General features: G+C 41.5%; 1 protein-coding gene across 1 annotated transcript; it reads right to left on the reverse strand.

Annotated features, from left to right (window-relative positions):
• Positions 1–1,301: 1,301 nt before the first annotated feature.
• Positions 1,302–120,650, reverse strand: LOC142993131 (phospholipid-transporting ATPase ABCA1). The gene is made up of 50 exons (XM_076143788.1): positions 120,359–120,650; positions 112,756–112,885; positions 109,133–109,226; positions 108,788–108,929; positions 108,522–108,649; positions 105,842–105,960; positions 105,099–105,296; positions 101,394–101,471; positions 101,089–101,284; positions 94,828–94,967; positions 94,066–94,182; positions 91,339–91,536; positions 89,715–89,920; positions 88,885–89,061; positions 81,699–81,921; positions 78,451–78,672; positions 75,614–75,818; positions 75,208–75,318; positions 74,363–74,534; positions 73,471–73,602; positions 72,785–72,924; positions 71,960–72,097; positions 67,722–67,936; positions 65,741–65,819; positions 62,785–62,987; positions 61,811–61,859; positions 60,877–60,984; positions 60,730–60,762; positions 60,011–60,153; positions 56,491–56,618; positions 53,304–53,402; positions 52,267–52,456; positions 45,056–45,150; positions 44,743–44,848; positions 41,240–41,314; positions 39,496–39,665; positions 34,366–34,543; positions 33,203–33,318; positions 31,900–32,044; positions 26,305–26,428; positions 23,910–24,039; positions 23,027–23,147; positions 19,027–19,089; positions 17,906–18,012; positions 16,616–16,757; positions 15,608–15,742; positions 14,687–14,790; positions 13,456–13,548; positions 5,880–6,123; positions 1,302–2,362 (listed from the first exon to the last, which is right to left on the reverse strand). The coding sequence occupies exons 2-50, from the start codon at positions 112,819–112,821 to the stop codon at positions 2,234–2,236; spliced, it is 6,726 nt and encodes a 2,241-aa protein (XP_075999903.1). The 5' UTR covers positions 112,822–112,885; positions 120,359–120,650; the 3' UTR covers positions 1,302–2,233.
• Between the last annotated feature and the right edge of the window lie 23,529 nt (positions 120,651–144,179).

Consider the following 144,179-nt stretch of genomic DNA (forward strand, 5'->3'; position numbering starts at 1 on the left):
ATGTAATTTTAAGAGTAATTTATTATACTACCTATATTAACACGTAATGAACTCACTGCGCACACATCTCTACTCTTAACTCTTAAAAGGTAAGAAAGCTTGTCATGTTCTACCATTATTCCCCATTACGTTTCTTACCTTGAGACGAGAATCACCTCTGAAGTCCCCACCAAACTGTAAAGCCACACTCTGGGGCACACTGCCAGAGGCGCTTTAATTTAAAGAGCAAAGAATAAGCGAGGAAAAAGAAGGCCAACAAAGCTTGAGTATGATCCTGAGTCACTCCAAGTTCAGAGCCAGTCTCTTAGAAATTGAAATTTCTCATATGGGAGGGATTTGAATGATCCGGAAAAAGGAAAGTGAGGAAAGTTTCAGAGCACGATTAGCAGCATTGAAAGTCAAATAAGGGTCATTACGTCTAATGCTGTTACACATATTACATATACCTGTGATGGTGTTAACTCACTAGACACAACCTAAATGAGTACTGGTGCTCACTAAACTTAACTAAGTACTAATCTTGGTTACGTCTTGGTGACACACGCTGCCTGTACATCCACACTAGAGGACTTTGCTGAGTAAAAGAAAGACAAGAAGAAGAGAACGAGGAGAACAAAGGCTCAAAATTGCCACACTGTGACAAAGAAGTGAACAGATTTCACATTTGCAGATGACTCATGACTTTTTTTTCTTTTGAATCCGTACACATTCAATTACCGACAGTTTATGCTGCAAATTACGACACTGAAATGAATCTGGCATGGTTGCATTATGTACTGTTGAGGGAAATGCAGCAAGAATGATATTGTAAAGGTTATGGAGGATTTCAAATGGAGGTCTGCTCCAAAACAAAACAGTGGTAGATATTGCGTCAGTCTGTAATGGGATTGAGAAAACTGCTTTAACCTCGGGTCAACCATATTTGATTCTTGTACAATAAATGAAAGGACGTTCAAAGAAAGAACTCAGCGTAAAAGTGGCTGAATGATAGCTTGACAAGGAAATGAATTCATCGTTAGGCATCCGGCAGAGAAAATGTCCCTCCATTGAAAAAGAGCCACTCAACTAAATATGAAATTGAGTGCGATGCTGACTGTGGGTATAATTTGTATTATGGCCTGCCTTGGTTTCGGTTAAAGGGACGAAGGCACGAGAAGTCGAACCAATGTGAGACTGCAGAAAGTACAGAATGATAAGAATAAGAATTCCATAAAGTTGAACTCATCACTCAAAGAGACAGAACACATCATATACAAACATTTCATTCACACTCATTACAATTTGCTGAAATGTTTAATCATGTATCTTGGCATTAAGCAATATTCAGTACACATGGGATTTGTTGTTCTTCCGCAAAAAGGTAAGATCGTGAAGTGAGCACTTTGAAACCCGGGATGGATGAATTGAAGCATTATTTATTATGAAAGCTACAGTATGTCACAAAAGAGCTTCAGCATGAGGACACTTATCTCTCAAAGCAGTTGTTACACATATCACAAAGTGCACACACATATTTCTGATTGCATCATTTTCCTAAAATCAATAAAAAACTATAATGCTCTAATAAATAATCCATTGGTTGAAACAAGTTATTGCACATTAAGGTACAGTCATACTCTTTACCTGAAGGCATCACCAATGTCTCTATGACTTAAACATCTGAAAAGAGGTTTGGATTTGTTGATATGAAAGAATTTGACTAATTCTTTTACAGATTTGCATAAATTGGGTTCAATAATGATTCACAGAGGGGGAGCCTAAGTGCCACAACCAGCACGACCAATGTTAAGACTAAAAATAAAACAGATAATCACATAAATTCTTCTGGTTCCCAGCCAGAGTGCGAATATGTTTGACTTTATTTTTGCTTGGTGAAAGTTAGGAAAGAGTATAAATGCATCGTGACAATAATTCATTCATAGTTAAGTAGTTAAGTGCAGGGAAATGGTTCGTAAACATCCATCCACTGTAAACATCGATATTTGATGGCAGTTGTGCACCACAGCATCACTAAGACCAACATCAAATAGTACAATCTTTGATCTTGCTGAAGAGTAACCCTGAGATATCCTATGTGTGGTACACTTGTTATACTCACTGTTGTTATACCCACTGAATCTCTAGATGTGTTGTGTCATCTTGTAGGTTGGAAGAAACGAACATTTCTCAGATAACAGTTTAAAAGAAGCTATTTAAAAGGGTAGAGGTGAGAGAGATGCTTTTGCTATGGACCTTAGACCTCTGTCTCTGCAGCGAGGGTCTTCAGACTCTCCACCGGCAGCTCGTCCGAGGTGTCCACCTGGTTATCATAAGCTTGAGGGTCCTCCTCGCAAAGCTGATGTTTGGCAAAGTTCACAAACACCTGGAATATCAACGGGGAGACATTAATATTTGTAAAAGAAGCATATTCTGAAGGGGGTTGTAGATATTTCTCCAGCATCTTGATTCGACTCTCTCTTCTCTAAAACAAACAGAGATAGCTGTTGGAACACTGGGGCGCATGTGAATGAGTTTTTCCAGACGAGGGCCATGAGGCATCAAGTAAGCGTGTAGGCTCACACAGTGAAAGTCAGTTTGACATCTTTGACCAGCTGAGAGGGAGAATAAAACAATCATTCTTCTCGCCGTGATGTCCCATTTGCCGTCAGAAGAAATCAATCCTATGGCGTTCGTAAACAAGCTGTTGTGTGCTTTCATTGTAGGCAAGACGTTTTTTTATCTTCTGTCTGATGTGCTAAAGCGGCAAAGAAATTATTTTATATTCCTCTGCGACAACAATAAATACAATGATATAAAACGATAAGAGGATTGATTTTCATTAAAAGGTTTTCAGTGCCTGTGTATAAAATAGACCATAGGAATTATTTGATTATATATTGGGTCTTAATGGAAAAATAAAAACAAAATGCCCGGACCAATTCTGTGAGAAACGACTCAAACTTCGATATAATTTGGAAAGAAAACATTTAAGTGCAGTTTTATCCATTACACAGTCCCATGAATGAAAGGCTTCCACATGCTTACAAAGCAAACAATCAATTAAATGGGAGGGAATGTAAAGTGAAACAGGCAACAGGATATTTCACTGAGACGCATTGAGCTTGGATAATGGACGGGGTAATACAAATCTTGAGGTTTTTAATTAGGCAGTGGAATTAAATCTGCGGCCTTATAATGCAGCAGTAAAGAAGAAGCAAAAAAAAAAAAAAAAGGAAGTTATTAGGATTACGAAATTACAGTTTTTAAACAAAGCCAATTTGCCAGACTTCCACTTTTCATTTGTGTTGTCGTTACTCTCTAATTTGAAAGAGTAGACCACATTCAATGATAATTATGTTATTATACCTTTATCTGAAAGAACTTTTCGATATTCCACCTGTATATCAAAACAAAAGACTTGCCGTCGCTTCCTTCAAAAATCACACATATTGCTATTTTACTTTACATTTTAACTTATTAAGTAGTGTATATTTTGTATGTGCAGCATATACAGCAGAAGGGCGTGAGCATGCTGGTGGGAGAGCGTGAAATTGTTATGAAGTCTGTGGCCTGGTGAGGAAAATAAGCAGAATGGTCGACTGCTTAATAACTCTCGAGCAAGAACGCCCCAGGCCCAAAGTCGGCTTGGGTTTGTGTGCTCCAAATGTAAATAAATGTAAATAAGATAGCATATTCTCACTCATCCCATGTTTAAAACAAGATTTCCCTCATACATGTACACTTTCTGTACTTGGCCAAGCGCTCATTCATGACCTGTGCTTCAGTGCTTCAGTGCTTCTGAGTGGCATTTCCTTAATAACAGATGGATACAGACATTAATTACATTACACAGGGTGCATTTGGGTGTTTATTTGATGCCCATTGAGGCAGAACCGAGGGGGGAAGGACACAGAATCAACCAATTAACCTCTCCTGTGTATGAAAGGAGTCCTTGCAGAATGCAAAATAGCTGTTTTTAAATACACAACGCCCACATGTTGATGCTCATTGTGCTGCGCTGTCTTTGAAATGTTCTTCAGAAGTGGAATGCAGTGTCTTAATAGAATAGAGCTGTTATGGTCGCACAAATGCAAACCAAACACTTCCTGCCCCTGCTTCACCTTAAAAGCCTACAGCAAAGAATTAGCAAGCTTTTTGCTTGCTAATTTTTTTTTTTTGATTGTGAAGCAGCTGCAAGAAGAGATAATTTAGACGCTGATCTGAATGTGCGTATGTGAGAATCATTTATGGTTGTGAGAAAGTAAACACAGGCATCTAACTAAAAACCGTTGTGGTGCATTAGTAGAGAAGCAACTACAGTCCTCACTCAACGTGGCAAATGCTTTACATTCTTACGACAAAATCGGTCACATCTTCCTTTAAAGTGCTCCATCTCGCAGTGCGTCGGCTATCAGCGTTAGCGTCCCAGCTCCAGGCCGCGCCGATCAATATTAATTGTAAGTGCAAGTCGAGCCCTACACTATAGGTCAATGCTGGTCTCTATAAATCACCTGCTGAAAGGTGACTGTCTGGGTCTCCACAGAAACTCCACAGGTCCTCCAGCCCTCACCTCTGTGTTTTAATGCTGTGACCTCCCCTGGTCCAAGTATGATTTATTTACTACCTCTGATCTGGTAAATACTGACCAGCCCAGTGTGTGGGACAAGTTGTACTGTGAATTGAGGATTAAAATGGAAATTACACAGCACTATGACACGACTGCACAAGTAAAGAGACAAACAGATCAAAATACAACTTGTATCTTTTTTGTCTTTTTTGTAGACCAATTGTCACTTAAAGGTCATGATGTACTTGAAAATGCTGCAAAGGGTGTTGGCTGTTTCTGTTGTGTTACTAACAATGCATCATTTTGAATCTATATAAGCCAAAGAAACCTGTAGCAGTGAAGTTAGTTGTGCAGCTTTACTCTTTTTTCTTTCAATGAATGCTCAGTCACTCAGCTGGTTTCCTTCTATATTCATCAGAAAAATAAGAAGTGGATTTTTGCCCTCGCCGTCGCTCCTTTTTCCCTATGGAAGAGTGGACAAACGACCTTTCAGGACCCTTTAGAAATTGTCCTCACTTCCAACCGGGTCATATGCTGCTGAGCTAATGGCACACTTGTGGGACCTGATACATTGGCACTTGCCTCTGAGGGCCTGATTGCATCAGGTCCCTGGGGATATTGGGAATACACAAAGTGATGTGGGTGCATAACACGGAGGGTTCAGTTTATCTCACCAGCCAGGAGCCCCAGCCGGTGCTCTTAGACTGGAATTTTTAAAAAAGCACCGGAAAAGGAAGAAAACTTGCACACACTGGATTCTGGATCAGTACAGCAGCCGGGTGGCTGAACACAAACTTTGTGCAGTCCTCATTGGTCAGTCGGACTGCAATTTCAATGAGAGAAGGCGCTGTGCAGGCAATGATAATTCCTTAAATCCTATCCTGACTGTGCAGACTGAAGATAATTGAAAACACAGAAAATCCTGAATACATTGATTGATGACCTAATGACGCGTTAGACATCGAGTCAGAGGACAATCTGCTCTCCAAAGACTAATGACCATGAAACATGTGCGGGTTAGGGTCTCCCTAAAAGAAGCATGTGTCAGAAGACACATTTCGAGTTAAATGCTGGTTTTCCTCTAAGTAGAGGATGCTGAACTTAAAATTAAAAGCACTTCTTGGTTCTGTCATACAAATTCTTCAACTTCTCGCACAAGGGATGAGTTTTAAAAAAGCACAAATGAGTGAATGCTTTCTGGCTTACCAGCCAAATTGCTGAACTGAATCTATGAAATGAAATGAGACATAATGCGGTTAAGAAAGTGAGGAGGGCTCAGTAGATTCAAGGGAAAAAGCAAAATCCTGAACTAATCCTATTTTGCAGGCCTTACCTGATCCAGAGTGGTCTGGGACACCGAGTAGTCCTCCACACACAGCCTCTGCTGATGGCAGGTAAACTGGCTGAAGATGCTGGCCAAAGCCCCCTCTGTGTGTGGCAGCTGATACTGCAGGGTGTTATGATGCTTCTCCTTTAGGATGCTGCCTGGGAAGGACTGCTGGACAAAATCCTCGACTGGCTGCAGGGCCGGAGGGGATCCCCCAACCTTCACAATTACTGTGTAGCCATCACCAAATCTGCAACAAACACCCACGGATAAGCAGTTAAGTGGATGAAAGACTAACGCTAACCTGCTCCCTGCTGACAGCTTAGGGAATATACTTCTGTTTTCTCCGGCGGTCATGGAATAAAGTGATGGTATATGAAGTGTATTGGAATTTAATACATATTCCACCTTCACTTGTCTTTCATCCTTCATTTCCATTGGCTAATCATCTGGTAAATCCTGTATGTGTGATGCAGACATGTTCATGATCTGGCCCACAAGTAGTCGGCATGCTGCGTGTTTACTACTACAACAATGCGGCATCACATATAATAATCAGCACTAGTAGAATAATCTCCTGGCATAATGACGTGCCTTTATGTGAGCATGGAGTTATATTTGTTTTTAATAATGTGAACATAACCACAATGTCTCAAGAATCTGACAAAATCAGCCAATTAATTAACGGCGTGATATGCTTAGTGCAGTGTGTGAATGCACGGTGCAGCAATGAGCTCCACCAGTATAACTTCACACCATATCTTGGACATAAAATACTATTGTCATAGCGAAAATGGGCCGTGGCTAAGCTCTCAAGCTAATTAGCATTCTGCATCTTCCCAGTTGTATGCCACGTCTGCTGAGCAGCAAATAAGACTCTGCGACTTGTTATTTTGTCGTTAGCACTCTGATGACCCGTTGTTTTCTGCCTAATTAATTCCCTAATGTTAGATTTACTCATGGAAATGTCCATTGTGGGCCGGTACAAAGCGACGTGCAACGAGAGTCAGAGGCTCCCTTAGTGACAATTAGAGATATGGTGAATAAACTGCAGGCCCACACTGTCCCATAGGGAGTGAGGGAGGAAGTGAAACTGTGTGGCTGCCGAGAGCACAATGAGTCGACCCCACGGGCAGCAGAGTCCCTTTATTTAAAACACGACTGCACTTAAGACTTAAACAGCCACAGTGGCACAATACAGCAACTCTGCTTAAATTGTGTGTGTGGGCTTTGCTGCAGAGCCCAGGCCCTAGTTTAACATTTTCATCTATTTACAAGGACTTATGTGACTTTCGACGCAGATGTGTTTTGGGCCGTAGCAGAGAAAAGTTAAAGGTCACATGGGAATCACGTCAAAACCTCCAGTCACCAACCCAAAACGGTGGAGCGTGGACAGAAGACGCAGCCTCCTTTGTGAAATTTCACAAAGGAGGCTGCTGAGGTTCAAACATTGTATGAATCATAAAATGAGAGGGCGAGGGAGAGAGGGAGAAACCCATCTCGCAAGCAATAATCTTAAAAGTTTGTTTTCGCAAAGTCTGCAGGAGCCTGAAGGTTCATTTAGGTGAAGTTTCCCGGCACTGTATGATTTGCATCAGTCGGCTGATGCCTCATTAAAACCACGCTTCACTGTTTCCTCGCTAATACCTGCCTAAAAATCCCCAAATGCAAAGTCCAGCTCAGTCCTGCTTGGTATTTGAAAGCATATAGAGAAATACACTTCTGTGCAGTGAACACATGCTGAAGCCGGCTGCCATAGACAAATAAAGCATCTCAAAAAGTAGACGATGCAGTAATGGCCAGACTATTTTCCAGCGTTATGACGCAACACCCTGGGTACCATCCGACCCAACCGCAACCACCTCTGGCTCAAACGCCTCTCCGAGGATCTGAGGACTTCTGCCTGCACTGTGATCTCTTAGGGGGGTTTCGCTGCCTGCACTCCATGGGTGATCAAAAGCATCCACATGAAACTCTACACATAACATGTAGTACGCATGGGGGCCCTGAAAGTATCATCGCTTCATTAAGCAACTCCCCATCAGTCAGCCCTCCAGCCATCAAAAAGTTGTATTCCACGCTGACCTGATCCCAACTCGACCGTACAGAATGCCTTTCTCTTGATATGTCTATGTCCATGGCACAGCCGTCTCACACCTGACTCTTACATGTCAGCGAAACACAAGCAAATAGTGTTTATTAGTCGGGAGTGTGTACCCAGTTAGACTCAAATCGGTCTTAGACAAGCGAAAAGCGTCTACGTATTGCGCGTGCGTTGTCAGATCAGACCCGACCCATCTTGCCAATCAGATTAAACTGTAAGAAGATTTTTACCCAGTGTGCACAGGGGTGCTGTAGCAAGACCGTGTTGAAATTGTTTTGCACATTAAAGCGTTGCAGGTTTCAACACATGAAATGACAAATGAAATGGAAAATATGTATAACAGCTTTGAAGTCTAAATTGCATCTAAATTGCAAGGAGGAAATCTGGCACTATGTAGTCAAAAACATTTATCTGATAATTGCAGTGCTTTTATATTCTTGACTTTGCAATGTTTTAAACAAATGTGAACGCCTACATCAGCAACTGTGTATACCAGAATAACAACGAAACAATGCACAGCTTCGCCCACATTATCTTTCCATTATCTCCAGTCACATAGGTGTTGTTTTCAGTACACACACTACGCCAAGTCCTGCAAGAAAAGATGGGTTTACACTATATTTGAAGACGTTAATATGATCTAACAGGGCACACACACAGGCTGTAATCAAACAGCGCCACCAAGGCATCATAGCCGTCCACACACGTTGAGCCTCACTCTTCATCCTATCAAGACTATGACGATAATCCTCTTTGTGTTCGTCATAGCTGCAGGCTGAGGAAATGTGCGTGATCCAACGCCTGCCAAGCTCAGCCAGGATGCATTAAAAAAAAGCATGTTAAAATAAATCCAATAAGGCCAGGAAGCATTGCTGCACAAGGGTCTGGTGAAAGAGTTTTGGGGCGTCGGTGGGAAATGAAATGCTTCCTGTCACAGTAGCAGTAGTCAATGAGTTTTGTCTTATTGTCTCTCCTTGCCTACCTTCCCCTTTTCTTCCTTTCTGTAGCGATACAATGGCTTCAGGCAGCACTTTCGAAAGAATATCTTTTTTTGATAGTCATCGTTTTTACTTTCGCCCTGCATTCATGGGAAAAAACAAGCTCTTTCATCTTTCATGCGGCGTCTGTGTTGGGACACCTCACATAAACTCTGGCTGTGAAAGGTGGGAGATGGCTGGATATCTTGTCGGAACACAATATATTGCACAATCCTAACAATAGCGCTGCATACTCAAACCAATGCATTGGCTCTGTCGACAGGTGACGATGGTGACGAAAAAGCAAAAATTCAGACTGGTTAAGTTATGATCAACAAATCATATCACAACATTGGAGGTATGATACAACAATTCGGCACCGTGTTGCCAATCATGCACGTCCTCCAGGAACCATCGTCTCCTCTGCAGTTCTCCCAGCTTCATTTTCATTATTCTGCCTCAATCCTCACCTCCACTCTTGTCTGCTGGAGTCGTTCTTCCATGTAATTTTAAACAAACAGCCAGACACAGATAAGGGCAGCACAGGCAGAAATAATTCTGCTACCTTCCTTCATCTGAGGCAGCATAGAAAGGTCACATTCTCCGCTGCCAAACCTTGTATTTGTACCTAGAGGGGGTGGGGAGCCGCAGGGCATGAGGTCACGCAGCGGCTTGGGCAGTCCAATACTTTGATCAGGCAGGAAGTCATCCAAAATACTGCCTAGGTTCCTGGAGAGAGAGCCAACAGGGCTGCAGACTGACACAGCAGGTAGTTTGAGGACAGGAGGGATGGACGGATGGTGTGTGTTCAATCGGAAATAGGATCTAACAAGGTCTTTTTTTCCAAGATTTTTTTCCACGGCCAGCCCGGATATCAAAACACGTATAAGATTTGGTTTTGAGTCGAGTGAAAATTCAAGGCACAAGCCTCAAACTTTGAGGTTTGCCACCTGAAAAAGTCACAACAGACTCAATGCTCAATGTCACGGCAAAAGGAGGAGTTTTAACAGGTAACAAAACCCTAATACAATTGGTGACATCATCACATCAATTTCTGCTAATAAATACCAATTTGGTAACAGCATTGCTAAATGCAGTCTGTCAGTAAAGTAGGTTCGACAACAGTTGAAGGTTTTAGAGTCGAACGAAAAGTCAAAGGTCAGTAGTCAAAGTCTTGGCATTCGTCTTTAAAGCTTTGTTGCAGATGCACTGTAAACTGGAAGGAGCATTATTTCATCCATTTCCTTCAATGACACGCACTTAAAAACCATAAACCACTGCTTTAATGCCGCACCTGCAGACCTCAGGCCTTTATTGGACTTGTCGACGTCAACTTCAAAGGATCCATCCAAAACTTTTAGACGCCACTCTTGTAAAAATATATATAAAACAAACTCATCCCCCTGCAACCGCATTACCTTAATGCATTTAAGGCACTTTAACACCACACTTTTATACCTCCACATACATTCACCGAGGAGAAAATAAGGCTGGAGGCTGCAGTGTGCTGTGTGTACTTACCGGAGCTCTTCTGAGGAGCAGAAATATGAATGATATCAATCAGTGAAAATCCTACATTGGCTAGTGGGTGTCCTTGCTAACTGACAAGATTATAGGACAGCTTTGAAGCCGCTTTTATTGGGTCCTCCACTTCATTTGGCTTTACTTAGCACCTGGGAGCTTTCTCGCCAGCTGCTATACTAAAGCACTATTTACAGCCTATCGCTCATTTCTACTTGTTTATTCTTCCACTCTCCTGCCAGGCAGTTTACAAATTTCAAGAAGACCCGATTGATTTGCGCGACTCAATGTCAAGACAGGCGCGGAAGATGTTTTTAACAGCCAAAACAGAGAGATAATGAAGGAGCCACCCTGGTGTTCTGCCTCCAGCACCCAGAAGCAAACCTCATGCTGACTATCTCCCTGTGTGGTTTATGTGGGCTATTTTGGCTCATTTGGGGCTTGACTGATACACAGAATTGAGGTTGTTGAGGCAGCAGAAGGGCATTTCAGTGATAAAAACAGGGTCACTGCTGAACTAAAGGGGGCAGCACTAACAAGCACATGGATGGCTGAGTGGGAAACCTGAGAGTAGCAGGGGGAGAAATGGAAAGAAAAAGAGTAATATGGTGAGAGGAGTGTGGAGGTGATGGGTAGGGGGTGCTGGATGTGAACGTGGGGAGTGTGAGCATGTATTACATATGAGCAATGGGGGGTCAAAATGTGAGAACTGCACCCCGTGGTGAGATTCTGCAACGCTTTCAGGGGCCGCTGATGAAAAAGAGATGGAGACATCGGGGGGCGAGGGGGGGGGAGCCGCTCCCCTTGGCTTTGCAGGTCAGCCGTTCGTGCCGTGTGACAATGCCGTCCACCACCTGCCTCTATTGCCATCCCCTCCCCTCCCCTACCACACCCCCCCGCTGCCTGATGGAACTCTTCCCCCGTCTGCAAATTGGAAACAGCTTGCACGGACTGCGCCGGCACCCACCGTTCACATTACGGACTCGGATGTGGAGACAAATGTAAAACAGCGGACGTTCGGCGTTGCAAACTACAATCGCCGGACTGATGAGACTTTGATGATGACACTGGATCACACGCAGAGCTGTAGGCATAGATGGGAGGGAAGAGGCGGGGGGAGAGCAAACGCAGCAGCACAAACATGCGGCGGTATAGAGACGAGAAAGCAGAACAGGAAAGACAGTCCTTAATTGCCATTTTTAGTCATTAACAGGGTCCCACACCTCATGAAACCTTAATTACACCGCGCTCTGCAGAGATAGGGACGCTTAATTAGAAATTATTCACTTAAATTGTCCAACACGAGATCTGAAATAATCTGTGTAGACGTCTCGCTTATCGGGCTTCCTCTCACTCTCCGTCTTGTGAAGTGCAATTCCCGTTTTTACCTGATAGCGTTCGGCGTGAAGTGGGACACATGTTAACCCTCTGTTCTCCCTTATTTGTTCCCTCCGCTCCTCCCCCGCTCCCAGGGCTCTTACCTATGCCATACCTCCTGTGCGGTTCATATATTATTTACACCAGCCTGCTCTTCTCCCTACAGACGGGATGGAATTGACACAGAGGATCTGTCTGTTGCCCTAACATCTGGGAGGTGCTGATTGGTTCATCACTCTCCCCACTTTAGCCCCTCGCCTCTCTTTACTCCGGTCCCTAACTACCATCTTCTTCTCTCTCTCTCTCTCTGCACATCTAAAAGCCTGGCCAATGATATGACATTAACACTCTTGATGGGGAATACCCTTGACACCGTTGCCCCCTCCTTGGCGTCCCAGACACCCCCACTCCCATCCCCCTGAACAACTTGAAAAATGTCCTGCTCCACCCCTCATCCCAGGTGTATTGATCTAACTCTCCACCCAACGATTGCCACCTCATATTACTGCCGCGCGTGTGTGTGTAGCTCTTTGTGTGTATGTGTGGAACGTCCTTCCACTTACAAGATCACACGATAGAGTGGTAATAATGTCGCCAGACTGTACCTAGGGTAATGGATCAGCCTCACTGTTTCACGCAGGGCTTTGGGCATAACTGTTGGCCTTGGGAAATGTCAGATGAAAATCGGAAGGCATTCCCGAGTGCAAAGAGTTAAGGTCAGGGAATATCTACGACAGGGACTAAACAAAACAAATTAAGATGGTGCAGAGCCTGTTAAGGGTGCACATTAGGACATGCTGGGGAGGCTGTAGGAACAGAATGTATAGGAATAGCTGGATTTTGAAACGATAACAAAGCTTTATTGGCTAACAAACATGAATGCACTGCTATTTTCTTTTCCATTATCTCTAAAAAGGCCCCCTACCTGATAATCGGCTATCGCTATACTTGTAATTCATCGTTGTGTATAGACAGTTATATTGGCTTGTAAATTAACATGTGTTAAGAGCTGACATTAACATGTTATGGAAATAAAGGACACATCAAGAATGCCTTCAGGGTAGATTGGGAATGGTGGGTTTGCTTCCTGGATGCATTGCAACCTGAATGATGTTCACTATATTATAAAATGAATAAGGAATGCTGGATAATACTGGATACGATTGTAACCAGTAAGCAAATATGAGCTCTTTTTGCTGTGGAGGCCCTTTTTTTTTCAAAGTGTAAAGTAACATTTGCTTTTATTAAATAGCCTTTGAACAATTCAAAGCTTATAAGAATGCAGGCACATTTTTAAAAATCAAAAAGATATCAGATTCCACGAGGAATGTAGTAGAAAACATTCACTCATGAAGTTAAAAACCTTACTTATTATGCGTTTAAAAAATGAAAATACTTTAGGGTTGTTATGACAGATTTTTGCATCCTTTTCTTGTTTGAATAATTTAAATGATGTTTTGATCAGTAAACATGGTCATAGGTTTTTATAAAAGGAGTGTAAATAACAAAGCATCTCAGTGGGAGGTTTGATTTTAAGCCAAGAGTTTTTGAGTTCTATATTCTTTTGGTCTCACCCACTTTAAGGGAAAATGAGCACCCTTACCTGCTCTTCAGATGCTGGATGCTCCCGAGGCACTTGAAGTGGCCATTTACCATGATGGCCATGCGCGTGCACAACGCTTCACACTCCTCCATACTGGTGTATAAAGTTGTAGAGACAGAGAGAGAGCGAAAGAGAGAGAGAGTGTGAGAGAGAGAGGGGAAACAACACATAATGTAGCAATAACAACAGATGCTTGAAAAAAAGGATAAATGGCTTTCATACTGGGTAGATCTCAATCTGATGCCGTTACTTTGTAAAATCAAAATCATGAGTCCCCTACAGGTAGATGCAGGAGTCATATTTCCACATGCACAGTTAAAGTTTGAATTAGAGAGCATTTTTACATGTCCACTTTGACACCTTAAATGGTCGACAAATTTGGTAATTAGAGGTAGAGGATGGGACCATCTGTACTTCTTATTATCTCATTTTTCTGGGTTGGAGTGGAGTCATTTGTAGTTTGGGCAAAGCCCGTGAAGCTTTTCTGAGGGATGGGGCAATTAGGATTATGACTTTGTAAAACCTGGTAAATCTGCCACTTGACAAAACACAACCACCTGGCCGTGCCATGGACGATTGGACGCACCTCAACCACGTCGCCTAAGACAACAACAAACGCCTTTTATTCCTCCATGAAGGTAAATTTGGAACAAGGATGATATCTCTGACACAGATTATCCCCAGCAATTTGGAATACGCAAAACGAATGCGCATGCGACTTCTGAAATGTGGCACATCGACTTTGGCCATCGAGTTTAAATCTCTGGAAAGAAAGGATAAACAAGGCCTTGCGTTTTTTCTTGACATAGCCACGTCCAAAACTGGTCAAACATTAAATTCCAAAAAGTTGGGGAAAAGCTCACTTTGCTCCGGGAAATCCTGCATAATGAAAAGGCTCCTGCAACGATATTGACAATGTCTGTTTTCATGGGGAAACAACAACTTCAGTCAATATGCCCTCATGCATCATGAAAGCTTTATAGCAGCCGGTGTGTTTCTGGCAGCCAATATTAACGGCCGCGCAGGAAACAAACCTCTCGACTAAAGCGGAGCTCAATCAATTATAATTACTGTATTTATTGTTCCCATGCTCTCCAAGCATAATGCGGGTACGCATCTTTCACAAGTCAAAGCTTCTTAGCCTCATCCCAGTGGATGACACAAGTGGATGAGGGGTAATTCTACCGACAGAAATCACCAATAAGTACAGAGAGACAAATCACAGTGATACCTGTGTGATGTGAGAATGACTGAGCGGCCTTCTTTGATGACACTCAGGATGCAGTCCCACAGGAACCGCCGCGCCTTGGGGTCCATCCCAGTCGTCGGCTCATCCTACAATAAGAAAAACTGTCAAGATTCTACTTATATAATCACGTTTTTATATCATTATTATATTATACTACAGTATATTATATTGTATCTACTTTTAATATACGAGATATATGTGTAATGTTTTCATGTATAATAAAATATACATACCAATAGGATAAAACATTTCAATTTCACAAGCCTTTACAAATTTACCAGAACTCTCAAGCATAACCAAACCAAATCTCCTCACATAAAGCAGACACGCGCGCGCACACACACACACAGTGGCTGCTTCTTTCTCCTCAGGGCTTGTCTGTCTATACACGATTAGAGAGCGACAGTTCTCAGTCCATCGCCTGGTTTCAATCCAGGCCTGCTTCTCTCTCTCCGGCAGAACACCATCACAAATCCCACGGGCCATTTCCGTCACTGTTCCCAAACGTGTCCCAGTGCAAACCCTTACGTGGCACCGACTTGACGTCGCCGAGGCGCCATGTGTTCGCACACAATAAGGAGAGTGACACGGACACTGGCAGCACATTATCCCTGTGCCTCTAAAGGCGAGCCTGACACAGCCAGCTAAATCTTTTTTGGATGCATACCGTTCCATATCCTCAGCACCGAGACAGAAAACAAAATGGCTTGGAAAGATTAGTCACTAAATGAAAGTCATTGTAGATTAGGTTTTTAATTATTATTAGCAACATAATGTGGTAACACTATCCACTGGAGCTCAATACTGCCATCCAAACATCTGCAGAGCATAAATACATCCTACATCAGATTATTATACTCTTAATATATGAACGTTCAACATCTCAACAAAGCTGTATCTCACCAAGAAGATCACTGGAGGACAACCAATCAGGGCCATTGCTGTGGAAAGTTTCCTCTTGTTTCCGCCACTGTAAGTACCTGCCGACTTGCTGGAATACTTGACTAGTCCCAACTTCTGGATCCCCCACTCAGCCACCTTTTGAAGGGAACACAAAAAAAAAAGTTAGGGTGTCTAGAACAGCCATGATTGGTGATACTTTGGCTCTGATCTCCACTGTGTGAGCTTCAAAGATGAGGCTTGGCGGCTTGCTTTGCTGTAAGACCTTTATCAAAGGCTACAGGGGTTCCTTCAGGTCTCCCTACTGTTTCTACAACCTCTCATCAAACAAGGAATAACAGCATCAAGATCAACTAAAGCCATGTTCAGGTGTGTGCAAAAAACACAGCCAATAAACACACATTTCTGTGATATACTGTTTTTGCAAATTTGCCTATACAGTATATCCGCTATGTAGATGGACAATTGATGCCAAAAAAAACCCACAATAGGCCTCAATAAAATTCAAAGTCATTCCAGCAGCTCAAACTGAGGTCCCTTTGCACTGCAGCGGCTAAGACATCAAAGCCTTGGCGCCTGGTCTAAGGGCCTGTGGCCGCCGCCAGCCTCTTCCCTCTTTTGATCTCGCTGCTGCAGAGCAGGGCACTGGGAGAGGAGCGCAGGGGAGACCGCACTGGGTCGGCCCCACCACCATGCATGGTGAATAATGTAGAGCCGTATAACCCAGAGCTGCTGCTTCTCTACCGCCGGCCACTATTCATTATATACACGGTACCTTCTCTCAATGAGGTGTTCTCTAACTTAGACATGCACCTCAGCCTCTACTGCATGCATTCTGATTGTATTCTAATAGATACAACGTCTATTTTTGGATAAATATCTTGTCAGCTACGTATGCTCCAAATAGGAGTTCTTGAAAGCTTAAATGCAATCCACATTTTATGTTTGTGAGCCATCATTGTGATTGTTTTATGTAAAAGGGAGAGAAGTTGGTCACATGGGGTTAGTTACCATGACGACCTCAGTTTCTGGTACTCCTCGAAGCCTTGCGTAAAACTCCAGATGCTCTTGACCAGTCAGCAGTTCATCAATAGCATCAAATTGGGGGCAGTAGCCCATGTTCTGGTGCACGTCGCTCATTTCTGTTCGTATGCTGGGAGAGACAAAGTCGCACATTCAGAGATTACATTTAATCATTAGGAAACAAAGAAAGTTTATATTTACATTGCCTGTTTGATTTCAAAGAGATTCACTCGTGGAATCTCCTCAATTAATGTGATTTTGATGTGATTAATGTGAATCCCCCTCCTTAATGTTAATCCGTCAGGAAAATGCTGGATATTAACAAGGCTGAAAAATACTGACCCAAAATACTGTTTGGTCTGGAAAAGTTTTAGTCAGGAGATTCTATGGCTTCCGTTTTAACATTTGCATGAGAACCGTCAACAGCGCCCATAATATTAGAAAATAGCAACGGATACTGAATGCAGGCGTGAAGAGCAAATTAGTGAATGTGATGTTTGTCTCATTCAATGCGATCGGTCCTCTTGCCAATGCACAGGAATGAGCCCAAAACAGAAGCGTGGGCGTGTTTGCATCCGTTTTCCCTCTTTTTCTACCCTAAAGGTCTCTGGGATTCTTGTTTGATCTCCTTTAGCCACATTAATCAACATTCGCACCACCGTGTTAGGCCTTGCTCTATTCAGCTCTGCCTCTTTGTTCAACACAAAGTCAATTACCAGATGCATAAAAGAACGACTATAGCAACCACTGTGTGACGCCACACACACACCAACCTCAGCACGCACTCTCAGTCACTCTCAGATGTGGCGCCTTGGAGACGCACACCGATGCAAAGGAACAGTCGTTTGTTCCTAAAAATAATGATGAGCAGGCCTCCTGTCGTGCGAATGTTCAAATCTCATATTGCCACATCTAGGCATTTTCTTTTGGTATGTGTGCCGATTTCGAGTGAGTGATTGTGCAAGACAGACGAAAAAGAAAGGGGGGGGGTGGGGGGATAAAAGATGTGCAGGAGGCAAAGAGACGGAGGAAACAAAGACTTTCTGCGAATATAGCAGCGGGCAGACGTGACAGAGCCAAAACTGAAAAAGTAGGGAAGGTAGAACACACAAACAAGGAACCAGCTGAAAGCAGCGCAACACAGTACAAGCTGAGAAAAGGGGGTGAGCCAAAAAAGAAAAAAGGGGGCGGCTGAGCTCAATCCCCATCTGAGCAGCCATCTTGGGTGGCTAATTATGATGAGTGGCTCGGCGGTGCTGGTGGGAGTTGGTGCCTCACCTGTATCCATTAAGGAAGGCCTCTCCACCGGAGACTGGGATGTCTCCTGTCAGCATCTTGAAGGTGGTGGTTTTCCCTGCGCCGTTGATTCCCAGTAAACCGAAACACTGGTGACACACAGTGACAATCCATTAAACTGTTAAGTGCAACTAATGCACAGACTGTTTCAATATTTGTATCTGGTGAAAACTGAAACGTCTCTCCGTTTGTACCTGCATGACTAGCATGGATTTTGTGAGACCTCACTCAATATTTTGCAAAATAACGTATTGATAGAGGTTTCTGTAAACAAACAATCTACACAAACCAAATCAACAAGATTGATGGTGCCGATTTCTCCACTTCCCTCAGAAGAGCACCCAGCAGGATGTCGTCTCTGTGGAGCGCTGCGGTCAGGTGACCCTGTCTTCCCGACTCAGGCTTTAGCATAAATATTTGATTTCTGTCATTTATCGATCCGTGCTTGTTTGTGACCCCGGCATGTGAAAGCACAGAAGAAGGCTAAGCTTGGACTAAATAATGCATGGAGATGTGCACGTTGATCAACCAAGCCCCCTGAATCACAATATTCCGCTGGCATTTACTTTGGGATTAGAGTAAACAGTGGCAGGGTGGAGGATACCAGCGGAAAGCTCAGCAAGCACGGATCCCTGTCAGAATTTGGGATTACATTTGAATCGAGCTCCCTGCAGTGCAGTGAGCCCTTCAGAACGACAACATAATGCACACTACAGCAAAGCATCTATTCTTAACAAATGCTGCATGGAATAATATAAAGGAATCACCTCTCATTGATCACTGATTTCAGAGTGAATCGGCTAAGGAGGTTGTGTTTTTATTTCTTCATTTGATTTCCTCTTAAGAGTTCACCAATTAAGTGGAAATCACAAGTTACAGAGAACTCAACATCGCCTCAACATCATGTTTTAGTTTCATAAACCTTCATTTACCATCAAAACCTTAATTTACCATCAACTGTGAACAACAGTGATCGCAACACCCCCGATACTTCGTGATGAAATGTATATATGAGAGCTGTCTGATATGGACCAAAAACAAAAAAGGACAATCACTTTGAAAAAGCCTTGAGTGTCAGTGTGATTCAGCAGCATTTGGCTCACCTCTGCGGCAGGTACGCCCACACATAGCCTGTCCACAGCAGGGGCGCTCTTTCGTGAGTATACCTGCAGGGAGCAGACAATAAAATGAATCAACCAGCCAAGCACAGGGAGAGGGGGAGAGGGAGAGGGGGAGAGAGAGAGAGATGGCAGGGAGGATAGCAAGGAGGGCTGGAGGGATAGGTGGGGAACAGACAGTGAGAAAGATAGCACAGAGGATGGCATGAGAAAATATGCAGCGACAGACCAGAACAGCAGGGTTGAGGTGAGATGGAAAGAGCAGGTGGAGCGAGAGGGGAGGGAGTGACAGATAGGGAAGGTGAGGGAAACAAATTTTAGCAGGGAGGGGTAATTAGGAAAAATTAAAGAGGGGCAGATGGGAAAACATCAAGAGATGCATTCACAGGAGGAATAAAGTGGGAATTATCTCCACGGATTTCCTCAGTGAGAAGATCTACGACGAAACTTTGAATATTCTGCTGCAAAAGCATCAATGTCATGGCGGAAAAATACTCAACAAGTTCTGAATACTAATTTTGTACTTTAGCTACTGTGCAGGTATCGGATTAAAACATAATCAAGTACCAGCGGTGAAAGTAGGCGGCATGGAAGAGAAGAGATTTGGTTTTCAGGGCGGGCGAAAGAGGAAAGGTAAGGGGGAAGGAAGAAAGAATGGAAAATAAGGAATCAAATTATTTTTATTTACATTGATATTATAATTTCATGACCAACCCTGAGCATGGCTGAACTTGACATGACAAATCTGGGGAGGTCAGTACTCAGGGGCCCTACCTAAAGTCCATTACAGTAGTACAAGTAAAAGTGAAAACCAGAACCACGAGTGTAGAATCTCAGCTCTGAGGAGACGCGAGCGAATCATCTCACATTCTGATTGGGATTTAGTCCCCCGCTAAGGCCATGTAGCAACCCTGGAAATGAAAACCTCTCCTCTCATTTGAAAACTTTCCACATTGCAGCCGTCGTCCTCCCATGCTGACCGGCTTCGGGCCCTGCGCATTTACATTCCGGTCTACGGTGTCTGAATGAGTCAGCAGAGAAACCGTCACTTCAATATGAAAGGAGAGAACGCCCGACATAACGTGGTATTTAGTGCATGAAGACGTTTCCCCATTTCCAGTTTCCAGTTTGTAAGGCTTTGATATGATTTTACAGTGGCTAGAAAACAACGTTGATTTCTTCCTTTTGCGTGGAAAGCAGGAGACAAAGCCTTTGTTATTGTTGCTAAGTGTGACAGTTAAGACATTTCACATTCAAAGGCAAGGACAGCACCGGAACGCTTTGGGTTGTGATCTACTGTCAGTTGTTTTAAGGAATTTTAAAAGCTGTAAACTTGCTTCTCTTGCTTCTGACGTGTGCCTGCCTCTGTGTATGTGTTTGTGTCAGAGTGAGCTGTCGTTACAGCAGGAATCTCCTTCTGATGTTGCTGCAGCACTCGTGAATGTATTTATATGTAAGTTTATTTCTACGGCCCATTTCTGCATCCAACATCTCAAGGGCTTTACAGGCCCGACAAAGGCTCCTGGCCGGACCCAAGCTCTCAGAGAAGATAGGAAAAGGGAAGATATGGCAAAACCTCATGATAGGCAGTTAAAAGAGAGATCACCTCCACTCAAACAGCCAGGTGTGACATGTGCCACATGCAAACTGTGCAACCTTTTACACTTCACAGCACGTTGCGTTGTGTGAGATGGGGATCTGTGTCCGACTGCATTATACCAAGTAAGATGCATGTGAAATTGCACAATGGCGAGCAGGAAAAACAACGACGCAAGAGGGAGAAATGCAGAATCAGTTTGTCATCGAGAGAAGGAACCTGATACATATAGATATATGTTATATAATCAAAGGTATTACACAAAAGCGTCATCATAATCCGGACTAAAATAGCAAAGCAAGGTGGAATTGTGTCGTCATGAATGAACCATGAACCCTTCCAGGCACAATACAAAATTAGCACTGCCACTTGAAACCCAACAAACAATGAGATGACATTCATTACAGAGTTGGCACAGCGAAAGTGTTTGATAACATCAGGAATAGATCCGCCGTTCCTCCGGCTCCATCTGGCACCTGCGTTTCACAGCGTTTACCGACCTGGATTATGCGAAGTGCCTTTTTAGTGGGAGTTTGCAATGCTAATGCTACATCAAAGACTCAGATACGCAAAGAGGGAAGGGAGGCGATTAAAAGGAGAGCTCTCCTCCGACTGGAGCGCGGCGACAGATGTCACGATAAGCGAGGTGACGGTTAATCAGATGGGGGAAATTGCGGAAATGAGACGGCGGCAGTTGTGCAGTTAAAGTAATGAGTTAAGTTGGAAGAATTGGAAGCGGTTTTTAAAATTGAAGCTTTGCAAGTCAAACACAAGATTAACACTCGAGGGCTCATCCTGCCAGAAGGAAGGAAGGAAGACAGAAAGAAAGAAAGAAAAGGAGGGCGAGACAGGAAAAAGAAGAAACAGAGACAGGAAAAACAGGAAGCAGATAAAAAAGTAAACTTCATCGATATATCGTTTCTTTTATATTTTTCCCCATTTTTCAAATCCTTTCGCATTTATTGATCGCTTGTTCTTGGTTGAACTCATCTCACATATGACTGTTGTAGCTTTGTGGTTCATTTATATTTTCTATATTTGAGAATCTGTGAATTATGATTTAATTGATCCATCATACTACAATTTTCAAGCGAGTTTCATCCGAGTCAAATATGAAACCTGGAGACAGATCATGGAATAGTACAACCATATTTCCAGCATGTAGCATTACAATCTGCCACTAATCACTCGTTTGACTGCAAAAATCAAACAGCTGTTCCAAGCGTCAACCCTTCTCCGTCAACTTAGCAAACACTGACAGGTTAAACTGACAGCAGTGGGCATGGGAAACACAGACGGGCGCACTTCCATTATGGTCTCTACTGATTACGGCTTGGGCGCTAAAGCGGAAGCTAAGTGCAGGCTAGGCAGGTGGGTGCACGGCGAGGCGTGTATGAGGAGGAAGGGGAGGGGCGGGGCGGGGCTTGGAGCTGACATATGACTGATGGGCTGTCAGTCGCTTCAGAGGTGCGCGCATATTTATGACGGGGCCCGGCCTGCGGTGCACAGCCATTGATCAATTTGCTATCTGCGTCCCAAATGGATGGGGCACAGCTGTGGTGGGAGTCGATGGGGGGAAGTGTTGCAGTGTTTTTGTGAGGTGATGGGCCTCTGTGTCATCACTGGGAAACACTGTGTACTCAAGAGCAACGGCTGAGCTGCTTGCTGTATGTGCAGTGTTCGACAATATAAGCCTGGAGAGAGAAATACTACTTTTAGTAAACAGCTGCATTTTTGTTTCGATTTTGTGGTCTTTCTCTTTCCATGACACCCCAAAAATAACAAATTGGACTTGGCAAAATGACGCAAAATGTCTTAAAACTAACATTCCAGCATCTTTTCATCTTGCAAGATGTTTGCGATGCAGCATCCTCACAACTGTTTGTACTCAGCACTTGCCTCGGTAATTACCCCAGTCAGTGTGGCACACATCTGTATCCGCGAGCAATCCGTGAAAAGATCAAGTGTGGCGGCAATGAGAAGACGGCAGCGTGAAAGGGAGGAACAATACGACGCAAAAGGTTGTAAGATGGCCCAGCTGTCTGCAATGTGGCTGCGGGGGTGACACTTCCTGCTGTTGAGCCCAGATCCCCCCCTCCCCCACGCCCCCCCTCCCGTGGGGTTGGGAACATCTGCCGACAGATGAAGCGTTAATCTCTGAGGTGATGAGGCATGCGCCGTCGCGGCATGCTCCACTTCACCTACCCAAGAGGAGGGGGCGCACCAGAGCTGTAGCAGGAGTGCAGACCTTTAAACCCCGAAACACAATCTATTCTGATTCCACCCTGGACACTGGTGAAATTCGACAGCAGAGCGTAAATGAGTACTATTACATGCAGCCAAGGCAACAACTTGTGGCCCCTAGCTTAAAAATGTACCGTGCAATACCTTAGTCAGGTCACAGATCCTCAGAAGGTCGTTCTCCGCTCCGCCTCCACACACACGCTCACGTTCCTGAGCCACATCGATATCCTCTTCCTCTGCAGATAACGACTTCCTCGAAATTGGCCTGGCAAAGACAGTGGACCGCGGTTGGTGTGACACCCTTTATTAAAGTTAACATGATAAATCATCCCAGTCATAGTTGGAGCCCAGTGAAACAATCTCTGCAATTTTCTGAAATTGTAGAAGCTGCGGATTTCAGTTTCCATGACAACCTCGCTTTTCTGAGCGAGTACACACTGAGGCAAAAAGCTAATTGTGTTGTATTTGCCTAACAGTTATGGTGCAACAGATGTTTTATATCAAATGAATATTCATAACTGGTTTAATGGGGTATAATGGGCGATCCTGCTGAAAGGACAGAAATAAGGGAAATTGACTACAGGTGTAATTTCATCGGAGAGGAGGAGGAGACACGAGGAAGAGGCGTAAGATCAACATGCGTATTGAATGTAAAGTATTAGTATTGAATCAGGTTGTTGGGGTAATGCATGGAGGGATGGATGTTTGTGTAGAGACAGAGACATTCACTACATACATTTTATTCCAGGCACTGCTTTGAGTCACTGAGTCACAAGAAAACATGGTGAGATCTTTTGAAATACTTGTTTGGAATTGGGTGACTCATTGCCTCTTCTGCATGAATAGAATGATTTGTGCCTCTTTGTCAATTCATTTTCATGCAGTTTTCCCGACTGGTTCAAAACAAAGTAAAAAGTATTTGAAAAACTGTCTGTGGCGGAAATTTAAGCGTGACCGTTTGGCGATCTCTGGTCTCGTGAGCGCCACCTGGCAGTCGCTCAACCATCTGAGTTTATCTAGAACCTACCTCGGGTTGCAGAAGAAGTTGTACTGGATGAGGACTGTGATGATAAACATGACGACTCCTTGGATGGACATGGCGAAAAGGTTTTTCCCCACCATGTCCCAGCTGAGTGGGTCTTCAAAGCGGTCTTCACCTGAGAGCGAATAACAAACACACAACAAGAGGACACCTTTGTCTCAAAGGTTCATCGACAGGAGACGGTAAACCATGAAATGCCTTGTGAGAGTGCTAGTTCAACCTTATTTAGTGCCCAGCAGTGTATCACTGTGAACCAAATCACATTACTTTATCTCTTACTTTCTTCATTAAATCAAGATTAATGATTAACATTATCATGAAAAACACCACATCATATCAACCTGTGGATTTCTTTTATGGGTTTTTAAGGGATGATCCATACAAGCACTGGTGATTAAAGTATTTTTTATGACCTTTGCACATCATTTTCACAGTTATTAATGGGTTATTAATGTAAAAAGAGCCAGTACGTTTTCCCAAATTCCCTTAAATGACCCATGACTGATTGCCTTATATTGTTCTCACTTTGACAAACAAAAGGTACTGAATTTCTTTTTGTAAGGTAAATGAAATTAATCAAATTTAGAATATTGACTTAGTTTGCACCAAGTACTGCATTAGATTAAGTAAACGTATTATTCCGCAAAAATCTTAATAAAGCCTTAAAATGGGAGATAACAGGTTTGGAGATGAATGTTACTTTTACGCAAAGTTCCTGACTGTGTGATTTTGTTTTAATATCATAGAAAGAAATTAAGGATGTGAAAGATTACATTACATGAAGGACTCTTGAAATCAGTGAATCAAATGAATTAAGGATTAAAATATTGTATTCAAACCTCATTTGGCATAAAGGAGGATTTGGAATAAAAAAAATCAATAAACACGATTTGGCCGATGCATTGTATTTGTTCGGGGACGCCTATGAGATAGATAGATAACCATATCTGTCAAAGGTTAGAGAGAGATACAGAATGTTTGGAGGAGTGGGCTCGGAAGTCAGACTCCTGAGTCAGAGTGCGCCGATGAAATCGCCACTTAGTCTCGAGACAAATCCGTCACCTATGTTATTTGACAAAATCTGTGAGTGACATCCTGTACTTTTCATGTTGAAGCCTCTTTTAGTTTAATGAACACATCAGTAACCCCATGATGCCCCCCCCAACCAACCAACCCACTCCAATCACTTTCAATTCTGCTCTCTCTCTCTCCGCCCCTCTTTCCTCCCTCTCTCAGACCCTTGAGCCTGAGGGTGGGAGCATCGGGAGACAAGAAAAGCGAAAGCGGTTTGGCTCTCATTCTCTGGTAAATAGCCCCTCTTACGCACTTGCCCCTTTTTTACGCCGTGATTGCCTTTCTCCTCCTGCACTCCGCCACCGCCGCCAATGACTCCTCCATCCATTTCCTGCTCCATCTCTCCTTAAATAAGACTCGTCTTCCTCTTTCACGCGCCACTCCAGCCCGTGCTCCACCCATCCGACCCTGTTCACCTCTCTCTAAATTTAACACCGACTGTTAGAGCTCTAGAAGAGGTTGGAGGGTTGTGTTACTGATCAAATACTTCTCTACCCGCTGGAATGAAGGGCTGGTATATTTATAATGACATAGCATACAGTCAATTCAAGGGATATGGATGCTCTTAAAGTGTTATTTAAGGCTACAATCCAAGCAGGACTTCAATTTATGATACTAGAAGAAGCACCTGTGCATGCAGAGGAGTGGAAAAAAGTTTACTCCTGCACTACAAAGTCATCTTATGAAGTCTGCCATTACTTCAAAATGTGGTTCAAAGCATGTTAGCTGCTGTAATGTAGATTTGTTTCTATAGCTAAACGCTATATTTTTCAGTGGCATACAAAATCAAAACCTTTGCCAATAGAAGGCATTTTCAGTTTAAGCCCTCATTTCAGCTCAAGCTTTTCTTTTTACGGCTGCTTTGCAGTACAAATACGCAAATGTTTCCCTTACAAAATCTGCAATAAGCAGACTGTTCGCCACCTGTGGAGCGCCCGTGGACAGACACAGTTAATGACGAGCTGCTGAGGAAAGCGGAGCATCCGCCACGACAGAAAGATGAAAACCAGACTTTTCAACCGGGAGTTGGCAGAAATCTTAACAGAACTAAAAAATATTGGCATCTGAACCAAGACAGATTGTTCAATGCATTATTTGTGAGTGTTACTTGTTCCTTAATTAATAAATAAATGAATAAATTCTCCATTTAGGGATTTATACATGCACTTAGCAGGATTAGATACGCCTATTGCGGATGTTTTCCGTTATTAAATGGTGATCAATAGGAAAAGACCCGATTTGGATTGCGTGGAGTAAATCATTATTATAATTATGAAGTTGTTCTGTGATGGCGGTGGACTTTTACCGAAGCTGCTGAACAGGGTTGCCATTGCCTGGTTCTTCGCCATGTCGATGAGGCCTCGGCCCAGGCAGAAATGTGGGAATATCAGCAGCGTCTGTTTCACTATCTCATTGATCCGGGAGATACTCTGCGGAGGAAAACACACACACACACACACAAACACAATGAAATATACTGTATTTACAAACACCCTGCTGCACCCGGTTGTGCAGCATTTTGACGTAGGATTCTCTCAAAATCGAGAGGGCACGCTGTGATCCGCGAGGTGGCACGCAATAACATGTAAACAAAAGTTGATGAGGTGTTACTCAGGTGAACAGATGCAGACGCTCGCAATGACAGCAAAGAGTACGAGAACACCGGGGGAATACAGAGAGAGGGAGCAAAAATGTGGAAACACCTACAGGCAAACTCTGTGCGTGGCTGCATCTTCTGTTCTTCATTCTTATAAAGCAGGAGCACACAGATAGGCAGAGACAAACCCAAACACACACACACACCGTACTGCCGCAGCAATTCACTAGGCACACATATCAAGCGCCTCCAAACTTGCTCAGGCATTTCCTCATTACATCTGGACTTTACTCCACCTAAAATTTTCGCCACTTCTCTCTCTCTCTCCCCCTCTGCTCTCTCCTCCCCGAGGCTACACTTCAATGGCGCGCGGGCCGCAATAATTAATCAAATGAACGCACAGTGGAAGAGACCGCAACTGGCCGACTCAGTGAGGATGGAAATTATGAGGCGAGACGAGGAGGAGGAGGGGGGAGAACGTGTTGAGCTAGGAACAGACGGAGAGAGAAATAAGACACAATTTGCCGAAGCGCTCAAGAGCGAGATCGTCCATAATGCATTCTGCTTCATTGCAGTATAGTGTTCAAATCTCTTTACATACATAGGAAAAGACTTCGAACTTGTCAATTACGTTTTTAGAGAGCCCAGCCAAAGCGAAGGCTCGGGGAGAATGTGTATTAGATTTGCAGATGCTCTTATACTACTCTGTGCATGTGTGTGTGTGTGTGCTTGATTATGTTTTTTGTGCAATTGCCCTTAAGCTTTCAACTGGTAGAAACAGGTGTAACTGTGTGTCTGTGTGTGTAACTGCTAACGCGCTAGTACTAGCAGCGCCCCCTGGTGGTACATTGCACGACTGAAAATCTCTGCAGGGAATCCAAACAATCGAAATAAAGGGAGATTATGCAGCAAGTTCTTCATTTAACATTAAGTGGGTTTTGTTCAAAGAGGAGTTTAAATATTATCCTCCTTTAATTTCCTTTTTTGTTGTTGACCAATTCATACAATGTGCACACAATGTACTGCGTGCTATGCGGGATCAAATTATGAAGAGATAAAGATTAAATTTATTGTCACATAGGGATGGATTTTACTGCAAATTTAAGATGAACAATTATGTAAATATGTAACATGTCAGGCTCAACTGCATTTGAATAATTGAACATTAAAATTATAATGAAAACCATTTACACGTTGTGCCTTTTAACACAGACGCAGTATATTTAAACCGATCCAGGACAAAGCGAGCAGAGGAAATTAAAGTTAATGTGTTCTTTTTGAAGCAGAGCATAAAGTTAAAGATCAAATGTGAGCATATGCACATGTGAGATGACGTTTCTCTGCGAGTAGGTGGACGACCTGGTTTCCCTCAGGCAGATATGAGAGGATGATGAAAGGGTATCATTGATCATGATGTCAAAGGAAACCTTCAGATGTCCAGCAATGTGTTCACCAATTATTCATTGTTGCTTTTATTTGCATTTACATATTTGCTTGAAGGCTTGAGGGCAAAAGGAGACATAATGTGATGTAATCAACACCTTTATACAGTTAAATACTGCAATAAACAACTCAATTACTTTTCCTCTGGCAAATACTTCCTTATAAATTGAAGACTTGACACTACATGCCAAAAATAAAACAAATACTTTCACATACTACCAGCAATTTGAGATCTTGCAAGAATAAAGCTGAAATGCTTTGAGGTTGAAGACAAAAGTACTTCCAATACTTAAGCAGTTATACTTCCAAAAATATTTTTTGTCTCTGAATTTTACTTTTATCAACTCATTCTTAACGAGACATCTGTACTTTTACTCAAGTATGGCATCGTGGTACTTAATCAATCAGCGCCTTTGCATATTTATTGTTTAATTTCTTATTATCATGTCAAGTGAAGAAGTGTTAGAAATATTGCTTGTCCTTTAGTATTTGGAATCCATCAATCACAGTACAATTATCTGTGTGTCTTTAACCATTTTTAAATGAAAGGTTTAACAATATTCAGCTGATATCATTCATTGTATCTTGTGACAGCGGGATAGTTAGATTTTTATATAAATATAGAGTGGGGGATTATTTTTGAAGGCGCAAATTGAGACCAGGAACAAATCAATTCTCACATATGATCAGAAACATAAACACAGCTTTCACAAACGCTCGCCAAAAATGTTCCTCAATCTGTTCCGAGGGCGACTGTGTTCTTTAAATTCAGTTTATACGCACTGAAACAAATAAACAACAGCTATGACCTTGTCTGAATGAGGCCCATCTGTCTGTGAGAGCAATGTGAACAAACACAGACCTAATTTGAGATCAATACATGAAATAAAACATCTTCTCCTGACTGGGTGTTCATCAAGGAGATCTAAGAGGCTCTTAGCCGGGATGATGAAACGCTGGACAATTTTCCCCCCTTACGTTTGTGCTATAGGAACATAAATCATTTTCAAATGGTTTTGAAGGGGGTAGAGTCTGCACCGCTCTTATCTGACCCATATCGCCACTTTGTTCTTATTCCCAAACCACGGCTTCATTCATAATACCGAGAATCACGAGGAGAAAAGACAGACGTAAAATATGAGCCAAACATTCCATGTGACATAGTTGCTATAAATATTCAGAAAGTGCAGATGATATCAATGTGTTAGAGGTGAACTCCTGTGGTGGAAAAGCCATCAGTCGGGTCATTTTAGCTTTAACCAATGTTTCTACACCGGAAAAAGTCAACTGAAATTGAGCTTTTACAACAACATGGACATATTTGTTTGTTATTATCAATGTATGTCATCAATACTCCAAGCTTATTGCCTTAGATTGACTTAAACTGCCTGTTCACGAAAGGAAGAGTTTAGACGAGGCAAGACGCAATGAAATGGTCAGAGCCTGTGAATGGAGTGATTTCCCCCCCAAAACCTTGAACGCACTCTGGAATCCACGATCGATAACACTCAGAAGCACACGCAACTGCCTATTTGTGACCCAAACATCCTGATTCAGCCATTGGCAACATAACCTGCCTGTGGAATTTGTGTATGCTACCCATGTCTATGTGGATTTCCATCCACCGTCCAAAGCCATGCAGGTGAGATAATAAAACCTATCGATAACAGCTACAATTCAGCAAACTGATGTAGACAGCATGTGGCAGATAGCACCCACGCTGTGCTGTATGTATGGATCTATAGGTGGCTATGTTGTCCCTGAGTGGCATGTGGTGGAGCTTCCAGCATGCGAGGAGGCAGGCTGGGACTGATGCAATCCGCAGGGAGCTGGACAGTCCTGAGGGGAAGGAAAATCTCCCATTGGTCTCCAGACAAAACTGGGCCACTGAGTCTTTATACACTGCAGCTCTGCCCCCCCTCACTCACTTTTACTTTTTCCATTTCCTCCCTTGGAATAAAAAAAAACGGTGCTATGCCCAAAAGGGATCTGGAGTCACCCGGCGCTTCCAAACACCGAGCAGATTGAAGCCTGTAGCTTTACTTTTTTGAGTGACAGTGTTTAACTAACGCTGCCGCTCAGGAGGATAGAGATGATGAAACGTGGGTGTGAAAGAGGAGAAGTCACGAACGGAGACAAGTGGATTGAGCTGTCATGTGTAGGATGTAGTCTTTCTGCATAACTAGGGCATGGTGGGGTGCTGTCGCGTCTATATTAGTAATGTCTTCGTGAACAATGTGTTCCTTTGAGATATCACATGAAACACCAGACTCAGGGAACTTTGAGCGTTCCAACACTGAATCTATAGTTCTGCTTGATTTCTGACCGAGCAGGTGCTTTAATCAGCAGAGAGATCAAGGACTCAGATCTGGAGGACTATCACTAATCTTTGTTCAGAGGATATTTCCCCTGATGTGCTCGTACTTAACATGAGTACTTATAGTTTGCCCTACTTTCGACTACTACTTCACTACATTTTAGTCAGATAGATAAATATTCAACAAAGTGTAAAAAAACCGATATTTTTTAAATATTTCTTGCTCCGAGATCACTGTTGCCGAGCAGAAAGCTTGCATCTCACAAAGCATCATAGATATGAGCTCAATGACTTAAGAAAGGAGAAAATTTAGTTTCATCTTGTTCGGGGGACTTTTATCATTTCATTCCAGAAATTCCCTCATATCATCACCAAAGTGTTGAAACTGAAACTGACAGCAACAAAAACCTCAGATTTGTATCTTCAATGTTGGGGCTTTTGATGAAAAGATATTAAAATTATTTATCAGAAATGTTTTGACATAGAAAGAGTCTTATATAACTTAATTACTTTTCCTAAATCAAACCTAGAATTCTAAATATTCTAAAGACAATTTTCTAGACAACACAATGCAAAATATCACGATGGCTGATAAAATATAAACGAATGATGGCAATAAAAAAAAATGCAATGCAAACTAAGGCGACTCATTAGGAGACAGGAAACATCGCCTAGCTGTGCCAGAGGAAACATCAAGTCAGGCGCGGACGCGTTTCACGGGACGGAGCGCGTGGCGTCTTTGAGACAGCATTACACTCCGTCTGATGTGTGGGATCAGAGCCGTGGGAGACGGCTCTGATGAGGAATCAGATGAATAAGCTGCTCGTCAAGAGAACCGAAATGCTGCTGCGTGTGTTGATAACGGGTGACGGATCAGCGCGAGTCTAAAAATATGAAGCGAAAAACCCAAACGTGCGAGATGGATGCAAATCACACAACTACAAATTAACTCTACAAATGAAGTCAGACACATTTTGTTAAGGCAATAAATTAGTAGCCTGCAAAGTAATGAGGACCTCTTTCATTTTGTTGGACAAAATAGGATGTAGATAATCAAGATGGTGACAATATGACTGACAGTAATATCTTTCCCTCCCTCTCTCTCGCTCGCTCGCCTCTTCCTCTTTAAACTCAACTTTCAGACTCTTATTTAACTCTTTTCGGCGTCTTTGTCTACCGATTCCTCAGAGACCGAGGCAGCGGCGCAGCAGTCGAAATGAACACTTGCTGAAAGATGGATGAAGACAGTTCTCTGAGGATCCAATTCTTGGCAAACAATTAAAGATTAAAGTGAACAGGGAAAATAACACCTTTGAAAAAGCCTTGAGAGGATAAAGGAGATATATTAAAAGTTATACCAGGTGGGTTTGCTCTTCTCCCACACACGTTTGGAAGACTTTCCCTGGGAAAAACAGAACATTTATCTAGGCTTCAAGTCAATTAACCATCTACTGCTGTGCTTTCCAAATAGAATTCTTATGCTTGGCTGCAACTGTGTTATTGCTGGTTGCCCCAAATAACCCAAAATCGTCTCTGTCACTCACATCGTCATCAAAAAGCTCCATGACAAAGGTGGCCACGCTGCCGTTGATGCCGATGAAGAGGTTGATGCAGGTCAGCACCACGTAAGCTGTGCTGGGAACGCTGAAGAAGAAGGAAGCCGGGTACATCATGGGGGTGATGGCCCACCTGGAGAAAGACAGCAATTGTATGACCGAAACTGTCTGTCTGTACTAAAACCGCTTTTGCCCTCATTTCCCTGTCAAAGAGATCGACATCGGTTTAATGCCATGTGATAAGTGTGATTTTGACCTTGGAAAACAAACAAGTGCAGACAAAGTCATGGATTCCCAAGGTTGTTGGCTATCCAAAGGTGTGTAACCCTTGCATATTGGCCTTGTATGTAGTTGTGTAGTTTTTCATTTGTTTAGCGTGCTATTTTCAGCGAGGATACAAGAAAACAGCCTGAGGGCTCTGGGGGTTAAAACAAATACGAAAACAGCTAAACAGCTGAGACACAGGAATACAGGAGGCATGAGAAAACTGCAACAGACTACACAATACGTCTCTAAATAACTGACTTGTCTGCTCTTTGTTAGATTCATTCATCAGGATTGAATTTATGATTTAATCACAGTTGGTGCTAAATATGCAACGGACAATTACGATATTAATCTTCATTGTTTTCACCTGGGACACAGAAAACAATTAACAAAATTACAATGTGGTTCTGCCGCTCCATTCCCCACCACGGTGCGGCGGCTTTACATGAATCAGCTTAAATGATGGGGAACTTAGCCGGGGACAGCGCAGTTAGAGATGAGTTTTATGAATATGAGCCAGCATCTCTGAAATATATGTGCTATACTGCAAGGGGTTGAAAGATGCACTGCCTATCCATATTATCCAAATGTAATGAGGTCAAATACTAACAACCGTAAAATGTTGAGGCATTAGAGAAACTAACTCTTAACAAGCACAATCAGCCTCTAACTTGTCATTTTAAAATACATTGCAGGAATCTGAGTTTCTTCCAACCTATGCAGCTTTTTGCAGATCCACCATCATATACTCAAGTCAGGTGTTTACCTCATCGCAGAATTGTTTAGTCTAGTCAAGGTCCCACAAATCCAAAATTTACCGGGCTGAATCGCAGATGAACGCATATAGAATGATACATATCTAGTATTTTGCATTTGATCTATTGGTGCTGTCATAAAAAGGCATATTGGGTTTGAATATTTCACACACCGTGTCACACACTGCAGACTCTATCAAGGGAATATATATGTGATGTTGTTGAACTTTAAGGGGGGGTATTGGGGCTTGTGTAATTCATTTACTTACCCGTACAATACGAGCAGCAGAATCAGAGCGGGCAGGTTGGCAGGCGACACATAGGCTTGTTGTTGGAAGCAGAGGAAGATCACAACCACGATCAAGCATGAGATGATGTAGTTACACTGTCAAAATAAAGAAACATGGAATAATCACATGTCCTCATCAGATGCAAACAGAGGCCAGGGTGTGATTAACAAATCGCTGCGTCTACATCAAAAGATGGTTCGCTCTTGACATGCTTTCTTCATTTTTCAAACAAATTGAGAGGATGTGTAATTATCAAATGTGTGGATGACTTTTTAATTAGCACTCATATATACCCCCTTGTAATTTTCTAATTAATTCTGTGAATAACAGTCATCCGATTCTCGTCTCTTTGGAAGAACTGGTCTCTCGGTGACACATTGAACCGAGCGAGTGCACAATGGTTTCATCATTTTGAAAAGGACAGACTAATATTTATGTTGTATTTGTTTAGAACCATAGGGTTTTATTCTATTCAAGGGAAAGAAATCACTAATAACTGATTTGCAAAACATGAGGAAGCATTGAGCTTTAATAATACAACGCAAAGTTTACAGGGACAAAAACAAAGTTACCATAGAAATATTAAACAGCTTTCAACCTGGATTCCCCCGTTATATCCCCATTGTTGATAGAGGATGTATGCTCACGCAGAACGCTCGAGGCTAGAATCATTAGGCCGACTCTTTCGGAACATTTCTCTTCTGCTCAGACAGCGTTTATCCTCCATAATGATGAGCCGCCTGATGCCATTTCTTTTCCATAGGTGCCTGATAAAATGTTTACTTCCATTAAGACTCGGAAAAAAACTGCCTGTGTGCTACCACTTCCCAGTTTGTTACAGGAGAAGCCTGTTGAGCATAATGAGCAGGTTTGCAGGTGTCGATAATTCCTTATCAGCCAATAACAGTCACTTGGCGGGGGCAGTTTTCTAGAAGCCGGCGGTGTCAACGGCACACTATAAATTAAAGGCGGATTTTTTTTTAAATATAGCCCTGGGTGGAAATAAATTGTCTGCATAGTAAAAAATGTTGATGTAAAAAGATTGTGTGGATGGAGCACAGATGATTTGCGTGAGGATACACAATCATCCGCTTGCACAAAGATGTCAGAATAATTAGTGGGCTGATGATGCTCGTGCTTACCACGTCCCAGGCAAAATTGGCCACCCAGTAGACAGTCGGGTCCACACCGCTGACAAATTGCAGGTGCTTGGCTTTGCTCACCCTCTCCTGGATGAGGAACAGGACAAAGCTGGCAGGGATGAAGGACATGGCAAAGATGACGCAGATGGACACCACAACATCGGTGGAGGTTGTGGCCCTGGGATGAAAAAGAACACAAAAAGGGTGTGAATGGGTTGTTGGGGTGTTTACAGGAAACAGAACCATGAAAACACAAGTGGAGGAGAAAGGTTTGAAAACTCTTTTAAGTTATTTAGTTTGCCTTTTAAAATACTGGTTTTGTGTTTTGGAAAATTGCTGAAATAAACTTTGTTCAATTACTACAGACAAGAAACTCTAATTTGATTTAAAAATTGCAAAAAATCTCATTAAGCTGGTCAAAGTCAGAGCAAAATGCTTCAGCTGTGTTTGGAGGAAATGTGGCCTTCATTGGCCTGGGTTTTGTGTCTCTACTAACATAATTAGTGGAAAAGAGAAGCCGAGTCGTGGCCATGGCAGCCTGGAAGGAAGAGGGCACTGAGTGCAAAAAGAGACTCTCTCTCTGCATAAATAAAAACATTTTGGTTTAAATGTAATAATACCGTCAATCTGTGAAGCAGTGAAATACAATATCCACTAGAGGGAGACAATCACAATAATAATGTGCAGTTACATAATATGGCCACTAGAGGCTGACAATTTAAGGAGGAAAGTTGCCAGAATATGATGAAAATGTAAAAATATGCTGTATATAGAAGTTGGCAGTCAAACACAACTACCACTAGATGGAGGCAACATAGGCTTTTCGTGAGCAGTTTTTATGTACCCTTAATAAACAACATGTCAGATTTAGTTTGGGAGCTTTTTGTAAAAGTTGTGTGGTTGATTTATTCTCTAGCCTTCTTGAGGTTTCTCTCCACCGCACTCAGATTGCCTCACATTCCCGCAACCCATTCTGACTCCTGCTGTGCGAGACAGAGAGCCGTGGGAACAGGGCAAAATTATTTCAGCTCAAATTAATGTAACACTGTCCAAAGCACAGAATAGAATCTTAGCTCATCTAGTAAATGTATTTCTAAAGGGACCTAGGCTCACTCGATTTTTAATTTCAGCAGACACTTTGCCCATCACCAAGAAGTCAAACTCCAAAATATGACTTTAAATCCCCCTGGGCATTGCTTTCATTTAGAGGCTCGATAATATTTTAGATTGTCCATAACATTGCCAGGCAATGACGGGATGCTTGCATTTATTACATTGCAGCATTTGGATCACTTAAAATAAATTGTCTTACATCTGCTAGATTAAATTATAATCATGAATACCTGATGTGTGCAGCATGTGTGGTAGTAATGATGACCTAATTAGACAAAATCTCTCACAGCCATTATAACACACCGTTTATGGAAGGAACTGACAATTCTGTTTGTACGTGATTAAGAAGCTTTTAAAAAGATCATTAACTCTCTAAAATCATGATGGGTCATTATTGTAGGTTCGCCCTCCTTTGTTCCTAAGCTCCCGTTGGTCTTTTGATAAATCACCCAGTTTGTTTCTGCTCTCCGGTGTCTTACCTTGCAGTGTATGGGGGATGGAAGTGGATGAAGATGATAAAAATCGGGCCGTGAAAAAGAGCATCTGAAGGGCCAATGGTAGATTGATAAGATCACAATCAAGTATTTTTGCTACGAATGGTACTGAGTCCTGATGCTCAGACACCTTGTTTTAAAGAATAGGTTTTATACATCAACAGTGAAAATATAAAGTGTCCCTTTCCCCTCCAAGAAGCTGACCTTAATTTCACTGTCATGCATCTTCGGTTATGCCAGCTGAGCTTTGAAATTGTCCTCCGTTGTGTTTGCTCAATTAGCGACGAATAACACTGTGGTGTCTTCTTTTAACCCCCGCTATCATCCTCACCCTCAGCCTGCAGTAATCTCTCACAAGACTTCATGCTGCGTAATTAGCATATTTAATAAGTTCCTCTGTGTGGCTACATGGATGTATTTATCATCGCCAACCAGACGCAATTAGAACACGTAAATGTGAAATAATTTACAGCGGTGGGTGCCAACCTATATTTCAACAGGTTTCAAGGGCTGAGTGCTCAAGCTGGGCAGGGAGATAATGTAGGGGACAAAGTTGTGAATGATCTAACCCTCTGTGCTTGAAGCTGGCTAATTGCTGTGAGGAAGAGGACAAGCAATCTGTTAATGAACTAATTATAGAACATCAGCAGGAGTAAAGCTTTATGTACCCCTTTCCTTGAGGGTTTAATGATAAGGCACAGCTTTGAAACGCAGGGGCCTGGAGTCGCATCAGATCATCAACTTTGCCATTTGCATTATGCAGCATTAACATGACTGGTCAAGCATTTACTTCACTTCACTTTTATGGAATATTGTAAAGGTCTGTGAGTGATTTGAGGGTCATTACAAAAAAATGAAATATTGAATCGGGGGTTTGTAATAACAGGAATCTGTCACTCAGCAGCACCGTCGGTTGCCAAATTGTGATGAATCTGTGCCAGGATCTGATGCAAGTCAACGTCTGCGGTCAACATCGACTCAGTCAGAAAGCAAAATCTGTCGTAACCTTCAGCAATGTCAGGTATCAGGCAAACAGGTTGTGGTAAGACAATTTTTGCTCAAAAGTTTACCCCATAGAGTCTAATTAAGTCAGTAATTTGGCTTTTATTGACCTCATGTTGTGCTGTAAATAATCCTTTGCTAGATAAAAACCTTTGGCTTTTGGATGTCTTAAGAAAACATGCCAAAATGTCTTCTGTCTGGTAAAGGATTTATAAAGCTTCAAACGATACCCCTGAATGCTAAGACGAAGCTAGAAAATAAAGAATCCATCATCGTAGGTTTGTGTAAAAACTGAAGACATGGCAGACCAGGATTTAAGTAAAACTAGACACATTATGGTAATGATTACTTTCCTTATCTCTCCTTAGCTAATCCCATCTGAATAAAGCTTTTGTTTCACTATCGGTGTAACAGCTCGAGAAACTGTCTCTCCATTACATTAAGGAGTGTCAAGGAGTAATATGAAATCCATTTTAGAGCTGACGTTCCATTAAATTTTTCAGACGTTGTTTTTACAGCCGGGTGATGCAGTGGCTTTGGGCCGCTCTTGGTGTCTCCCTTAGCCCGGCCTGTTCATATATATATGGCCACATATATTAAAGATTTCCATTCCATCTTTCATAAAGAGCTGTCAACAGGTGAGCTCCATTTCACACCCAGACAGCTACCTAAAGACAGGGGAAGAATGTGGGCATTTCACCTTAAATGACATCAACCATCATGCACCATTCTACTTTTAACAAGTAAATGGCAGCGGTGCGGCTATTAGCTGATTCTAGCCTGTGATTTCAAGTGTTCCAAATGTAAAAAATGTTAATTGTCGACACCTTCTCAGAAGACGATAATGACCTTTTAGGGCAGACTTTCTGCCCATGTTCACTATTTATATCACTACTCATCTGCTGGAGTCGTCTCTGCACGTCCCCCACCCCCATTCCCATTCCCGCCTCAATCCTTCAGACTTATTCAACGATGAAGCAGTGTCCAGGCTAATCCGGAAATCACAGTCAATAAATCGCAGGCGTCACATTCTGCACACAGTGGCTTGTCCGGAATCTATGGTAGACTGCAGCAGGGTTAGGAGATAATTACGACGGCCTGCCTCACTCTCTAACTCAGGGGCTGTCGCCAGCGCCGGATCACTACATAAATACCAGAGCGAGGGTTCCAAAGGTACGGCGGGGAACACAGAATAAAACTGCTACTGCGGCGTGATTGGTAGCAACCGCTGAATTGCCTGTATAATGCCGCAAGTAAGTGTGGGTGCTGTGTGTGTGTGTGTGCTGCTGTATGGTAATACATTGTGTTGGTAAGTGTTCCGGACTCATTATCGTTGATGTCTAGGCAAAATGCAAAATATCACCTTATTAGATGAATTCAAGGAATCTTCCCAGTCACAATCATACTGACAGGGCGCACTGAGAGGAGCTGGATTCATACGCTGTGAGACAGTATATAGTATGTTGTGATCCGGCACATCATTAATCTCTGGCTCTCATGGGGAGCTGCTCTCCTTGCTCCCCGTATGATAAGATATAGGGAAACAGTGGTGTACCGTCACATGGGGCTGCCGAAGGCTTCCACATCTGTGCATACTCATATATATCCCTCATTTATCCATCTATCCTCTGCTTCCTATTGTTACGTCTCTTACTCGTCTGTCCTCCCTTTATTCATGTCGTCTCCTGCTCCATTGTTCTGTCCCTGGCCCGCTGCTGCTCATCACGCACGTCATACAGTTCAACCACCAGTGGATCGAAAGACCTTTAGGGGTTTATAAATGGCTCAAAACCATTCCAATAATTGACAATGGACTGGTCATTGAATGCAGGGATTAATGAACAAAACACTTTACACATTAATCCCTCCATAAATAGGTCGAAATGGATTAATACTTAATGACATTAAACAAGTAATAAATTGCCTAATTAAAACAGATTAATTATAATGTAATGTGCAAATTTTTATACAGCGAATGTGAATTTCATTACCTGTTTGGGTTGTAAATTTAATTATTTATTTCCTTTTTTGATTCGATATATTGACTTCTTTTTGACTGCTTTTTGTTTTTTTAGAAATATTTTCATTGGTTTAATTTAATCTATTCAATTGTAAAGTCCTTTATTAACCCCTCTTTCTACTCTCCAATTAAATGTTGTATCCCTTGATGAATTTAGATTTAATTTTGATATTTGTCAACAAATTAATTAAAAAGTCTTTTATGACTATAAAGTCCTATATTGCCCAGTTGGATACCAATTAACAATAGTGGGTTCCACACATTTGCAAGACCCCAAAGATCCTCCGTGGTGTTTTGCAGATCTACCGTCTCACAATGGTAACAACTCGACACGAATGAGCAATGTTTTGAGGCTAACAATGTAAAAATAATAATACTAATGCATAGTTCTACCCTGCTTCTCTCCACCCTTTCTGTCTGTTGACATCTCCTCCATTCTGTTCCAACCCCACCTGCCCTCTGCCCCTCCCAGCAGCAGTTCTGGCACCACAGCTGACTCACATTGCCACGTAGGAAAGCTGCGCCTTGGTGAGGTTGAGTGGATGATTCGCGATGGAGATGCCATACTGGCGAGGATCCTGACCTGCTGATAGGTTCGCCCTCAGGATGGCATTGTTGGCCACACTGAGGAAGGACACCATGCCGTGCCATGCCTGGTTGTAGAACCACACCTAGAATAGGAACAGGAGACAACAACTTGTAGTATGAAGTGAGAACAATAGACAAATAAATGATGTCTTAGCACACAGAAGCGCGTGATGAATCATGAATCCAGCAGTGTGGAAAACTTTCACACTATTTTTATGTAAATGGATCTCCGTGTTAGTGGCTTCTGGGGTGGGGAAGAAAAAGAATGGTTGAAAGAGAGTGGGAGTGAGAGAGGACCCCCTGCTGATGGTTCAGTGTTAATTAAGAGTGGATGTGTTTGACTGTCAGCCTGACATAACACTGCATCACATGAATGGATATGAAGAAACTCAACACACACAAAAACTCTCACGTTTCCTGCTGTATGACTTTTTGACTGTCACTCTCTTTCGCTCTTTTGCAAACTCCTGTTACGACGTGGGTTTCTGTTGCCAGAAAAAGATGACTTAAGTCAAATGTGAATTGGTATTTGGCGTTTCCATTACCTGACCTTGTTTATACGAATATGGTTTGCAGCTTTTGCCACACTGCAAACTCCTTTACAGTAGATGACGCCATTCAATAGCTTGCCTCATCTTAATTGCTTGCTGTCTCCTCTAATGATAATTTCAACAATTTCAGCTATATTCTAGATTTCTAGGAATCAATAATCATTATGTCATGAAATCTCTCTGTGCTTCTTGCGAAATGGAGGCGACGATAGCCGAGCACCAACAGTCTGTGTTTGGGGACAATTGTGCGACAGGGAAATACAATACAAGAAAACAACTTGTGATAGATTCAAGATGGCAGAATCGGCAGAAAGTTGTCTGGTACATGAAACACATGAAGTAGTCCGTGTAGATGCAATAAAAAAAGTCTCGTTAACATTCTTGCCCTCCTAATGTGTGAGTTCAGAGCTTCTACTGGAGAAGCAAAACTCTAGACTCAGCAGAAGATATGGATTTAAATGCATATCCATTCAACTTAAAAGCAATGCCGACTTTGAAACAGAATTTAAATTAATTTACTTATAAATAAGTAGCTGGATACAAACACATCCTTAGGGCGATTCATGTCGTTCGTTTGATTTCAGAATGAGGGAAAGAAGTTATAATGTTGCATTTACCAACGTCTGGAGGAAGGAGTGAAAAATTGAAAGGAAGATGTTAACTATGCCAAGAAAGCTAAATAACATGGAACAACAACTAAATTGGCACATGTTCCTGATAGAAGCTTTCGGCTACACACCAACCAAAACCGGGCCAGCAGAATGCCGAATTTTGGTTTCCAAATCCTGAGTTGGAGCCTCATAATCTTGACGTATGTACTCCAAACCCTCATATTGCATTTTAAAGCAGCTTCTTGATAACCGGAAGTATCCATACATAATTTCTTTGTTAAGTTTGTAAAAATGGGGGGGCAAACTGGTTCCAGGTGGGTTCATCTTCCGGTGCATCTCTGCGTGCCCCTGTGTATACTCCGTTCCTCTTAATAACAACTCCCACACAAAAAGTTAAATTACAAAAGCTTAATTTCCCCACTGAGATCATTAAACTTTCATTTCATCCAACCGTGGGAGCAAAGGGGCTGGGCTGACATGACATGAATGTAATACCTTTACATTGTCTTTAGTTCCCAGCTTCTTCAGCAGCGTCTCGGCGTTCTGGAGGATCTGATCGGTCACGTTATCCTAATGAAGACGAGGAAAACAAGAAGAAGGGAGACTGTGAGACTTAATTGGATGCACTTGATAAACCATTGCTTCTTTTGAAATGCAAAACATCCGACGGGGAGAGGCAAGAATTAAAACTTCAGGAGAGCAGTTTGGTTCCCTGCACCGCTGATTTCCCACAGGCTGGAGAAAAACGTCTTCGCCATTTTTGGCTATACGTAATATCATTATTTATTTAACATGAAATAGTTGAAATAATGAATTTAGTGTAAAATAATTACACTTGTGACAGAGGGGAGAAAATGTAGGAGCCCACATAAATTGCGTAATGTACCAAACAGTGAAAAAGGATTGTGGGTTTTGGAGTTTGTTATATTAATATTCTTGTACAAAATCACTTTTGAAGAATTGGCGTGTGTTTGCTTTGTGAAGAAAATACTATTTGCCAATTTTGAATATGCTTGCCAATATGTGGTATTTTGTAGAATAAAATGCAAAACTGCAGTTTTCCTGGAAGGTTATCTTGCATTGATGAATTTTATTTCCCATTGACACGTTTGACACAAAGTCAGTTTGTTTTGTGTACGTGAAGGCATTATACAATCAATTGAGAGGAAAGACAGTGTTACCCCATTGTTTTGTAATTACAAACAAGAATGAGAGCAAACAGATTCGAGAAAGAATGGAAGTAAAACTGGTAAAGATGCTGATCTGGACTAGTTGGATTAAAAATAACCTCTTCTCTTTTCATGTTTCACGTGAAATGAGCCTCAAGACGATGGCATCAAGTGACAAACGTGCGATTTCGAAAATGTCATGTCAATGCCACGCTGTTCAAACTCCATGAACGCGGCAGTAACATCGCACGTGTGATATAAATGCAAATGTCTGTCTTACGTCAGCTCCTGCCCTCATCTGGAGGCTCCGAGGGGGGGAATAGAGGGGGGAGGGATGTAATATCACCAAGACGAGGGGGTGGTGCACGATCCAGAGACACAAAAGGTATCTCCTGCCCTGAAGACAGCCACTGAAAACATCATTTTTGTGTCTCTTCTCACTTTCCCTATCCCACAATCCTCCACTCAGCCAGTCCCACACACTCACACAGCGTCCTGCGCCAAAACTGAGACATTTGGAAACATTTCAGAAACATGTTCTAACTATTTTTTGCTGTGCAGTTGATTCAATCTGTTCCTTTGCCGTAACCAAAATGTTTACACATCATTTCAGCGACGCAGCATGAACTCCTCCTCGGGTTTCCGTATCACGCTGTGAGGGGCGGACGCTGACAGGAGTATTTGTGTTAAATAACACCCCCCCTGTTCCAAGCCATTAACAATTCATAGACAGGGCAGCGAACAAGACTCCCACTCTTGTCTATAATGTTTCCCCCTGCAAAAACAGGAAATCTTAAACACATCGTCCTTTCCACTGTGCCAGAAACGTCGGTGCTGCCCGATGTTTCAGGCAGCTTTCCTGAGGATTATTGGGGACTGAAACACGACGAGGAGTGGGCCAGCAGCTGCCGGGGTCTAATCCTGGACAAAACCCGTCCCTGCTCAAGGACAATGACAATGCTGGCTCGGTGGGCAGACCTGCCAGTGCTGCAACTAATGACAGCCAAGCAAGTGGGAGGCAACTTTTTTGGCTAGTGTTCTGAATTGGCATATACAGTTCAGCGGATGTCACAAGCCCCAGATGACATTTTTGTTCGTGTCTTAAAAATATCCAATTAATAAATAGTGATTTTAACTGCAATAATTAAGCTGTAGTTGAAGGGAAGCTTTAAAAACAATTCAGTGAATAGCTGCGACAATGTGCCACTGAGCCAGAGATACATTTCTTGCCTTAATTATACATTTGCCAGCACATGAACTTCCATGTTCTCATTGTTCCACTATCTCTCGCGACAAAGAACCTTCTATTTCTACCTGGGGAGTGCAATTACACAGAAATTCCAAATCACACTTCCTATTCTGTGCAGGCAGCTTAGAGTGCAAAAACACCTTTACTGTCTGGCGTCACTATTCCTGAAGAGCAGGAGAAAGCCAGACACGCAGGATCCCAAGGACAGTGAAGCACTTAAACAAGAAGCAAAGCAGAGCTGGGATAGCTAATGCAGGGCCATTAGGGTTACATCATCCCTGCTGCACGAATTAAAGTCACATTAACTTCGAGATCCAACAGACAAAGAGAAGAGATTGGCCAGAGATGAGGCCAGAGAGGCCTGGGGGGAAAAGCAATGTGCTGATCTTGAAGTAATTTAAAAGTCCAAATTTTTTAATTAGTGTGTGTGCAACTAAGAGAATAAAAGAGAGAGACAGAAAGAGGGACAAGAAAGTTGAAGTAAAATTCAAGAGAAGACAGGGAGTTTGATGGATGAACGAGTGAAATGCTTTGATGAATATAATTGTGTGCCCATGTGGAGTGAACACATCGACTCGTGGATTTATTCAGAGCAATGCACAGACAAACCGCCGTGTGTTACCATGGACACAAATGAAAGGATCTGCAAGATTGAAGGACGTGACAACTCGAGAATGGTTTGAAAGAGTTCAACAGCAAACGTATCTAAAGTACACTACACTTGGTTCCTGTGATGGTCCTCAGTCATCCAAGTCACTAGAAATGCAGTAGTAGTATATAAAGGCCTTCAGTCAGTTCAGTGAGTCCATTTGTCTTGAACAACTACTGCTAGATAGTACAGTTTGTGGGTTTTGAGACACTTCATCAGTAGCAAAGCAAGTCTGAACACTTGGCACACACTTAGCCATAACAAAACTGATGTGTTGAGTGTCTTAACCTTAATTTTGAACAATGGTTGGAACTTTCCAGGTCATGTTAAAAAGAGCCCTGCATTGAGTCTGAAGTCAAACAGTGGTAGAAATAAGTAGAAAGAAGTTTGCCAAGGTTTGTTTGAAGTTCCAGAAAGAGCCAAGGGTGCTGACCTGCGTGGCTTTCCAACACATCTCCACACTCCTGAATATCTTTGGAAACTTATCAAAAGGCCAATGGCAAAATGTACTGAAACTTTATAGGATGACAGAAGGGTTGTTCTAAGAGTTTGGGAAGAATGTTGTTTCCCAAATTCGCCAAATATGTCCCGTTTTCTTTGTATGACTTCCCTTTCACTAAACTGTTGATCAGTTATAAATAAGCAATGAAAACTCAATAGAAAAAGAAATATAGGTGAGGAGAAGGAAATTGGTTTTGTACTGTATTGTTTAAGAAATTTCAAGAACCCCCTGGAAGCCATTTTACAGGATACATAGTTCATGTTCAAGATTTGCTCCACTCAACAATAGACAAAATCTTGGATATTTTCCAACCATACAACCTTTGACTTTGTGCTTATAATTTACACCTCTTTCACTTTAGAATTAAATTGAGCGAATCTTGCTGGATCAGCAGGTCTCATTTTATGGATGTCAATACTTACTACACACCTGAAATGAGCTGAATAAGACCTTTAATTCCCTGAGAGCAGCCTCGATTTGGGCCCCGCTCAAGCGAACTTGGGAGTTGACCTCTCCGACAGAGATTCCTCCTAACCTGGAGAGGCAAAAGAAGCAGAAAGTGAAGGAGGAGCGAGTTAGGAACACGAGCAATGTCAGTGATACACCACACCTACATATTTGCAGTCTCAACACACAGTATCTACAGAAGCAGATTGAAATTTTCCCCTGCTTAATGCAGCGACAGGTAGGAAAATTCTAGTAAACAGTGGTCGCTGCAGACAGTGACCTTTACATTGCATACCTCGTTTTACCCGAGTCCTCGTATGTTTTCACCAAGAAGTCTGTCACGTTCCGTCCTGTTAAATTCAGCAGTGTGTCCGTTGTGTTCTGGATCCTCTGGAAAAATAAAGAAAATAAGTTAAGAAGTGGGGAAACACACCACTTTGCCTTTTTTAAACTTCTGATTTTTCGCACAAAAGCAGCAGTTCTTTTGTATTTCACATTTGGAAGAATATCAAAACCTAATTCTGCTTTTGTGTGTTGCATCAAGAGCAGAAGGGCTGACCACAGGCGGACCGACCGAGAACCAAATCTCTGCCGCCATTAAAACCCTTCAGCCGGTCTATGAAAAACCAACAAAAAATCAAGAGAAGGAACGTTTCATAGGTGGTACTAGTGGAGTGGAAAACATTCTCTCAACCCTTGTCATAATAGTCAATTAAGCTCAGCTATGGGAAGCATCGCTGAAATCTAGACCCCCACAAGAGCTGCGGAAGCTGTGGCTAATGTCAAAGGACCCTAATTAGATGCCCTTCTGTGGATAAATGGGTACACTCAAACATCCAATTAGGAGAGGGTGCGACACACCACCATGAATACGCTCCGCTATGTAAACTGATGATCACAAGTAGACGTTCACCAAGCCACTTTAGCCCCCGCTTATTCAGAGAGGTAACAGTATGCTAATTAGCTGTGTGAGCCTTGGTAATTTGAAATGGAGAACACCCAACTGCAATGCAATTTTCTAACATACTGTATTCCCGAGTTACAATGGTCATCCACTATTATGTACAAATAGCTTGATGTGCTGTCCTTGAGTAGATGTGATATGCCTTTTGGTTTATTACCTCTGTGGGTCAAAATACCTTTGTGCGAATATCTGTTGTATGCCGACGTGTATAAAAAAGTGGTATCAAAAGGGTTTAGTGAGTCCAAAGATGAAAAAGAAAATGTTGCTGCATTCATTCTACTTCAGTTGAAAGTGAAGGGCACTTCCCTATCACGTTGTATCTAAACGAGGGGTGGGCATAGAAATCACAGCAAAATAAAGGAGGAAGAGAACAAAGAGAAACTAGGAAGCGATAATTAAAAGGAGCATGTGTAGGAGTAGATCCAGGAAGAGTAACGGAGAGCAAAGGGAAAAATAGAAGAAGAGGTTGCAAGTGAGAACCACAAAACAAAGAGCAAGCAGAAGGCGAAAACAGAGGAGGGAGAGGACCCATCTGGCTTATGAATCAGAGATAAGGAGGATGGACGACGCGGCAACCTTGGATTATTTCTGAGAAACCTACTTTGGTAAAGCCAAGGCAACTCTGAAACAAACAAACCAGAACTCTGCTCTGTTGTGTGTACAGTGAGCTTAAACCAGAGCTCGCAGTCAGTGTGAGTCTAATTACTTTTGGCCTAGCTCAATATCTCCATCAAAAAGTCTGAAATGGGAACATTAGTTCATTGTGCAGTACCTGTACTTCTCCTCCCTGTTCTTGTTCATTACCTAACAGCTGTGGCAGTGTGTTTGGCATTCCGTACGTGACTTCAGCTCTACACCACACAGTAGCAGCTTGATAGCTGAAGCGGCAAACAGGGGTGAGGGGATATGTAAACTAAGGAGTAATCAAATCTGTTGAATGAGCCGGCGTACTCGAGCACTGCAGAGATGATAAGAGACTGTGCTGTGTTCATACTAATCTCGGCGCCGTTTGTGCCAAGCTGCACCTCTGAGGTAAAACTTCAACTTTATCTTGTGTGCACAAATAATTGGCAATCTTGGGAATACACAAACATCATATAATTAAACATGTTGTTTTGCCCATATGATCACTTGTCCTCCAACTTAGTTTTGCAAAGGACAAGCATGTCTATTGTGTTTGAGTAAAATAGTTGTTCATACATGTGTAAAGTTCCTTAGATATGCTAAGTACAATGTTATGTGTAATTGACAAGCGATCTCTGATGTCATCACAGCAGCCATTTGAAAGCTGAAACAATGAACTGGATCATATCATTGGATTATGTCCGTGGTAGTTTCGAACGCGGTGCACACCGTAACGACCCGCAGGAAAAAGATACTCCTGCTATTCAGCCCACAGTCATGAGTCTGTACACGTACACAGCAGATGTGAAGCTCTCTTGCAAACGCCTACTGTTGTGTTCTGCGACAAAACAAGAAATCACCACCTCATCCACCATCTGCCTCAATTCACAAGCCAGCGCTCTTTCTGCTTTTGTTCTTGAACATCTCTTGCGTTCCGTTGGGAGTGAGGATCTGGACAGGTCATTTTACACTGAAATGAATCTGCGGGAGTCAAAGTGACAAATCAACAGGGCCTAGCGGGGAAAAGATGTGTGAGCCTGTTGTGTTTGCCAGCTTGTGTATAGACTGGCAGGGTTTAGAGCTGAACAGCAGTTAGCTGGATTTGTTCTTTGCCAACAGCTCTGTCCTCAAAGAGAAACTGCCCCAAGATTTAAGGTTTAAAGATTCATCATCCTTTTGTTGTTTTGTGTGTGTGTGTGTGTGTGAGGGGGGGGGGGGGGGGGGGGGGCTACACCAATCCTGTTGAATTTATGTTACAGTTCATATGCTTTAGATGTATTGTGTTAAGTTGTGCCATTTTCTTGCCTTGAGAAGACAAGTGCAGATAGAGAAAGATATCAGTTGCAGCGTTCAGACAGTTTTTCCAACAAATGCAGATAGTTGCATTCCCGATGCATGACTCTTTTGTCCAAATAAATGGTACAATGAAAAGCCAATACCAACTTCAATAGCCTGATAGATGAGGCAAAGGAGAGTAATTTGCAAGCAAGCTGTAGTTAGGCCAGTCTCCAAATGATAAAGACATCAATCGTAATACCGTGAACGCGACGGCTTTATCAATTCCTTCGCACGCATGGCGGCCTATTCATCTACGAAGGTTAAATATCACTGCTGAACAAGAGTCAATACCTGAGAATTGATAATGGGCTTACTGTTGCATGCCATTTCCATGGAAACAATGATTTCATTTCACCTCCCGTGGTGCAGTGTCCGTGTTTTTCTTTCACTCGTCTTTTCTGTAGCTTCTCAAGGGCATATTCGGTGGATCAGCAGGATAAAAGATAAAAAAGAAACGAGACTGAAGCCAGTACTCCTTGTCATGATTTATTCAGCAAGGAAAGGCTTCAGGTCAAAGGGAATATATCCTCACAATGCTCAGCTGCTATGGGTGGTCTCTGACTCGTCATTCCTTTTGGACATCTGTATTCGACCACACTCTGTTGATGAGCACCGCAAAGATGCCAACTATGATAAACGACCTTGGTGATGGACTCGCGCTTGCCGGTGAGCGTGTTTTTATCGGTTATACCTATTTTGTATTTGTAACAACAACCTACATTTCTTCTCTTAAGGATCATTTTACAAACACGCTCTTTATTCAGACTCCACAATTTGTGTTATAACCGACCGGTGTTTGAGGAGATGACAGGAGTGCAGAGGGGGTGAACGAGAGTGTGGGCTGTTGTACTGAATACAGCAGCATACTGTTTTTTAAAGGGGACATCTTGTTTTGTTCTGCAGTAACCTCTGAACCGGCACCGACACCCTGACTCCGCAGATGCCCGTGCTGTCAACAGATAACATGAATGAAAGTCCGTGAGCATCAGAGTTCGCAAAGCTCGTCTGGCAGAACGTTAGACTTTTGATTTAAATTGCAGTTCATACATAATTCGACTGCTCAAAATCAAAAACATTATTTAATCTTCTGTGGTACATCAATACTAGCTTGACTTGCCTGCCAAATTTGATGGGGTGGGGACATGAAAGATGGACGTTCTCGGCGTTAGTTGATGTTTGTGGTTCGGATTTGGATTATAATTATTTCACATATACTCAACCTTACCGGAGGGAAATCTGATCGTAGCCACATTTTCATATTGTGTGTCGTATAATAGAGAGTATGTGTTAAACGCTGTCAGTGTTTCAGAACTTGAGGTACCAGCTTATAGAAACTCACCCAGCATGCCAAACCCATAGTTGAGGTTTTGTTTTTGATTAATCTTTCTGTAACACATTGAATTTACTCCCCTACATAACTAATTAGACACAATCACAAAAGACAAGGCTAGTAAATGAGTGTTTGGCCAGCTTCCATGTTTCACAGTCCATGACTGTGGTCTGTTCAAGCCTAACAAGGCTGGCAAATCAGAACAGAGTAGACAAGGGATACCACCCAAAATGCCCTGTTTTTTAGCGCATTAGAGCACTGCGAAGCTTTCAAAACAGCTATTTAAATCCAATTAAAAACAGAGAAATCTGAATATGTTCACTTTTAATTCAACTGCAAGATGAATAGAAAGTCTAGAAAAGAATGTACAAAAAAGGTTACCAAATGTAAAAAGGAGACTATAACAAAAGCCCAAAAATCATGTGGCATATTTCAACTTTTGCCGCACTTCCGAATAAACTAACACAAAAGTATTTCACTTGACTGAGCAATGTTACAGGTAATAAAACATGGGTGAACTAACGTGACTGCAGAGCTCACTGTGTTACGATGCTGTGAAATCTGACCCCTGTCGAGTAAATAAATGCATAATGCAAAAAATGCAGATTAGAGAAATGTGATTGATTGTTAACAGCCTGTTTATTGCACATAAACACTCTCCTCCGCTCGTTTGTCTTCAACTTTAATCTTCTTAGCTTCTTAGACTACGTTTAAAATTCCTTCAGCGACAGTGGGAATCATAAGCAATAATCTTGACGCATAATATCGCAATGTCCTCAAGGCTGTTTCTGTTCAAAAATGAGAGTCCATTTAATATGCTTTTACAGGACCTGGATTGAAACAATATAACATACTGTAAATAAAGAAGAAATGATGCAACTAAATGTAACTTTGTGAGGGAAGGATCGTTTTTTGTGCGTTTTTTTATTAACTCTAAGTGCACTAAAATTACACTCACTCACAGCATCAAACCTTAACATAGAAACGCGGCAAAGCAGCAACAATTCAGCCGATAACAGTCAGTCGTCATAAGGGAAAGAAGAAGATAGAAAAGAAGGTCAGAAAGAAAGACCTTGATGGCTTAACAGGCGGCAGACAAAGACCTGAGACATACAAAGACACAAGCTTTGCCTCGACAAATGGGGGACTCTTTGACAGTGCTGTCAAACGCTGCGACCAAGCGTCAGGCAAAGGAAAAGGTCACAGAAAGGGCGCTTCTCTCGTTTGACTGTCTCAACAATCATCCCATAACACACTACCTGGAGAATTCTTCTTTTAAAATGGCCCTAGATGGTGTTGTTGCAGGACGGAGCATGCAGCCAGACTCGCACCAGTTCACCGGGCCATTACAGATCCTCAGAGAATGTGGGCATGGCACATTACTGCATATAGCGTGTTGTACAAGGGAAATATAAGGGATTGCTTTTAATGGGGGAGGGGGAAATAAAGTAAAGCAGCGGCAGATGAACCCAGCAGGTTCAAGCTGTGTCATTTCACAAATCAGCGGGAGCCCGACTTGTTAGAAGTCATCAACTTTAGACAGGCTCCTTTTCTCAGTGATGTCTCATTTTGCCTTCTAAGATGGTATGCGACACATGTTGAAAGGGGAAATGCAGTGGCAATTATGGGAGATGAAATCTTTCCAACACGTCAGCGTCTGATCTACGGCTGTATAACACTTACGTTGGTGTAGAATTCAACATTTCCGTGTCAAATCTTCATTTCCTATCAGTCTGAAATGTGACGAGTGAGAGACCAACAGCTTTGGGTAACTTCTAGATAACTTTTTGTCCCTATGGACTAATCCAATGCTCCTCCATCTATCCTTTAAGTGTGTTCCAAGTACTCATAATTAACAATATAATACTTCCATGCAATGCAAACATCCATATCAAAGAACTAAAGCGCTGTGGCTGTGAATGAACTAATCTAAACAGGCGGGATAAGGTTTGAAATGAATACACACACAGAATGAAAATTATTTTTACTAATATTTGGTGAATATGGGTGACTTACTCATGTAGTCTGCTAAAAACCTGATATAAAATGCGCTTTCTGAATTGAGAACCTGCCAAGAAGGTTAAACGTCTTCAAAATGAAAACAAACCGTGTGCGCTCAGTAGAGCATTGGACAGCCCCTGCCACTGGAAGGAGACTTCACACACATATCCGAGCAGATTTGTGAACTAATGAACGAATAAAACTCTACCAATAAGCATAACATGGCAGAAGAAGGGGAATGGTGGAGACAGTCACAGTCAAAGCTTGTTTTTTTGTCTTACAAATTCAAAATGAGAGCACACGCTACAAACTCTGAGTAAACAGATGAAGCCATCTCCAATTAAGTGATGCTGGAGTGGAGGTGGCTGTCTTTCTCAATTTTCTCTCAAGCTCAGACAATACAGCCTATTTAACTCCAAATGAGGCTGTGCAATGACTGGTTCAATCAGCAGGAGGTGGCTCGTATGAGGGGATGGGGGTTTCTAAGTTGCTCATCAATCCCAGACTGAATCAAATCTCTTCAGCTCAGATATTCCAGGCATCTCCCCGACTGCATATAACCATGTATTTCTTAAAGCAATTGGTACTCCTAGGGGATGAGATACCAAACCCTCCCGGGATCAGGAGTGATGTGGGCAGAAAAGCAGAGAGATCCTGTCACTGCAAGCAATGCAACGGCCATAAGGAATTTACAAGTTGAAAGGTCAGTTCATACCTGAAGGAAAATGACTTTCAGCTGAATTTCTCAAACGCTAAATCGTTGGAAATGTCAATTTCAGTGTAATTCGTGGGGAATCAATTTAGGCCATACTTTCACGCACGCAAGCTCGTTCACAAAAGAGGCGACAGCACAAAAAGCTGATTTACATTTTGCGATGCAACGCAAATTCCTTGTTTGTAAGAACCTTTACATTTCCAAATCAAAATGATGCTGACTGTGACTTTCGGCGTGCGAGCCACAAGCTCCCATGATAAATAGGTTTATTTTACTGTTGTGTCACTGCCTTTAGAAGTCACTGACTAATGATTTTTTGGTACATTTAGACCATTTCACTCCTTTTTCAGTGTATGCCTCTCTGACACACAGACATACACACACACACACACACACACAGCCAGAAGCAATGTCTGTGGTACAGAAGGGGGTCAGTAACTCGCTCAAGGGACTCCTGAGTCACATCATGGCTGTTCCTACGACTACACTTTCCTCCCAACGCTGTGCAAAAACTGAACGACGGACGAGACTAACCTGAGGCGGCGGGAGTCCACCGGCACCAAGCGGACAGTCGGGTAACATGATAGTCCGTTTAGGGGTGCTGCACTGACACGAGGGGGAGGGGTTCGACATGCTCCAATTCCCATTGAGGAAGATGTCACTGACTGACTGGTCCACGGACGGAGTGAGCCAATCAGATGCCTCGGAGGAACATGGAAGCTCCCTAAGGGGAAGAAATAAAGGGGGTATGAGTTTTTAATTAGTAACAGTCATGGTACCTACCTTAACACATACATACAAGCAAGATACAGTCTCTTATCTTAGCTAGTAACCGTCAGAGGAGCATGTAAGTGAGCTGCTGATAAGACACAGAAGGAGGAAAGTTGATAAGGTGTGATGAGGTAGTGGCCAGGAGGTAAGGAGAATTAGAATTTAAGGACACTGAAAAGGAGATATCGCTTGACAGGTTGCTAGGTAAAACTGTCATCATTTAAATATAAATTCACATACAAGCTCACAATATAATGCTGCATTCCAGTGTTCATCAGAAGTGTGGTAAAATTGGTATATCCCAGCTTCAAATGTCATATATCTATATACACTTATGGAATACTCATTGATGGCCCACCTAAAATTGATCAATGAACATTGAATAGTGGCCATAGAAGACTAATATAAGAGGATTGATTAGGGATTGATAAGGATGAGCAGCTGAAGGTTATTGTCAGCCGCTTTTGTAATCTGACATGTAAAGCAATCAATTTTGGAGGGATGTTTGCTATTACACCTAATATAGCATGTGTTTGTCTTGCCAGTATGTCGATGCCTTCTGTAATCCATCTCGATCGAATTGGTGAAATCTTGCACAGCACTCTTTCCCATGACGTTGGTGCATATCTAGTAGGCTTAATGCAGATACGTACGTGCAAAAACCCACAGGATGCATCGCTTACTGCTTCGCCAAATCCATTTGGCATGAACTAACAGGCACACACTGGGGTACTTATGTTAGGATTACTTGCATATTGTGCTTTCGTCTACTTGTGTAATCCGTTACAGTCAGTACTCACGGTATTGGGTTTCCAATCATGCAGCGAGTACCAAAGCCAGGGTTGTTCACCAAGGACTCCACCACTTGGGACGCCAATACGTTATCTGGACCATCATTGCTGTAAATATCAGGAATATAATTAATTCAAACATTTCAGTCTCAATTAAAGTTTCCAATCTAATCGCTGACAGTACTTTAACCCCCAAGGAGCATAAATATGAAATATGTAAGCCTTACATATATTGCCAACCAAAACTTTTAAAACATGATTTGGCATAACATGCGTTAAGGTTTCACAAGTCTAATCAGCCTCATATTATATTAGCAAACCACAGCAGACTTAATTATCGTCACCCTCAATTTAAGACAAGTAAGATAGGGGATGGGAAGTTGTGCATTTCAAGTAAACATTGCCGTGCCACCGGGGTTATCCTCATCAAGAGTAAGAGGAAAATCATCATCAATCATTAGGTTTACCAACCATTTCCTTTGGCTAAGGAGTCCAAACATGAATTCCCAACACACTATTGACTATACACAGATGTGCTCTGTCCCTTGAGTTCACCTCCTCAGTGTGTGTTTTATGCAAGCCTTTGCAGAAGTGTGCCTGTTTAAGATTCTAAGTACAGTACGCACTCTTCACAGCCTTTCATCATTATCTGAGTGTCTTGTACACATCTAAGCCCCGTGTCTCCCTTAAACAATCTTCCCATTCCAATTTCATTCCCATTACTAACCACACACACTCTGCCCTTTATCTTAAGGGTACTGTGGGAATTAAAGCAGTGTTTTATAAAGACCATCATGATGGCTTTCTGCCAGCAGTAGCCACAGCCCAGCCGACCATTTTGGATTAATACAGTGTTCATTGTCTCATTTAGAGGCATCTCCATGAAGGTCACACGGTCCTCTCCTCGGCCACAAGTGAGAGCAATTCAAGTGGTCCGATTGTAAAAATGGATTATGTGCAGCCATCTGTTTTGCTATTAACAATGGCTCGGTTACCACATTATTCAGGATAATAAAACTACTGGACAGTTTAAAAATGAAGACTTGTGCATATACACAGAAACAGTGGAACTAATGAGGAGTTCATCCAGCCAAAATTTAAGATCCTGGCAGTAAGATTTCATGACTATACCATGAGATTGTATCAGAAGAAAGACGAAGGATGACTATATAATAATATAATCATGACCACTTTTGGAGAATATAATAGAAATGCACGTTGGTTTATGTAACCTACTGAAATCATAATCAATTGTGCAGAACTTGTTGACAGTTTACTTAAGAATATTCAGAAAGTATAGAATATTCAGGCATTTAATTTGAATATCTAGAAATATGACTGAAATATTGTCAGAAATACAGGAAAGCTATGAACTGCGTCATTCTTAATTTTACTGCCAAAGAGCAGTCAAAGCCTCCTAAAACTCCACATCTATGTCAATAATTTTCTTTAATCACCCTCAGCTTAAATGGATCATTGACATTTATTAGGTAGGCAATACACCAATGCTCAACTGAGTGAACTTGCATGATGAAAAGACACACTGCTGTTAGTCACACAGTCATCATAAAGCAGGGGATGCTTTAAAGCCACTCAAGGGATAAGACAATGTTCGGTAATTGACCAGAGGGAATGTCAAAGAAATTAAGAACACTGCCTGCTCAAGACGTAACACAAGAGCAGCTCCTGAGAAATGTCAAGACAACTGACAATGCAGTTCCACACTATCTGGCATGATGTATTGGGTCCACGTAATGGAGAGAATGGAAATTTAAAAGAGCGGACTGGCCGGTTAGCTTTTAAGACGAAGTAAGTCAGATGATAGAATCATTTATATTGGGAAAGCCTTATTTTTGTTGGGCAGAGAGCTTTTTTGTGTTTGCTAAAATAAGCTTTGCAATTTTCAAAATCAGGGTATATATGAGACGCCAGGGTTGGGAAGATAGCGAGAACAAGAAAACAATAGGGGAAGATGATAACATGCTGGAAAAGCTGAGGGCTGAGGAGGTTCAAGTGGTGGGGCGTGGTGGTGGATAAAGATGGCAATATGAAGAGAGTGAAAATGAGAGAAGCTGAAGATGGAAAAGGGAACTGAAAGGGCAGCCATATAGAACGCAATAATGAAGCAAGAGAAGCTGAGGGTTTGGGCAGAAGGCTATGCAGGGATAGGCTGGAAAGGCTGGTGGTAAATCAAGATCTCTTATTAGGGGTCTCTGAGCTGTTATCAGGGGTCCCAGGTTGCCCCAGACCCGCAGTTTGAACAGCGCTGCAGTTGGATTCATAATAAGCATAATAACACATTAGAGTCAAAACAGTAGGACTTTTTCCTAGCAAGTTAAAAAGGTTGTCTCCCCCTGCTGCAGTTGCTTGATACTGCGTGACAACACCTGCTTGAAAAATTTAACAAGTGCCTCTCATAAACCAGAAAAGAGCGCAAAAGCATCAACAGCTTTCACTCAATCCAAATATTGAGATGTTATCTTCAATAAGCCGCTCTCACACAAGGCTACAATTAATTGTGTCTTGACATCTTCAAAGTGAATGTCTACAAAGTGCTGCCAGGGGAAATGGGAAAAAAACCTGCAGAATGGATAAGTGAGTTTAATGTCAGAAGGAAAGGAAATGAATACGGTGTCATGATTACCTCGATGGTTCAGAGAGATACTGTGCGCAATGATACATATTTTAAAAGGACTTGTGTTATCAAAGAGAAGGTTACACTATGTTGCAGAATAGGGAAAGATTTCTCCTCAATAACCAATTTCTCAGTAAAGAGCAATTCCACATAAAAACACACATGTTGATACGCTTTATTCGATAAATGACCATCCCCTGAGGGGTCCTGTCGGGGGTGGGGGGGGGGGCAGGAGTTCATGTCTAACTGGAGTGAGAGCTGTGTGAACACCCTCAGCGGGAAGTCAATTAATTCTCAATTAGCGTCGGAGTGCGCAGAGGCTGTGACTTTCATGGACAGAATCACAGGCTGCAGTCGTGAAGGGGAGGCCGATCTGTCAGTACCCAATACTATGAAGTAGACAGAATGTTAATATCATTTCCCGTAAGTATCAACCTAAGCTATGCCACCTCATCAAGAACTTGGTGATCAGCATTGCCAGACTTCACGAGACAAACGATCGACCAGGTCAAGCGCTCCAAAAAAAGAAACTACTGTACAACCGAAACCTCTGTTGGTTACCTGTAAAACGTGGTTTGAGGAAGTCCGTACATCCAGGGTTGCAGCTCCAAACGTGGATATTCAGCGAATGGAGGGACAATGAGTGAGAAGATGAGAGACAGGCACACGAAAACAGTCGGCAAGATCACCTAGAAAAAGACAAAACACGCTGCATTACCAACTTGTCCCTGTTCTACTCTGCTGAATACATTTGGTTATTATCATTACTATTATTATTAGTCTCAGGAGTTATGTGAGGTAATAAAACTGTACAAAAACAAATGGAAGTCAATAAAATTGGGGTTGGAATTGTTTGTAGGGGAACATAACTGTCAAAAGAATGGATTCTTTGCATACGTGTATATATATATCACACCAGATAACACAACGTAGGCAAAACAGAACCAGAGATTAAAATCTGACAGTAATTTAAGGATGCCATATACTGTAAATACGATTCCATGGGGTGGGAGCAGGGTTAACAACAACACAAACAAATGACACTGTATATAATATTATTACGTCTAATACCAATAGTACTTTGGAAAACATTTCTATGAGAAGAAAGCCTGTGGTGTCAAAAATCCAAAAAGGTTCACCCTCTTGGGAGCATGAATGTTCTGATGTAATTCCTTGGGCAAAACACCGATTGAATTGAGAATTAACACAGGTTGCCAAAATGGAAAGAATTCATCTACTGGGGGGCAACATTTTGATATTTTTAACATAAAAGAAGAAAATCTAAGCTAATGGTGTCTCAAGGCAAAGGTCATGTGGTCACCAAAATGAGGAAGGATTCTCTCAGGGTAAATTTCATTGCAATGTGACCACTTGTTAGTCTTTCTCCCCTACTGACTGAATAAGTGACATTTTCACAAGTGGAGGAAAAAAAAGTGGAAAACCTTGAGAGCGGCTTAAAAAGAAATGTGAACATTTTCCACCGCTGTCAATGGAAGCAAGGTGAACTGATGTGCTCCATTCCTTCACAAGGATAGAACTATAGAAACGTTCATGTTACCACCATGTGAATTCTGCACAGCTGACACCGATGTATGTACATACATGACAACACAAGCTTCAATGCGAGATCAATGTCATCATTCGTCTCCCCAGGTCTCCAAACTGTCATTCCACGTGACAAAGTGACTGATGCAATCAACAACAACACAGGACCACCACCAAGCTGACGTGGGCAGACATTAATATGCTCCCCACTAACTTGTTTTGACTGTTCTGCATGCTTTATGAGTTTGATTAAAGACTTCCGAAGCTGCCACCATCATCGGGCCACTCAGATATAATTAGTTTTCTCGCTATTCTCTTGTCTTTTGTATTTTTGTCTTGAAGCAAGACACCATCACAACAATTCTCCTTTATCCGTCATGTACTTCTCTTTTCGTTTCATTGTTAGAGCTGACAAAAAGGTCAGTGTAAAAATGGAAGATATCTTTGATGTTTAATCACTTGTGGGTTGTGGTGCTGCTTGGTGACGGCATGATGGGGGGGGGAGGTTTGCGTATATTTGATTAATTGCAGGGTTTGCAATTTACCAGGCCCCAATTCAAGACGCTACAATTGAAAATTCTAAAATTACTGCATGGCGCTGCGCCTATGGAAATGTGCTTGGAGGAAAGATAAAGAGCAGCAATGAGACTGAAAAGCTTAGTAGCAGACTGCAAAGGACAGGCCTATTCTTTTCTCACACACACACACACACACACACACACGCACACACGCACACACACACACACACACCCTCTAGACAGTAATTGCAGGTGACAGCTGGTACTTCTTCCATTGTGAGAGATCTGCAAAAAGGGGGAGAAGTCATTATGCTCACAAAGCCAAAGTGCTCCCATGAACAATGCATGAGTTTATCACATTTTCAAGTTTACTGGGGATTTAAAGAAGAAAGGATTATAGGCAAAAAGGGTATAAACACCAAAACACAAGTGAGATATGCTTTATTGGCTGCAAAGTCACATGAGCCTCTGTTAGTTTTCCTAACAATCACATATTTCAAGTGCACTTCATTTGTGAATAACACCAATAAATTGCACCTTGGCTTTAACTGAAGAGTAAAAGTATTCATGCAGCATAACCTCATATCTTTTAGGAAATTTTACGCAGCACATGTTTCTTATCTCACAGGGCCAAATTATATCCATGACAGATTGTCAGACAAAAATAATAAGGTTGCCGGCGCCTGAATGGGACGCTGTAGTCACTGTAAGGACTGCATAGTGAGCGTTCCAAGCGCCGCATCCACCACACCACAGCCAATAACTGCTTTTCCCTGCTTCTCCCTCATACCAGCGTTGCCAAGTCACGTCCTTTCCCAACCTTCATCCCAATAAATCACTCCTTTTGTGTTTCATGTCATAATCTCTTTTATATTCCCCCCTAACCACTTGTATTGGAAGAGATTACCTCACCATACAATCATATCTGCTGACAATGGGAAGCTGTTGACATGATGGGGGGGGGGGGGGGCATTTGCCAAATGAGCGGGAGGGAGAGGTTGGAGGTACGCTGACGGAAAAATGTGCAGCCTTGTCCACACACACGCGCTTATCCGTCTATCCTGCCCTGTGTCCTCACTAAAGAGGGACGTCCACGATTGACAGTGACTAATGGGGATTGGTATTGCAGCAAATTACAAGAACCCATACACCTTTGCAGAGGTGAAACACTGCTCTCTCCCCTTCCCTCACAAACACACGTACACACCACACTGTGCATTTTCAGTTACAATTGTTTCCATGTCATGGCAGCTGTCGCACACGATGATGTCAGGTGATATTTATATACAGGATATGAAGCTCAGTTGTCTTGTTTGTGTAAACAACAACGCTACACCGACAAAGTCACAACATACTTTTCACAACTATAGGAAATTGGTTATGACTTGTTCAAATTATGTCGGTTTATTGCTTTTGACTTTTGAGATCATGTTTATGAGGAACAAAATAATACAGACATACACTTAATAGACTAATAACAGTCTGTCATCTCGCTAATTGTTATGGGATCACATTTAATACCTGGCTGATGAAAGCACATGATTAGCACACACTTAAATGAAGGAAAACAAAATCATGGGCGTCACTTTGACTTTTTAATGATCAAGTGAAACTGACAGTGAAGCAACAAAACATTTTTGATGGTCATGTGCCTCACACACATACCTCACACATCCACATATTTTGCCATATAAATGTTTGATATCAGTTATGAGGACGTTTCTGCTCAAAGAAGTAGATTATTCAGAAAGCTGATTGAAAAGTGATTTATTTTGTTATGATTGTGTTTAGTTTGGGACGTACAATTGTTTTAATTGAAACCTTAATTGAATGGGATCTTCTCTGGCCCATCATAATCAGTAAATAAAGTTCTAAATTAGCTTTCCACCATCAGGTCTGCCTTGAACTGATGCGCTCCAAACCCAACATGTATTTTATACAATACTACCTTGATCCTCCTGTGCGACCCACCCAGCAGAACCCTTCAATTCATCAACATGACACACTGAGGCCATTACCTGTGCAACGAGTCCCTTGCGGCTCCTCCGGGCGTGGTGGAAGCGCTTGATAAAGAGCGCCAGGAACTGCCTCCTGATCAGCTCCCATCCAACGATGACCGAGGAGCCCCTCCCACTCACACTCACACTGGTGCGCTTTGAATCTAGAGTGGACATTAACCTGCCATGTTATTTATTATCTGTGCATATGTATGAGATGGGCTACTCTTCTCAGCTAATGGGCTGATCAAATATGCCAGCTGCACAAGTTCATCCCTCAGTGTCCCAAATTCTTTCCGGTAAATGTAACATAATTGTAAAGAATCAGAAATGAGAGGGAATCTTTGTCCATCCAATATTAGAACGATACTATACCAAAAAAGTACTATATCTCCAGAGTACTCAACGATATTTAAAGCAGAATTCTGTTTAAAGACCATTTTTGTGCTTTCATACAATGTGTGAAAGTGATTTTCCTTCAAAGGGGCTTTGCAGTAAAGCAAAATTGAAAAGGTAAAAAGACAATTTAGATTATGTTCTATGGATTGAAAGGAAATTGAGTTGGAAAATGACTTATTCAGAAGAGGGAGCTCTTATTTATTTCTTCTTTTCAAAATGGCCACTGGGGCGAAACATTCAGAATTAAGCTCAAACTAAATTTAGTTAATTATTAGGGAATAAAAGGCTTGAGAAAATTCAGTTTGGAAAAGATGTTTGTGATTAATTGATAATGTACTTACCGTCTACTTTACTGGTGAACCTTTCCTTTAATGCTGTATGACAAAAAGGAAACAGCAATTAAAGGAGACAGTAGATAGGGCATCAGTAAATATAATTAATCCGTCTCAGAATTAATTCTATACAAGTATTTAATATTGAAGTCTTGCCACGTATTCCGAACACGTGTTCTGCTTTAGTCTGGATGTTGGAGATGCTGTTGCGCTTGGATTCACGGGAGGCTCTTCTGCAGTCTCCCACCAACAGCTCCTTTGTTGCTATGGGAATACAAATAAGATATGTTGTTTTGGCCTGACCCAATTTAGGGTTATAAATAACAATAAGAATAGCTACCTGGCCTGCAAGACGCCATATTACACTCTGTAAAAGCACAATGCCAGGTGCTTTAGAATATGTGGAGGAAAATTTTGAGATTAAGTGAAAAGTAGAACTATTTGGCAAAGGATGCAAAGAGTGGAAGATTCATCCACCGAGGTCATTGAATGAGGAATAAGGAGTGGTTGCAAAACTGACTTTAACGTGGGGATATAGTCGAATACGGTGTGCATGTGAAGGGGGCAGACAAAACACAAACGCAAAAGGGACTTTATCACTACAAAACAAAACTGCCACTGTGGATTAAACGTCATCATGAGACCCCCTGTTCTTCATTTTTCAATGGAATATTGTTCTGACAACGTTAAGCTGCTCATTTCCGCTAGCCTAAGTTGGTAGTATGATTGTAAAATCTGTTCTGGCGCAGTTAGCAGGATCAAAATTGCTCTATCATGATGATCCCGAGACCTTAGGAGGTGACTGTTTGCTTTGTGAGTCTCGGGCTGTCACGCTCAGCTGCACTGCTCCACTCTGATTCCATCCTGAGGCTGAAATCTGTGTTCTCGCACTCCAAACAGCAAACAAGATGGGGTTTGGGGGGGGACTCACCCAAAGGCTTTAAAACCTCTGCACATGTGATGTTACAAAGACTCTGTTTTTCTACAGTGTACGGATATGAGCCAGGAGTGTAAATACTCCAACAGGTGTTTACATTGTAATATTTATCCCATTTACACATGAAGGCATGCACTCACACTGTTGCCTTACCTGTGTTTGGTTCATCCACTCCAGTATCTTCTGCTACCTTTAGAAATATCTGGAATAAACCAAACAACTATCAGCCCTCATTCCAACTTACAAATAAAAATCACAAAGATCATTGCATCAACATCACCGATGCTATCCTGGACTCTGCCTCCACACTACTGTGCCATGTTCTCACAACCCCCGGCAGCCGTGGCTTCCTGCTGTTTCTACTTGTACCCCATATTGCCTATTTTACCCCGGGGTCCTCGAAAAAAGTAAAACAACAACAATAAAAATAATAATAATGCATCATTCTTTCCTTCTCTCTATCTCTCTCTCCTTTTCCCCCTCTTTCTGTGTAAAAAAAAACAATTCTGCATATCAGAAACTGTAGCTCAGCGTGAGTCAAAGAAGAAAGAAACCTATAGAATCAGTCAACCACCGCGTGTTTGTAAAGCTATAACACTGTAACTGCTATTACAACCCAGACATATATGCCACAAATTCTCACAGATTTGACCACCAGTGAATTTATCAGGCAATATTTAGAAGCGGGCCAGTGATTGAGTCATCGGGCGCCGCAACCATTATTTGAACACCTGCCAATTTCTCCAAGACCACTGCCCTGTATGACATTATATAATCATTACACAGGCTGTTTGTCTGAATATAATGAATCTCTGTAGGTCTGAAAGAATTCTGAGCATTAACCCCTTCCAGTATTCTGCTAACTCTGCACTCCTAGGAGAGGCAATCCACTTCCTTTTCATTTAAAAGGTTGTGAACCATATTTTATTATTGCATACAAAAGCACACAAAAGTACATTAAATGTTATTCTATACATGCAAACCAAGGGGGTTAAACCAAGTAAGTACTTACATGTAATCTAAGTGGATCATAGACCATTTGATCCACTAAGACACAACTTTGCAAGAAACTTGTGCCATTCATTGAAACCAATTATGTGCAAACCACAATCCTATGCCAACTGTACCTCCTCCAGAGTGGTGTCAGAGATGCCGTAGCTGCTGAGGCCGAGGTCCTCCATTGACAGGTCGAGTTCTTTAAAGAGCACAGCGAAGGTCCCATTTGCGGCTCCTCCATAGGGCAAAATGTAGGTGATCTCCTGGCCAATGCTCTCCAAGAAGACAGCCTCGGGAACATGGCGCTGCAAAAGTTCACCCACTGCATCCAATTCTGTTGGAAGAAATCCTCACAAAGTTACACATAGACAGCTGAAAGTCTAATGAAAAACAAACATCACACTGTTTGTGTACAATACTGGTCTATCCATCATTTAATGTTTCTTTCATTCTTAATGGTGAAGCTGTTGGTGAAAGAGTGATGTAACATTGAGAAATATTTATTTTCTCTCAAGATTTATTGAAAAGCTTCTCTGCCTGAAAAGATCAAGCAGCATCACCCTTTTTCAAAGGTTTCATTGGTATTTATTATAAATACGTATATATATATATATATATATATATATATATATATAAAACTATTTGGTTAATTATATTTTGAATAAAAGAATATTATTGCTGCAACAAGCATTTAAAAAATATACAGATTGAACCGTGTTATTATTTCATACACCATCATTTGCTGCAAATACATTAGGTTACGTTACATAATGTTACATTACATTACGTAACCTAAATTCTTAAAGGAATATGAAGATATTTTGAAAACTATAATAAACTCTGTTGATGAGATAAACATTCTGTCGATTTAATGTTCTACGGATGCTTGGTTGCCTACGGCTTCAGCTGCCAGCAACTTTCTGCATTCAGTGGGTGCGGAGGTGGGGAAGTCTTTTCCATTTTTTCTTTCCATCAGTTTGCCGCACTCACAGTATAACCCTGCATTAAAATACTTCACAGAGGAAGTCGAAGGAAGTGGAAGTTTGCACCACTATATCCATTTATATACTATATTCATCAAATAGGAGCTTACAAAAACACAGAGGAGACAGAAATCTTGAAGACTCTCTCCAAAGGCAAGCCACCAAGTTTTTCCAAAAATATATTGTTATTACATATGGAAAATGCTGGGGGAAAAATATCGATATCTATCGCTGGTGTATGTTTTGGAATCAGACACCTGATGATGTGACCTTTGCACACACTGAAACAGATCAGGGGACATAATTCTCCTGCCACATCCATTCTGTCGCAGAGTCTGTGCGAGAATCAATCAGGGACGGCGTTGCAGCATGCGCCACATTCATTATTGATTCAGAACCTCTCGTACATAATCACTGCAGCGTTACAACAAACGGCTTTAGCGCTTTATGAAGAAGTAAATGGATCTGTTTTATGCTTCAGACTAAATTATTTGTGCGAACGCGTGTGTCTGTGGCTCCCATGTGTGCTGGCATATGGTAATGAAGAGGAATGCGCTGTCGCTCGTTCATTTATGATTACTTTTATGGCAATTTCTTTGTCAAATTCGCATTGTGTGTGTAATCATTCTGACACAATAAGCAGGTTTGATTCAAGAGATATAATTTTCACGCATAATAAATTTGAGCCTACCTGAGATTTTGCTGCTAATGACATCTTCCCAGTACCTCTGCTTACATGATCCTAACTAACAATGATAACATCAAAAAGGTTTTAGGTGGTAAATTCCGGTTATGTTGATGGTAAATTCCGGTTTCGTCGATAATTTGGAATGCGAATTTCGTACATGTACGTTTGTCACTTGTTTTACCAACAACAAAAACAAATGTGACGCTGATCAGTTGCTCTGGTTCAGAGCGAGCACATCCTGCATTATTTACCCTGCGTTATTACCATGAAGGCCCTCTCAACACGACAACCATCTGTAACATTACCTGCTTTCCAGAAAATGACTCCAAATTCAGAGTTGGATTTGAAGGAGCAAGGCTGCTGTTATTTATTAAAGGAGTGAAACCCCTGTGCATGCAGCTGCTAGTCAACACCACCAATCTCTGGAAAAGTGGACTACTTGAGACCGAACCTCTCACGTCAGGCCTCACATCGGCTGCTGACAATCAGATGTGCTACAGTCTTGCTCAACTAACAAGACAACATGATGCACTAGGTTCAGTCACAAAATTGGTTTAGAGCATTCAAAGAAGGTCTGTGTACAAAGGTTGTCACGGTCAAAACATAGTTATCGACCCAAACCAGTATTCAGTATTACCAGGATTGTCCAGTATTACCTCAACCTTCAGCTGCGGTTGTTGGTTGCTGCCTTTGTGGATTATCACATGCTAAAGTTTAATAGTTGTAAATAAAATTAATGTGGTGTAACAAGGGTTTACAGTATATGTGGTTTCCATACTTTAATACATTTATTTAGTTATTATTTTCCATAAACTAAACTCTGTACTTCTATGGTATTGGTTCCCATAAAAGCAACAACTGGTGGGCATTATTAAAAAAGTGCATTTTGGCACAACAAAAAACTGGTACAGCCCTTTGATCCCAGTGCAAATTGAGACCTTGGTGTCATTTGACAACATGTGTTTAATATGCCAAAAGCCAGGCGACCTAAAATGTGGTCAAATATTAGCCTGTAAGGGAGCAAACATTTGGTGTGCTAACCCCACTCTAAACTATGACACCTTAAAGTGCCTGTATTTACCACATTACTAAGACATCAAAGCATTTTACACTTTATTTCTAGAGGAAATGAAGACATAAAGGAGCATTCTAGGAAACAGACAGTTCAACAGTCTGTATTCAAAGCACTTCGATTATGTTAATTCAAGTGGGTTTATAGACATTGTTTGCACTTGTTGGAACTCTTCCCAGACTCTCATGTGATTTCAGGGACGCTGTGTGATGGTTAAATTCAAACCTAAAAGGTGCTTTGACTGACATCCCGGGGAGAAGATAATGATTTATCTACTAATACATATTTGAAAGCAGAATTTGGTGTATAAGAGATTCATTTATACTGTTATGTATTGGTTCTACCTGTGGGATCAGAGTTGCTCCAGCTTTGGCTGCCAATGCCGTCATCTGGGCTGGCGTCCCTGGAAGGACAGTCCCTCTCCTGTTAATCAGAATTGGATTAGAAAGGCTTTATCATACTACTTAGTATGATGAACAGTGCATCCTTGACAACTCCTGTCTCACATTAATCGCATAATAGATGCCACCCATAAGCTTCTACTTAACTGCACTGCGAATAAAACCATGCGCATAAACCAACACATGACGCAGCCCTTTTTTTTTTTAATGCGGCTGAGCAAAGACTCATGAAGGAGTTTGCAAGCATACTGAAAATCTGATTTATATTCTCAGTTTATACAGGATTAAATCTGGGATAGTCAAACTTTATCCAACTCGGTTTCATTGTTAAATTGGTTAATTAACTGCAAAACCATACATTTTGTGATCAGAATGAGGAATTAGGTCCAACTTTTCAACCTTAAGTCTCTCCACTGTATTCGCCAACTCAATTCCCAATTAAGTCGTGATTCGGTAAAGGAGGGAGTATCTACACTCAACAGAAAGGTGTTTGCCTGTTTATTTATTTATTTCAAACAAATGACTCCGTTCGCCACAAAGAGCCTGCAGACTAATAGTAATTGCTCGAGCCCTGCTGGCTTCAGTGCATCTTGTTCATTTGCTCCTATTGATTAAAACCCGTGTGTATGCAGCACCGTTGGCGAGCGAGCGCGGGAATCACCCCTCTCCCCAGTGGCAATTAGTATCATCCAGCACGTAGGCGTTTGCCAATTCTCATGCTGGGCGAGACTAAACACAGATCATTATGGGGGGGATGCCAGCAAGAAAGAAAGAGAAAGAAAAAGAAAAAGAAAGACAGAGAGTGCTGTGTTCAATAATAGACTTGAGAGAGGTTGGTGTTGTGTCAGAGGAGGGAAGCTGCTGTTTTTTTGTCCATTGTAAAGTTAAATTAATGATCCTGATGATTTTCCTTCCTTTACAATGGGATCATACTGTATAAAGCTCTTATGACGAAAAGAAAAACAGGTCATTTCAGTGCCATGCATGGCTGGAAATGATCAAATTTTCGTTTCATCTGGAGGTAATGGGATAATGACCCGTTACAAGATTTGTTATTCTCACACTCGTGCTGATGCAAGGCTCTGTGGACTGAATAGGAATCACTGTCATAGCTGGCCAGGTGTACATGAAAGTTGAATATGTCACCCTGTCTTGTCTTCTCACTTGCTCTTGTCAATAAAGTTGTTTTGAATCAGGGATTGTAGTTGGCTATAATTTTGAGGGCTGCACCTGGAACTTAACAACAGCCAACACTTAGAACGTTATTAGTTTGCCTGTAGCAAATAAGGAATCACTGGCTTCAAAGTGTTGGGTGGTTTTCGGGGAATATGACATCAAATTTGCCAACCCACCAGCTGAGACTCACAATGCAGGCCGAGTCCAGATAACAAGATGTAAATGCAAGTCCATCACATCAGATGTCATTATCCAGATAATGCATCCTGATACAGAGGTGACATATTAATGTGCAGCGTATATGGGGCCGTAGTATCTGCTAAGTGTGTAAATTGCCTGAATAAAACTGCATGACAGCTGGGGGGTGTGTGTGTTTGTGTGTGTGTGTGTGGGGGGTTCTGTTTATATTAGATCCAAAGAGTGGTGTTGAATCTTATTTGAAATATAAACACCAAAACTATTTTTTGTTTTAACGCTCAAAATGTGGAATCAAAGTACCAATGATCGGTTGTAATTAAGATCGAGGCAGTCAAGTAGATGATTACACAATAATGACAATAACATGTAGGCACAATCATGAGCTTATGTAGAGGGGATAAACTGCTGTGCAGATTGGAGCTTTAATCAACATGGATGCATGGCCAGAAAGCAGCTACAGAAAACATATAACACTCACGCATGCTTGACTAAAGATTTATATAATAAATGTTTAGGAGCCAACATATCTGAAAAAGCTATGAGCTCATACCTGTGGGTCCTGCTTGTGGATGATACCACTGCGTTGCTTTGTCACCATTTGAGTCCCTTTTCGGACCAGCGTGAGGTAGTAGCCGCTGCCGAAACATTTCTTCAGGAAAAGAGACGAGCCACAGCAACGCATCTTGCCCTGGGAGATGATGGCAATGCGGTCCCCCAAGATGTCTGCCTCGTCCATGTGGTGCGTGGACAAGATGATGGTGCGACCTGAAGAGAGACTCAAACATGAGCTGGATCGATGTCACCTTAAATGAATTCAATAACGCTGGTATATGGAACTTGTGTCTCAGTGTGACTGCAATTACAAATAAAGGTGGGACACAAATAACAACAAAGGATTTTTCCATTCCGATGTTTGTTTTGGGCGAGACGGCCAGAGAAGAAAAGATGTCACAAATCAAAACTGCTCCAAATCGAGCCAATATCACAATCTGTCTTTGCATGGTCGTCACTTATCTCCTCATTGCCAATTTCACTGTGGTTTTCTACTCACGCTTGTCCACATGGCAACAAAGCCAGCTCCACAGGAGTGCGTGGGTGTGAAACTGTGGCACAAATAAAATTAAAAGGCCACCTAAGCCAATTTTTCCGTTCATCTCTGTATTTCATTTCTCCCTTTTGTCTTCAGAGCCATTTGATTTCAGAGCCATCAAACTCAACACAACCGCAACGACAATTACCGCATGCATTATGAGGTTATTCACAGGTGGTCTAATCTTTTCATATCATGCTGCATCAGATAACAAACACTAATTATCACATACCCCAGAAAGCCGAAAAAGCACTAGATCTGTAATGAAATCCCAGCGTGTGCACAGAGCGATTTTAGCCCGGTCCCAAAGCAGAAAACACTTAGAGCGATGCATTTATTATCAAGTGACAAAAAGTAACCTGTTGAGATGTGAGTAACACCGCAAAAACAGTGGCGGTTAAATCAGGATCAAACCACATTCCACGCTGACACATTAAGAGTCGACTTCAGATGGATTTGTAGGATTTATTTGAAGATGTTAACGCCAGCTATCGGATCACAGCACACAGCGAGCATGTTAATCTCCAAACCTGGCAAGGGGATCAGGTGAGTGGGCGGTGGGTGGAGTTTTCACCCTTTTCTCGCCGAATTTGTGGGTGTTGATTGCAAAAGGTCATACGGCCTACTGAGCTCAGCGGGGCGTTTTTTGGCACCGAGCTAGTTAAACTTCTATCCTCGGAGACAAGGACACATTCAGAGGTCATTAATGTAGAATAGAGCCATTTCCGTTTCCCCCTACTCTTCCATCTCCCAACACCTGCTGAGCTGCAAAATCCATCCGTGGCTGCCATATGCCGTGCCAAGGAATTGTGGATTCTTTTGCAAAACTGACACGCAAACTTCCAACAAAATGCCCAACTTGAAGGAACGCCTGCCACCGTCAGTCGCTGACCATTTCGATCTCAAACTCGTGCAGATGATTTTTTGGGGTGGATTTGTTGTTGTGGTTTTACAAGGCAAACATAATAAAAACTCACTGCATCATCTATGAGTTTGGAGCAAAATAAATGTGTTTAGACTGCAGATGGCCCACAAAGGTATTCTGATTTATATTGTGTTGTGGTGCATTACAGCCCTAAGTGATATATCAAATGGAGTTGGGTGCGTTAGGGTAAATTGGTAGAACTCTTGCCACATACAGGAAAGTGAGGACGGAAATCTGTTTTCTGTTATGCAGTTTCCTTCCTTGTAAATCAAGCTGATGCAGATGGATTCCACAGCGGTCGACTAAGCTGTGGTGCGTATTATGTAGAACAGCAGGAAGATGAATTGTGGGATGGAACTGTATCGGTTAAAAGCGCAATCAATTATAATTGATAATAAATGCATTCTATAGGAACCCATCCCAACTTACAATAAGCTTTCAATTTAAGTTTGAGAATCTACTATTGGAAGGGTTTCTCTAAGAAGTTTGTTATGTAGCATTCATTCAACTCTCAATACATTTTTTAACTCATGCAGTTTCTTGGCAACACATGTCACACTCAAGGTCACTTTTTGCCTAACAGTCAGAAAATCTGTTGGGCAAATATATGTTTATATATGCTGCCACCCTAACCCTGAATATGTTTATCAGATGCTGCTGCTCAGTGCTATGCTACATTATTCATGTGCTTTTTTTTGTTGTTTTGTTATTCGTGTTGTAGAGCAAAATCCACAGACTAACTACAAACAAAAACATCCTCAATATTGGAACCTAAAGGGTAATACAAGGGCTGCTACAAAGTCTAAATCATCAAATGAGTAGTTGATTAGTGTACGTGCATTGTCCATTTGAACAAATATTACATGTTTGTGTATTGGAAGAAACATGTTTTGATGTATATAGAAGAGGTCCTAGGTTGCAGTGAATCTGATGAAATGTTGATTTGTCGTAACCATTTGATCATAACAAGTTTAGGGGGGTGATTAAATAGTAATGGATTTGCAAATTTTGTTATAATTTTACGTAATCTCTACATTTCATGGTTATCCTCTAATGGCACATGAGAGAGGAAACTTTGATTTCAGGATCAAAGGAATAAATGCCTGCAAACCATTACAAAATCAAAATATTATATAGATATATTATTGATTTTGAGAAACATCCCCCTTTGGTCTAAACATACTATATGTGTGCAGTTTCATTTAACCTCTCAGAGCATGTCCTGCACATCCATGTTCTACAACCTGTATGGTGGAAAATACAGCATTATATAATCAATTCAGGTCTGTGCTGATCTGCACATAGTCTTGTAGCTAAAAATACTACAGGCCAATTCCACTGAGCCAAAAATGTACACAGCAGGACTTTTACGGTAGGGAAATTGCTACTGTTGCTATGGTGCTTATTGTCAAAATACTTAGTTCTAGTTCATTGCACTAAACTTACCATAATAGGACCACTGCCAGAGAGAAGGAAAGATGTTCCACAGTTCCACACACAACACATATACACAACACGTACATATTAAACTCTGTGAATCTGGGAATAAAGTTGATAACCTCTTTGTGTCTGGGAATAAAGTTGATAACCTCTCAACTCTGCCTATAATAGTTATCGTGAAAACTTCAGGAAGACAAACAATGATTTAAGTGCAGCTGCAAGCAGGGTTGGAAAAGAGCCGCAGTACTGAGCTCACTGACCGGCGAACAGACTGATGGGTTCGTCTCCACATGCAGACGTGGCCACAACAACAGGTAAGTGAAATTGGTTTATATCTATGATTACTGTAGTATTCTGTGTGGGGCAGGCTGCCTAGAGGTTTGTCGCTCGGTTGGTAAGTTCAGAATAACTAAAATCTCACCAAAATGATAAGAATCTGTCATCAGAGCATTCTTATGGCAGAAAATTTGTCACGGGAATATTACAATTTCAGAGTCTGAGCTGCCAGCAAAATAAGCCCCAAATGAATTTAATGAAAACAACACCTACTAGGGCAATCTGGTAAAATGGTCTATGGGAAAACCGGCACACCTAATTAACTGTGAAGTAACTCACATTAAGCCCAATTTCAGCCTTCAGCTCTTTCATACAAACAGACTGCCTGCAGCACTGTGTGCAAATACGACCAGAGAGGCACAAAACATGACTCATTCGAGCAGGCAGAATGTGGGTGTTCTCATTATAACAGAGTTATCTCCGGCTCCCAATTGGAGTGAAAGGACTTGATTAGAGGGAGAGAAGCTAATGACACAGCGAGGGTGGAATGTCACTCAATGCACATTAAGCATTTAGACATCTGCGCAGAGAACGTGTTACTATAATGTCTGTGTCCTGCTCACAGCCAGTGGCACCTGCAAAGTATATGGGGCCAGGGAGTGACAAGCTGACTTGCGTAGCAGACAGTTAAAGACTCTGTTAAATAGCAATGTCAATTAAAGTTTCTTGGATTCACTTGTCTTGACTTCTATCTGCTCCAGTACAAATGATATCAATTTCTCTCCACCCACAATTGAGTGTCACAAACAGCCAGGCTTTTAGAAAAAAAAAACCTTCCCAGGGCGTCTCGAGGCAGTTCATTACCTTTAAAGGAGCTTGTATTCGATAAGTTTGAGCCTTGTCAGCTCAAAGTTTAACTTGTTCAGTTTGGAAGAAACTTTCCCGGCATGAAACAGATCAAACATGAACTCTGTGTAATACATTCCGGACAATTCTACAAACATAGGAGACTTCAAAGCCTTCAGCTGCACCAGGGGTCTCGGTAGCGATCTCATACCTTGTTTGTACTTCAGCAGCAGGTCCCAGATACCCCTGCGGGCGTAAGGGTCCACTCCGGCTGTAGGCTCATCTAAAATCACGATTTTCGAACTGCCGACAAATGCTATGGCCACTGATAGCTTCCTCTGCATCCCACCTAAAAGACAGAGAAAATATTTAACAAATGATGACAGGGAAAACTGTCCTTTGCCGCTTATCACATCTATCAACCACAGGTTTTTGGTGCTTATCAGGGATATATTGGCAAATAGTTGTCTAAGAAATGTGTCACAATGAGCCTCTTAATGTTTCTTTGCATGCAGGTAAGTGATTGACTGCAGGGAAGTGGATACACCTTACTCGGGTTATTCTCAGTGAGCTCTTCAAAATGCATCCAATGTAGTGCTAATGTACTGGAAATGTCAGCATAGATCAACCTTGAAAGTCATATTTCAGTGATTTTCCTCATAAGCAAAGCCGTGACTGGGGGCAATTTATCAAGCAAGACTCGCTCATGCGCCTCAACCCCAGACAGTGAATTACAACCTGTGACAAACAGGTACGGCGCATGTGTGCGTCTAGACAGCCACACGCCATAGCGGAGGAACGATTTAACAGCTCTGCCTCGTATTGGATGAAAGATAATCTACAGATGATATTCCTTCTCCAGGGAAATGTACCAACAGATGCACGCTCAGGCACGTGCATGCAAGCGCGCGCACACATATATACACACACCCACTTGCATGTTTATCTATTAAATTAAGATCCGCGCATAATTTCAGTCACTCGCAGACAGACATGCTCCTAAAATGTCAGGACACGTATGCATACACACACATACCTGACAGGTTCTTAGCGAGATCCTTCCGCTTGTGTGGTAAACCAACATCCTTAATCATCTGGTCCATCTCAATTTTCACATCATCGCTGCTGCAGCCTTTCAGCCTGCCGTAAAAGTAGATGTGTTCCTCCACCGTCAGCCTGTTGAGATGAAAACAATATTGCAATCCCGGCGGCGAACATGATGATGGCATGTCACAAGACAGGAATAACCGCAATCACATTAATGTGTCATGTTAGACAGCTTTGCACAATTCAGGAAAAATAGATTAGGAAAACATCATACCTTGTAATGTCTGCCGGTATGTTTGCAGGAATATTTTAACACTGTTTTATACACATGGCGGTGTGGTAAGAATATTAATGAACGTAGGTGCAGGTGCTCAGCCATAATTATGATGTAGGACTTGTGTCGAGTCGCAGCTAATCAGAGAGAAATAGAGGAGACTCCAAAGGTGAAATAAAACTTGAATAACGCTTAGCAGTGATGTTAGTGGGAGAATTTCTGAACTCAGTGAGTGCATAAAGATGATTTAATTCCTACAAGAGATGAGACGGAGATTATGATATATTGATCTGAAACATAAGAGACACACTGAGCAACTTGGTATGCATGGAGTTGTGTATTTGGTGTTTTTACAGGAAAATAGCTAATTGCAAATATGGATGGAAGGCTGATGCACTCACTCATTGAATAAGACATTGTGCTGCGGGCACATTCCCAAGTACTTGCGAATGCTGTCCATGTCGGTGCGGATGTCGTGTCCGTTGATGAGCGCAGTTCCTGACGTGGGCGGGAAAAGTCCTGTCAGAATTGACCTTCACAGGAAAAAACAAACGAAACAAAGCAAACACAGATTTCAAAAACATGAAAATCACAATCTACCTTGGCTTCTGACTCGTACCTCATGGTGGAAAATATAACACTGCCAAGATGCAAAATGGAATTCTTGGAACTTAGTAGCAGCTGGTTGGACATAATGATCAATTAGTTTTATTCCCCGTTCCACTTAAACGTGTCTCTTAATAGACATGATGTCCTACTTCATCAACATGTTCTAATTTGATTTTCATAAAGTGGAGATTTTGCCATTAAAAAACACCGGAGAACCGGCACTGCACAACTGTAACACACTTGACCATCCCTGTATCATCTCCATTCACTCCAAGTACTTGTCTGATTTGATATATTATGTGATGCGTGTGATTATTGGGGGTTCACACATGCAGCCAAGACTGAGATCCCCTTCAGGTGACAGGACTCCTTCCTCTGCCCTCAGTCTTTATATTCTTCTCCGTTTCAGTCCCCCCCCCCCCCAATTCTTGTTGGACCCGTGGCTTTCATTTATTTCATGTCATCCTCAACCCTTCCAACATCACCAGTATATTTAAACAATAATTAGATATCTCGGGGTATCAAGGCAACAGCTGACTCCCGTGTGATAAATGTCCCTCAGTGAGAGCGGTGACCACTGACTTAATGCAGCTGGCGATGTAGACAAGTTAGATTAGTTGCACCCTGGGAAATTACATTAACATAGAGCCTAGTGGCCGAGTCGAGACTGATAGCACATCTTACATTGTGGTGGTTTTTCCAGCTCCATTGTGGCCAAGAAAAGATGTGATCTGATTCTCATAGAAGTCCACACTCAGTCCGTCCACAGCCAGCTTCTTTCCGGTCTTGTAGATTTTCACGAGATTGCGGATGGAGACGCCTGCCTTCATATTGGGTGGTGGTTTCTCCAGATAGCCTTCATAAATACATATAAAGACACGAAACATGGAAAAAATACTTCAAATCCTTTGCTGTAGCCTGGATAAAGTAGGTCTGATCTAAAAAGCACCCCCCTTATTTTAGTATAGTTGAACATTTTTGATAATAAAGCATCTTTAAATCTTACAGGTTCAGAACTGCCCTGAAAGCTTAATTATTTTATTTATTTCCATACACCAAATCAAAATATAAGATGTGGGGTTAAGCACCGCCCACACAGCACAAGACAGACTATATTTTGAGAAGTTCCAAGAAAATTCCTACAATAACCCAACACTATTGCAGGGAATATACTTTGTTTATTTACACGGTGAAACATACTGATTGAGGCTTAAAAGATGACAAAGAAAACAACACTGCTGAACATTAAAAGGCAACAATAGCCAACCCCTCACCTCACTACTCTGAGAGTTAATTGGATCTTGTTGATTTTTTTCCCTTTAACAAGTTCTTGACTCAAAGCGCAGCTCTATTATCCCCCCATATGACAACTAAGGTGCTAATACTTGTTTTACAACCCATCTCAATTAACGAACACCTTATTAGAATTGTGTCCTCTCTATTACACGGGTGAGCTTCTGAGAATCTCTCATAAACACATAATAACCAGCACGCAAGAGGTGAGAATTGAAAATTAGACGCCATTTTACCATTAGGTATGTTGGAGTCCAGAGGCAAATCAACGCCACTCTTTGATGGTCTCCCACACCAACGAGATGCAGTGAAAGGACAGTACCACGGCCTAGGGATTCCATATTGGCCTGTGATCAAGCGTGGAGAGCATTATTCACATTTTAATAGCAGCTTGGCTTGGGGGAATATGGTACTTTACAGTGTATGTTTCCTCAAGACAGCACGACATAAATTCTGTCTTTTTTTAATTAGAGTGGATGAAAAAAGTAAGACAAGCCTGTTAGGAGAGAAGCCTTAGGGCCGCCACATAAGAAGCAAAATGGCACGTCATCAATTCTAAAATCTTTCCATCTTTATAGTTATGGCATCACCACTTTTCTCTCAAATAAATATCTTCTGACAAAACAAACAAAGTCGCAATACCTGGAAAGACTCTCTCAATGTACAAGGTGAGCAGGAGGTATATAAAGGAATCCAGAAGCATCATTCTGATGGAGACCATGAAGGTGTAGCGTTCTCCTTCTTCTGGGCTCTGGTTGATGTTGGACCACTGAATGCCGATACCTTGCTCCTCATACTTGGAGAAGTTCTCACAGCCGTAGCCGAAGGCCACGCACGACAGTAAACTCTGGAATTAAGAGTTTGATTAGTTGGCTGGAAGTAACAGAGAACATATTGATTTAGCTAAACCCATTACGGCTCATTCCATCAAATTGTTGTGAAAGGAAGAACTGTTGCTTTAATTGTTGGGTAGCCACTGTGGAAACTTACAAACGACATTTCAATTACAATCCTTAACCTGAAAACACAAACAGAAACTATGTGTGCTTGAAAGCTGAGATCAGTTGGCCTCTTCATACAGTAGGAAATTGCAAATGACGCTTTTGCCCATGAGACATCATCTGCCATGGCCTATCACTCAACGTTGCCATGTTGCCTGCCAGCTGTTTTATCACGCCTCATTTGCTCGCAGCATTTTAACTCGGGCAGATGCCACAGGCACTTACTGACGCTTTGGAGGCAAGCCGCCTTGGATACTCTTTCAACTCCACTACACTAAACCGCCCAAACTCTACTCTGGTCATTAATACAAGAAGCAACTTCTTAATGTTGTCCTCCGGTGCCCATCTCCTGCCAAACAATCAGCAGTCAGTCAGGGGAAGCGGGGTGACAGCATGGCTGGTGGGCACCCATCCTTGACCCTGTCTGAAAGGCTGACAAAACGACAGGAGCCACTTCTTTTGGCTTTGAGAAAAGGGCACAAAGTCAGGAGGCACACAAAACAACCGTGTCCATTGAAAACATGTCAACGCCGCAAATTCAGCTACCCTTCAGTCGGCCGCAGACAATGAGTGCCGAGAGAAGGAGAGTGCTTAGGGTTGCAGCTCGGTCTTCAGCAGCGCGAAACTGGTCAGATAGAGAAGAATCACAAGAGAGACAAACAGCCTGAGGTCTTCTATTGTGCTCGAGTATTTCCATTTTGGGAGACTTTGTGCTCCACTATATTTCACGATTAAATGCGTTTTTTAGAGGTGGGACCAGGTTTTGCACATCCCAATTCAAGTTCAGACAGGTAAATCATGAGCCCAACTCAGAATTTGCTTCAATCTTCGATAATTAGTGTACCTTACAAAATTTGTGGATGCTTTTTGAATAAAATGAATGAATAAATAATGTTATTAAATACACACATTTCAATTATCAATATATGGTTTGGGGAAGAGTTTGTCCAAAGTCAAAAGCAAAGTGTGTGATATCAATGTCAAAAGTACATCATTTTAAGTCGGGTTTCAAGTCGGCAAATTTGGAACTCGAGTCCAATACCCTGTGATAATTTCAGTAGGTTGTCAGCTCATGAGTGTGTTTGGTCATTTGGTTGTCTAGAATCCTGTCTGCGGCCTTCTTTTGGCACGCACCTGCCATCAAAAACTTTTCAGGTGATCTTTTGAAAGTCTACTGGGATTAAAGACTTCATTATCAGGGACAACGCAGGAGGGAATTTGTATGCCTTGGCACGATGTAGTTTCATCTAAGCTCAGAAAAGGTGAAAACTCTACACATACGCACATCTCGGATAAAGTGCAGGGATGAACTGGATAGTGCTTTGGTCAGAGGAACATTGCTTATGCTAATTAGAGACCTAGAGGGCTATCTGTCTAAAGTTGGGAGCAGGGGAGAAAAATCCTACTGCTGAGGAGACACCCCATGGTACTTTCTGTGGGAAATATACATAGATTATTAGTATTCAGATGCCATTATTCTACACAGAAAAATTTAATGATTGTAAGTTTTTAACTGCAAGTCTCAACGACTTTCTCCAACTGAATTGAGCTAGTAGGTTGGCGACACTTGGCGGCAACAAAGCAAGGTGTGCTACAGTATCTGAACATGATACATGAAAAAAGAAGTGAGCAATGTCAGATCCCAATGGAATTTATTATTGACTGCCACTACCCATTTCTATTTGATAAACAAGAAAACATGACCCGCTCCAAACTCGTGGGGGCAAGACGCACTCACATGCATGGCAATGAAGATTAAAGATACTGTGTGTCTTTGTCTGCAGAAAGGACAGCACGAGGACAAATGATAGCAGCGGCACCGTAAAGGTCATGCAGAAAGGCTACACTGAAAGTTGAGCAATGGTGTACTATTTATCTCTTTCCCTGTAGAGGGTACAATAACATCCCTAACTTCCTCAGTGTGTCTGTCTACTCTCACATTCTATGTAAATGTGTCAGTAGTTCTGCTTCTGTCGATTGACATTGTTTGGCTCTAAATGTTGCAATGTTGTCGAAGGTAAACACAGTCAAAACAAATGTAAAAAATAGATAAGAAACCACTGCATATCAACTGTATGTACTACTAACCCGACGGTAAGATATGCTGCCCTATTGGAATTTTAATATCAGTGGGCACTTCACACCTCATTATCAAGAGAGTTGTGGAGGTACAATAACGGCAAGGCTGTCGTTGATCTTATTTAGAGTGGGACTGGATTTACTTCCTTTCATAATAACCAGTGACCATGAAATCACACGTAGATTCATTTAAAAAGAACAGGAAATGGGTAATGCAAAACTGACAAAGGAGATTAGTGCCCTTGATTCACACAAAGTAGAATGTGAAATCTGGAAAGGAAATACAAATGCCACCGTATAGACAGTACCTGAGACACAATTGGCCCTAGTGTATGACAGCAATCAAACAGATAACTAGGGGAGATATAAAAACCATGTCAGAGCTAAAGACGGACTTACCACGGCAACCTTGGCCCCGTAACCCATGACGTCCCTCCAGGCATAGCAAAGGACATGCGGCAGGTAGAGGACAAAGTAGATGAGGCCGCCACATGCGGATGCTAGGTTTGCCTTAGAAAAGAAGACGCTTATGAAGAAGCACTGCGTGATGGTGGCCATGCAGAACACCAGCAGGAAGACGAAGACGACGGATGGATCGCTGTACTGCAGCACCTTTCCATACTGTCGCAGAAATGAAAGACGTGAGACACAGAAATGTGAAGTCATGACATCTGGGCTGTAGACAGCCTGGTGCAGAATTAAAAGTAAATTCTAAACAGATTAAGAAGAAGAATTTGATGATTATAACCTTATATGATCATAACCCATCCCATTTTCTAATTTTAATTTGAAAATTGGATGGATGGGCAGAGAAAATTTTGTTCTAAAGGGTTAAAAATGCCTGCTATATAAAAATTATCATACACCATCAAACACAAGGTTAATCATTTGATTTATGTTCATTTACTCTTGTACTTTGTAGGAGGACCCTTCTCTTATTTGAAGGGTTTGGAATAAATACAACTTCCACATTACAACTTAATGTTGGCGTCTATTGCAAAGAGGCACTCAATGTACCAGAATAATGGTGAAATTTAATGCAATGTCCAACTTGCCACATTAATTCCTAATACTTGAATGCCCAAACTCTACAAAACAAGCGCAGGGTCCTCCCTAAATCACTGTTGAATCATGGTGAAATCACCTTTAGCATTAGGGTAAGGAACACAGCGCTGAGGGCTAGAGGCAGCACGCTGGACACCGCCCAGCTTAGCCAGTAGATCGCAGTTCTCAAGCCCATGATCTTCACCGTCTCTTTGAGCCTCGCCTCTTTTTCATGGACAATGCCCTTAATGATCATGGCCACAGAGTAGATCCAGGCTAAAGTCATGTATAAGGGGAGCGAACGCGCCAATGAGCGGAGGAACCTAAAGGGAGAAGGAGCCAAACCAGGAGGATATAGCAGGAAACCATGAATGCTGATGATGTAAAAGAAAAGAAGCTAGGAGAGGAGAAAAAGAGCTCTCAATAGACAAACTCCCTACAGTGGAGCTACATTCAATGTTCCAGATTTTTGTGTTTTTAAGCAATTGATGAGAAGCCAGATTTGCATTCTTTTTTTGGCTGTCAGTGCTGTGCTCATGAAAATCAATAGAACACCACGGAAAAGAACAAGGAAGTTGGCTTCACTGTCAAAACAAGGGCGTGCTGTTCGCGAGGGCACCAGCATATTGATCATCACTGATCGGTGCTCCTTTCCATAAAGACAAATCCTATCACAGTGATATCTTGATTCAGTTGTTGAGGGAAAAGTGTGGGATCACAGCTAATACCCACCGATGCATCACTGCGGATGCCAAATAATAAATGCATTACCTCCGTCGTAATGGAAGGGAATACAAGTGTAAAATGACAGAGGACTCAGGTGCGGGTGACAAAACCGCTTGTTGTCACACCTAATCCAGAAACAGCCTTATGATAATTACCATTTGATTTGCTATTATTATTAATGTGTTGAAAATGGCTATGAAATTATCATTTAGAATGGGCCTGTGATCTGAATACACATCATGCATGCAGTCCTCCAAGGCACTCAACTAACTCAATTTATTGTTATTAATGTTTACAAATTGTGGATGGCTCACAAACACATTAGGCTGATGGGAAATTACACTTCACCCAGCTGTTCAAATATCACTTTTTATTTACCGCAAGCATTTTCCAATTAAACAGGAAAAACTGATTAGGGCGATCTAAAATACCCATCCTTTCTTTATTCCATTAACAACACACACAAAACAAGGAGTCATCAAATACTAACCCGCACGTCGTACATCACCGTAGGCGCAAACTGTCTTTGTGACAGCTGCACGACACCTTTCAGCATCTTTCCTAATCGACATCTAAGCTGGGGATCGACCGCTCAGGCAGATTAAAAAACGACCAGAATGTCCCACCAACGCAGTGCCACATCAGAGCATTCAATAGGTATATAGGTAATAGGTACTACCAGTTTCTAACTATTGCAGCTGAAGATAATTAATTTCCACTTTAATCACGGAGCTAAACAGTAAAAAACACTTATTTCTGTGATTGCAACTAGCGCCGTCTTGATGTATAACGCACAGGAGAGGAGCTGAAGCAGTTACAGGAAATATAGGGCAAATATAGCAGTGACTTTAATTTGATACAATTCTTTTTTTTGTTGCATGCTCAATTAATTAGCCCAAGACGACTGATCCAACGAATCAAGAGTAATGATTTCATTCTGTGCTGCATAATTGGCTGTGATTAAAATAAGAGCAAGGTGACCAAAACAAAAAGCACATACTTTTCCCTGATCTGTGTCCCCTGTAAGAACATCAGATAATTTGGTCGAATGCCTTTTGCTTTATTTTATCAGCAACAAACCATGACTTGTAGAGAATTAAGACAAAGCCACATCTTCATTGATATGTATGGAAATAAAGAATATGGGATAAAAATCTGCAATGCAATGGCAAGAGAAAGTCTGAGAGCCTTTGGGATTTCTCTATAATTTCTGCATTAATCATCAAATGTCATCTGATCGTCATCGAAGCCACTCCAGAACAAAAATCGATCTGTTTTTAAAACCCATGCTGTTGATTTTGGTCTTTCTGTTGTAGCATCATCTTACTTGTCCTACATTTAGTGTGCATTCTAGAATATTGATTGTAAGCTCTCCAGGCCCTGTGGCAGCAAGGCATCGTCCCCAAATATTACTCCAGTGCTAAATACCCTCCACAACTGGAATGGAAAGCACACAGATCTTTAGAGATGCTTTCGTAGTGTTTTCTAGCTTCCAGTGCTTCCTCCCACACAATTCTTCTTCCTTAGAAATGTATATTCATTAGGTTGTGTGAAGAGACAAGAGCAGAGTCTGTCAGTAACCAGACTTTGTGTGCTGAAGAATGGGTTGTAGCAGTGCTCACAGCTCTAGACTTCACTTCACTGATTGGGTAATTGAGCAGAATAAGTTATATTTCTTTTTATCATTACTTTACTTTAGAAAGCATGTATGTGTCTATTTTTATGACTGTGGTAAATATCAGGGCTTATTTGATGAGTAATTTATGCAGATTTGCAAGTAATTCCAAAAAGTTCACAACAGTTCACTCTTGTCGCTGTATATGCATGTTATGTGCTTTGCGTTTTGATACTTTGCAAAAAAAGTCTCTTATACTGACCTTAATCAAGACAGTTACGAGCGCACATGGAACAGTCATCAGAACAATGCTTTCTGTAAAACTTGCGGACCAAAGGACACCGTTCTGAACGCCAACAGAACGCAGAACTTCCTTTAGCCGGAGTTCCTTCTCCAGCACCAGATTTTTGATGGTCATGCACACTGAGTACATGAAGGCCAGCACCAGGAACATGGGCAGCATGCCTCCAATACTCTTGACAAAGCTGGTTGTGGAAGAAAACAATCAGAAAAGTCAGGATGGAACACAGTCGAAAGGATTATAGATTGATCTGAGAAGTGGTCTGTTTTAATCAATACAAGTACTCAGTATAGCCTATATTGTGTTTCTCTTTTCCTATGCAGTAATAAACTACAGAGAAAAAGTGGAACTTTGTCAAAGTTACAAAACTTGGGGTTCACATATACGGATTGATTTTCATTCGTCTTTTATTTCCACAACAGACTGGCTCGATATAAGATGAGCTAACAGTGGGCTTTTTGTGGGCCTCAAAGATCATCTTGAATGGCATGCTTTCACTCAGTGTGCACTCCAGGGCAACAACAAGGCAAAGTTAAACTGGATTCATGTGTATTTTGCACATAAACATCGCAACGTCTTAAATATAGACCTTAAATAAAAATCTGGTTAATATGCCACATTCAAAACCCAAATTGCAAAAGCAGAAATACATTGGGTTTCTAGAAATTGTTCAACTGAACCTGACAATCATTTTAACCAATGTTTACAGTTAACCTTTCTACTTTTATGCTGTGCCCGCTTTTGCATGATAAAAGGATTCAGTAACGAGTTTGGTTGATGCTGTAAATGTTATTAGCACGGGTTAATCCAGTGCGAGACAACATCTTATGAATTTCAATCAGGGGCATTCATAGACTCGACGCCATGGAGGTGGTTTTATTTTTACATTCAGCTAACCTTCATAAACTTGGTGCATCAGCTCAAGCCATTGAGTGCCACAGCTCACGCCAGACATGATGCATGATTTGATGTTGTTACAACACAATAAGGGGATATTAAACTGGCTTCATAATGCCACCAAAATGCCATGTCAATATCTCCTCCTCTGCCGATAGAACAAAGAGCTTACTCCACTTTATAAGGCAGTGGAGGGGACATGTCTATAAGTGTAGATGTCACAGGTCACTTTTGTGATTGTTGCATACATAATAAGGTCAGAATAATAAGCAGGTGGCAGGTGTGCCAACAAAACACACATATAGCATCTTATATCCCATTATTCTTAATAATAATACATTCTTCCAAGAGCTTACCGAATCCATGTCCAATCAGAAATAAAATATCTACAGGTAGTTTTCTTGATAACAAATTAGTCCTGGATGTTTGCCAGAAGGTGATTTTTATCAGGTATTTATCTTATTTCTGTATTTATTTAATTTTTCACCGTTTACTGATAATACAGAAAACTCAATAAAAGATTCTCTCCAATCAGCTTTGAAGGGGACTTATAAATAAAGTTTTTCATGTCTTCATCTAGAGGTCTAATTTGAAACAAAATGTAATGGTCATCTATTCTCCCGGCGCGAGTGAAAACAGACATTTTTAGGTAATGTCTCCTTAATCCTCAAATGCAGATTTCATGGGAGTTCAGTCATCTATGGGTGTTGCATACACTCACAATTTAACAATATAAAAATGAGGGACCATGACAAAAAGTATATATCCTATTTAATTAATTCAACATAAAAGTTGTAAAGATAAACCTAACTTGCACCGTACTTTTCTTTGCCTGCAACAGCTTTCAATTTAGGTCAGACAGAGCGGCTAGCAGGATGGATCTACGGGGTATTTAATTATATCAATTAATTATATCATAAAGGTTTTCCGATAAAAGAAAATGGTGATTAAAGGGTTGAACGTTCTCACAAACACAACAAAGATATCAGTTTAGCCCCACTGAGACTAAGAGGAAGTTCAGTTATGTGAGAAGTTGAAGGAGAGCGTACAGCTTCTTTCGGAGGACACTCTCTCCCCTCCCGACCCCCCACTGCCCTCGCGGGACGGCTCACTTTCAAAGGAAGCCTCGCGGGCCACAAGACTGGGATAAGTTAGTGCAGACTTTTGAAAAAAGTTCCACCCTGGAGCAATCAACACCAAAACTCCTCACAAGATCACATGAAATAGCCGCTTCTTTGACCGTGAAAATCCCAACCATCAAACTTAAGGGATTCAATCCGTGACCCGTGATTAACTGACACGATTGACAAGATGAATCCTGTAAAGCTTGAGAATTAATGACTCCATCCTCACATAGCAATCGCGCAGGACTGAATACTAATTCTGCCATCGCCCGCTCCCGATTTCTTTTCAACGCCTGACAGCTTGTGTGTGTTAACTCCTTCTGCGACTGCTCACACCTGGGGGGTGGGAAGGTTGGGATCAGCCATGCTTGCGGTGTCTGACTCCGACAACCTTGCCACCAGATGCTCTTGAATTATACATTCGCTGATCGATCACAGGTGCTTAAATAATACAACTCCAAGCGTCTCTATGTTTCAGGGCTCCAGTTACATTGGCAGGCTGACCTAAATTTAGGGAGGCAGGAAGACTGATTCCTTCGTAAATCAAGAGATAGTAGAGCACGGTCTTCCCCAGAGGTTGGCGTACTATGCAAAAAAAAGTACCTTGTCTTATTTCAAGCAAATATAGCATCAAGTTACAGGCTGGTACTGGGAAAATTCACAATGCAAAAAGAGATCTGCATGTGGTGCCGCACATTAAAAAATACCCCAGAAGTGAGATGTCCTTCGGTTTCTCACTTTCATTTTCACTCGCGGAGCGGCAAGAGAACTTCCAAATGAGCATTTCTACATCATTGATTATATTTACCAAAGAGACACAGAAAAAAGTGGGCCAGAGATCATATGGTTCATCTTCATAGACCCTTTATACTTTGGCGAGGTCTGTTTGCAGAGCTTGTTCGGGATCGAGACCTGCAGGTTAGAGGTGGAGGAGGGTCTTGCTTTGCGGTTTATTTTCGTGCCATAAAGCAATGCCCTTTTGCATGCATTCCGAGTGGTTTTAAACATTAATGCCGCCCACATAAATCACCATCAGATCCTCTGTAGATATCGCATATATCTCGGAAAAAATCTCCATGAGCCGAATGCGACTCGAATGCCTTTGTCCTGCACAGAGAGGAGCGATGGTGTGTCCTGATGTTACAGTCCATTTTCACGGCACATCAGCACTTTACGTGCACAGGCATTATGCATAATGCAGCATCTAATGAGCCTCTGAGCCTACATCTGTACCATGATGTTTGTCCGAGCACTCAGCGACTCACTATGGCTTTGCAATATACAAATACAAGTATGCAAGCTTACACCCTCACTGTTCACTGGAATGCCAGTAGAATAAATCAGTACACCGCAAAAATGTGCAGGAATGTGCGATAATCATGTTTAAAGCCTTTTTTGAAGGAGGTGGTTGGGCACCGTTATGTCATATGAGAGGAGTCCAAAGTATCTGATCTATGAATCACAGCATGGGACTTTAGATCACAAGCACTAAAAGATGAAACAACACAAAGATGAAACTAACCAGCTTGTATTTACATCTGTTTTCAACGTAAAAGGTGTTGCTCGATCAACAGTGAATCAACAGATTAATGACAATCTGACACTGTATTCTTCTCCCATCCTTGTGTTGCCTATTCCTCACTGCAGGCCTGTGTTAAGTATTGTTGAAAGCAGCCTTGAATCGGGCATCAGCCCTGTGTGAATGTGAAAGACCTATTGATGGGGAACAAAGCCTGGAGAGCCAAACAAGACATCCCTGCGATTCCTGAGTGTGAGATGGCGTGGAGGCCACCAAAAAAGTAACGGTTTGGGTGCTATCAGGCCCCGGAGGGGTCGAGCTTTATCCCACACCGTCATCTCTGGGTTGTGCACAATGTGAATATGAAGACAGTGGGAGCTAATGCAGTTTGCTTATCTCAAGTTCAATATGCCAGCAGGGTCAGCGGCGGTTGAAGTGGCCCAATTTGGTGGCAGTTTACTCGGTGTGTCATAGCCAAAGGCTGTGCGGAGGATGAAGACAAAAGTACTATTCAGCTCAACTAAATCAGATGGAGAAAAAAAATCTAATAAGGACAATAACTTGTGGTGCAGGACCAGAATCAGCATCAGAATATATAGAATTAGAACAATTTTAAATCAAAACAAACACTTTTTCAGGGCTGGAATGCCAGAGTGTTAACCCTGAACACAAACAAAGTGTGGTTCCTTACAAGGATGCACTACATCAGACAAGGATGCAGCACTTCGTCAAGCAACAACAAAACACAAGCAAGTGATTTGACTAAATGTCATGATTCTCAGGTTAATTTCCTACAGCGAAGGTGAAAAGGAAATACTGTATTTGTGTTATTCAGCAGAGTCATAGAGGGATAATAAGCTCCGACCTACCAATCAATATAGCCAATCTATAATGAATTTCACTTTTCATATTCTTCTGTACTTGTACCCCCGTCTGAATAGAGCTTTTTTTCCCTCTCTACAAGGAATAATTCATCCTTTGATCCTCCTCACTAAATTCACTTCATATTTCCCTGAAGAGGAAATGTTTTTTTCCTCAATTCTTACTAGTACGTCTGAAAGTGTCCAAATCCATAGTGTGTGTGTTTCTAATGACATTTTCAAGTCAGATTCAACCTTTAGCTGAACTAAGAACAAACATGTTCCTCTGAATGCACAATGTTCTTTCTTCGCTTTTGCCTGGCGACGCGACACGTTCCAGGATGAAAGTAATTACCGCACAGATCCTTTCCCCATCATGCCTCTGTATGTTTTTGTGCATCTTCCTTTGTGCAATTTCACTCTCAATTATTTATGAATGAAAGAGGAGTTTTCATGTGTTAATAATTAACACCAACGCCCAAATGGCAAGGCAGGCGAAAGAGTAAATGGTGGAGGGACTGAGGGTATTGCAGTGCTTTATAGCTCCCATTTATCTTCTGTAATTATTCATATTTTGTGTTAGGAAGAGCAAACTGAAGTGACGGAGTCGACATTAGCAAATAAGATGCACCGTCTCGTCTAATTTCAGATCGAAACATCATTGCAAGTACGAGGTGAAACTTAGTGCTTTTTAGTTGAAAATGTACACAGAGCCTGTATGACTTCTTCTTGAGGAAGCACAATAAAGCTGATGGTGTGAATTCTTCTATTATATAGGGGGAAATTATTTTACTGTTCCCAAAGGTGTCATCTGATGGTTCTGGTCCGGATCAAATGAGCTGTTTTTGTGCATTTGGTTTGGTTTCATAACGCCAAAGGAACAAAAAAATCGAGTAACCTACAAGTAATTTCAGAACAATCATTTCCTAGTTTGGCCAGAAATGTCTGCAGGATGAGAAACCTTTACAGTTTTTGCTATCAGGATGCATCCTCTTGGTAGTTAATCTGTGTTAAACCAGACCCACTAAGGTACCAAAAACACCTTTTTCAAAAATCTATAAAAATAATACGAGTATAAATCCAGGTCCTAACACCATTGATGATGTGTGAATACCATTTGATGTCTTCTTGTTGCATTGTTTCCAAGACAACCCCAAGGCACATCGTATTACTAATGAAATGTCATGTACGTCAACCGTACCACACCAAACGGAAATATAAGATTATCATGCTTCTTTGTTTGTCTGTAGGTTATTTTCTGGTGAATTCTGTGCCATCAAAGTACTGGATTAGAAAAAATTGTGAGATTTGACGCAGTTACCGAGGCAGTATTGTGTTGTTGCACTTAAATCTCCACGGTAATTATCTTTCCTCTTGACAGCATCACTAGGCTTCTTCTTTATTAATGAAGATCATAATGCTGGCGTGGATGGAAGCAATTTACCAGACTCTGAGGAAATGTTGGATCAGGACTCCTCCACGGTGACTACATCGCATCCGTCCCTATAGGTAAATGATCTAACACGATGCGAGCAAGCGAGACACACACGATGTAGATCCTATCAATCTTTGATCGTGATGGACCCATGTGAGGACTGGGGCACAGGACGCTCACTGGAATAGAATGCCTTTGCAACATGAGGAAGGAAGTGACTTAGTGTGGTTTACTAAATAATTCAGCGTTTATCAGCTATTCAGGTATTTCCTGTGGTTAGGCTAAAATCAATAGTTTCTCTCTCTCTCTCTCTCTCTCCCTGTCAAAGCTGGCTGACCCTGGCGTTCTGAAATCAGGATTACATTAAATCTCAAGGATGTGATGAGTTTATGACCCACTTTTAACACTGACAGCCTATTTCTCTCATCTGTGATCAGGGGTAAAAGACATTTGAACACACAGTGGCGGTTTTGGTTCTCTCGGCGCTCCAGGCGAGAGCGCTCGCGGCGCCCCGAGCCTTCCTGCCACCACTGCATCAACCTCGACCACCCAGCCCTTGGCTTTTACTTTGGAGATGTATCAGAAATGTAGAGGGAGCTCAATTATGTAATAAATAAATAAATAGAGAAGACGTAATTTTATGTCAAACATGCCTCTGCACATTTGGAACATGGGTTTAAATAATCCAATAGATGTCCCAATTCCAATTTTACATTTTTATCAAAACTGCACAGTGGCTCCACTTTCAGGCTCGTTCGACATTTTTTATTGATTAAATCCTATAAAAAACAAAGTACTAATGATCAAAATGCTTTTCTAATATAAGACATTTCTACTTTGGAAACCACAATATACGTTCAGCATTTATTTTTCCATCCAATACATGCGCTGTTGACGACATAGCACAGAACCTGGGTGAGCGAGGCCAAACATCACAAAAGCAACCCCACCTGTGACCTAGTTCGGACATAATTTCCCTGAAAAATATTGGTGAATCACTTTTAAATTCCATGACTTTAGTTTTGAAAAGGGGATCAGCTAAAGCTCTTTCTGTAAATTCAAAGATGCCTGGCAGAACCACTGGGGAGAGGCATACACAGATGTGTAGAAAAGGCAGTGTTAGGAGAGAGGGAGGGGGCATCGCAAAGTTTCTACAGGGAAATGTGAAGGGTCTAAGTGACTTATAAGGCCATAACTCAACTATGCTGGTAGTGAGCGACAATTCCCTGGAGCGAGCAGAGGTTTATTGCTGTAATACCTCCTGCCTCTTCCTCTGATCACAAGGTTGGCAGATGGAAGTGTATGTACTCACACGTCATCCACGTAGCACGGGTAAGGCATTTGCTGGACAAAAACGCCAAGGGGTTGACTCTCTGGCGTGTGTACTTGTGTAATGCCTTGGTCCATCATGTCCTGCAGGTAGGCGAATCCTCCCTGAATATAGCGCAGGTCGTTAAAGGCGTTGTCTCGGGCCCCAGGAGACCACGACCTTATTAAAAGCACACACACCATGATCTGTCTTAGGAAAGGGCAAACACACCTGAACCAGGAGGGTCGAAAATATTTGATTCCCCCCCCGCCTCTGCTTTCAGCTGTCATTGTAGCCAGTGCTATTTTTGGTGCTTATATTTTCACAAAGTTAACTTTAAATGACAAAAATGATTCGCCCAATCTCTGGGCAAACACAGAGGGCTGTGTCTCCTTGATGCATTACTGTACACTTTTGTACCGTTTCAATGTCGGTTCTAGTTTAGTGTTAGTGTTTGTTAAGCTTTCTAAAGCCATTAAATATTTACTCCACTTCACATAAAGCATGAAAAATCTTTGTGACTTGAGATTTCATTAAATTCTTCTTTCCAATTTTGTGTGCTTCCTAAATTTCATTTGTTGATTGCAGAAATAAGTCAAATTGGAGCGGTCCGGATTTTCAAAACTGTTGCATAAATTAGTTCCAGGTCCTATTTAGGGGATTTCAGAATGTCACACCCGTTCCCCACAATAATTAATATAGTAGTGGTACAGTTAACCGCTACTCATTATGATATAGTATATGAGCTCAAATTCAGGATTTTACCCGATACAGCACCAATTGTAATTTTCCAGCACTAGGTAACCAGAGAGACACTGATCTGTGCCACTTACCTCTCTTTCACCTTATTGGTGCGTTCTACCTGGTCGATATCCATGCGGATTTTGTACTTGACATAAGGTGGGGGGTGGCTGGAGTTGGGCTGGAGGTTTTCAAAGACAATGCCGGCCCAGTACGTGCCGTTCTCCAGAAGCTCCAAAGCTTTGCTCACCAGATGGCCTTCAGTGGGCGCAGCCTCAAACTTATTCAGCTCCAGACACTGCAGAAATAGCAAGAAAGTAAACAAAGGACATGAAAGGCAAAATGAAAATGGTATATTAGAAAAGAATTCCTCTGAGGAAATGGATCCAATTTCTCTTCTTAAAGTAAATGATTTCATTTTTTCTATATATCAGACGTGAACTGGCTGGCAGAAGGGAAGATGTATTTACTGCCTTTTTTTCTGCAGAAAGTACCATGCAGCTATTGACAAACCATGCAGAGTTCAGTTCCAAATTATGTGGAGCTGCCAGGGGGTGGGAAATGTTTTGGGCTTCAGCGGAGACAAGCAAATGAGATCCAGCCTCACTAGCAACTCCCAGCTCTATAGCCTTGTCCCCCCGTTTCATGAGACGATAATGAGCAAGGCATCCTGGGAGGCAGTCGCACCTGACAGCTGTCCACACGTCGCAGTGCTGCAATAGTTTTATCATTTCTTCCCCCAGGATTTTATAGTCTGGTGTTCGAAATCAAGCGATAGAGGAAAACAAACTACCACAGAAGCACGAATTTGTTCACTACAGATTCAATATCACAGGACTGGAACAGCTACTGGAGCACAAACCAGTGGCGATTCAAATTATTAAAGCAAATTCAGTCAAATCCACACTATTTAGAGGGATGAAGATGTTCTGTTCCTTGTATTTTTTGTCTATTAAGATGACATGACTGACATGCAAAGCAAGTGGTTCACAAAATGTGGGTCGTTTGCCACAAGTGGTACATTAAAACACTGCAATGTCAGACCAGTTTCATAATTACGGCAAGGATCTGCTGTGCTGTCAAAACCACATTTTGCAGCTATAAGCTATGAGGTATTCGATATCTTATAGAGTAATTGGACATACAGCATGGGAAGCCCGGCTGTCCATTTACTTATGTCCATTTTGAGACAGACAGGAAATAGATTTGTTATGTTGGAATTTCTCTGTCCATATATTAGCTTGGGGCTACCTGCCATTTTACCTGCCTGTCTGTGGTTGGTACATGTGTTTGATCACAAACTGCAAGAAGGCAAGAGATTTTTCTGCGAACTGGGCCACAGATCAATAAATCAATGTCAGCTACCAACAGACAGCGCTGTGCATTTTATACCCGTACAGATTCACTAGATTCAGCCACATAAGGACTATTTTATGATCATCTTGGAAGCCACATAATGACAGATCCTCCTGCGTGTTTGACAGCTAGTCAAGTCAAAGTCGTTTCACTTTCAATGAATCAAAGACCACCGCCTTTTCTCTCTTGCTTGTCTCCATAAAGCATGAAGGCCAATAGAGTGAGGATGATAAGAGAAGGCTCTCTGATCTGGTCCCTCTTAAAACAAATATATTAACCACTTTCTAATAAACTCACTATAATCTCTTTTGCTATAAAGTATGTCATCATAATGTTGAACAAACAAAAAGCATGACAAACCCCAAGGAGTTTGGAGAGAAGCTGCAGGATTTGTGTAACGGTGCGGTACATGTCCCGCCAGTCATAGGGCGGCATGCCGGCTGGACGATCCTCTGGTGGTCCATTGTACAAGAAGTTGGCGAGCAGCTCGGCCGTCCATCCTGTGCCGTTGAGACGCTGGTTCAGGGCACCGGCGAACACTTGATTTGCCAGCAACACCTAATTTCAAATTAAATGTGGTAACAGTGTGGTCCTGCAGAATAAATCAGCATGCTATATGAAAAATCGTGCTGGGTAGACTGAAAAGCAACCGACACAACCTTACATGATAACAAATACACACATATGGATGCCTCTTCCTGTCAGTTCATGTCACAGTCACAGGATTGATCAAAGAAACTACTGATCTCTGGGAAAATATATCCTGTGCACAAACACCATACACAATATACATCCAATAAAGTAAATAAGTGCACGGGGGGAAAGAAACAATATGTCTGCATAATAAGCTCATTTTACTCCCACCTGTTAGTTTAAACGTATTGCCCTCTATTTAGTTGCCACAGCCCTCCTCCTTACTCCCACACGGTATTTGCATATTTTCCTAGTGCTCTGAAATTAGCACCCAAGTAATAATACGGTAATGACAGTGTTACTCCATAAACTAAAATTAACCATAATGGTGATCATTTACCCATCATGCACACAGTTAAATCCTGAATAAGGACTTTATATCCCACCAAGAGATAATAAGATATGGAATTAAACCACCAATTCCGGGATAACAGCATGTTGTACAGCACCCTTTCCAGCCCGATTGTTGTTATTTGCACCGCAGGAATCTTTATGGGAAACTCGTATACACTCCTTCATTCGAGTGCACCTCGACCTGCATTCCGACACCGAAAGCTTGTACTTCTTTCTTGGTCTTGAATGAATAGCTGTGCACTTGCAAGGTCAAGCTATAAAAACACCCCCAACTAAAACCCTTACCTTCAAAACATACAAACTGTTTGGGAATGCAGGTCGGAAATGCCTCCCTTCACTTGGCACCAAGGAACCAAGATGCATTTTGATCTGAACTCTGACTCCTGAAAGGTAGTTGCTTATTTAGTTCCAGAGTTGATGTATAAAAGTGGTCATAGTCTAGATTGCAGTGCATGAATTGAAAGGATGGATTGAAATTTCAACTTGTACCTTTTGGGTGGAAGAAATTAGTCATGCAGCCCTAAAGTAGACATTTGTTGTTGTGATTCAGATGTATGTCTTGTTTAGAGGCATTTCAGTGTCAACACCTCTGAAGACAGCCCGTCTTATTTTAGGTGAAAAATGTTGCAATAAAGTATCTCTACAGTAGTACTTCAATCTTTTCCAGAACACGACTTATCAAAAACATCGAAATCATTTTGAAATGGTAGTGGGAGTCGTGCCCGCAAATGACCAGTGTACACATGGCCTTCAGTAAAATTGCTATTACTACATGTGGCTCAAAGTGCTGCCTGCTGCTTAATGGTCAGTGGTATTTGGCACAAAAATAGATTTTTAAATATCCTGCATAACCTTGCTGGTCGTACTTAATAAACAGGTGTAAATTGTTCAAGTCTCCAATGGCAAAGAGGCAGCAAGAACTCACTCAAATCCATTTCCTCACATACAGTAGGTGACACTTCACCTGATGGCTCATCGGGCTTGACATTTGCTCAGGGGTCTAATAGAAAATTGTATTCTCCAAAGAGAATGGATGTTGTTATGTCCTATATTATGTTCTATGTTATTTCACTCATTTTTATAGTATAATATATAATACAAATATTATAGACATTACAAAGATGCTTACAGGAATGCATCCAGGTCTTAAAGTGTTCTTTGGAGGGGACCTTGTGAAAACTGCTGGTTTTCAATCGGTATGCATAGTGGCGTTGCAATAAGGGAGAAGGACACGTGAAAGCATTGTAAATGTTTGTAATGTAAATACACAGAGTAAGGCAAAGAATGTTGCCATTTTTCTTCCTCGGGCCCATATTATTGTGTGCCCTTCAAGTCATGTCTAAACACCAAATCCTATACCTCACTTCTTGTTGTTGTGGTGATGGTAATTGGTCCACTCATGTAAAAATGCGTGCGGGACCTTGAGAAACCTCTGAAGATGACAAAGCTTCGAAATCACCAGATTCATGCCAACAGGTGGCGACAGAGAGATGGGGGGGGAGAGAGAGAGAGAGAGAGCAAGGCTGAGAGAAAATGAAGACAAAGGAGGATTGCCGGCCCATTTGTGTAAAGGTTAGGGCTAGGGTAATGAATACCCTGGCTATATGGAGCTCCCAATGTCTGCTCCCCTCCAGCTGCCTATAAGCTCATTTGGAGTGACACTGGAGTAATGTCAGTGTCAAGGAAATGCAGCGAGAGGGAAAGCGAGAGAGAGGAGAGAGAGAGAGCGATAGAGAGAGAGAAGTGGTGGGGAAGTGTCCGTGTCCTCTGCTTTCACATAATCCTTTCTGCCAGGATGAAAATTATCCTGCACTTATCCAGAATTACTTTCCCTTCTCACTTTCAATATCTAACAGGAAGTGGAACAAATTAATATACATGACGTGTAATCACACCTGCGGCTAAAAACAGGACTGTGTAAAGGCAGCTTTGCTAAAGTGGGAGACATGTAAAATTACAGTCATTTTTGTGTACATTTCCAAAAGTCAGTGTGGGAGATGCAGTGATTTGGGTCACAGTGATCCAGAATCAAAATCTTACCCGTAGTGCATTGACTTGGGGGCTGCTTTGAAAGAAATCCCACACGCGCGGCCCGAGTTCATCCCACGAGTCGGCAAGCTTCTTTAACGTCGCCAAGGCGTTGAATGTCCCGTTCGCCTGAATCAAAAAGAAAAACAATGATAAGAGACCCCATCATCTTGCCATCCACTGACTGAAAGCATTCCCACCAAGCCTGCAGCGAGTCAATTCAGACATGAAAGTACACTACATCTACACATTTCACATAATCCCTGGAGAAAAACCATCACACTGTTACACTCCACCCCCCCACAGGGATAAATGTAAATGGGGTTATTTACCCCTGAACATCAACTCGTAAACAGTTCAACGTCTTGTGCGAGGAGTTCCTCCTGCGCCAAACGCCAAGCTGCTTGCTGTGAGGTCGGTAGATCTTGCCCGCACGCATTATTCCCCTGCTCAGTATTCTTTTTGCAAAATCCTCCGTTGCCTGTTGTTTGTTTTGCTTGTGCAGTTGGCAGAATGATCTAAATGCTCATTGAGAAATGCCATGAAAATGCATTAGATTCACTTTCGTTGCAAGGACAGGCCTTCTGAGAAACTGCTGAACTGAAAGTTCTTTCAGAGCCGGGCTCTCTCCATATGGAAATCAACTGTTCTCTACAGACTGATGAACTGACTGCATACGGACCGTTGATCCACACATTATTGAGAAACAGTTCTTAAGATAAGCGTGTGAATGATTTATATAGACACATTTCTACTTTCTTGTACGGCTCTCACCTCTTGCACTATGAGTCGAGAGGCAGGTGTATCGGGTGCGTAGAGGATTTTCCCTTGCACTAGCGGCTTGAAGGTGCTCCAGAAGAAATGCAAGGCAGGTGTGTTCTCCATGGTGTCGATGAGGGTCTGACAAAAGTCATCTAGAGGAGAGGAGACAAGGTAAGGCAAAACAGGACAAAGAAGACACCTTTCATTCCCAAATGTTCTGTGCACATCTTTCCTTGAGAGAAGAGGCATGGACATGATTTCATGATCACTTTGGACATTTGAAACTGGACAAAAACTACAGCACTGAACTACAATGACCCCGGTGGTGCTACTAATAAATTCAAACAGCAGCTCAAAACTAATATAGTGTATTAAGTTTAAACATGACAGCTACTTAGTGTACGATTCTTATTACATTAGAAGTGTTTCAGTTTGCTTGAATAAACTTACTAACTAAACACATCTACTGCCGACCCTGTGCACTTTGTCGTCATCTAGTATTCTTGTACTTGCCAAACTTTAATCATCAGTATTCTATCTAAGGTTCTATCTGGCATTTAGGTCGAAAATGAGTAGAGCGCACAACCTTGTGTGCAGGATACTTTATGTTCTTGTGGGTCAAATTTTATATGTGTCATATCTTAAAAAGTCAAAAGTTGTAAGAGGTCAGCTACACCAAATGGCAAAAATTTGCCAAAGTCCCCATCATATTGCAAATGTATGGTCATTAAATACAACTGACCACTTCAACACAAAGCCACAATGGGTGAGCACCTGCAATTGTGAGCAACTCATATAACTGTCCGACCCGTTTCTGTGCTTGTTGTCTTGCACGCATTAAGAAAAAGTTGCAGATTGTTGTGTAATTTACAAAAACAGAGGGAGAACACAAGCCAGGGGCTCACGCTTGGGTAAATAAGGGTGAAGCAGAGAGATAAAAATAAGTAAATATAGTCAGCAGCTGTAGAATCATTACTTATTTAACTCATCTGCCAACGTGAATGTTGCCAGGTTGGCAGTGAGCTGAATAGGTTACACGAGGACCTGCACTGGAGGAGGAGAGAGCCGTGCTGTTTGTTCAGATTTTGCATAGATTTTTCTAAATGATAACATGTTGAGCGAAATGTGGCAGCTCATTAGACGGTTGATCAAACAGTAAGGAGTAAGCTGACAGTCAATATCCTGCCATTTTGGTCTCTTCCCAACTCCCCCCTCTTGATCTTACACCTGTCTTTACATCTCCCACTGTCGAGACCTCAGCAAATCCTCCATCTTACACTCCTCGTCACCTCACAGGAGGCGTCTACTTCTCCCACTAGAAAGATTTTACCTGCACAATTAAATGTTAGCCTTGCTGCCCGCCGGACAGCTTTCCCGGGCGCTCCTGGGAGATCTGTGTGCAATGAGCTAATGGTCACCTTTTAGTCTGGAGTCTGGACAGCTGTTCCCTCCATACACTGCACAGATGTTACTTCCTGACATCATAACACTTGAAGACGAAAAATGTGTGCGGCAGTTCAGGTGCTCTCTGCAGACTCATTAATGAAAGAACTCCCAGCCCTTTTTAAATATTCTACATGTTCTATTCCTGCTTTTACCAGCTTCTTTCGTACGGATGATGATGAAGACTCGATTCAACTCACAACAACCTCTGTGCTGTCTGTGCATAACTAATACAGCGTCAGACCTCTTCACCCTGTGTCCTGAAATAACATCCAGGAAGATCAACCAGTCTAATGAATGTAAGACGACTTCTGCCACAGACTGAACTGCAGAGAAGCTGTATTCAGTATTTTTAGTGTATCTCTCTTTATCAATTATCAGCTGGTGATGATGTAAGGCGGCTCCTATGGACAAAATGCATTTAAACATAAGGTTATTCATGGTAAGTACAGAAATGCTTGTAATCTTGATTTTACAGGCCCTACAGTTTTAGTTGTTCTGCGAATGTTACAAATGAACAATTGTCTGATCATCTCATACACAAGTATAATCCTGGGCCGCATAGAGCAATTACAAAGTCAGCATGCTCAGACCACAGGGACAACAAGAGACGAAGAAGAAACACAACATTTAAGGTGAGACTCTGCCACAACAGAGTGAATAATGACTCGTGCAAACATTAGATTAACTGCACTTGATGGGCGTAAAACTGTTTTTTGAAGCATGGCTACAACATCATCAACATCATAAAGGCTACACATTCCCCAGAGCTGTGAGCTTGGGAGGTCTATCTTTGACAACAGGTCCTGCTTTTATTGCAAAACGGCCGTCACAAAGAACAGGAGAATCTGGTCTAGCCACCGTCAAATAATTGCTTGGAGCCCCAAGTCGGCCCCTCAACTTACCTGGCAAATTTAATCAATTTGAGTCGCACCCGGGAGACTCGCTCGATTCTACGCTACAGGGAGACGCCGCCTGTCTCTCACACATGCACGGCCGCACAGAAAACGAACACAGTGCACACACACACATCATGCAGAAGGACTCAGATATTACATCGCACCCATATACAGCAATTCCATAAACTGGGCTGAATTGAAGTACTACATGCGTCTGTGAAAGCAGCACTTATTTCTTGGAAGCACATCAAATGAAGCGCCGTCCGTCAAATAGAAACTCAAATAAACATGAAAAAAATGTCAATAAAGTCGCTCTCACTGGAGATGGAGACGGGCTTCGTTGACATTTAGCAGGGTGAGATAAGCCGCTTACTCTCAAATACTTGCATCAAAGACCTGCTGTATACTTTCATAGGCTCAGTATATTACAAACCTGTGCCTATAGCCACAAATACACAACCGATTAGTAATTATTCTTAGGACGAAACCCAGGCAGAGAGTCGATAGCTAGATGTTTGGCTGACATCAGGTAATTAGGAAATGTCATGAGCATTGTCACTGAAATCAGGCAGAGAGAGTATATTATGAAATGGAACAGGAAAGGTTAATTTGAATGGTTTGTAAGAAATGCTGACATTTTAATCATTAATAAGAATTAAAGTTGGTAAGAAAAGACCTTCTTTGATAGAAAAAATTATGCTTTAGCTGTCATAAGAAACGGTTTTATCCAAGGCAAGTGCACCTATTGATACAGAGTCCATAATGGGATTCATGTGTCTGTTTTTTTGGAAAAGGTGGGATTAGTGTTTCACTTTTGAAGAAAATCCCCATCTCCTATCATTGAGAAATTCGGGAATCCATTCTTGGGAAAGGATCTGAAGTGCTGTCGAAAAATGGCAAAATTAATTTAGATTTTCAAAAATAGACGTGTACTTGTACAACATGTCTTTTGCAAATGCTCTATTTTCTAATTTACCCTATTAGCTTTGTGCCATGTAAACGCACCTGTTCAAACTTGAATAATTGCCAAATTTTGAAATAGTAACGACGTAAAATTACTGTTTACCGTCGTGGAAGATCAGTTAGAAGCGACATATTCTGAATAATGACACTATTTGAAGTTTTTCATTGCTGTCAGAAGATTAATTGTGAAGAGAACAGCACTGAGCCCTTGACAAAACCTCTGCATAGGCCTACATAATTGCTATTTTACTAGTCCTTTGAGTGCACTTTTACACATACAAAGAAGATATAATGGACAATTATGCATCCGCGCTGCATATTACACATACATTTAATTGTACACAGATCTGCACAATGAAACAGCCATGCAAATCTTACAAAGACCACGAGCATGCTAACTGAGATGTGAGTGCGTATTTTGCATGGATGATGCAGTGTTTCTATTAATTTGTGCTCGCACTGGCGTACAGTTCCGCTTTAATGTGAAACTTTATTCCCATGGAAAAGAGAGGCATCTTATTAGTTTTCTCCAAAGAGCAGCCATTTAATGAAACAGGAATGTTCAGCCTCTAATGAGCCTGTGTGGAGTTTAGCTGAAGGTCTAATTCTCAGAGATGTTGCGGAGGCGAAAATATTCAGTGATTTTCAAAACAGCAGAAGGTTGTTTTTTTCATTCACAATGATAAGAGTGTGTGTTCTGTCAAATTGAGTCTTAGTTCAGTAATTTTGTGATGACCGCTTGGGTCAGGGTTAGTTGCTCTCCAAAGTATGAAAAAAAAAGGATTTGTTGTAATTCAATCAACCAATATAATGGATTGGGCAGTATAAAGGCTACGCAATATACATTTGTGCAATTATTTCTGCACTCATAATCATAAACTATCATATACACACACGCTAAACAAAATGATCTACAGTCACTTTATTTAGTACATTTGATAATGGCCCAAACAAATACGATTTTCAAATGCCCAATACCACTTCTTTGTGACGCATTCTTCAGGTTTGGACTCATTTAGCATGCAGTAAAAAATAAATACTTAAACAAATAAATAATCCTGTGGTCCCCATTTAAAAAAAATGACTGCATAAGGCTACATTTATCATCTGATCTTAAGATAAAAAAAAGACACAGGTGTACTTAAACAGGTGCACAATCATTAAAAGGTCATTATTCTTAAACAGTAAACTCATAAATCAAAATCAGTGACACAGTTTCTTATTAACCTTACAGGTGCGTGATACTATGTTACGTTTTTCTTCACGGGCTCTCTTCGAGGCCTGTTCGACACCATTTGACATCAATGTCCAGGAAATAAAGTACAAATTGAGGAACGGTATAGGCGGATGCAACTGTATGTAGAAGATGGCGGGCTATGAAATTACCGAAGTACAAGTGCAGCACGGTCACAAACTACGCAAAGATAAGGCGATATGTGGTTCCATGGCAATAAATATAAAGCCACAAGCATTTTCCCACTTCTCCGACTAATCAAAAATCCATTAATCTCTTGTAGAGCTGAGTTACCAGGGAAACGTGGCCATTGTATAGATTGTCAACAGGCTTATTAGCTGACGAAACCTGGAAACAGCACACACAAAGCTTCCCATGTTGCTACAGAACCACAATGTCAACATTGTGTAGACACATTTGACACATTCTGACATACATAGAAAAGACAAACGAAGCCTTTACACACACACACACACACACACACACACTAAAGGCATAAACCACCATAATCTTGTCATACACTGGAAACACACAAATGCTCGTTGGCTTCTTTCTTTTTACCTGAACTTCAAGTCTGGGGAACTTTGACATTCAATACACAGCGCCTACTGTACTATACCAAAATGAGGAAAAAGAGGAACAAAAAATGATATATCCTCTATCAAACACTAACAAGCAGCAATTCTCCTATTTCATAATTCGGCAGGTTGCCATGAACTGAAAATCGATAAAATCACACAAACCTCTTTTGCTTCTGTAATGTTTTACTGCTTGATATCACGTCTTCCACCACACAACGACCAACAAATATAAGTGTTTATATGACCAATCTGAAATTGCGTTTGTCAGCATCTGTCATTCATAAGTGCTTGTTGCAAGTATAAGGCCATTCCTCTCTGGCTAATTACATCCTTGCAGCCATCAGAAGCTCCAGGACCAGAATGTCCACCCACCCACAACCTCTAATTTCAGATGTGTGGTGCACATTTTCAAAGCACTGTCCAATTACGAAGACTTTGTAAATGTGGCTACCTTGAATAAATCTTGAACCACAGTATAACAGAACACTTTTGCTGGATGGCAGAGAAGCTGTTGTTTTAGGTTTTGTGGGTGCTGGCAATGCTTTGCAAAGGCAAATATGACAAGTAGAAACTTTTTAAAACAATCTAATAAAAGAAACCACAGTCAACCAAGAACACTCATTAATGAGAATACATCTTGGTGTTCGTCGAATTGTGTATTTGGTGAACTTAACTCAACTTCTGTACGTTTGAAAAGCAAAATGTCCAAAGATCTATGGCCACATTGAAATCTTAAATGACTGACTCAATGTTTGACAAACTATGGCTAAACACATTGTTTCTGTCTCAGTTCTCATGCACAACCCTGACCCCGCTTCCCGTTTTGCCATTGGTCAAAGCTAGTGACTTCCTGTTTCACAAACACCCGACCAACAGATGAGCTGGATCCAGATGCTCAAACAAACGCACCGATGGTACCTTCAATCGTAAGTTGGAAGTCAGTTGTTATAAATTGCAAGTTCCCAACTCTGTTTAATGTGTTCCATGGTCTCTGATTGGAAAAGCATGGGACACTGCTCCATCCAATGTTATGACTGAGAGTCTTTCCCAATACACAGATCTTTATCCGACTTCCCATGACTGCAAAAGTTAAAGGTAAACTCTAGGGGCTGGTGTGGAGCTTTGGGTTCAGCGTGCTATTAGCGATTCTTACCTGAACTGTTGTTGCTGATCGGGACTGACGAGTTACGAGCCACCTGACTAATGGAGGGTAAAGCAAAGGTCGCGTTGGTAGAATTGAAGTCAGACTGCATTCCACACAGTAGCTTATTGATGCTGCCAATCATGTCGCGTTGGAAATCCAACAAGCTGGAAGCCTTGAAGAGCATCGAGTTATGCAACCGAATCGCCTGGACCCAAGAGAGTGCAGGTGAGGAATTGGGCAAACAAAGTCAATTAAAGGAGCAATATCATCATGTAGTCAGTATAGATTCAGCTGTGCATGAAACCCTCACTAACCTCATCAATCACTGGCGATGCATCTGCAGTGGTTTTCGCCATCAGTTGAGCTGTATCTACAGCCGAACCAGCAGGCAGCTGAAGGGAGGACAAACACCTGATCAATGGCTTCGACTGGTGCCGTTAAATGATAAAGGCCTGCGTCTGGGGGGCTTTGTGATAGTGCTCACACCTCCGGAACAGCCAAATTGAGCAAACTATGACAATAAACTGAATTTGAATACATTTGTGAATCACACAACTCCGGTTGGTCTCTTATTATAACACTTATCTTGACATGGTTTTCAGGCCATACAGTCAGCTGCACTGAAATGAGGAGTGTAACTGCCTGCAAGAGCGGCGTTCTGACGGGACACAGCGCAAGTCCAATTAGGAGAACTAAATGGCGTGCCCTGCAACTGCTGTCATTTTCATGCATCAAGCGTCGACTGGAAAGCACACAAAGAGCCAACGCATTGTCTCCAAGCCTGAGAAACAACACAGCTTCGGAATTTACACCAGACAAAGAAAAAAGAAAATGAGAAAGGTAAAGCGGAGTAACAAGGTGCTTTGTTTTGCAAAGGAAACTGTATTCAAAACGGATGGAGTCTCAACTTCACTCATTTATGCAGAGGGTGCACAGAACAGACATCAGGAAGAGTGGGGAAAAACAGGAATCTCTCTGTGACAAGTCTGAGCCAAGCGCTTTAGAATCACCCATGAGAGTGTGTGACCAAAGCGGTGTGCGTTCCTAAAATCATATTAGAAGGACGATAAAGGGAGATGAATATGCAGTAGGCCTAAAACATTAAAAGGGAGGGTTAACTTTGCACACACTTTGACATTTATGACACAAAGTTGTAGAGCAGGGGTCTAAATCACCCTTGCGCCACTCACTGCTACCTCGGTGACAAACTTTTTCCCCCCTTCTCCTTTTCTTTATGTTGCTGTTGTTGCTATCTCCATCATTCAGTCTGTGCCAGGCTTTAAGTGTGAGAGCTTGATGTTCTTTCCCAGCCACATGCTCGAGGCGCTGAAGAGCTTTTTCCCCCCACTGTATCTTGTCTGGACTTTCTTTTCTGCGCCAGAAAACGCCTGTGGACTTAAATTGTCCAAATGCTCTCTCTCTCCCTCTCTCTCTCTGCTACAACTTCCTGCCTTATCACTTATTTATTGGAATTGCTGTCCCATATATTTCCTTTCAAAGATAAACTCAAAGGAGAGTGCAGGCTTTTATCATTCCGGAAGAGAACTCAGAGATTTAGAGGAATCCAGGAAAATAAATAATTTCTGCCTGGTTGCACTTGTATGTAGGAGATGAATTAAAACAAATAAATAAATGAGTGACACTTTCCTGCTATCAAGCCATATGTGTGAAGCAGACATGCAACATACATTATTAAGATAATAGTGTGATAAACTTGTCAAGATGTTGTTTTTAAGAATGCTGCTGTACCCTGTAGTCCCAGGTCATTTTTATAGTTTTATATTAGATTAACTGGAAGCATAACCCTTTAAAAATTGTATATCCCTGTAATGGGGGAATGGGATACAGCAACTAAATTGAATCCTTAAAAGACCAAACCCTTTAATGTTTGTTATGCTCCTCAGTCAGTATTGATTAAAGGTTTGAAGTCATATTTAAAAAGGCCTGTCCAGCAATCGTGCAAATTAAAGGATATCTAAAGCATGAAACTAACAGATTTTCAAATGATGAGTGCATATTTTTGTATAGATGTGTGTGTTTGTATGCATTATTGGGCATTTAAGGAAATGTAACCTTTTTAAATGATGTTTTCCCCAAGAAATTGTATTTGGCTTTTGTTTACCACCTAAAATAACATTGTTATGCATGGTGTTTTTTTACAGCTGTAATTCTGTTTTATCTTTTTTATTTAAGGCTCTGCAGCCATGCCTGCGCAGAGAGCTGGCAGCCTGCCTTTCCGGAAGATTTGCTCTTTTTATTTTTGCCAAAATAAGGAAATCAATTGCGAAAGTGTGGATTTCTTTTAGTTTAGTTTTTACACTTAATTGATCCCTGTGGGAAATCAGTCCTCTGAATTTAACCCATCCTTATGACTAGGAGCAGTGGGCAGCCACAATGCGACAGCCCTAGGGACCAGCTCCTGGTCTACAGCCTAGTGCCTTGGTCAAGGGCAATGGCACGACCCTTAACCTAACACATATGCCTCTGATGGTAGGGGAAAACACAGAGGAAACCCATATCAGCATGGGAGACCATGGAAAATCAACATAGAAAGAACTAGGGAATTGAACCCACGACCCATTCAACCATGCAGCCTTTTCGCGTGTGACACCAGATAATAGTAAATAATTTTATATCAACCAGATGTCATTTTGTTTTGTCCATTTCCTGTCCTGTTTTGTTTGGAAGTGCAAATCAAAAGTCCCATGCTGAAAAGGCTCAGCAGGAAACTTTGGTATATAAACACCATCTACACTTCCTACTCTGACATTTCATTTGTACTCAGGCATACACCCGCGTACATCACACCCAATAATGTTTGTCCTCTGCACCAATCTCACCAACAATAGATGGAGCGGAGAGCCGCCCCTTTTGGCTCGAAATGGTCCACTCAGCAGTTCTAAACCGCATTGTACCAACAATCCTAGACTAATGGGGATGCTGAATTGGCCCGCTCAGTAGTTTTGAAACCAAAATACGTCAGCAAACACTAACAATGTAAAATGAGACCAAGTAGGAGAACAATGTGGACTAACGAGCAAATGCTGCCGCGAGAGCTACACCATCATATGATACATAAACGCTTCTCTGGTGAGATTCACGTCTCACGAGTCATGAAATTCATGAGCTGCAGCTTGCATTCTTTGTTCCCGCTGATTTTTAGAAGCTGATTCAGCCACAAATGAGAGAGGACATATTAGGATGGAAAACAGCTTATATGACTTTAAGATCACCATCAGTCAGTTTATTATGATAAAGTACGTGTAGGTGGACATGAATGACCTTGCAGAGGTGGAACATGGGCCATTTTATTGATACACATTTTGACCTGTACAATTAGTGATTTTTAACCTTTAACTTCAAATGCACTAAGAGGAGATGCTACACCCGCGCTACAAGTTTTGTGAGTTTATTGTGGTAGCTATAATAAATAAATGTTCCTGCTTGAGTGCAGTAGCACCCCCCACCCACCCACACAAAAAACACTCATACTGAAACCACACACACGCACACATCCATCCACAAATGTCCATGGACAAACAGCTCGATGACGTAGTAGATACACACATGCAACCAGTAAACAACCCCTGCTCTCTACCCACCAGACAATTTGTCTATTCTAAAAAGAGAGTGAAAATGCCCGTACAAACTTAGTTGTAACAGACGTGTGATAATACAGTATTTGTTGACACTTAAGTAACAAATTGCGGTTAAAAAGGTAAGAAATACCGAAAAAAACAAAGAAACAATTTTTATCCAGATCAGCCCAGAAGTTCTACATGCGGTAATATTTTTCAGTTGAGCTGAAATTGTTGGAGAGCACTGTTTTTTGGAAAAATTCTTCATGCCGTAAATTGTAGTTGGTGTTAGAAAGATGGACGGCGGGACAGACAGACGACTTTGATCAAACTGGTGGAGTGGTCAGCTGACCGTTTGGCTAAAAAACGGATTGAACACAGATCATATCAATCATGACATATTGTATGTCAGCAGTATTGGCGTCAACAATAACAGCTCACCTGGGAGAGCACTTTCCTCGGGTCAACGTTTCGAAGGAAGGCTCGCTGGGCGTCTCTCAGCTGCTGTGGACTCATGGAACAACTGACATTTTGAAAATCCTCCTTCTCGGCTTGGCTGCCAAATTGGACAATCTTGTCCAGATTGGAACCTTCACACAGGACGCTCCTCAGTGTGTCTGGCGTTGGGATGGTCATCATCTGAAGGACAGATACAAACGTTGGTAGACGCCAAAGCAAACAAGGCTGAAACTACAGCTTTCATTTTATTGAGGCTTGTTTTTATGTTGTATGTGACATAAAAATAGTGACATCCATACATGTCGGGAGACAACAACACACTTGATGATGTCCCTGCTGTATAAGACAGAAAGGGTTTGAATGGGAAACAACTGAGATACAAGACATTCATCACTCAAGTTCTTATTTTTGTCAAGCTGGGGTGCTAGAGATTCCCTTGATTAAACCTGAAAAGACACTGTACCCTGGGCCAGAACACTGCATTTTTAAAATGTTCAATCCTGGCTTTGGCAGGCATCATCTTTGGAACATCTTACCCTCCATTATTTACAGATGAAGCTAGAAAAATGTTGCTTTCAAAGCAGTTCAAAAGTGTTTCTTAGTAGCCCGTTGACTTCTCTGTCAACATGAAGAGAATTGTTTCAATCAGGGCTCATTGGGACTGGAGATGCATGAGGTTTCTGTAGCTTTTGCAACACAAGCACGGCTGTCAAATCAAAACTTACAGGATCGATGTGGATCTTTGCAGACATCAGGCTCTGGGTGACTGCTGGTGGCACCGATAAGTTGTCTCTCAAATGTGCAGAGAAAGTTTCATTGTCTCTCAGAATGCTCCTCAGAGTCACTGGTTGGTTTTTATTCATGCAGAATGTGAATAAGAGGAACAAGAGACAGTTGATTACTTTGACAGAATTAGGACTGAGTACCAAAAACTGTTATTTTCATAGTTTTGGCCATCATTCCTGCACTGCATAGATTTTTCAGCCAGCTCTGCTTTCATGTTTTCAATCTTTGTCTGCTTTTTCCAGAGAAAGCGGTTGGCAACGGCCCAATGTGAACTCAACGTGAAGGTGTGTGTCAATGAAGGTGAACAACGATATAGCAGGGGGCCAGGTTATGAGGGTCTTTGTCTGTGAAGGGGAGAAGAAGAAGCCACGTTGACGGGTTGGAGTGATGTTATGATGGTGTGAGAGCTGAGGGAGATGAGCAGCAGTTTTGGATGAGGAGAAGGCGAGCTCTTGCTGAAAAGAACGCAGCAAGCACACTGAAGAATTCATACTGAATAGACAAGTGTGTACACAGTGAAACCAAAGCTTTATTGTGTAGCTGAAGGACACAGTTAAATCTTCAGTATCTGTCTCCAATGCACAGCAGTATCCTAGCAAAATAGAGGAATGAAGGCGCAAGAATGAAAATAACATCCAAGTTGATGAAACATTCCCTGCAGCTTTTCACTTTTGGATTGTATTTAAATGTGAAGTCATCAATGGAGATTTCACGTGTTAAAACCGAGACCATTCGGTTTTGTCATACGCATTACTTTGATTGGCACAACGTCATTAGGCTTTGATGAAAATTGGGCTTTCTGAATGACTGCTGCAATTAAAACTTCATTGGCGCGAGTAAGACTTGCACACTCGAGCTGCGCGAGTGAGCAAGAGGAGTCAATTTGTGTCTTAACACCAACCAGATTGTTAATCAACCATTTTCTCCTGATTAGCTGCCGACAAACAGCCGGGGTTTAAAGAAGCCAATTGACTGTTCAGTGCCACCGACGGAAAGAATAAAAATAACTTAAATCCTTCAAAGGAGGTACGATCGCAGCAGAACAGAAGAATGTCCCCAGGATGTCCCCTAAAAGTCCTCTAACGTCATTTTTTTAGAGCTTCTTTTATGTTACTGGGGACAACACCCGAGCCAAACAAGCAACCCGTTGCAAACGTCTGTACCGTCGTAATAACTTCACACACAGATTATTATGATGGAGGACCGGAACGACTTTGAGGGACACTTAGGGGACATCCTGTGGCCGTCCTTCTGTTTGCTGGGATATTACAAATACAAGACTTCCAAGTTTACTCAGTTTACTTCACGCATGAACATGTCAATATCTTCAACTGCAGGAGTGATAGGTTGAAGCATGAGGTTTTTTCAAAGCTGATTGTCTGGGGTCAATGGATCATTAAGGCGAAGCGGGGCCTTTACTTTAGAATTACAGAACATTTGAGCAATTACTCGGAAATATACATTACTGAAGGCAACTACTGCGGAAAAGAGTTAGTACCTCTTAACTCAGCACAGTACTTGACTGAATAAATATACTAAGTGTTATTATCTTACAGTTCAGATACACAACAACCGCACAGCCACGCATTTATCTGTTTAACTTGTGTTTTTCTAGCGCTCTGGGACTCCAACGTGAGTAGCACAGATGAAGAGGTCATGATTTAATTAGATGAGCTCATTTGCTCGTGTGATACATCCAAACTGGTCAATTATTGCAATGGCAAGAGGGACGTGAATTATTCAATTGGGTCATTCATGGTTTAAACCAACAATCCTACAATATTTTCTGAATTTAAATATATTGTTTGTCTTGACATGCACGACTCCCGTGAACGCTGACTTAAATGCACAATATGGCTCTGCCCTTCATCGCTCCATCAACAGGGAAGGGCAGGGTTAAGCAAAGGAGTGGGGGCTGGAACATGCTCCAGGTTCTTCCAAAACACCACTTCCTCTCTGATTGAAGTGACCACCTGAGTCTTTTAATCAACCCTTGGTATAAACAAAAAAAAGGACAACAGGATCACCTTTACCACCCCAGTCTTTTGATAGTACTCCATTCCCCATTCTCGTTAATGACCTTTTGTGCTCGCGCCTCAGACAGCGAATCCCATTAATTATGCCCAGGCTTAGATCTTTGATGGATTTAATCTTGTATATTACAACCTAGCGACCCCAAAATGCAAATGGCCCTGCAAGCCGCTTATTGAACGGCAGGCCCCCCCTTTGCCTTTTTGCAAATGAGATGCTGTATGAAAATCTGAATATCATCAAGCTAAATGAGCCTAATGCAAAGCAGCAACTTATCAAGACAAACGATCTGTCAGTCTGCGCGGCAAATTGCATCATAAATAATCACGCGCCATTGTTTTTGAGGGATAAAGTAGAATAACAAATCCTCCAACTTGTCACCCACATGAAGGGGATACTTTCCTTGATGGAGAGTACTTCACAAAGACATTGCAGAGTGATTGTTGCTGAGGCAAAGTATTTACCAAATCCATTTCTCTTTTGGACAATTACTCATCGGAAGTTTTTGAAACAAGAAATTACAATTTGGGCTTTGACCCGGTTTTTCTTCACCAAGTGACTGTCCGCGTTTGTTCCCACCGCTCTTACCGTTTGCTGGGTCGGACTGTGATAGAATTGAACCCCATTGGTCAACGTCGTCTGCCAACGACTGAATCTTGCGGAGAATTGATCTGTTCACCAGAAGGTCTTGGAGCTCATTCAAGACCTCAGCAATTCTGATTTTTTTGTAAAACACACACACACAGACACACACAGACACACACAACACACACACAAACAAGGTGGTCTATAAAATGTAAGATCCAAGACATTACTAAATCACTGACTTTCATTCTAAAAACTCAACTTCTTACACAGAGTTGTTGAAGTTGTTGACTTGACCCGGCGCCTCTCCTGGTGTCGGTGAGTCCAAACAGGCGTTGTCCATGGTACACATCATACCCTGGAGCCATGGCAGCACGCCAGCCGACGGCATGGCTTTATTTGGGTAATGACCTTGAGGGAGAGAGGAGTATATTCGGTGTATTTGTGAGAAAATGCGGAGGTCATAATGGCTGCAGTATTATTCAGGTTCTAACAAAACAATCAATTGCCTTGACATTTTGAAATCACAAAGTTGCTGTTGGAATGCGAACTTGAAAATTTTGCAGAGCTCTCCTGAACAAAGAATTTGACATTCTCACCGCTCTTCTACTCACATTGGCCCTTGTGGATCGGCTTATTGGTGGACCGCACCCCCACCAGTATGAAGAAGAGAAACAGAGGCCACAGCACTTCAACTACCAACCGCACCTGTGTGGAGAAAGCAGTGGCGTTATTTACGTGATCATTTCTTTGTGATATTGATTTCCAGAATACGGCTGCCATATTTCGAGTTGTTTTCCGTAACCGTGCCGAAAAGTCAAGCTGTTCTCGTTGATGTCAGACAGTCCATTACGCTGAAGGTCATTTCCCGTCAGGCTCAAGAGAAGTGTCAGACCTTTCATATTAGGGATTGACAGGCAAATGATAATGCTTTGCTTTACGTTAAATGTCAAGGACAACTGCAAAGCACAGACACTTGGTGATATTTTAGTTTTTACTGCCATTTAATTTTGATGAATGAAATCTCAGGTATGGGGGTTTTGCAAATGACGTAAATGCGTAGTTGAACATTCCATCGCCCATGTCTGTTTTGCCGCATCTCTGTATTTGTGTGAAATAGTTAAAACCTCCGCAAACGCATGCTGTACTTTTAATCTTCTATTCTTCACTCTCCGTCTCTTTATGGATTGAGGCCACTCATCATTTTCTCACCATTAACCTGCTGGCTAGTTCTGTCCCCGCCGACGTGTCAAGCTTTTATTCCAACCCCTGGGAATGGCTGAAGAGAAGAACCACAAAATGATGACTTGGTCCAGCGGGTTATTTCTCTTACCCCCCGCCCAGGTTTTCAAGTCACTTAGCCCTTAAGGGAAATTCCTTAGACAAACTACCACCGATGTATGAGTATGGAGGCTGCGCTATAACGTCAAGCCTCCAACACTCATCGAAAACAACCTCCATGCTTATGTTTGATCACGGCTGTCAATGTCGCAACGCCAAAGCACTGTACTTTTACACGTGTGTGAAGCCGCCATGCACATATGAAAACTGAAGGCTGCCAACATTTGTACATAATAACCTTTCACTTCATGGAGGGTAATTCATCCCGGCTGTGAAGTGTTTTCAGCAGGAAGTAATATCCACAGGCGCACAAAAGTGGATAGCTTCCCAGGAGATATTACAATCGTCGCAGCTCATTCCGCCGCGACTCTTCGCCCTGAACCCTCTGTCATCTAGGCTTTTACGCGTCCCTTCGCACACCATCACTCAGCAACCCCCCAAACCTCCCGTCCACCTCCACCCCCGTATGCATCATGTCCCTGCCCCTCACCTCAGCCGACCCGGTGTACCTACACACTCATCCGTCCAACCGACACCTGTTTGAAAGGAATTGAATGTAATGCACTAGCCATCAGATTCCAAACTCCTGATATGGTGACATGTTCAGACTCACTCTCCGATGATGCACTTTTCGCACAAATAACAAGAGGGGACATCTGTAATTAAGTGCCGTGTCTGACAGAGGTGAGGCGAGTACTGTTCAGTAAAGCATTGGTTGTTATGTTCTAGCAACTGGCAACCTCACATTCATTCTTGAAGTGGTGTCGAGGTGTCTGTATAAATAGGGATGAGGTATGATGGTTGGGAACAGTGTATTAAGTCCAGTTTGCAGAAGGTTCAATCTCTTTGAATTTTGTCAATGAATTACACATGAGAAAATTGCACTGCATACATTTCAAAGGAATCCAATAAAATTTCAAATGTAGTCCTCTAATTCCCTCCAGTCGATGTGTCAGAGAGGATACAGTTCTGCTGAGAGGGTGAATTATCATAATATATTCCAAAGAAAAGGCCTGGAGAGGGAACGCTGGGATCATGGGGACTTTCTCAATGTCTAGCTCGGGAGGCGTGTACCATCGGACACCGGCCTTTTTTTTGTGAATAGATAATCTCCTCCTATGAAATTATGTGAAATACTGGACCATAAAATCAGTTTCATGCCTGTTATAAAACCTTAAAATGCTTGGTGAGGCATTCGTATAATTGGTCATTAACCTCCACAAGCCCTCCAGAAGCACCATTGTCCTTGCTAAACTCCCACCGGTTTTGTCTAATAACAATATTTCATGTTGACATTGCCCAAATATCCTACATTTCACACACAATATCGGCATTGTCCTCGTATACAGTCCAGAACAAAAGGTAGCCTGTAATACTGTAATACTCAGTGATCCAAACAGTAGCTCCCTGTTTCTAGTTGTGAGCAAAATTAACAAGAGGACTGTCTCCTGGCACAAAGTTGCTGAATTACACATGTCTTTGCCTCGAGTTGTTCCCGGAAAATAAGAAATCCGATGAAAGCTGATTTTTTGTGAAGATCTCTTTTGTTCTTCTCCTCTAACAGGCACACTGCTGTGGTTGATCCCCCAACAAAGCAAGTGGGTGGCTGTTACTGTGTCATTACAGCATGGGTATAAATCAAAGAACACACTGCAGCTCTGTGAAAAAGCTATATCTGCCTCAAAAAATGGCTCCTTGGCCTGATATTCCATGACAACTTACAGTGATCTTATCATCCTGCGACTTGTGACCTCTTTGCCGGTCAGGGTGACATCACAGACAATAATATCCACCATATATCATCAGCTGATCCTGAGTAGGCTTGTTACTTTGACAAGAGTGAGGGAGTAATGACTGCGGTTAAGGGACTTACATGTGCAATAATTGATTTTTGGCCACTAGGAGTCACAAAGTCCTGACATTTATCACTGTGTAATGGCATTACAAGCAAACAGTATGTACAGTAGGCTTATCATAACCTTTCTGTAAAGGAAACCTTCTACTGCTGGAAATGGTTGATGACAATTCACGTAAGGCGTCATACTTAAGCAATGCAAAGGTTTATGTAGGAAAACTTTTTGCTTGCCCTCTGCTGGCTGTACCTTTGATGACCTCATCACAGGTTCTGCAGCTATGGCAAGGCATCATTTACTCTTTGATCTGTAAAATCTCAGTAGTTCCATCTATCAATCTCAGATTGATAGGTATAGAAATCAATTAGGTTAATTATTACTAGTAACATAATCATTTGTTGTTTGTCATTTTTTCATTCGCTAAAATCTTCTATCTTAATCTAAGATATACATTTCAGTGTTATTGCACATTTTAGTATCTGTCTTTCATATCTGAAGATGTAAACATTTGAATTTTCTGATACAAAATAGGGAGAAATTTGACACGACTGTAAATATCCTTTCACTGCCTGGTAACTGAAAACATGATGACAATATTGTTTGGGTTACATTGCTGACAGTACAGTGAAGTTCTGAGGAAAAGCCAGAAAGAATGTGTCCTTCAAACAAAACATTTAACATTCCTCACTCACTATCTCCTTTCCCATTAGACCAAAGAGTGGCTTTGTTAGGACTAACATACAGGCAATGTGACATAACGTGCACAAGAGATAGATCTGCCAAAATTGAAGGTGACACTTTGAATTGGTTGGCATTAAAGTAAGATTGTTCTCGCTCTCTAGTGAGGGAGTTAAAGGCGGCTTACATGTATAGGAGACTATTTTTGTGGCAAATCCTACCTATTACCTTCCCTTCCCATGAATAACTTAGCCGCCCTAACACAACTCTGGGACCGTATCATCATTTTCCCTCCATTGCTGACCAATTTTAGCAGATATACGCTGATTTGCAAAGGGGGGGGGAGGTGGCGAGCACAAGTGTACCTTTTGTCTCTTCCGGAGAGTGAAGTTCTTCCACAGGAGCAGAGTGAACTGCGTCAGGAGACCCATTACACCTTATCCTGGTAATATCCTGCCAAAGCGTCGCTATGGCAACTGGCCCACTTAATAAACCCTGGAGGGAATAAAAGGCAGAGTTTGGTTTTAATACAGATGAGCAATGCATCATGGGGGAGTGCCACTAATCATTCACTTCTCTAGGCCTTGGGGCTTATTGTGCAGCACCTGTTCTATGAATTATTATCACCCAGACTAAGCGAAACTCAAGACTGGGCTATGTCTCGGCATGTGGCAGATTACCCGGCGCAAGTTCACGATAAAGGTATCTTTATTGAAGACATGTAGTTAGTTGGTTTAATACAGTGCATATAAAGTTAATAATTTAAGAGCAGAATATAACCCTTTTATACAAATAAAAGAGCCCGGCTCAGTCGCTGTACCATTGGTGGCCAGTGCACAATAAATGACAGGAAATACATGCGCTTCGGTGTGGACCAAAGATTGTTATAAAACATTTATTGGAGGTTTAACTCACCGCTGAATACTGATTATACAGATAATAAACAAATAGTACTGCTGTGGCATTTTTACACTCGTACATTAAGTTCGACCTTTATAAAGAAAAGTAGTATTTCCACCACTGACAGTTTGTTCTTGGCCTCCCCTCAATTCCCACTGCGGTCTTCTGATGGTAGCATATTGGAAAATAAAGTTGGAAAATCTCAGGAAACTTATGTTTGCTTTATCCTTGTGGTTGAATTCATGTGGAATTTCTTATATTTAAAAAAAGCATGGCTGTCACGAGGGTAAACTGAAGGGTCCGATTACATTTTGAACGCATCAATATTTTACTTGCTATGGAAATTATTCATGTTTTCACTCTTAAACTGAAAAACCTAACACAACTATTCCAAGAAATCCATATTATTCGTGAAAAAAATACATGAACGAACCGCAGCAAATATGGAATGAAATTCATAATATGTGGAATGTAGCGTTGATATACTGAAAATGGAAAGGAAGCTCCTAAACAAAATGTAATACCACCAACACTAGAACAGCACCAAGGCACAAGAGACTAAACTGCCTAATAAAATACTAATTACTCAAAAGACCTGTTATACAGGCTAAGAAAAGAAAACTTCACAAACAAACAAAAAAAAGGTACCCCTGAGGTTGGTGACTAAGTCTGGCAGGATTCATTCACAGAGACTAAATTGTTCTTTGTAAACAAATAGATAAATTCAGACAATTGAGGATGCTACTTGGGCTCTACTTTAACATTTACAAAAAGCTTTTGAGACAGAAAAGCTACAATTCACAGGCAGTTTCAGTTCTGCAGGCAGCATGTTTTATGTCTCTGCTGTTCCTGGGTAACATGCTGTTAATAAAATAAGAGTCAGAGGATGTGGACTTGGTGGAAAAAGTGGGGAAAAGGATGGTCTTTTTAGCCTGAGGGTAATTGTGACAAATGTGGCACCTTTAATGCTCCATTTCCTCTTTGTGTACAGGTCCCATCTCCCCTCTGTGAGTTTACATTATTTAATGCTACTTCACGGATGTTTTATTTACTGTCATAGGAATGCTGAGGCACCTCCGCACCCAAATGGCCAAATAAGCACTTTAATGGGCTCAAGAACTAGATGGCCTAAGGCTACTGAACAATCCGGGCTATTACAGCACCTCAGCAAAACGTTAAGAGACGAAGAAAAGCCTGTTCAAAACCAAACATTGTGTTACACAGAACTGTGGTGCGATTTCATTTAATCAAACAATTACTGCTGCCGCCAAGCTTATGAAACCATTCATAAGATAAGATAAGATGAGATAAGATAAGATATAACTTTATTTATCTCGAGGGAAACAGTACAGCAGTACAAGTAGAAGATTGAGAGATTAATAGGAGATCGAGAGATTGTAATTCATTACAAAAAAAGAGTACCCAGAACGGCAGCAAGATGAATGTACAACAATCATGTCCCTCCAGCATGGGGTCATGTTTGACTGAGCGCATGACTGATATGCAGGGATATTCTGTCCCAGCTATATCCCACCTCAAGACCAAGGAACAATCCTGGGATAATGCTGACATGGGTCGAATAAAGGAACAGTGCTGGGATGGTCGTGTAAAGGGTGCTGAAAAAAAGCTCTCATGTGGAGCAAGCAAACCATGATGTATTTGAATTGGTGATGGGTTGCATCACTTTCGCATAGAAATGGCGGAGTTGTTGTTGTTGGTGTTTTTTATTTCAAAAATGGCTGCAAATTGTGCAAATTGGACTGATGCGAAAAAAAAAAAAAAAGAAAGGAAGCTCCTCTCAGTCCACACTGAGGATGAAATAGCTTGCCAGCTGTCTGGAACAGTACGAGAAACTGTTGCATACAGGCGCCAACGCTCTTTTAATGTCCTTTTTAATGTTCCTCAAAGCAGCATTCTGATTCACTTGTCTCGCGTTGAAGATTAAATGCATTATAACAACAAAGGCACAAGACAAAAACAACATCTTCTCCCCTCATGTGCACTCATCTTCTGTTGATTTTTTGTGGGTTGGCATTCAAGCTGTTGCATTGCTGCCATCTGCTAGACTGTCCTTTGGCCTGTCTAACCCGGGCATAGCTGTGGCATGTTTGAAGAAGCGCAAAAGGCGCAAGGTGGGATTATCTCAGCACGTAGTTGCATACTTGTATACTGAAAATCACCAGCAGTGCTCGAATGGTACGATTTGATGGTATGATGCCTGGATCTTTGTTGGAAAAAGGAATTTACATTCACTTAACCAGTTCATATCACACACATTCCCATCTTTCTTTTTTCTCTGGACCTTTGCAATGGATAAAATGCATCTACATCACCTTCTGTTCCTTGCTCCAACACGGCTGTGCACACCGAGTGAAAACTGGATGCAATCTCTTCAAGGCACTTGACATGACTTATGTTCTGCAACATCAATATATTGTAAAACATTGATGCTTGCTCCCTGGCCTCATACTTTGCAAACACATCTATCCAAGATATCTACTCAGATATATTCAAATGTATATACTCCCAGCTGGAGTCTTTAGTTAGTTCTAAAACAATACCAATATGAATTCTCAACAGTATTGATACAGTATGTGCTTTCCAGATTGTTCTTTTACAACTTACAGAATTTAACTGTTACTAACTAAAAGTTTTGCAGCTACTTACTATTCGGCTTTTGGATGACTTCAACAAAACTATTTCTAATTGAGCTATGCTATGTGTAGACAGATTGACACACTTCAGATTGAAGAAAAGCTATACATATTTATATAAAATATAAGGTTTTACTAGGCTCAGCTTTTCTTCATTTATTAACGCAATCAAACACTCATCATAGCCCAATGTTCATAGCAATGAGAAATACTTTTCATTCACACACAGTATATATATTGTTGTTAATATCTTTTTTCAGCATAAAAATAAACTAAATTTTGTGTTGTATCTATGTCGAAGATTTGAGGTTTTAGTGTCTAGAAGACAACTTTACTCACAACTACTGCGGTTCTCAATTCTGGCCTTTAAATACAAATATGTTACTACTCTTTGTATAAGCCTTCAGTCTGTGACTTGGTAGTAATGGCTGACCTCTGCAAGGGTAAAACTTCTCTGGTCTTCACATGAAGGCCTCGTATATGCATGAACAGTCGACTCCATAAAATCCTTGTATAATTGAGTATAGGCAACATCCGCTCGTGCGGCTTTCAAACCCTGTCCTTGCTCAATGTGTAAAAAAGAAGACAGCTTGGAACCACCTCCACTCCAAAATCAAGTGAAGCGTGAAGGGTAAACAACATCTCTAAGAATATACCCAACCCATGCATCAGAAACTTGTGTATGTATCTGAGGAAAGAGATGTCTGTGAAAGAAGACGAGTGTGGTTGTGTGTGTGTGTGTGTGTGTGGGCGAGCGTTGTGGAAAAGCCCGGCTCAAGGTCCTTTTTTCAATTTCACATCCAAAGAACAGATAACAAGTAACAAGAGAGGGTATGATGGTGATTTGCATCACAGCCAGGGTGTAACAAAACACAATGAAGACGTTTCTCCGGAGAACAAAACCCATTGCGTTTTCACGATCATTTTAATCATCGACTTGGACCACACTGAATAATTAAATAAGTTTCCATTGCCACTTTTCGGAATTGTTTTTCACAAGAACACAGCAATCAGGCTCGGACATGGGCTCTTCACGGTATCATTAGTTCCAAAGAAAAGCCCCAAGAAAGAAGCAAGACAGGGAAGAGGGAGGAAGAGGGAGAGAGAATATGGTGATGACAGAAAGGAAAGCAAAGTGTAGAGAGGATAAAAGTGCTAATGCGTGCCTGGCATTTGGGGACTTGGGACATCACAGTGCATGATTTTAGCCCCCAGGATGATGGAAAGAGTAAACAGATATTTGTCATACAGCGTGAGTGCAGAGGACGGCGGGGGAATGCCTGTGACATCCGTTACACGTGGCTGCTATGGCCCTCTGAAGGGTATAATGGTCCCTTTGCTACATTGTTCAATATTTCTTCTTCTCTTTCTCTATCATAAGCTCCTCCACATCGCCATTATGGCAGGAATTCATACCGCATAACTCCCTGAGCACAGTTCCAAGAGGATACTTATCATCTACTTTGTTTTAATTAGAGGGGGAAGGTAAGATTGCATTTGGCTCACACATGGGCTCACATTGACATACTACATGATCTGATGAATGAAATTAGTAATTTCCTCTATACATCTTACGTTATATGCAGGTTATATTACAGGCAATGTACTAACTTGATAAAAATGCATTAGAATTTGTTTTTCCCTCATACAGCTCTAGTAACAATAGTCAATTGCATAGATTTCTGTAGCAGCAGAGGAGAGCTTCCTGTATGACCCTGAGAACGCCCCATTGAAGTGAAATCAGTGAAACATTAGCGTAAACTCGCTTCTCCAACAACTCACTGTCACCTGTGCGTCTCCTCGGTAATTGGATGGTGTGGCACAGCAGCAAGCAGATTATCTTAATTGCTAATGCATAACCAAAGATATTAAGTTTTTGTCGCGTGTGTGTACACCTCTTACCCTGCAAGTCACCCACATCAATTATACTAAGTGCCACAATTATGTTGAAAATTGCATAAAATAGCGTCAGAAATACAAGTAACAGACCTAGATTACGCACAGAACAAGACGTGTCAAAACTTCCTGTCAAATGTACACACTGTAATTGCAGGCTCCACCTGAAATGCTCGGCAACACCCACAGCAGGTTGCAGCTCAGAGATGTATATAAAATATGGAGGCTCCAGCTTGCAGCTTCATTTCCATCAGGTTTGGCTGCAATCTGTGTTACAGTTTGATCCCCAGTCTAAGGCAGGGCACCCACTGCAACCGCTTTGTCAGCACATCGGCAATACAAATTGCATATCATCCAGATGCAAGGAAAGTGACACAGCTGGTCTTCATCTGTTAGCCTCAGCCTGAGTTGAGCTGTCTTGCTTATGGCTGGTGACAACCACTGCAGCACACACACTCTAGGCATCTTTTTTTGATGTTGCACTATAAGCAGCCAGTTGTAGCTAGAGGTACAGTATCTCCTTTATGAGAGATCACCTGCGATGTTGCAAACTGAAAACACACTTTGACAGCAAGCTCTTCCATGTGCCAGCGGCGCCGAGCTCATCAAAGATTGTGAACAAGATTTTATTACCCAGAAGATGCCGTTGATTATCTGTTCAACCTTCACACTGAACTCTGCAATAGTTTTTAGAGCAAGTCGATCTCATATCACACAATCCTGAAATATTTACAGCAGCCTTGCCCCTGTTACAACAACAAAATGGCCAACAACATCCACTCACACTGAACGCAAAATATCAGATATTTGAAATGTCTCTCTCTAACGCTTGGCTCTTAAGAGGGACCCACTTGTGGAAATCTGTTGTGGAAGGGTTTCGATTTTCTGTTGGGATAAATCAGTGCCAAACCACAAAACTAAATGTAGGAAAAAGACAAAGTCTATATCGCTGTAAATGAAATACGTCTCTCACCAACTATTTTACACAGAATGTTTGAAAAGTCTCTCCAGGCTAGAATTTTGAGTTATTTATTCATTTTAATGCAACTCCAAAACATTTGCTTACATGCTAGACGGAAAGAGGCCGAGTTCTGTTATTCCCAATTTAGACAGAAAAGAGAGACCGAACGAGAGGTAGAGAGACACGAAAATGCCTCAACATTATGCTGCTCCACGTTGTGCACTGATGTGAGCATAACTTACACTTGTTGCATTGATGTTCGTCGTGATGACAAACAACAAGTCATTCGGGGGACTTGGTCCTGCCTTCCTGAGGGATCTGTAGGCTTTTCAGTGCCAATTTTGCCCTGGCTGCCGCCGTTGTTAAAACCTATTCTGAATTACGCAAAATAGCCAAATGTTCAACTATGAAAGCCGCCATATTAATGCTTATTCATCATCAATTAGAGCTTTGTGTTTAGTATGTATTAGTTTGGATACAAGGCTATCCTCAATGTGGGTCTTTGTCATTTAGGCTATGTGTGCACAAGCAAAAGTCAAATTAGAATACAATGAAATGTATCCAACACTCAATAGCAACTATATAACCATTTGCGTCTAGACTTACAATCTAGAAAATCCAACATACAACCTGTGAGACACTGTAGCATTTTAAAGACAACCATTACATTTGCAGACTATTCATGCTGACGACTCATTCTCAAGTCGGGTTTCAGTGGATATTGTTCCTAAGAAAACTATTTACAGACCACACACAAACAAATTCTAACAAAGCAACCATATTGTAATCTGAATAGCATGTGTCCTTTACATTTAAATGCACCGACCTTGTCATCCTGTGAAGCAATCGTGCTTAAAATCAAAACTCAGTGTGCTCCGTGATCAATCTCTGCCTGTCACGGAGGTATCAATGATGCGAAGAGCGTGATTACAGGTAATTAGTTTTTGAGAAATTATTTTTCAAACCTAGCATAAGAGCTACCTGGGGCGCGCTGTCAGTCATTTTTAGCAACTAATTACTCATTCATTAGAAACAAACGAAATCGATAAACAAAAATTGACAGGCTATAATTGTTAGCGCTTAATGGATCATTAAGACGTGTCATTCAAGTGGGTTTTTTCACAGATAGAAACCGTCATATGTTTCAGGCACTCTGCTACACACGCCTGCAGTTACATGATCATTCAGCCGAGGTTAAAGTTCACACGCTCTCCCTCTATGACTCAGCACACACGGCATCTAATACGGAGCCGATTACCTGTAATGTTAAAGTGACAATAAGTTAACTGTTGAGCTTTTATTTATTCAACTCAAATGTCACTTTTCTTTTTTTGTTTTTATAAAAGTCTGTGAGCTTAGAGTGATATTATGAAACGCGTTCAGCTCGGCGTCGGGCACGAGAGCCGGTGCTCGTCTCGGGAGGAGACTTTCACCGGCACCGATAACAACAACAACAACAACAAGTAACAACAGGAGAGAATAAGCGCATCACGGGGGGCTCTCACTGGCCAACACGTGTCCTTTTAAGACAGAGCAAACGGTGGAAAAACAACTTACCCCACAGCTGTTTACGTCGCAGCCATCAGCGCGTCTTTAGGCCTTACAGATGGATTCGACCGCAGCTTGTGACTCACAACGCACACACAAACACAAACACAGTCCCTCTCCACATCTCTAGCCTCCTCCCGCGCGAGCTCGGTCAGGTGTCTCCTTTTACCTGGAGTCATAAAGTATGCAAATGAGCCCCAGCAGGGCAGGTCGTGGTGGAGATTGTAGCCAAGGTAATCGCGCGGCCGGGAGCAGGCAGGTGGCTCCCAGAACGCAGCATGTTGCGTCCTTGAGTCAAAGGGGGGGGGGGGGGGGGGGGGGGGGGGGGACACATATGTCCGTTTCTTGTTGTCTTGTCTGGGTCACCTGACAAGGCGCGAGGGGTGACTTCCGGCCATGTTGTTGTGGTGGTGAACGTGACCTCTCGCGTGACGTCTGATAGCAAACTTTGAAAACGTAACCACCTGTTGACTCTGCTTCAATTATTCACCAGCTAGTCCGAAAATTAATCTATTTTTTTTAATAAGAAAAGCATCAGTTAGTAAGGTTAGAGACCAGATGGGATCAAGAGACATTTATTTATTGAGAGGCAGAGCCTGGCAGGAAATGTTGATGATGTTGTAGATGATCAACTTGTGAATGTGTCACATGGGGAGAGCCGCTAAGTGCATTGACTGTAGGGTTTTATAGCAACTATATAATTTGGTAACAAGGGGGCTACGAGTTTATTATGCTAGGTGATAAAGAATAATACCATAGGTGCTCTGGGAGGATATAATTATGGAGATGAGATGGGTGTTTACTGAGGGGGTAGACAGGAAATAAACAGGGAAAGCTCACAGTGGATAACATTCCTGTGTTCATTAGGAAATGTGCCACTGAAATGAAAACTATTCTTCCTTAAGACAAAAGCACAAGCAGCTCTATTGTATTTCACCTGTAACATCTATTTCCGAAAATAATTTAGAATGCAGATTTAATTTTTTGACAACTTTGAACTGCAAAATAAGGGAATAAAATCCTAGCCACATTTACAAATAAACACACCCAGAGTAAAACATTACAGCAACTTTTCTCCTTCTCACAGTCGCTTGTAGATCACTTGCTCATGAGGTGCAGGCCCATACTCTATTGGAGACACACACACGAAAGACAGGTGAAACCTCTGCTGCCCAAAAGTAATTGCTTCGACTAATGAAGTGCTGCCATTCCGAGGTAGCAGCACAGCGAAGTACACCTGCTGTTCCCAGGTCAGCAAACCCCACATTTGTCTCGCCATGCTAATGAAAAACAAGGTGCGCACTTACAACAGCATTGACCTGTAATTTATTTACAGCATACCTTAAGGAACAAATGATAATGGGGAACACAACCCAGGACCTGAGGAGAAGAGATGAGCTAAGGGGGACTAGATGAAGAAATAGAGGAGTATATATTATGGTCCCATTGCATGGTGCTTTAAAATGCAGTGTGTATCAAAATCTATAGCATATAAGGGAAAACACATGCAACTATGCACCAACAGGAAGTTTCTGATTAGAATAATACATCTTAATACAACTTTGTTATTGTTGCAGCAGCTTGTGAAGAAACAGAGACATTAAAAGACATCCTATGAAAACAATACAGAAGAGGGTGAGCGAGAACCAATGACCCCCTAGCTGGAATCCAATCACAATCATCCAAAATCTATTTATTGAGAACATTCACACTCCACAATTTATAGCAATGTGTCACCTTAAGTAAACCAAAGCTACATTCAACAGAGGAAATGTAAAAAATCCAAAGCCATCTGTGATTATTTTAGGATATCTATGAACAATGATGGACAAGCAATTTCAGCTCTAAAGAGGGAAGCAAAAACAAGAGATAATTTGCTGCTCAGACAGAACCAGAAAGCAAACATTCTGCTGGATCAAGTGTTCTGCTGTGGATGCATGGTGAAATTAATTGAGGGATTTGGATGGAAAATCAAATTCACTGTCTGCACAAAAAAAGCGAGATTAGTCATTGAAGACAGGAAGTTTGCAGAGAGTCTGATCTCGAACATGAACCGCTGTACCAAGTTTAATTACAGAAAACCGCCTAGAGTGCTCAGTCAATATAACACACCTTAATTTCCATAATGTGACTCACATGATTACAGAGGAGTAAGGTTTATCGTGGCCGAGAAGTGGTAAAAATATTCCCAACAAAGTAGTAGAGAAGGAACTCAAATACTTTACATACCTCAAGCAGCAGTACGACAGAAGAAAATTGAGCTGGAAGAAATTTTTAATGGAGGGAAGGAAAAAGAGAAAGAAGGAAGCAAAGACAGGTCGAAGGAAGGTGAAAGAAACGATGAAAGATAGAAGATAGAAGAAGAAGAGACCGTATAGAAAGGGGTAAAAAGCATAGATAGAAGGAAATGAGAAAGGAAGGTGAAAAAATATTTTCTACCCTATTCCTGACGACATGACCTGATGTAAAGACTAACAAGCTCTCTGGAAACGCTGTGTGAGATTATTACTGGCCCTGTCCACAGGCACAGAGAACAAACGTCACCGGCTTCTTCATGCGTATGCAGGGTCCAGTACTTGTGATAATAATATAAGCCGAAGCTCTGCCGTAATGGTGTCATATTTGGTGCTATTTACTGGGTACACCCCTGTGTGCTTGCAGCTCAGCAGATAAAACAAAGGAAATGATCATGGATGGACAGCCAAGAAAAGATGGTCAATATCCCAGCTTGCTTAGCGAGGATGAACACACGGATGTCTCCCTGAGCATACCCCCCTCCTCCCTCCCACTCCTCTCCTACACTTTCCTTTTTCTGCTCAAAGAATGAGGAGTACACACACAGGTGCTTGTTAACCACGTTCAGCCAGACAGGCTTGACAGCTGACGGACACTGGGCAACGATGAACAGTACACAGCCACATAAGGTCGCATTTTGCCTTTACCTTTAGCGTGATTTCTGTGCCCTCGCAGGTGGGAAGTTGTACGAGGGGAAAGAGAAACCAGAAAAGTTGAGGAAACAAATAACAGGCTTTGTCGACAGATGCTGTTGCCTCTTCCTGACTGCCGGCCATGGGCGCGATTGTGTTTGTTTAGACTTGAGCCAATACGGCCCACACAGAGGCACAACAGTTTTTTGTTTTAGAATGTGGGTAGTCTGTTTTGACATCACAGATGAATGGACTGCATGGTGAGAGGAAAACAAACTCAGAAATGGAGATTCAGGAGTTCATTCATTTCACAAGCTAATTCTGTAGTTAAATAAAAATGTAATCTTCATATTGTATTGTATATATGTTCTTCCCTCTGTGTCCGTGGACACATAGGGATCAATTGGCTAATAGCCCAACTTGCTGCCGCCAGGTGCTACATCTGTTCACACTTGCTGCAAGGGCCTTTATGCCAACCAACCCATTTGCCAGCATACTGATGTGGCCGAACTCAGCAGCACTGGTATCATCTGCAGCGATTGGTGCCACTCCAACAGTTTGGCTAGGTAGAGCACCCACTTGTACTGGTAAAGATTTTTATCTGACTGAAAGGTTGTTAACAAGTCCAAAGGGATCCCGAGGTGCAGGTCTGACAAAATCCAACTGTGTTATAAGAAGCTGTATGGCAGTAAACAGCTTCTTTGTATGAATTACCTTGACATATACAGTATTTCCATTTAAATCACACTTACAAATGCAAGATGTAGCACTGCCTATATCATTTGTACAGCTTACATATGACTCCGATCAAGCAAACTGCATTTTCTTTATTCATGGTGCATTCACACTGGTACTGGGAAATAATACTGAAAGAAGATTCTGAGTGCATGTTGGCAGCATGGAGAGCCATTTCATGTAACCTCAGCCACAGTAACCCAGACTAAACAAAGGCATGTTTTTCTTAATGTGTGCAATATGTGACATTAGAATTGTATGCGGTGACTCTAAATCTGACTGAAATCCAGCTGTATGCAGAAATTTTTTTCAAAACTTTTACCTTTAATAAATGTTCTTCATTCATCATTCATGATGCTGCTTTTACCTTTTCATAACAGGATAAACACAGTCCAGCTTTTACAATTATCTGCAGTCCTTGTGGAAAGATATTCTTTGTTGTGGAATTGACTGTATGACCTGTAAATACCTAATTTACACGTCAAAAGCAGATACCCAAAGCAACACAAGAATGAAATGAACTTAAATTCAATCTGTTTAGGCTATTATGTTTAGCAAAATGCAAGGGATTGAAAGATCACTTCTCTTCTTCATAGCAATGGAAACTGCATGTTGCCCCTCTAGTTAATACCCACCACAGTCAGTAGCTGCCGTTAACTCTACCCAGAGAATATATTTAAGGATATTGAAATAATACACTCTTTGATGTCTTTGCAATCTGACAATAGCCGTATTATATTTTTCTGAAATGATCCAAACAGGAGAGACTCAGATTCCAATGAATACTTGAGGGTAGTATAATTACTCTATTGTATGTGTTGGCATCCGTGCTTGTGTTTGTCTGGACAAGACTTTGAATCCTCCAAATCAATCAAAATAGAAAACCACTTCACAGGTCGTGTAAGATACCAGTAGGTGAGTTTTCAGGCCTCTAAACCTGGCCACACACAGAGAAACAGTATTTCTTCACTAATGGGCCTGGCTTTCCTATTCCAACAAGCCATTATCAGCGAGAGTCACACGGATTTCGGATGGCCCTGGTAATCTTGTTTTTGCGAATCAGTTTGAGACTCAATCTGTTGCACCCCAATTTAGCTGCAGAGTCATCGGAGCAGCCTAGATTCACGAATCAGCAAGTGAACAAAATCAGTTGGAGGAAATTGAGGGACCTGAGCCCTTATTTTGTGCCAGTACAGATCAGCAAAGTGACTTTGCTCTTGTGAAGAACATTGTATTGCAGTTTTTGTTAGTTGAAAGTGTTCAAAGACCATGGCATAAAAACAAACACATATCATTTGCACATCATGTACTAAGAGGAATATATTAAGCTGTCTGCTTTTCAACAGTTTAATGCCAAAATGGAAGATGGAAATCACTCTTTCGATTATGAAGCAGATACACTACTGTTAAATGTTGGCAAAATAATCTGTAGCTCCAGTTTGAACTTGTTGTTTTCTCAACTAGCTGTAAGCGATGAAGAGTTCTTCAATTTAGTTCACAATTCAGATCTACAACACTCATTACTAGATTAAATTTCAGAAAAGCAACTTCTTCTTTGCCAAAGGGTGATTAATAAGACATTCTGTTGGAGATGTTTCTCACTGAAACGGTATTGATAAAAATGGGACTGAGGACCCCTTTGGAGTTTCAAACCCAAATCAAAGAAGACACGGAGACAATTCCAGACAGCTGGTCTGAGATTTTGTGCTGAATGCCTAAAATTAATGGGCCAAAAATCGGATCTATACTATCTTAAGTTAGCTGTGAGAACTTTTCAGACTTCCAACTTTGAATGCCAGCAAGACATAAGTATGGAATGCACAAGCATCACTCAGCAGCAGGGTGTCATCAGCATAAAGTGAATTTTAAAAATCTATCTTGTATTAACTCCTTTATTGAATGTACACTCCGCACTGTATTTTTAAGTCGCAGCTACATGTTCTTTAAAAATATGCGGTGGTGTCAAAACCTTGCCCTGATTATATTATTGTGACTACGCCCTTTAATCAAGAAAGCATAATGACATTAACATATATGGAGCACTCTTTTTCACATTAATAAACAGCATGTATACACTTCACGCTTACGTCTTGATTTGCTGATTATGTTACAGGGAGGGAGAGAAAGTTGAGCTGCAGCAATGCATCTAGATTCTCAAAGGCTGCGGTTCTCAAACTCTGGTTTGTGTACCACTGATGGTACTTGAAGTGGTGTCCTCTGGTGGTCTGCCAAATCATTCTGGACATTTCTGAACAACTATTAGAATTGTTCTGTTAGTATTTCATTCTTGCTGTTGTTAACAATAGGCCAGAGGGTACTTAGTTTTTTGGTTGGAATAGGCAATAGTGAATCTGTAGCAATACTCACTCTGATCCTGAAAATTTAAGGTACTGAGTTTAGTGGACTAACTTGCTTGTTTTAAGATGACATTTCTTTTACTGTAAGTAAAACCTTGTTTACAAACAGTGACATTATCTCACCCCATTGATGGGCTTTTCCCCCGTTTTAACAAAATCAGGACTTTAAGGCTGGACAAAATGTCTACTTAAGAAAAGTGGTTTAAATCTTTAATGTGGACAAATTTAAACAGAGGCAAAGGGAGACACTGTGAGATTAGGCATCAGTAGTGTTTAATGGGAGATGATTCATTTTCCATGACCAGTGGTCGTAGTGGGGCATGAAAAATGGATGAAGAGTGCTAAATGCTGTGTCAGCCACTCTAGAGGGTCGCTGTAACCTCGTCGCCTTGTGTGTACATCACTGCAGTCTGTTCAATCCATCATATTACACCCGTGTGGGGTCAGTTTGATTCAGGGGACTACCTGGCATATCTGCATCTGCAGCATGAGGTTGAATTCCGCCGTTAAAACTGTCCACGCTGTTTTGATGTTATCCCATACAGCAACCTGCCTGAAACAATTCATTCTGCCTGAGAGAAGTTGCGGATAACTAAAAACATCTCCTGCTCACAGAATTTGAAGATTGTCATGAACTAAAAGAGGAATAAAAACAGCAGCAGGAGAGTATCGAGGAACAGCTGTGTACAGGAAGACAACGCAATAACATGAACACCTGCTTAATATGATGCAATGCACAAAGCCTTAATAAACATAGTGTTTTTGTACAAGTACAAATCTGCCAAGATGGTAAAAGAAAATTACTTAATTGGGTTTCTTAAATTTGAATGAAGAATGAAAGAACCACACATCTTTAGTAAAGAGTAACTGTAAGGGGAAAAAATGAATAATAATAATGTAAACACCTTCAGTAAGGAATAATTCGATTTAAGGCTGCTTTAGCGTCGTATAAGCCACATAAATAGTCCAAAAATTGAATTTATTTGGGAGTGAATGTCTTGAAGCAGAACTAATCATTTTTGTTTGGGTAAAGTTTTGACATTTCTGCCAGGTTCAATCAACATTACCTTAAATTGAGTAATCTGCTTTATTCTGTTTCACTTCCAGGCTTTGACAGTATCATTCAGTATCGAGACAGTTCTTCAGAGTTGATTTGTATTTGTATTTGTATGTGTTTTCATAAAAATTCCCAGAACTCAATGACACAAAAACAGCACATATGCATTCTAAAGCATGGTGGGATTGTGAAAATAAGCAAAATATATTGTTTCTGACATTAGATGTTCTGGATAAAAATATAATAGTAATATCATAATTGTGTACCTAACAGATTAGACTGAAGACCATGACACAAATATAAACCAACAGAATCATTTTCATTGCATAACAAAAACTAAATTGGCGTCTTTCCTCAAGAAATACAAGAGACTTGGTTGAATTCCTGTTTCTGCTGTGCCAGTAATTGAATGTCACTGTGACTTTGTCCTCCTCCAGTGACACCGCAAACAACGTGAAAGTGCAAGGAAATCATTTCTTCACAAAATGAAAATAACAACTGATTGCATATTGATCCCTGCCAAGTGAAACAATTAAAGGCACCCTGTCCCAGATCTCTCTGCATAGTGCCTGAAATCTATTGAAACTGGAGGAGATAATACAACATCCCATTTTGAGTGTTTGCAAAGGATCTTATAAATGTGACAAAATAATAAGGTCAAGGGATGTGTTATTAGCTAGAGAGAGATTAAAAGTATGAATGGTGTTGGACCTGTGTTGAAGCATGCCTGCGGAGAGTCAAAAGCCCCCACTCCCCAATCTAATCAACACAAAAGCTTCCAAGGTATGTAGAAGTAATTATTTGCACTGAATGGCCACATTTATCACCTATATTCGAGTCTTAGACAAAGAACAGTCTGAGTGATGCGTATATCTGGTGTCACAGTGATCAACCTAGGTTTCATTCAAACAACCCTCACACCACCTGAATAATAATTGGCAAACTCTGGTGTATTGCTAGCTGTCACTGCAGGTCAATGAGGGAAGATGTGTCGCTTACTAAGAGACAAAACAGAGCTTCCGTATATTGCAAATACATATGAAGGGTGCACACAGAGGAATAGCTGTAGGTAATGGAATTTCAGCATTCTATTGGTTGGGGACACCTCACAATTTGACTCATCTGTAGTTTCTATCTTTCTTTTTTTTTCTAATTGTCTGTGCAGCTTGGTTCAATAACTAATTATGTTTCCAAAACCAATAAAAATAGGCATCCAAGCTTTGAGGCATGGAGGTTTGAGCATTGTATTGAGGGCAGAAAATGAAATTGTGTCATTATTGACACAAGATAAATACATAAGGATTTGCCATTATACTTCTGATACTACTGAATCTGAAAGAATCTAATAAAGGGCTTACTTTGTACACTGTACACAACTTTGAAAAATACATAATTTATCATACAGTAAAGCCTTCAAAGTGAGTAAGTGTTTTAATTTGGTGAGTAGTTTGCTATGCTTGCCATTTATGGTTTCACGTCAAACAAGATGGCAGAGTTCTAATGGGAGGCCATGTTCTCAGAGTAAGCACTCCCCTAGCTCAGACACAAATGGACGTGTATTATTGTCAATTAGTGGGACAGTCAAATCAGTTGTTAATCCGCATCTTCACGCTTTTCGCGAGCGAGGCAACTACACAGATGAGGCAGCACACTCCATTAATTGAATTAGTTGACCATTCAGTGGGTGCCTGTTGAAAACACGCACACACAGGGTGAATCGACAGTTAACATCCACTGATGGCCAAGACTTTTACACAACGTTGTGATTCATTGAACATGTATGGTGTTGAGAAAGCCTTGAGTAAAGCTTCAGTCATACTTATACACATTTACATCCGTATTTATTCATTTAGCAGGTGCTTTTGTGCAAAGTGGTTCACAATAGAGGGAAGCAACAAACTGATCATGGAGGACACATTGAGCGAAGTGCCACATTTTCATTCCTGCTGCATAAAAGACTTTGAAAACCAATGTGGTTTGTTATCTTATTCCACCACAGAGGGATAAACACATATCTGAATATGGGAGTTTATTTAGGCCGGTCATACAATGGCTCAAAGGGTTCCCGACCCAGAGCAGGCTCCCTAAATATTATAGTCGCAATTCAGGAGAGACATCGCCTTTTCTTTGAACTGACCATTAAGTCAATAAAATGGTGCAGTGAGTAAAGTCAAAAGTCTGCCAACAAACGTATATTATGTGATTTATTTATTTAGGCATGGTAATGTTTGAGTCAGAGTAAGATACCATTTCCTCAGTCTAAAGAGTGGAGAATGGAAGAATGGAAGGTTCATACTGCTATTACACAATGCGCAGAAGAAGGCAGATTACTGTTCATTTCTGCCTAAAAAGCAGTTCGGGCAAATAATCAGAATATTGAATGCATGGACAAGTAGTTTGTGTTTTTAGAAGGATTGAACCAACAGTCCTTAAACAAACCTGAGTCATATTTTTCCCGTAAAGGTCACTGGTTATTTGCTTGCTCAGGAACTCACAGCTCCCATGTTCCTCCACAGAAAGTCACCCACAAAATACACACAAGGATATGATACTTTAAGTCATACAAATATATGACCCTTTGTAGGTCTGTAAGTTTATTGAAAAATGTGTATTATAAAAATTAAAAAAAATGTTCTTAATTGTTTTTTCATTTAGAATAGTATATGTCTGTGATTCAAGATGTAGAATCTAATGACAAAAGTGTCTGCTTTAACTGTGAGCTTTGCTGTGTTTTTCTGATGTGTTTATGGAGAGTTATAAGCATAAAAACAAGCAAAAGCAAAGGCAAGATATATCCATGCTGCACTGGGAGGCTAGTTGCCGTCTTTCTCGAGTTTCAAAAATGAAAGTCCTTAATGTGCTTTTGATCTGTCAGGAGGATGCTGGATATTTCACATTCAGCCTTAAGAAAGGTTCGAGACTATCCAAAATGCATAATGCCATAAAGCCAGTTACTTATATAAAAGAGATATTAACCACAATCATTGTTTTCCTCACCACAGCAGAACTCTGTTGCGAGCAGATATCATTTTGTTTGCCCTCCTGCACCTAGACTGTTATATAATTTTTACTTTGGTTTGCTGGGTTCAATCCAATATTTAGACCATTTAAAGAGCTCCGGCACTCTCACATCATATTGTAACAATGGCCTGGATTAACTACACATATTGTTTAATCCTCCAGTTTGACTTGAAGTATATGCAAAACCCCTCCTGAAGCAACTCTTGGCCTACAAACATGCACATATATGCTTTTTCTGCATGGGGAACTATTTGAGGAGGCCAGAAACAGTTACCTCAGCTGCACTATATGAACTCGGCGATGCTGCAGGTTCTTTGCATAAAATGTCACACATCTCCTGTAAGCCCCCACCATTTCCTTACACTGTGCAGAGGTAACACAAACACAGATGTTATAATTTGAGCTCTGTGTGATGTTACAGCCTTGAGCAGTACCAGGGAATACAGGAAATTGACTTGTATCTCTTCACGGTGTATTTGAGAACAAGAGGATGTGATTCACCTCACTGCATGAGGGAAAATTGTCGATACAAGGAGGATAAAAGTGGTTGGAGGAAGCCTACATGAGCAGCTCCAAGAGTTTTAATAAAAACACTGAGACACAGGTAGGTGGAAAAGCTATGCACACTGAAATTCACACTACAATGCTTTCTGTTACAGTTGATGTCAACACAATGTGGCTTGGTCATCTGTGCGGCACGCTTAAATGGTTTCTCTCTTGACATATTTTGATGCAGTCGCTCAAACTCTCTGGGCTCTGGGCTCTGGGTGACAGCGGATTTCTAAAATGTTTGACCTTGGATCCACAATGCACAGTACAGAGGGGCTCAGGATGATCCAAATTGCTCTCTGTTCAAAGTCTGATTGGCATTTCAAAAAAACAGTCCATCGATTGCCGCAGGTTATTTCCTCTGCCTTGACACACTCCCCAGGCTGTTATCCCAGCAGGAAGTTGACTTATGGCTCAATGTAACAGCAGGCAGTGTGCCCTCACTTAAACTTCCATGTCACATGGCGTGGCTGAACACACTTGAAATGGGCAAGTGCTGACTAAGGCCTGTAAGGTCAGTGATCAAGAGTTTTTTCAGAATGAAAAAAAAGTGTGCGGCAAATTTACAATTAAAGCACTGAAATGCTTTTAAACACATAGGACATGTGTGATGTTCCTGTTCTGGAAACCCTCATTATGACTGTGACTATGTGAATAGTAGCATTGTGGATTATTCACACTGAGGAGAGCATGCTGCTATGTGCTGCAAGCAATCCTCATTTTAACCCTAATGACAGTGAAGATAAGAGTGGAGCAAGAGTGCACGCTGCCACAGGGCAAGATATCCCTGATGGAAAGATAAACTGAACAGATGCCTGTCCAATAGGTTCTCAAGTAGACAAACAAATTCTGAGGTGAAGTCTGTGGCACCAGAGGGTCACACAGAGCGACTAACCCAACACAGGGAAATGTTCTTTGCTATGTAAGAGCTGTCTCTCTCTGTCTCTCTGTTTTAGGGCACGCCCACATACCTGCACACTGTCAATGTGCAACCCTGAACATAGAAATGATTATGAATCAGTGTACGCAATCATGAATACCACACAGATGGTCAAGTATGAAGTGTGTGTATTTAAAGATAACACTTATCTACACAATTGTGCAATTATTCATTATTTATTCCGTAGTAACATACACTTATATCCACAATTTCCCTTTATATGCTTTATATGCATAAGTTTATACGCGGAACATAGCTTGTCATTACAACACAGGTTCTAGTTGGTGCTGCTCTTGCATCCTCACCTTTCACAGTCTTTGAACTAAACAGTCTTCCCCATTTGTCCTCCGCTGCCTTGTGCTTGTGTACAAGGGGAGACCTTAAAGCAGCATTTACCTGGACTTTAAGTTTCAAGATTGCTGTGTTCAAATCCGGACCTGAACGAACCATTCATCCACATCTCTTCGCAGTAAAGCCGCTGGCCTGACAAAAATGTTTAGCCCTGCCACTCTCTCGATATTGGATATGTCACCCTCCAATGCCTTACCACAGAGCAATGTCAGACTCATTTTACCCATGGCGATTTTCTGTACCATGAGGAGCGCAATGGCTTTCTAGGAGATGACACTGCCAAAGAGAAAGATAGTAACAAAAATAAATAAAAATAAAGTTGTTTCAAATGCAGTAATTTCTGATGATGATGTAATTGCAGTGATTAGGCAAAGGTACAAAGTCCAAAAGTAGAATGCATCTTTACCTTTGCTTCGCTTTTCGTACAAAGCATACTGTAAATGTATGCTGTATGGTGTGTTTAAAGCATTACAAAGTAACCCAAAACTTAAAGAAAAGGATTTTTGGTAAATTTTTGGCCTTTTGGCCTTAAAGCCAATGTTGTTGTCCAATTAATCACTTTCCTCCCACATTATTATCCTTCTGGCATCTCCACTGGAACAAATCAAGCACCACAAAGCCAAACTGGCAGATCTAAGGAAAGGCAGGCAGAAAGAGTGAAGGAGGAAATGAGATGGGATTACAGAGACAACCAATTTGGCAAAACAACCACAATATGATATTTCACCAGGGGAATAGAACTTCGAATGCAATGTCAGGGCAAACATTGACAGTGACAAGCTGACCACTGAGGTGATCTATTACAGGGCTCTGATTATGGCGCCACTCATGAAGAAGTCCAGAATCTCTGTATGGGCCTCCACTCAGGAGTTGGGATGACTGTGAATGATGGGATTGACAACTGTGAAGACAAATGACTGTGAACATAGTCAAGCCTGAGCCACAGGGAGAGCACATGCCATCTATCCAATGATTTTCCAACGCTTCTGTGGGTCCAGGTCACGGAGGCAGCTTGCTAATCAAAGTAGCCCAGATGTTTTCTCTCCCTAGCCACATCCTCATGCTCTTCCTAGAGGACCCCAACACATTCCAAGGCCAGAAGGGATGTACTGCATAATCCCTCCAGAGCCGTGGTCACCTCCCAATTGGACGTACTGGGAATATCTCCCCAGCTGGATGTCCAGGAGGCTCCCTGATGTCTAAACTCTCCACCCTGTCACTGGGGGCTGCGTGTGTATGTGTGTGTATTTCATCTAAAGCTGAGGTTTGGAATGCAAATCTACTGGTAAACAGAGATGTCAAATTTGTCTGCAAGTCAAACAGCCATGATGTTATTGTTCCACCAGGTGCATTAATATTATAAAGCCTTCTGCAGACTACAAACATGGAAACATGTGATGTTAATTCCTGAATATTGCAAGACACGAACCCTGGGGAGACTGTCATCAGAAATTCATAGAACATGTTTGCAACAATCAGAAAACTTAAACCGACAAATTAAATGAAAAAGAGATAGTGGCTTCAATTAAGTCACAGAGTGACTACAGCTCCAACAGAAATATGCTGCTTCTCTCACCATTGGGCCTTCATACAGAATGTCTCTGTCATTGCAGAAAATGAAACAAATCAAGAACGAATTAAGCATGAAGCTGTAAAGCAGGCAGTAACATTACAGAGGAGGCCAAGCAATCTTTTACAACAGTTTCACTTCACACTGACTTAATTATATATATCACATCCAGCTACTGAATGCATTCTATTGAAATTAAATGGGATGTCTATTAACAATCTCAGGCATTGCACAAGTGTGAACCTTCCTTTGAATGTCATTCACATATCCACCACTGTACATGATTTAGTCACAACATGCAAGTGGCAACAAAAGGTCAAACTACAGAGAATGACTCTATGCTCTATGAGGCTATGTTGCAACTCATAAAGGGAAATGACCATTGCAGCCACAGGTAGCCCTGTGAGCAATAAAGAGGCACATAGATATGGTGGAAGGATAAATGATTTACCTGTGGTTGACTTCCCAATTTTAGGAACAATAAAAGGTGGATTGTGATCACAAGAGCCATGACTCAGACTGTGCTTAAACCAGGTCAACTGTTTTAAGGTTGTATCAAAACTATGTGTTATGGGGCCTGGGTAGGGTCCATTATTATAACAATGCTCTTGGGTCTGTGAATCATCATGTCTTTTTTTCATGCTTTTTTACATATTCCTGTTTGGTTCTCATGGGATCCATGGGATCAGGTCAAAAATAAGAAAAGTTCAAAATAAGAAGTACAGCAAAACTTCTGTTAAACTCTAGAGGGGCAAAAACCGGCTATTTCCTGATAATGCACATCATTTTTATAAGGGAACAGTTGTGATACTTTCACTCTCAGCCATGAAATCTATAGTTAATGATGGGGGAGGCAAGTTTCACTGTTTTTAGATTTTCCTCATCTCATGCAACAGCAGCAGTCGTTTATCAAGCATCAGAGCAACTCAATAACACGAGAATCAGGAATAAGAGCACAGAACAAATCATCCAGTCATGACAGAATGGAAATGTTATGAACCCAGATGCTGTTTCTAACCCCAAAATAACTTTTTTTTCTCACTGTTGTTCATTAGTTATAGATACTGCTGGTGCTCGCTGTCTAGTTGTTTAGTTCCCTCAGGGCAACAAAATGAGATGATGCCAAAGAATGTCTGTTAGTTCTTGGAGCTTTATTCTTTGTGGAGTTAATTGTGTGTTTTACAAGAAGCTTTACTAATCTGTATGCAGCAAGCTTATTGGCAAAGAAAAGTCAACCGTTACCGATTCTTCTGTGGTCAATTGTTTTCTGCAGCGGAGAAAGGAATATTCAAATCCAATGCTTATGTTAAAGGTGGCAATTACACAAGAGAGAGATACTTAATTAATGACAAGTAAAAGGCTTGCATTCCAGATTCTAATTATGAAAAGTAAACAAGCTTTAGCAGAAAAATAATCAAGAGAAGTGTGGTCAATATACAGTATAGAGGGAGAGCCAGAAAGTAAGGCACAAGGAACTAGGAAAAGTAAGACGTCAAAAAGGAGGGTAGGACGGAAAGAAGAGAGAAGAAACAGGAGAAAGTAGTAAGTAAACTGGACAGACACAAGGAAAGAAGAAAGGACAGGGAAGGGAAGGAAGGAAGGGCCAAACCAAAGTACGGAGGAGAGAAGTACAGAAAGCACAAAGGATAAAAGGAAAAGGGGAAAGTGACAGCCTACAGGAAGGAAGGAAAGGATGCAATGATGAAAGTAGCAAGGACATTACTAAAATGAGGAAGCACAGATGGAAGAGGGATAAGGAAGGAAACCAGAAAGGAAAGGGAGATGGAAGGTAGAAGGTGGGAAATCACGAAAAAGGACAAAAGAAAGATGACATTAGCGTTACTTTATTAGCATGAATCATAATAAAGTTAAAGTCTGAAGGTGCATAACAACTAACAATTACAGCCAACAGATACATGTACTGTAGTAAAAGTCAGCTTTATGTAGCTAGCTAGCTACCAGTCTAGTGCACCAGAACATTATCTAGAAATGAATAAGTGCAGTTTATTTTCAATACGTCAAGGTCAAAGTTCAAATCTGCTATGACCTTTGCAAAATCCAGTATATGATCTGCCCTTCTATCTCTGTGTACAGTGAACACACAGAGCAACCTATCTACTAAGCTGCTCCTGGTGCGTAAACAAGCACATTTCTTTCTTTCCGCTAGCGGAGAGTAGTCTGGAATATTTCAGGGACGGAAGTGTCTTGACTGACAATAAAGATGAAGAGCGAAGAGGAGAAGGGGAGAAGAAATGCAAAGTTGCCCGCCACTGTGGCTCCTGTCATCAGTATTCTGGGTCATTCGGAGATACTCATTTATTTATTTTATTCTGTCTCTCACATCCCATTCACAAGGTCTGGGGCTTTTCATATTTCTTCTGTGTGATGGAATGTACCCATTGTTTCCCCCTGGAGATTCAACTCCATGAAATGTCAATTTGAAATAAACTGTAAGAAAAAAAAAAAAAGGAATAAAAAGGCGAAACTAAAAATCGGAGAATGTCGGAGCGGTGGCAGTGAGTCACAGAGGAGAGACTGAGGTGGTGTGTGTGTGGGTGGGTGTAGAGGGGGGGTTCAATATGTCTTCTGATGTGTCTTCAGCGAGGGGGGAGGGGGTGAGCGGAAACTGTGAAAGTGCCGTAAAAAGTATCTAAAAAAGAAATGTTTGGGACGGCACTGCCAAGCAAATCCTTTTTTATTCCCCGAGCAAAACAGCCAACTCGGAATAAAAAGCGTTTCGTCGCTGCACATTTCCAGCTACGGGCGATTGGACGAACCAGCAAGCCATACATTGTAAAGTGCCACGAGGAAGCTCGGGCGAGGAAGGTTAATGAACCTGCCTTTTCCCATCATCCCGGTGGGCGTTTTTATGGGAGAAAAATTAATTACTTGTGACAAATACAACAGTGCGTGGACGCGCTGGCGATTCTGCCAGGCGGCCTGTGAACAAAAACATTTCTCCAACGCCGTTATATTGGCCGTGGACTTTCCCTAATCGGTGCTGCAACCTCAGACTTGTTGACGAAACACGACAGCCTATAAAAAATGCAATGTTGACAAGCTGGGCCGCTTCCTGAGTGAAACGCTGTACGGATTCGGCCATTTTGCACTCGCTCTCTGGAGGATAGCCTTGAGAAGTGACAGACATTCTCCCTTTTGTCCCTGGCATCCTGAACACAGCTCGGTCTGCAGCAGAGCTAGTTTTTTCTTTCTTCCAATTTTTTTACGCAGTGCAGCAACATGCTTGAAAATGGTAATGAAATGATTTGCTCGTGTCTTTCCCACAAGCATTACCGTGATTAAAATGACATGTTTTAGTGTCCCCCTTTAGCAGCATATTGACCCCATTAATCATACTGCTAAACATCATTTCCTTATCTGGCTTGGTCAGTTTGATGATCTGTTCATTTGCCTCATGTGTTCCGAGTCTGCCTGGGTCTTAGCCAGAAATACTGAACTAATAAAGAATATGGACTTTTAATAATTAAGATCATGCTGGCTTATGATTGCACTCATTGTTCCTTGCTAACACCAAAGAGTCATGATAGTGCATAGAAATTAAGTATTATGAGTATGACTAAGTAAATATGAAATAAAATGTTGAAAAGCTATAAAGTATGATGAGTGGTGCCCACAAAATACCTCTTTGATGATCAATCTATAACTTCTGTATAAAATGTTCATTCAGAGAGAGAGAGAGAGAGAGAGAGAGAGAGAGAGAGAGAGAGAGAGAGAGAGAGAGAGAGAGAGAGAGAGAGAGATAATCAAAGGTGAGGAATTTAATATGGATCAACATAAGGCTCAGGACGTAATTCAACATGCTTTTAGACAATACTGTCAGTGTAAGTGCTGAGGTATAGCCACAGCAAGACAATTAAATAGCAATCTGTATCCTCTAATGGTCACACTTGGTGGAGGCCTGACAAATTAGAATTCAATGAAGTTGTACTTATTATAGTTGCACGGTTGGCTTTTAATGTCTGAGCAGTGCCACCGTGAACTCACAGAAAAATTACCTCACGACGCCTCGCCAATGAATTATTTATCATGGCGATATTGGATTACAGATGCATCCAGTTGAAACTTCCACTAGAAACTTTGAAAATGTCAACCCAGGTCCCCGGTTTCATCGGATAAGGTTAGAGCAAAATACCTTACTCTTATTATTAACATGCCAAAATATACAGAGCAGGAGAGGAGAAGTCGGGCATCTAAGGTCTCAACATCTGTGTTGTGAAGTTTAAGCTCGCTTTTGCTGTGGCGAATCTTTTGTTCAATAAGAGCTGACTCCTCCGATTCATTAAAGAGTAAGAGAGAGAGTGTATAAAACAGCTGATTGATTTAATTTACCCTAGTTTTAAGGTTGAAAAAAAATCCTTTGTCAAGTATATTTACATTGCAAAACCAAAGCATTTATTTTTCTTTGTGCAATTGTGTTGCCATTTGATTTGGTGATTTGTGAAACTAAGAAAATGGAAAGGGCATAATATTGCCCTTTGTCAAAGTGTCACAGTTTAGTCACTGTAACTTCAATCCAGCATCCATGCGTGGGGAAAATGTCAAAAAATAAAACAAATTAGCCATTACTTTTACTTGCATTGCATCAAACAAACTCTCAAAATAAAATATATTCAAATGTACAACTTCATCAATCCTTTTAGCTTCCAGGCGGCCTACAGGGAAACACACCTAATTGATACTATTTGCGCAGGAATACTAAATAAGCAGTGCTGTAGATTGCCTTTAAATCGCTCTTTGTGGATCACGCATAATTATGGGAACATAGACACAGATGCTCTGGGTGATGTGATGGCATCAGAAGGCTCACTTAATTTAATGCACTCACATCATTTGTCCTGTGGGAGCTTTAGCCTGGTACAGTAGCTTATTGCAGATTTAGTTAGATACTAATTCCAGTCATCACTCACACAGAAAGGACGTTGCCAAAATTGCTGCTACATGAAATGTGTGAAGTTTATGATGGTCCTTTGCATTGACCCCAAATAGATGTAATGATTAAATTTGGCATTCAATAACGCTGCATCATTTAATATGTCAGAGAGGCTCTTCATAAGTCATTGTGGATATTTTTGGAATTAACCTATACATTATATTAACTATTTAAAAACACGTATTTCCCCTGGCATACAAGGCCGTGTGAAAGGCTTTCTACCCAGTGGGTCATTCATTGCTGGAAATTGCTCCCTTGACAAAGCCATTTGGTTCACTCATGTATGAACTACTGGAAATGGCGGACTGTCAAAAGCTTGGGAGACTCGTCTTAGTTAGGCTTGACTGGGAAGAGAATACCACGACCATCTACAAAATCAGATAAAAAAATGAAACTGAGGTGCTGAATGGGAAAAGGTCCCTGTAAACGTTACGGTCATCTCTTCAACTTAGGTGGAGGAAAAAGGGACTTTGACTGAAACTCATATCTCAAGAGATAAGTTCAGAGAAATTACACAGGGGTCATGGTAACAGGGGAGGGGCTCCCCAGTACAACAACACAGACTGATTTACTGCAGTACATTATGTTATATATCAGAGTCCTCCTTCCAAATGTATACGTTGTAATGTACATAGAGGCTATGAAGCAGCAAAATCTAAAAATGCAGCAAACTGGATGTAAATATTAAGTAAATAGCAGTCTGTCATCAATCATTATTTACATACATTTATAAACATGTGCTTTCTACTGAAAACAATACAATTATTAAAAAAATTTAGAAAAACAGGATGTAAATATTAATATATAACAGCTTAATATTTGAATGACTGCTGTGGGAGGATCTGAGGTGGTTCATATATGGAAATCCTTTCTGACATATAAGCAGGTGTCAGGCCTACAGCACCTTATGAATACACTAACATCATTTTAAATCCTAAATGCAAACTGACAGGTAGGGACCTTAAAATAGGTGAACTGTACTGCACTGTATGTACAATCCTTGACAAAAGGGGAGCAGCAGAGTTCTGGATTAACATTAACATAATTGTATTTTGTGAAAATCCATGAAAAAATAGGCCTCTACAGATCAGAGATTCTTTGTATTTACCCTTAATCTCAATGTATTCAGTGTTGGAGAATACCCTGTGAAGTGAATTTCTACAACATATTCATATTTATGATGCGTTATCTTTGTCCGGATCTACTGTGGCTTATCAGCAAAGAATCACATCAGTAATACAAAACCAGGAGGAAGGATGTACCAATCACGTACAGATCCATACACCACACTTCATACAGAATAATTGCCATTATATTTGACATTTGCACAAACAGACCCTCAGCATAGAATCAGCTATATTACAAACTGGCTTTTTCTCCCTCTCCATCTGTCTGACAGTTCAATTTCCTGTGCAAAGCTTTAATTTGGAGCATCCTCGGTATATCTGGAATCCAGATCTTACAAGGTCACAGCAGTGTATAGAGAAGAGGGCCATTGTGCAGATATTCATCGGCAATGAGATTTCTTATTTTACCCTTGTGACACAGAGGAACAAAAGCCTATTTGCGGGAGGGGGAAGGGGGTCAGTTTTTATCAGGGTTCTCTCGAAACGGCCAATGGGTGTTTAGTTGTGACAGTTGTTGCTCAGGGAATGACACAAAACACACTTACACCAATGCACCCCAAGCTACTGGCCATCATCAAATGAGTAAAAGCCAGCATCCTCTTCCTTGAAATGCTGTCTGTCCAGCTGGAGCACTTTGTACTCACATTGGCAGCTTACAGTGACAGAGGAGGTGTGTATCGACAGCTCAGGGGGCAAATGGTTATGTGTTGATTATCTAAATTGGGACCTGAATCGTGTTGAAATACGTCTGCATGGTTGACATGGTGCCTTAGCCTCAGCGTGTGGGTCAGAGATTGTGCAAAAGCAAACGTAACAGTGTCTACGGCTGTGCATCTACCTCAGAAACACACAAGTATGCACACGCACACACACACCCTCTCTCTCTCTAACACACACACAAAAAGAATCAGTGTTTTATTGATTGTAGAATGCGCTTAAAGTAATTGCCTAAGGTCAATCCAGCCAGATAAACTGTTTTCTTGCTTCATTAAAGGAAACCACAACTTCTCCCTCAGTCATTCAATGTGAGTTATTGACTCTCAGTCCCATGACATTTTGATACAAAAGCAAACTCTCTCACATTTTAGATAAACTGATTGTGCTGGCTGCCTTTTGTCTTTGTAAAAAATGTCTTTATCTGACTTACTCGCCTTTGATTTGCGACCTGGGATCTATAAATGCATTTATTTCCAAGGGGGATGGATGAATATGACTCACAGCTTGTTATAAATCCTTTGACTGTGTGTGTGTGTGTGTGTTTGTTTTTCGTGTGCTTTCTGAGTCCTGTCTGAGTCAGAAAACCTGCCTGCTATTGTCAGATCAATTTGTCAGTAATTTTTCCTTTGGTTACATTTCCATAATTTGAAGGCTCATCACACCCACACAGGTGTTTGACGTGTCTTAGGGTGAATAGACTTCTGCTCAGCTTAAATGTGTGCCAAGTTTGTTGAAGTTCTGTCACAGAAATCTAAAAATATCTCCAGAATGGTCCAACTTACACAAACAAACTTGCGCCAGTGTGTTTATATGCAATTTAAAACTGCAATTATGCTGTGATTAAAGCAATGAATTGTCTTGCAGGGACTCAAATTGGAGCAAATCAAACAAAGCCAGTTTATTCAACTCATGTAGGAAACGAAACTTCTACATTTTCTTTTTCACGATACAGTAATGGCCTATAGTGGGGGAAGTGGTTAATAATCATATATTAAGTATGTGACTTGTAAGAAACTGGCAGACGCATGGCAGGAGGTAGCAATCATCACGACTGGGTGGTGATTGCCAGTTGGAAATATGATGTAAGGGCCAAAGGGATGAATACATGAATAAATACTTCACTCACAAAATGCCTCTTTCTGGTTTACACAGATGCAGATGCTGAAACACAACGGCTATCCACCATCCACAACCCAACATGCAGCCAGAGAGAGAGAGAGAGATCCTTCAGCGTGTCAACTCAGTACGATAAAACTAAATGGCAGCACTGGCATAGAGTTCACACATACAGACCTAGTTGTCACTGAACAGATCCCAGTTGTAAGGAGCGTTCAGAGCATCTCCTTCTGCCGGCAGCTCTAGACAGACGAGACGAGATTACTAATAAGGCTGAAGAAGTGTGTCCCTTTGTGCCGGAGCGTTGGCCTCATCACCCACACGAACCGAGTGGCTTTTTTTAATTAAAGATAATCCAAAAAGAGAGGGAGAATATTTCCTTTCTTTGACCATCCTAGTATACACTTTAAAACCGGGCTCTCTGCCACACAAAAAAGAGTATCACAGCTGCTCTTATCCTGACACAGTGTTGAATAAAATTAAACAGGGATTCATTTTGACATTTAGTCTAAAACATGGCGAGATAAAAAGCTGAGGATGTAACTGTGTGCTGTGTTTCTGCTTTGTCTAAAGAGAAGGGAGGTCATTTGTGTTATTGTAACCACAATGGTGACAAGCTGAATTTCCAGAAGACACAACTTCGAAGATATGTCTGTAAATTTGACATCTGTGTTTGTGATCACATTTAGATCAGGGAGCATCTGCATGTTTGTCCAATCAAAAGGAACAGACTTTCAGACATTCAGTTATTTAGCCAAAAGACGTTTACTTCCTGCCTCATTCAAATGGTAAAGCAGCTTTTGGGTGCCTTGCTGCCCCCTATTGCTTTGGAGGGAGGATCACACTGCCTGACAGCAATCAGAATTGGGGGCCTTAAAGAAACATACAATGTACCTGAAACTGCTTGTTTTCACTGGGTGTGCACAGTACTGTTTTTGTTTATGTTCTAAGAAAACCTAAAAGGAAAAGCAAATCCAGCTCATATTGGCCTGGAAGAATCTTCATTGCACACTATAATAGATCCTTTTCTGTAACTAATCTTTTTCTACAATAAATGAAATAAAAAATAGTTTGGTGACCTGGTTCTGCTGTAAAGTAGAACCCTCTGTTTTCAAATCTGCTTCATCATTTGTTACACCGTCCTCACATGCCAGGTCCCAGGATGTCACGTCCATGGGGATCTGGCCAACACAAACACACATGTGACTTATGAGCTCATGAACATCCCCCGCTATGTCCATCAGTTATCTTCATCCCAGTGTCTCTGCTGTCATAACTTTAACTTTGCATGCTTTTAAATTCAGATTTTAGATTCAGAATGAGATAAGCTCTTCTTCGGTCATCCTTTGGTCCTTTCTGGGTCAGAGCGATCAGACAGATCATTAAGGCAGGTCCCTACTCGTTGTGAGCCAGATTGAATGTCTCGCTCCAGGTACAGTATGTGCTTTATGTGCCCATGAGAGACATGACAAAGTTAGGAACCGGTTGGCAACAGCCATATGCATGGTTGCCAAGCTGACAAACAGACGTGCTACGTAGCAACCGCAGGAAACAGAGCCAATACCTGCGGGCGTACAATATGCAACACAAGAGACACAGATGAGTTATCAAACCTCAAACATAACAACACACATACAATAGTTGTGTACATTATAATGTCAAAAGGACAAGCAGTTAAGTGTGAAGTCTCCATTTTGTGTATTTTGGTAGGGGAAAGTAGGAGTTATGCTTGGCTGTGGATTCATATACGCTGCAAACATAATCATCACATCGGCCGTTCAAAAGCTTAACGATGAGAAATCGAAGTGAAAAACAGCCTCAGCTTTATTATTGACATTGGCTTATTACAAACTGTCATAGCAATTATTTTAATTTATCTTAAATGTATATGGGACTTTATTATCGATGTATTAATATGCTGAGCTATCATGTCATCGATGACTACATGAGCGCAGCAGATGGTGGACGACGAATCAATCACCTCATTCCAATAAACTGTGACAGCAAATACACACAGAAAAGGAGGAGGAAGTGAACGTGAGGGAAACCAGAGGGAGCTTATGATAAGTAAGAAACCTTCTATCCTCTCTGCAACATTTATGCAAGGATCAGTTCAGGTCTGTTGGATTACATTAGGAGCTGTGTGGCTTGTCAGCACCTCGGCAGAGCTAAATATTCATTACAGTCACTGACATCATCACGAGTTTCACCGCAAAATGCAGCTGTAACTGTTTTTATTTCCAAATTTGAAGCTAAACACAATTCTATTAGTTGACAGTAGGTGTTGCAACACTTCACAGCGCATTTCTCCACAATACACATTTCTCCACAATACACAAAGAGTGTAAATGTTTTATGTATCAGCACACACAGAGACTTCAAATTAATGAGAGAGCACAAAGAAGACGGGCC

The sequence above is a fragment of the Genypterus blacodes genome, unplaced genomic scaffold (genome assembly GCF_046128005.1).
Source record: "Genypterus blacodes isolate CSIRO-AG114 ecotype Tasmania unplaced genomic scaffold, CSIRO-AGI_Gbla_v1 ptg000027l_1, whole genome shotgun sequence".
NCBI lineage: Eukaryota > Metazoa > Chordata > Actinopteri > Ophidiiformes > Ophidiidae > Genypterus > Genypterus blacodes.

Bases quoted from the DNA above. Each gene is read 5' to 3' on its own strand.
- LOC142993131 (XM_076143788.1), bottom strand. From the start codon at position 112,821: ATGGGTCTCCTGACGCAGTTCACTCTGCTCCTGTGGAAGAACTTCACT. The intron at 109,227-112,755 runs GTACACTTGTGC...TTCTCCACACAG, and splicing joins CTCTCCGGAAGAGACAAAAG to GTGCGGTTGGTAGTTGAAGT. The intron at 13,549-14,686 runs GTATCACTGTGA...TTTATACACCAG, and splicing joins GTCATTCTCACATCACACAG to TATGGAGGAGTGTGAAGCGT.